A 106,283-nucleotide genomic window follows, 5' to 3' on the forward strand; every position below is an offset into this window, starting at 1 on the left:
ACTCCCAGATATATATATATATATATATATATATATATATATATATTTTTTTTTTTTTTCTTTTTCTTTTTTTTTGCTTTGTCGCTGTCTCCCGCGTTTGCGAGGTAGCGCAAGGAAACAGACGAAAGAAATGGCCCAACCCACCCCCATACACATGCATATACATACGTCCACACACGCAAATATACATACCTACACAGCTTTCCATGGTTTACCCCAGACGCCCCACATGCCCTGATTCAATCCACTGACAGCACGTCAACCCCGGCACACCACATCGCTCCAACTCACGACGACGACGAAATTCGACTTTTGAAGTTGGACGTTTCAAGATGGCCTCTTCAGGACACAGCATGAGATGTGGTCTGCTAAGATACACCAGTCCTGCATCAAGGAGGGTTGTACCTCCTTCACTTAGCGATACCAGTTTGCATCAGCCTTCACTCCTGCCTGCAGTAGCATGCTTTCCGACATGTTTCATGAGCTCCTCTTCGCCAACGGAACTACCTTGGCCCACCAGTGATGCTACTACGTTTGTGAATCAAGACCCATTGCAACACAAACCTCGCCAGGTGGTAGAGTGTCCCGCAGTGTATCGAGACAGACTTCCCCAGAATTTTTTAAAGGGGAAGTAAATGTTTATAGTTGTGTTACTGGAGTGGTAGTTTTCATACATGGTGCTTTGACAAGAAAATAGTGAAATTGGAAAAAATGTAGCTTAGACATTGAAGCTTATTGATACAGTGGTCAAATTGATGAGAACTACTATTGACGTTTGTGTAAATAAATTATACATTTCCTTTTTCCATAGCCAGAGGTTGAACCATTATGTGACATCCATTTTTTCATTTCATTTCAAGCTAGAAGTTTCAGTTTTCTAAATTGTTTCTTACATTTTTCATATGTATATATATGTATGTGTGTGTGTGTATATGTGCGTGTGTATGTGTGTGTGTGTGTGTGTATATGTATATATATATGTATATTATCCCTGGGGATAGGGGTGAAAGAATACTTTCCACGCATTCCTCGCGTGTCGTAGAAAGCGACTAGAGGGGACGGGAGCGGGGGGCCAGAAATCCTCCCCTCCTTGTATTTTTTTAACTTTCTAAAATGGGAAACAGAAGAATATATATATATATATATATATATATATATATATATATATATATATATATATATATATATATATATATATATATATATATATATATATTCATACTGTTCGCCATATCCTGCGTTAGCGAGGTAGCGTTAAGAACAATAGACTGAGCCTTTGAGGGAAATCTTCACTTGACCTCCTTCTCTGTTCCTTCTTTTGGAAAATTTGAAATGAGAGGAGAGGATTTCCAGCCCCCCGCTCCCTCCCCTTTTAGTCGCCTTCTGCGACACGCGGGCAATACGTGGGAAGTATTCTTTCTCCCCTATCCCCAGGGATAACATTACATACATGCTGCCTTCATCCATTCTCGCCGCCACGCAGCAATACATGAAGTGGCACCCCTCCCCTCGTGTGCGCGTCAGGTAGCGTTAGGAAAAGACAACAAAGGCCACATTCGTTCATTCTCTAGCTGTCATGTGTAATGCACCGAAACCACAGCTCCCTTTCCACCTCCAGGCCTCACAAAACTTTCCGTGGTTTACCCCAGACGCTTCACATGCCCTGGTCCAATCCACTGACAGCACGTCGACCCCGATATAACACATCGTTCCAATTCACTATATTCCTTGCACGCCTTTTCACCCTCCCGTATGTTCAGGCCCCAATCGCTCAAAATCTTTTTCACTCCATCCTTCCACCTCCAATTTGGTCTCCCACTTCTCGTTTCCTCTGCCTCTGACACATAAATCCTCTTTGTCAATCTTTCCTAACTCATTCTCTCCATGTGACCAAACCATTTCAATACACCTTCTTCTGCTCTCTCAACCACACTCTTTTTATTACAACACATCTCTCTTACGCTTTCATTACTTACTCGATCAAACCACCTCACACCACATATTGTCCTCAAACATCTCATTTCCAGCACATCCACCCTCCTGCGCACAACTCTATCCATAGCCCACGCCTCGCAACCATACAACATCGTTGGAACTACTATTCCTTCAAACATACCCATTTTTGCTTTCCGAGATAATGTTCTCGACTTCCACACATTCTTCAAGGCTCCCAGAATTTTCGCCCCCTCCCCCACCCTATGATTCACTTCCGCTTCCATGGTTCCATCCGCTGCCAGATCCACTCCCAGATATCTAAAACACTTTACTTCCTCCAGTTTTTCTCCATTCAAACTTACCTCCCAATTGACTTGACCCTCAACCCTACTGTACCTAATAAATAACCTTGCTCTTATTCACATTTACTCTTAACTTTCTTCTTTCACACACTTTACCAAACTCAGTCACCAGCTTCTGCAGTTTCTTACATGAATCAGCCACCAGCGCTGTATCATCAGCGAACAACAACTGACTCTCTCATCCACAACAGACTGCATACTTGCCCCTCTTTCCAAAACTCTTGCATTCACCTCCCTAACAACCCCAACCATAAACAAATTAAACAACCATGGAGACATCACACACCCCTGCCGCAAACCTACATTCACTGAAAACCAATTACTTTCCTCTCTTCCTACCCGTACACATGCCTTACATCCTCGATAAAAACTTTTCACTGCTTCTAACAACTTGCCTCCCACACCATATATTCTTAAAACCTTCCACAGAGCATCTCTATCAACTCTATCATACGCCTTCTCCAGATCCATAAATGCTACATACAAATCCATTTGTTTTTCTAAGTATTTCTCACATACATTCTTCAAAGCAAACACCTGATCCACACATCCTCTACCACTTCTGAAACCACACTGCTCTTCCCCAATCTGATGCTCTGTACATGCCTTGACCTTCTCAATCAATACCCTCCCATATAATTTCCCAGGAATACTCAACAAACTTATACCTCTGTAATTTGAACATTCACCTTTATCCCCTCTGCCTCTGTACAGTGGCACTATGCAAGCATTCCGCCAATCCTCAGGCACTTTACCGTGAACCTTACATATTTAGAATATCCTCACCAAACACTCAACAACACGGTCACCCCCTTTTTTTCACAAATTTCACAGCAATACTATTCAAACCCGCTGCTTAGCCGGCCTTCATCTTCCACAAAGCTTTCACTACCTCTTTTCTGTTTACCAAATCATTCTCCCTGACCGTCTCACTTCGCACACCACCTCGACCAAAACACCCTATATCTGCCACTCTATCATCAAACACATTCAACATACCTTCAAAATACTCACTCCATCTCCCTCTTGCTTCACCACTACTTTTTATTACCTCCCCATTTGCCCCCTTCACCGATGTTCCCATTTGTTCTCTTGTCTTACGCACTTTATTTACCTCCTTCCAAAGCATCTTTTTATTCTCCCTAAAATTTAATGATACTCTCTCACCCCAACTTTCATTTGCCCTCTTTTTCACCTCTTGCACCTTTCTCTTGACCTCTTGTCTCTTCATTTTATACATTCCCCAGTCATTTGCACTATTTCCCCGCAAAAGTCGTCCAAATGCGTCTCTCTTCTCTTTCACTAACAATCTTACTTCTTCATCCCACCACTCACTACCCTTTCTAATCTGCCCACCTCCCACCTTTCTCATGCCACAGGCATCTTTTGCGCAAGCCATCAATGCTTCCCTGAATACATCCCATTGCTCCTCCGCTCTCCTTACGTCATTTACTCTCACCTTTTTCCATTCTGCACTCAATCTTTCCTGGTACTTCCTCACACAAGTCTCCTTTCCAAGCTCACTTACTCACACCTCTCTCTTCACCCCAAAATTCTCTCTTCTTTTCAGAAAACCTCTACATATCTTCACCTTCCCCTCCACAAGATAATGATCAGACATTACTCCAGTTGCTCCTCTCAGCACATTAACATCCAAAAGTCTCTCTTTCACGCGCCTATTAATTAACTTGTAATCCAATAACGATCTCTGGCCATCTCTCCTACTTACATACGTATACTTATTTATATCTCTCTTTTTAAACCAGGTATTCCCAATCACCAGTCCTTTTTCAGCACACAAATCTACAAGCTCTTCACCATTTCCATTTACAACACTGAACACCCCATGTACACCTATTATACCCTCAGCTGCCACATTACTCACCTTTGCATTCAAATCACCCATCACTATAACCCGGTCTCGTACATCAAAGCTGCTAACACACTCACGCAGCTGCTCCGAAAACATTTGCCTCTCATTATCTTTCTTCTCATGACCAGGTGCATAGGCACCAATAATCACCCATCTCTCTCCATCCGCTTTTACTTTTACCCATATCAATGTTGAGTTCACTTTCTTACTCTCTATTACATTCTCCCACAACTCCTGCTTCAGGAGTAGTGCTACTCCTTCCTTTGCTCTTGTCCTCTCACCAACCCCTGACTTTACCCCCAAGACATTCTCAAGCCACTCTTCCCCTTTACCGGTGTGCTTCGTTTCACTCAGAGCCAAAACAACCAGGTTCCTTTCCTCAAACATACTACCTATCTCTCCTTTTTTCTCATCTTGGTTACATCCACACACACTTAGACACCCCAATCTGAGCCTTCGAGGAAGATGAGCACTCCCCGCATGACTCCCTCTGTTTCCCCTTTTAGAAAGTTAAAATACAAGGAGGGGAGGGTTTCTAGCCCCCTGCTCCTGTCCCCTTTAGTCGCCTTATACGACACACGAGGAATGCATGAGAAGTATTCTTTCTCCTCTATCCCCAGGGATATATATATATATATATATATATATATATATATATATATATATATATATATATATATATATATATATATATATATATATATCCTTCCAAAAGAAGGAACAGAGGGGGCCAGGTGAGGATATTCCAAAAAAGGCTCAGTCCTCTGTTCTTAACGCTACCTCGCTAACGCGGGAAATGGCGAATAGTTTAAAAAAAAAAAAATATATATATATATATATATATATATATATATATATATATATATATATATATATATATATATATATATATATATATATATATATATACGCCCATACACGCACATATACATACATATCCATTTCAACGTATACAAACATATACATACACACACACATGTACATATATACACATGTACATATTCATACTTGCTGCCTTCATCCATTCTCGTCGCCATCTCGCCACACATGAAATAGCATCCCTTCCCCCTCCTTCCAGCGAGATTGCGCTAGGAAAAGACAAAAAAGGCAACATTCGTTCACTCTCAGTCTCTAGCTGTCATGTGTAATGCACCGAAACCACATCTCCCTTTCCACATCCAGGCCCCAGACCTTTCCGTTGTTTACCCCAGACGTTTCACATGCCCTAGTTCAGTCCATTGACAGCACGTCGACCCCAGTATACCATATCGTTTCAAGTCATTCTGTTCCATGCACTCCTTTCACCCTCTTGCATAATCAGGCCCCAATTGTTCAATATCTTTTTCACTCCATCCCTCCACCTCCAATTTGGTCTTCCGCTTCTTGTTTCTTCCACTTCTGATACATATATCTATCCTCTTTGTCAATCTTCCCTCCCTCATTCTCTCCATGTGTCCAAGCCATTTTAATACACCCTCTTCTGCTCTTTCAATCACACTCTTTATCACCATACACATCTCTCTTACCCTTTCATTACATACTCGATCAAACCACCCCACACCACATATTGTCCTCAAATATTTCATTTCTAACACATCCACCCTCCTCCGTAAAATCCATATTATTGGAACTACTGCTCCTTCTAACATATCTATTTTTGCTCTCCGAGATAACGTTTTCTCTTCATCGCTCCCAGAACCTCCGCCTCCTCCCCAACCCTATGATTCACTTTCGCTTCCATGGTTCATTCGCTGCCAGTCCACTCCCAGATATCTCAAACACTTCACTTTCTCCGTTTTTTTTGTTTTTATTATTATTCAAATGTACATCCCAACTAACTTGTCCCTCAACCCTGCTAAGCCTAATAACCTGGCTCTTATTTACATTTACTGTCAACTTTTTCCTTTCACACACTTTACCAAACTCAGTCACCAACTTCTACAGTTTCTCGAATCAGTCACCAGTGCTGTATCATCGGCGAACAACAACTGCCTCACTTCCCAGGCCCTCTCATCCCCAAGAGACTCGCTTTTCTCTATGAAACTCTTGCATTTACCTCCCTAACCACCCCATTCATAAACAGATTAAGCAACCATGGTGACATCACTCACCCTGCCGCAGATCGACCTTCACTGGGAATCAGTCACTCTCCTTTCTTCTTACTCGTACATTTGCCTTACACTTTGATGAAAACTTCTCTCTGCTTCTAGCAGCTTACCTCTCACACCGTATATTCTTAATTCCTTCCTCAAAGCATCTCTATCAACCCTATCATATGCCTTCTCCAGATCATAAATGCCACATAAAATCCATCTCTTTTGCTATGTATTTCTAACACATTCTTCTGAAACTACACCGTTGCTCTGCAATCTGATGCTGTGTACATGCCTTCACCCTCTCAATCAATACCCTCCCATACAATTTTCCAGGTATACTTGATAAACTTATGCCTCTTGTTGGAACACTCACCTTTATCCCCTTTGCCTTTTTACAGTGGAACTATACATGCATTCCACCAATCCTCAGGCACTTTACCTTGATCCATACATAACAATGAATATCCTTACCAACCGATTAACAATACAGTCACCGCACCTCTTTTTCCTTCACCAAAATGTATAGACCTTCACTGATATTAAGGTTATAAGTCTTCGTGATTAAACAAGGAATTTGATTTTTGTCCTGTTCTTATACTACATTTATGTTGCTTAAGTCTAACAGAAAGATCATAACTAGTCTGCCCAACATAAAACTTATCAATTTCTACATAGCACTTCATTGATGCACCCAGGAGAATTTTCTGGTGAGTCCCTGATTAAGATATTCTTTATAGTATTATTGTTGCCGAAGGCAACATTTACATTAATGCTCCATAAACAGTGCACAACTCCGGGACGTTTACTATAAATATACAATTAAACATGAATATACATTTCATTGCAAATTAACATAATTCAGTCATACGAAGCGAGACGACAGACAGAGACCTGTCGAGTTAATATGCTACATGACTAGAGATGATGGAAAAGACCAAGGAGGTTCAGTCGCAAATAGGTCATTCGTCCACGATGATTGAAAAAAACGGTATTTGTATGCGTAAAATGTTTGCGTTTTTGCACAAACATGGCTTTAGTTTGTTTGTACAACTCCGTGTATCAATTGTCATCATGAGACCTCGGCCAAGCCTCCTGCTTCCTGTGCAGTTTCACGGGAAGTCGACGGCGCCCCCATCTCACTACAAGTGTAGCGATGCACTCTGACATTCCCTGATCGCTCACCATCATGTGATGTCCCTGGAACACTTAGTTTCCCGAGCTGCACAACTCCACATAAGTACAGATCAGGCCCCGAGCGAAAACCCTTTGAAGTTCATTGCGGTATAATTTGTACCCATTTTCAATATAGATACTTTTTGATATGCTATCACATCATTTTGATATACTTCCTATGTTTCATTTGAAGTGAAAAAAGAATGTGTGTGGTATCTTGGTTTTACCATAGCAACACAGAGATAAGGCTGATATTGTTGTGGCCAGAATAATCTCTTTTGACAGATACTGACTGCATCTTATAACATCCTAAAAACCTAATATGACATGAAAATATAAAGAACTGTTCTAACTAGACTTGAGATATAAGGTTTGATAATATTTATCCTGCTGAAAAAATGTTCCGTAATGCGGAGGAATCCGAATTTCAATTTATGTTTATACCTATGTCGTTTTTCTAGACACTCCGGATAGACATCCGGATTTGAACGACTCAACTCCTGAAGTAAACAAACACTTACGGCATGAATTTACTGTGAGAAGCTAGTGCTTAAGAAAAAATACGAAATAAAGGAAGCACAGCGGTGTGTATCATACACGAAAGATGTTAAGCATTAAGAAACCGAGAATTAAGATCAAGACCTTGTTACTATATTCTCAAATACGCTTCAAGAAAAAGGTACGTAAATTATACCTGAGTTTAGAAAATTTGGATATAATACCCTTCGTTTTGGACATCCACCTATTTCAAGGTTTAAGTTATGCTTTTCGAATGGTTTCTGACCTTCATTTCTACGAGAAACCACTACCTATTGGGAAATTCTATCCTTTATTCAACGATATTAGGAGATCCCAGTGGGAACTAGAGTTTTAGTTGGGGGGGGGGGGGGGGATAACAAAAAGTAGTGATTTGCGATATAAATGAAAGTCAGAATCGTTTAGAAGAGATCACAAACCATCGGAGAATCAATTTCAGCCAAACTAAACCTAACAAACCTAACCTAACAGTAGCTGGTTTTCTGAAACGGAAATAACACTAAAATGTATGCTTGTGTTGGAGGCAGCTTTCATATTTACTGGTTTATTTTTATAATTCATAAAGTCTTAAGTATAAAGGCACCACTAAATTATTTCATGATTACTTGAGAAACTGTCTTTCGATGGAGTCCTTTCACTTCATACAATTGTTTAAAGTGGCAGAGCTGATATATTTTGTTGGTATTCCTAAACAACTTGTTCCTAGAAGACTGTTGTAGGGTTGAAGCATGCCTGTAATACTTACAGATACTCACAGATCCTCTTCTGACTTTAAGCCTCTTGTGGAGTCCCCTTCTGTCAGCTCCTCGTCTAAACTTAAGCAGTTTAGGTTTGGTTGGTTAAGTTTGGTTTTGTAGCACTTTCCACTTCACAGTGAGTAGGATGGTTTCACATTTTTTACATTAGGATAAATCTTGGAAAACATGAAAATACAGAAAAGTAGTGAACTGCAAATATAAACAAAAATGTCTTTGGTTAACAAGTTCTCCCACAATGTTACGGGTATATATCACATACCATATTCCAGTCCTTTTGGATTTTGATGTTTAGGAGACCCCATATAGAACAGGGTTAGGTACCTAAGAAGTTGGCAAGGCTTTGAAGAAGAAGGACACTGTAGTGTAAAATCAAGCCAAATGTGATTAACCTAGCTTAGGAAAGCTTAGCAAAGTAATAAAAATACCCAAATTGTCTTATCGAGAATTGTAGAACTGAGTTTCTTGATTGCTTCAGGTACATTTTGTTGAAAAAGCTTATGTCAGGAGAAATACTTTTTCAACAATTAAATGAAGTCTTTCGAAAGAATACACAAACTTGCTTTTTATGAAAGCATAACATAACTGAGCAAGCTATGTGCATGGTCAATCACTTCTTAGAATGAAATTTCAGTGAGTTGCAGTATAAATGAGCTGTAGAATGTTGATGAGCACAGATGGATATTATGTGATGAAATAAATGCAGTCAGTTTATTTTGGTCTTGTAGAGCATAATAAAGCTTCAGCATTGCCCAGTCACACCTGAAACACTTGCTCCATGGTCAGAAAAACAAAGAATTGTCCCTGTAGATATAGATAATTGAACTATATTACAGGTACACCACGGAATTTCCTGGTACTGATGGTTCAGCACCTCCTTTCGTCCGGACAAAATTACATGAGGGGAACTTGAAATTATTGTGGCCACCAGACAAGTTTACTGGGTGGCCACAGATGCACGCTCATTTTATATTCTTTACACTGCACTTGTTGGTGGTGATACAGCAATTCTGTGAAATTCTTAACTTATCTTGCTTAAATTTAGCCTAAGCTGTGGCTTCCAAGACTTACGAGAGTGCCAGTCGTGGTGTCAAACGTAAACACCAGTCATATCGATCCACGATAAAGGTAGAACTGTTAAAAAAAATGGACAGTGGTGTTTCGGTGTGTAAGCTGTGTGACATCTACAGTATTGGTTCATCTACTGTATATACTATAAAGAAGCAAGGGGAGAAAATATTGAAATTCTATGCAGACAGCTATTTCAAGAAGCAAATGATGATTAGAAAAGCCACATAAGATGGCAAGAGTACTGAGCACAGTTGAGTGATGATGGAATGGTTTCAACAGCATCTCATTGATGGAGTGAACTTGTCAGATAGCATGATAATGGCCCAGGATAAGTTGTTCCATAAAGAACTTATATTACAACATGAGCATGACTACAGTGAAGGATGGCTTTAAAGATTCAAGAAGCATCATGGAATTTCCATGAATAAAGTGTGAAGAGAAAAGCGGTCTGCAAACCACGAAGGAGCTGCCGAGTATATGGACAAATTTGCAAAACTCGTAGCTGACGAGTACCTTTGTCCTGAGCAGGTTTAAAATGCTGACAAAACAGGAAAACACTAACAACAGAAGATGAAGAAGACCCCACAGGATTCAAACAATCTAAGGACAGACTTACCATCTTAGGGTGCTCAAATATTTAATATTTGTTTGATTTGAATTTCTAGCAGTCCATGGTATACTTTAGGCAATTTATAATTAGTAGGTAAGAGGTGTGTTGATGATTTATTATTACATGACCATGGTTGGTCCGGCAAAATGGTTAATCTGGCAAGACTTTGGAACAAAGAGTGCCGGAAAATCAATGGTGTACTTGTACATAGTATAGATAAGACAGTAGATAGATATTGATCCATCAGTCTGATACTTTGATTACTATTCACAAAGATGTACTATTAAATACTTTTCAGTAGTATCAAAACTGCCTTTTATCTTTGTATCACAGCCTTTATGTGCATAATGTTACATGTATAGACATTGTAGTATAACAAAAGAATGTGGATGTCATGAAAAAAAATTTTAATTTGATGAAGATGTATTTGTTTTGAAGCCTTATATATCATGCCTTATATATCCATTGGACAATATGAGCAAAAGGCAAGTTGGTAAAGATGCCATACTTATGGGCTCATTCATTATAACTTATATAAAGTAGATGTCTTAGGAAATTTCATTGATTCAGGCATATGCTACAACACCTTATCTCTTTAACACCACATGTTTCCTTAAAATTGTAGTACTTCCTGCTATCACATATTGAGTATTATATGATCAGAAATGTTAGTGCAGGTCACACTACCCCTATCTAAATCACCATCTGTAAGTATAAGGAATCTATTCACATGTGTTATATCAAAATATGTTGTGCTTCTAAAGTAGAACTTTAGCTTTTTTACAAATGGCAGCTAGAGACTGAGTGTGAGTGAATGTGGCCCTTTTTGTCTGTTTTTTGGGTGCTACCTTGCTGATGCAAGGGGTAGCGATGCTATTTCATGTGGGGCAGGGTGGCACTGGGAATGGATGAAGGCAAGTGAGTATGAATATTTACATGTGTATACATGTATATGGCTGTGTATGTGTAATATGTATGTATATGTGTAGATGTTGATATGTATATTTATGTATATGTATGTGTATGGGCGTGTATGTACATATGTGTGTATATGAGTGGATAGGTCTTTCTTCGTCTCTTTCCTGGCTTTACCTTGCTGACATGGGAAATGGCGATCAAGTATGATATTGATAATGATGTTACCTGTAGGTTATTTGGTTATTTCATAGGATCCCTGAGAACTATTTATTGATTTGTTGATTTGAAGGAAATGTACATAAATGGGCTTCTCACACTTAGTAAAAGTAATGGAAACAGTTGCTATGTGATTTGCAGACTTACTATTTAGGGAGCATCTCACTGATTTCTCCAGGCTTCAGAACCAGTAGAGTTCATTTTAGATCTTGTGGATTATGTCTTAGCTTAAGTCATTAAAGTTAGATTAAGTCTTAGGATAGTTTGGTTCTTAATTTGTCTCAAATTAGTTCCTGGGGCCTTGGGTTGGGACCTAGCCCAAACCTAACTTAACCCAACAGAGGACTTCATCTAAGAAACTAACTTAGGAAACTAACCTAAACTCGGGTCTAATGAACCATTGAGCAGTAAGAGCATTGCAGAGATGGCACGTAGAGATGGCGTGCAGCCTGCAAGCAAACCTAAAGGCAAACTTGTTTTATTTGTTATGAGTGAGGGCTATCCTAATACTTTTTGCTTTTTTTATCTTGAGTTGGGAAGTATACCTGCTGCAGGTGACACGAGGGGGAATGATCGTGGTGTGTCTATAGGGAATAGTAATGTTGCTTTCTACTGGAAATGGTAATGTAGCTTGTGTCAAGTATAGCTTTTCATGTGTCTCCACTAAACAAGCTTAGATGTCCATCAGGCACCTAAGGTGGTTAACTGAAAGCTTTGACAGCAGGCATTTGAAACCTCTATTTTTTCAGGACTAGGTGCAAAACTGGAAAAACTCGAAATAAGTTTTTTTGAAGCTCTAATGGTTTGGAGGTTCTAAAGTTAATAAGCAATATTAACTTTGGCCTATTTTAGAGCAGAGCAGTGTTAGCTGATGTCACCAAAAAACCTAGATATTATTGTAGTTAAACAGAAAGTTTTTTGTAGACTTTTGTTTAACAAATATGATCAAGGACTGGATAAGAATGTGGACTAGTATATTCCTGTGCTGAAGATTATGGCAAACTCATGTGGATTTTGTGATTGCATGCTTGATAAATTCCTAATGGACAGGTTGATTTTGGGTGTCGGAAAATATCAGAGAAAAATTCATCTCCCAGAGGAAATTTGGTCTCCACACTGGCATTGGAGCTAATTATTGCTTTTTTTTTTAAAAATCATGAAGTGTGAAAGTGCACAGGATTGATAAAAGTAGTGTGTGCAACCTAGATAGGACACATAAGCAGTCTGACCACGTCACAAGTAACTGTGAAATTTTGAGTCTCACTGAGGGAAACATAAAGTGGCTTCAGAGCTATCTTCCTATAAGTTTTGTTGTAAAGTGCCCAAGATTATTAAAGTGAAGTGCCCAACCTAAGGGTGAGCATTTGACCGATGTGGTAAGAAAAACCATATTGCCTCTTCTTAAGACTGTAAGATGAGGATAAACTCTGCAAGAAGATAACAATAGTTACTCAAGTGATATAGCAAAAATTTGTCAAGTTGAAAATATTTGCTCCATCCCCCAGCTAAGCAAATGGATTTATTGTAGTATGATTGTCAATAAAGAATAGGTAATGTAACAAATTGATTTTAGGGCAACTGTAAATGTAATTATCAATGAGAAACTTAAATGTTAAGGAGCTTTCTGATGAAAGAATTGCTTTACGAATGGTTCCACAGTGGAAGCTTTAAAGAATGTTAGGTTGGAGGACATTGTGAGATATGAGATTGCTGATGGCACAGTAGGGTTAGTGCTTTTGTAGAGTGCTCAGACAGCAGTTAGAATTAATTATCATGGACAATTAAAATGTTGAAAGTGTAAATGCAGTGAGTAATAGTGTTGATTTTATATCTTACAGTGTTTGATGGAAAGAAAGGGTCATTATCTGGAAAGACTCTACATTTAACTGTAATTGAGGGAACGAAGTGCTGTGTGAAATGTGTCCGTAGAATTCCACAGTCTGTTTCTGGAATATTTGAAGTGGATAGGTCAGAGAAGATAACACCTATAGATTAACCTATTGGCTGAGTAAATCAAATGTCTGTAATGAAATAGAAATCAAGCCTGAGAATATACTTTGATCATAGACCACTCGGTCAAGTGTTAATTTGCATTGCAAATGTAGTGAACTGTAACAACAAAAGATGGTGCCTAATGGCAGTAGCTATCATTACAATATGTTGACATTTTGATTAGGCCTTTCACAGCTTATTTATTCTGAAATGATTTCCTGTGCACAAAAAAATTCAGGATACTTTTTTCTCCCTACAACATATCTCAGTATCATATGATATGGAAGAAAATGCCTCTCAAAAGTAGTATAATTTCCTCTTTTTTAGTGTTGGAAGGTTTTTAGTGGACAGGGCCAGGCCTTGGACAGTGGCATAGCTCCTCCTTATTTATGTAGTATGTATAATGCTTATGTTTTTTCCTAGATCTGATTTTGTCTTCATACACGTAAACATATTACCTATTGTGGGATTTCTTACTGAGCTTGATTTCACTCATCCTGAACATACGTTTATAAGTATAGTTGCAAATATGTATTTTCTTATATTTTATATGCTTTATTTAAAAATTTACACTTCATTTACATAAACAAAATATTATTTATGTGAAAAAATGGAGAAAATAATCATATTATCATGAGATGATAAATGATACAAGAGAAATTGTTCCTTTTACTTGTAAAAATGACTACAACATTTGCTGTGTAAGTCTGACTTCCTGCAAGATGACACAGTTAAACTTTCCTTGAGAATTTATGGGTGACTTTGATGCATGATGTTTTTTCAGACTGTATTGTTAGATTGCTAGAGATATTTGTAGATGTAGAATCATACATTAGCTAGGAATTGAAATGGCCTGAAAGTATAGAGTCACAAATGTGGCTTGGTGCAGCATGCAACATCCAACCACAAACGTGGCTGATTGTAGTGAAAGACTTAACGGAGCATATATTTGTGTACAGTTACAGTAAAATTGATAGTTAATAAATGCATTAGAATATCCATATGCCACTTAATTTTAGCAAGGACTAAATCCAGTGCTGTAGCAAACTTAAGTGGATGGTTTGACATTTCGTGTGAAATTGGCTGTGCCAGTTCTAAAGCCTGGAGAAAGTTTATTATAGTGGTTTAATATCATTACTTACTTGTATTGAGGAAAATCAATATGTGGAATTTACTGTTATCAAAGTTGACCAGGTCTATATTAAGTTCCTTATTTTTTTTTTTTCTTTTTTTTTGCCGCTGTCTCCCGCGTTTGCGAGGTAGCACAAGGAAACATACGAAAGAAATGGCCCAACCCACCCCCATACACATGTATATACATACACATCCACACACGCAAATATGCATACCTACCCAGCTTTCCATGGTTTACCCCAGACGCTTCACATGCCCTGATTCAATCCACTGACAGCACGTCAACCCCGGTATACCACATCGATCCAATTCACTCTATTCCTTGCCCTCCTTTCACCCTCCTGCATGTTCAGGCCCCGATCACACAAAATCTTTTTCACTCCATCTTTCCACCTCCAATTTGGTCTCCCACTTCTCCTCGTTCCCTCCACCTCCGACACATATATCCTCTTGGTCAATCTTTCCTCACTCATTCTCTCCATGTGCCCAAACCATTTCAAAACACCCTCTTCTGCTCTCTCAACCATGCTCTTTTTATTTCCACACATCTCTCTTACCCTTACGTTACTCACTTGATTAAACCACCTCACACCACACATTGTCCTCAAACATCTCATTTCCAGCACATCCACCCTCCTGCGCACAACTCTCTCCATAGCCCACGCCTCGCAGCCATACAACATTGTTGGAACCACTATTCCTTCAAACATACCCATTTTTGCTTTCCGAGATAATGTTCTCGACTTCCACACATTCTTCAAGGCTCCCAGGATTTTCGCCCCCTCCCCCACCCTATGATCCACTTCCGCTTCATTGGTTCCATCCGCTGCCAGATCCACTCCCAGATATCTAAAACACTTTACTTCCTCCAGTTTTTCTCCATTCAAACTTACCTCCCAGTTGACTTGACCCTCAACCCTACTGTACCTAATAACCTTGCTCTTATTCACATTTACTCTTAACTTTCTTCTTTCACACACTTTACCAAACTCAGTCACCAGCTTCTGCAGTTTCTCACATGAATCATCCACCAGCGCTGTATCATCAGCGAACAACAACTGACTCACTTCCCAAGCTCTCTCATCCACAACAGACTTCATACTTGCCCCTCTTTCCAAAACTCTTGCATTCACCTCCCTAACAACCCTATCCATAAACAAATTAAACAACCGTGGAGACATCACACACCCCTGCCGCAAACCTACATTCACTGAGAACCAATCACTTTCCTCTTTTCCTACACGTACACATGCCTTACATCCTCGATAAAAACTTTTCACTGCTTCTAACAACTTGCCTCCCACACCATATATTCTTAATACCTTCCACAGAGCATCTCTATCAACTCTATCATATGCCTTATGTATATTATTATTCCCTGCTTTAGATATGTCATATGTTATTCCAATTTTATGATGAATTTGCCTTTAACTTTTATGATTTTTTTTTTTTTTTTTAGAAAAGTGGTGCTAGATTTAACCTGTCTATTTTTATACTTATGTGTAGTATTGTAAAACCTGATGACCATTGGCAGCCATACATTATATAGTGCAGATGATACTATATCCTCAGTTGATGAAGGACATTTTATTACTACCATTATTGTTATATATAGAATGTAGAAAAAAGAATTAAGGAAGATCACTGAAAGAAAAGGGTAAGAGAGATGTTTGGAAATAAAAAGAGTGTGGTTCAGAGAGCAGAAGAGGGTGTGCTGAATTGGTCTGGACATATGCACAGAATGAGTGAGGAAAGGTTGACAAAGAGGATATGTCTGTCAGAGGTGGAGGGAACAAGAAGCAGAAGACCAAATTGGAGGTGGAGGGATGGCGTGAAAAAGATTTTGAGTGATTGGGTCCTGAACATACAGGAGGGTGAAAAGCGTGCAAGGAATAGAGTGAATTGGAACAGTGTGGTATATTGAGGTTGACATGCTGTCATTGGGCTGTATCAGGGAATGTGAAATGCCTGGAGTAAACCATGGAAAGGTCTATGAGGCCTGGACGTGGATAGTGAGCTGTGACTATGGTGCATTACACATGACAGATAGAGACTGAGTGTGAATGAATGTGGCCTTTTTGTCTATTCCTGACACTACCTTCCTGAAGCAGGGGATTGCAATGCTGTTTTCCTGTGGGGCGGGGTAGTGCCAGGAATGTATGAAGGCAAGCAATTATGAATATGTACATGTGTATGATTGTAATATACATATGTGGGTGTTTATATATATATATATATATATATATATATATATATATATATATATATATATTATTATTTTGTTTTGTCGCTGTCTCCCGCGTTAGCAAGGTAGCACAAGGAAACAGACGAAAGAATGGCCCAACCCACCCACATACACATGTATATACATAGACGTCCACACACGCAAATATACATACCTATACATCTCAATGTATGTATATATATATATATATATATATATATATATATATATATATATATATATATATATATATATATATATATACACGCACAGACATATACATATATACACATTTACATAATTCATACTGTCTGCCTTTATTTATTCCCATCGCCACCTCGCCACGCATGGAATAATAACCCCCTCCCCCTTGTGTGTGAGGTAGCGCTAGGAAAAGACAACAAAGGCCCCATTTGTTCACACTCAGTCTCTAGCTGTCATGTAATAATGCACCGAAACCACAGCTCCCTATATATATATATATATATATATATATATATATATATATATTATATATATATATATATATATATTTATTTATTTATTTATTTATTTTGCTTTGTCGCTGTCTCCCACGTTTGCGAGGTAGCGCAAGGAAACAGACGAAAGAAATGGCCCAACCCACCCCCATACACATGTATATACATACACGCCACACATGCAAATATACATACCTATACATCTCAATGTACACATATATATATACACACACAGGCATATACATATATACACATGTCCATAATTCATACTGTCTGCCTTTCTTTATTCCCATCGCCACCTCGCCACATATGGAATAACATCCCCCTCCTTCCTCATGTGAGCGAGGTAGCGCTAGGAAAAGACAACAAAGACCCCATTCGTTCACACTCAGTCTCTAGCTGTCTTGTAATAATGCCTGAAACCACAGCTTCCTTTCCACATCCAGGCCCCACTGCTTCCTTTCCACATCCAGGCCCCACTGAACTTTCCATGGTTTACCCCAGACGCTTCACATGCCCTGATTCAATCCATTGACAGTATGTCGATCCCGGTATACCACATCGATCCAATTCACTCTATTCCTTGCCCGCCTTTCACCCTCCTGCATGTTCAGGCCCCGATTACTCAAAATCTTTTTCACTCCATCTTTCCACCTCCAATTTGGTCTGCCACTTCTCCTCGTTCCCTTCACCTCCGACACATATATCCTCTTGGTCAATCTTTCCTCACTCATTCTCTCCATGTGCCCAAACCATTTCAAAACACCCTCTTCTGCTCTCTCAACCATGCTCTTTTTATTTCCACACATCTCTCTTACCCTTACATTACTTACTCGATCAAACCACCTCACACCACATATTGTCCTCAAACATCTCATTTCCAGCACATCCACCCTCCTGTGCACAACTCTATCCATAGCCCACGCCTCGCAACTGTACAACATTGTTGGAACCACTATTCCTTCAAACATACCCATTTTTGCTTTCCGAGATAATGTTCTCGACTTCCACACATTCTTCAAGGCTCCCAGGATTTTCGCCCCCTCCCCCACCCTATGATTCACTTCCACTTCCATGGTTCCATCCGCTGCCAGATCCACTCCCAGATATCTAAAACACTTTACTTCCTCCAGTTTTTCTCCATTCAAACTTACCTCCCAATTGACTTGACCCTCAACCCTACTGTACCTAATAACCTTGCTCTTATTCACATTTACTCTTAACTTTCTTCTTTCACACACTTAACCAAACTCAGTCACCAGGTTCTGCAGCTTCTCACATAAATCAGCCACCAGCGCTGTATCATCAGCGAACAACAACTGACTCACTTCCCAAGCTCTCTCATCCCCAACAGACTGCATACTTGCCCCTCTTTCCAAAACTCTTGCATTCACCTCCCTAACAACCCCATCCATAAACAAATTAAACAACCATGGAGACATCACACACCCCTGCCGCAAACCTACATTCACTGAGAACCAATCACTTTCCTCTCTTCCTACACGTACACATGCCTTACATCCTCGATAAAAACTTTTCACTGCTTCTAACAACTTGCCTCCCACACCATATATTCTAAGTACATTCCACAGAGCATCTCTATCAACTCTATCATATGCCTTCTCCAGATCCATAAATGCTACATACAAATCCATTTGCTTTTCTAAGTATTTCTCACATACATTCTTCATAGCAAACACCTGATCTACACATCCTCTATCACTTCTGAAACCACACTGCTCTTCCCCAATCTGATGCTCTGTACATGCCTTCACCCTCTCAATCAATACCCTCCCATATAATTAACCAGGAATACTCAACAAACTTATACCTCTGTAATTTGAGCACTCACTCTTATCCCCTTTACCTTTGTACAATGGCACTATGCACGCATTTCGCCAATCCTCAGGCACCTCACCATGAGTCATACATACATTAAATAACCTTACCAACCAGTCAACAATACAGTCACCCCCTTTTTTAATAAATTCCACTGCAATACCATCCAAACCTGCTGCCTTGCCAGCTTTCATCTTCTGCAAAGCTTTTACTACCTCTTCTCTATTTACCAAATCATTTTCCCTAACCCTCTCATTTTGCACACTGCCTTGACCAAAGCACCCTATATCTGCCACTCTTATCATCAAACACATTCAACAAACCTTCAAAATACTCACTCCATCTCCTTCTCACATCACCACTACTTGTTATCACCTCCCCATTAGCCCCCTTCACTGAAGTTCCCATTTGCTCCCTTGTCTTACCCACTTTATTTACCTCCTTCCAGAACATCTTTTTATTCTCCCTAAAATTCAATGATACTCTCTCACCCCAACTCTCATTTGCCCTCTTTTTCACCTCTTGCACCTTTCTCTTGACCTCCTGTCTCTTTCTTTTATACATATCCCACTCATTTGCATTTTTTCCCTGCAAAAGTCGTCCAAATGCCTCTCTCTTCTCTTTCTCTAATAATCTTACTTCTTCATCCCACCACTCACTACACTTTCTAATCAACCCACCTACCACGCTTCTCATGCCACAAGCATCTTTTGCGCAAGCCAACATTGCTTCCCTAAATACATCCCATTCTTCCCCCACTCCCCTTACATCCTTTGTTCTCACCTTTTTCCATTCTGTACTCAGTCTCTCCTGGTACTTCCTTACACAAGTCTCGTTCCCAAGCTCACTTACTCTCACCACCCTCTTCACCCCAACATTCTCTCTTCTTTTCTGAAAACCCATACAAATCTTCACCTTCGCCTCCACTAATATATATATATATATTTTTTTTTTTTTTTTTTTTTTTTAATTTTCCAAAAGAAGGAACAGAGAAGGGGGCCAGGTGAGGGTATTCCCTCAAAGGCCCAGTCCTCTGTTCTTAACGCTACCTCGCTATTGCGGGAAATGGCGAATAGTATGAAAAAAAAAAAAATATATATATATATGGGGATAGGGGAGAAAGAATACTTCCCAAGCATTCCTCACGTGTCGTAGAAGGCGACTAAAGGGGACGGGAGCGGGGGGCCAGAAACCCTCCCCTCCTTGTATTTTAACTTTCTAAAAGGGGAAACAGAAGGAGTCACGCGAGGAGTGCTCATCCTCCTCGAAGGCTCAGATTGGGGTGTCTAAATGTGTGTGGATGTAACCAAGATGAGAAAAAAGGAGAGATAGGTAGTATGTTTGAGGAAAGGAACCTGGATGTTTTGGCTCTGAGTGAAACGAAGCTCAAGGGTAAAGGGGAAGAGTGGTTTGGGAATGTCTTGGGAGTAAAGTTAGGGGCTAGTGAGAGGACAAGAGCAAGGGAAGGAGTAGCACTACTCCTGAATCAGGAGTTGTGGGAGTATGTGATAGAGTGTAAGAAAGTAAATTCTAGATTGATATGGGTAAAACTGAAAGTTGATGGAGAGAGATGGGTGATTATTGGTGCATATGCACCTGGGCATGAGAAGAAAGATCATGAGAGGCAAGTGTTTTGGGAGCAGCTGAATAAGTGTGTTAGTGGTTTTGATGCACAAGACCGGGTTATAGTGATGGGTGATTTGAATGCAAAGGTGAGTAATGTGGCAGTTGAGGGAATAATTGGTATACATGGAGTGTTCAGTGTTGTAAATGGAAATGGTGAAGAGCTTGTAGATTTATGTGCTGAAAAAGGACTGGTGATTGGGAATACCTGGTTTAAAAAGCGGGATATACATAAGTATACGTATGTAAGTAGGAGAGATGGCCAGAGAGTGTTATTGGATTACGTGTTAATTGATAGACACACGAAAGAGAGACTTTTGGATGTTAATGTGCTGAGAGGTGCAACTGGAGGGATGTCTGATCATTATCTTGTGGAGGTGAAGGTGAAGATTTGTGGGGGTTTTCAGAAAAGAAGAGAGAATGTTGGGGTGAAGAGAATGGTGAGAGTAAGTGAGCTTGGGAAGGAGACTTGTGTGAGGAAGTACCAGGAGAGACTGAGTACAGAATGGAAAAAGGTGAGAACAAAGGAGGTAAGGGGAGTGGGGGAAGAATGGGATGTATTTTAGGGAAGCAGTGATGGCTTGCACAAAAGATGCTTGTGGCATGAGAAGCGTGGGAGGTGGGTTGATTAGAAAAGGTAGTGAGTGGTGGACTGAAGAAGTAAGATTATTAGTGAAAGAGAAGAGAGAGGCATTTGGATGACTTTTGCAGGGAAAAAATGCAAATGAGTGGGAGAGGTATAAAAGAAAGAGGCAAGAGGTCAAGAGAAAGGTACAAGAGGTGAAAAAGAGGGCAAATGAGAGTTGGTGAGAGTATCATTAAATTTCAGGGAGAATAAAAAGATGTTCTGGAAGGAGGTAAATAAAGTGTGTAAGACAAGGGAGCAAATGGGAACTTCAGTGAAGGGGGCAAATGGGGAGGTGATAACAAGTAGTGGTGATGTGAGAAGGAGATGGAGTGAGTATTTTGAAGGTTTGTTGAATGTGTTTGATGATAGAGTGGCAGATATAGGGTGTTTTGGTCGAGGTGGTGTGCAAAGTGAGAGGGTTAGGGAAAATGATTTGGTAAATAGAGAAGAGGTAGTACAAGCTTCACGGAAGATGAAAGCCGGCAAGGCAGCAGGTTTGGATGGTACTGCAGTGGAATTTATTAAAAAAGGGGGTGACTGTATTGTTGACTGGTTGGTAAGGTTATTTAATGTATGTATGATTCATGGTGAGGTGCCTGAGGATTGGCGGAATGCTTGCATAGTGCCATTGTACAAAGGCAAAAGAGATAAGAGTGAGTGCTCAACTTACAGAGGTATAAGTTTGTTGAGTATTCCTGGTAAATTATATGGGAGGGTATTGATTGAGAGGGTGAAGGCATGTACAGAGCATCAGATTGGGGAAGAGCAGTGTGGTTTCAAAAGTTGTAGAGGATGTGTGGATCAGGTGTTTGCTTTGAAGAATGTATGTGAGAAATACTTAGAAAAACAAATGGATTTGTATGTAGCATTTATGGATCTGGAGAAGGCATATGATAGAGTTGATAGAGATGCTCTGTGGAAGGTATTAAGAATATATGGTGTGGGAGGCAAGTTGTTAGAAGCAGTGAAAAGTTTTTATCGAGGATGTAAGGCATGTGTATGTGTAGGAAGAGAGGAAAGTAATTGGTTTTCAGTGAATGTAGGTTTGCGGCAGGGGTGTGTGATGTCTCCATGGTTGTTTAATTTGTTTATGGTTGGGGTTGTTAGGGAGGTGAATGCAAGAGTTTTGGAAAAAGGGGAAAGTATGCAGTCTGTTGTGGATGAGAGAGCTTGGGAAGTGAGTCAGTTGTTGTTCGCTGATGATACAGCGCTGGTGGCTGATTCATGTAAGAAACTGCAGAAGCTGGTGACTGAGTTTGGTAAAGTGTGTGAAAGAAGAAAGTTAAGAGTAAATGTGAATAAGAGCAAGGTTATTAGGTACAGTAGGGTTGAGGGTCAAGTCAATTGGGAGGTAAGTGTGAATTGAGAAAAACTGGAGGAAGTAAAGTGTTTTAGATATCTGGGAGTGGATCTGGCAGCGGATGGAACCATGGAAGCGGAAGTGAATCATAGGGTGGGGGAGGGGGCGAAAATCCTGGGAGCCTTGAAGAATGTGTGGAAGTCAAGAACATTATCTCGGAAAGCAAAAATGGGTATGTTTGAAGGAATAGTGGTTCCAACGATGTTGTATGGTTGCGAGGTGTGGGCTATGGATAGAGTTGTGCGCAGGAGGATGGATGTGCTGGAAATGAGATGTTTGAGGACAATATGTGGTATGAGGTGGTTTGATCGAGTAAGTAATGTAAGGGTAAGAGAGATGTGTGGAAATAAAAAAGGTGTGGTTGAGAGAGCAGAAGAGGGTGTTTTGAAATGGTTTGGTCACATGGAGAGAATGAGTGAGGAAAGATTGACCAAGAGGATATATGTGTCAGAGGTGGAGGGAACAAGAAGCAGAAGACCAAATTGGAGGTGGAGGGATGGAGTGAAAAAGATTTTGAGTGATTGGGTCCTGAACATACAGGAGGGTGAAAAGCGTGCAAGGAATAGAGTGAATTGGAACAGTGTGGTATATTGAGGTTGACATGCTGTCATTGGGCTGTATCAGGGAATGTGAAATGCCTGGAGTAAACCATGGAAAGGTCTATGAGGCCTGGACGTGGATAGTGAGCTGTGACTATGGTGCATTACACATGACAGATAGAGACTGAGTGTGAATGAATGTGGCCTTTTTGTCTATTCCTGACACTACCTTCCTGAAGCAGGGGATTGCAATGCTGTTTTCCTGTGGGGCGGGGTAGTGCCAGGAATGTATGAAGGCAAGCAATTATGAATATGTACATGTGTATGATTGTAATATACATATGTGGGTGTTTATATATATATATATATATATATATATATATATATATATATATATATATATATATATATATATATTATTATTTTGTTTTGTCGCTGTCTCCCGCGTTAGCAAGGTAGCACAAGGAAACAGACGAAAGAATGGCCCAACCCACCCACATACACATGTATATACATAGACGTCCACACACGCAAATATACATACCTATACATCTCAATGTATGTATATATATATATATATATATATATATATATATATATATATATATATATATATATATATATATATATACACGCACAGACATATACATATATACACATTTACATAATTCATACTGTCTGCCTTTATTTATTCCCATCGCCACCTCGCCACGCATGGAATAATAACCCCCTCCCCCTTGTGTGTGAGGTAGCGCTAGGAAAAGACAACAAAGGCCCCATTTGTTCACACTCAGTCTCTAGCTGTCATGTAATAATGCACCGAAACCACAGCTCCCTATATATATATATATATATATATATATATATATATATATATATATATATATATATTTATTTATTATTTATTTATTTTACTTTGTCGCTGTCTCCCACGTTTGCGAGGTAGCGCAAGGAAACAGACGAAAGAAATGGCCCAACCCACCCCCATACACATGTATATACATACACGCCACACATGCAAATATACATACCTATACATCTCAATGTACACATATATATATACACACACAGGCATATACATATATACACATGTCCATAATTCATACTGTCTGCCTTTCTTTATTCCCATCGCCACCTCGCCACATATGGAATAACATCCCCCTCCTTCCTCATGTGAGCGAGGTAGCGCTAGGAAAAGACAACAAAGACCCCATTCGTTCACACTCAGTCTCTAGCTGTCTTGTAATAATGCCTGAAACCACAGCTTCCTTTCCACATCCAGGCCCCACTGCTTCCTTTCCACATCCAGGCCCCACTGAACTTTCCATGGTTTACCCCAGACGCTTCACATGCCCTGATTCAATCCATTGACAGTATGTCGATCCCGGTATACCACATCGATCCAATTCACTCTATTCCTTGCCCGCCTTTCACCCTCCTGCATGTTCAGGCCCCGATTACTCAAAATCTTTTTCACTCCATCTTTCCACCTCCAATTTGGTCTGCCACTTCTCCTCGTTCCCTTCACCTCCGACACATATATCCTCTTGGTCAATCTTTCCTCACTCATTCTCTCCATGTGCCCAAACCATTTCAAAACACCCTCTTCTGCTCTCTCAACCATGCTCTTTTTATTTCCACACATCTCTCTTACCCTTACATTACTTCCTCGATCAAACCACCTCACACCACATATTGTCCTCAAACATCTCATTTCCAGCACATCCACCCTCCTGTGCACAACTCTATCCATAGCCCACGCCTCGCAACTGTACAACATTGTTGGAACCACTATTCCTTCAAACATACCCATTTTTGCTTTCCGAGATAATGTTCTCGACTTCCACACATTCTTCAAGGCTCCCAGGATTTTTGCCCCCTCCCCCACCCTATGATTCACTTCCACTTCCATGGTTCCATCCGCTGCCAGATCCACTCCCAGATATCTAAAACACTTTACTTCCTCCAGTTTTTCTCCATTCAAACTTACCTCCCAATTGACTTGACCCTCAACCCTACTGTACCTAATAACCTTGCTCTTATTCACATTTACTCTTAACTTTCTTCTTTCACACACTTAACCAAACTCAGTCACCAGGTTCTGCAGCTTCTCACATAAATCAGCCACCAGCGCTGTATCATCAGCGAACAACAACTGACTCACTTCCCAAGCTCTCTCATCCCCAACAGACTGCATACTTGCCCCTCTTTCCAAAACTCTTGCATTCACCTCCCTAACAACCCCATCCATAAACAAATTAAACAACCATGGAGACATCACACACCCCTGCCGCAAACCTACATTCACTGAGAACCAATCACTTTCCTCTCTTCCTACACGTACACATGCCTTACATCCTCGATAAAAACTTTTCACTGCTTCTAACAACTTGCCTCCCACACCATATATTCTAAGTACATTCCACAGAGCATCTCTATCAACTCTATCATATGCCTTCTCCAGATCCATAAATGCTACATACAAATCCATTTGCTTTTCTAAGTATTTCTCACATACATTCTTCATAGCAAACACCTGATCTACACATCCTCTATCACTTCTGAAACCACACTGCTCTTCCCCAATCTGATGCTCTGTACATGCCTTCACCCTCTCAATCAATACCCTCCCATATAATTAACCAGGAATACTCAACAAACTTATACCTCTGTAATTTGAGCACTCACTCTTATCCCCTTTACCTTTGTACAATGGCACTATGCACGCATTTCGCCAATCCTCAGGACCTCACCATGAGTCATACATACATTAAATAACCTTACCAACCAGTCAACAATACAGTCACCCCCTTTTTTAATAAATTCCACTGCAATACCATCCAAACCTGCTGCCTTGCCAGCTTTCATCTTCTGCAAAGCTTTTACTACCTCTTCTCTATTTACCAAATCATTTTCCCTAACCCTCTCATTTTGCACACTGCCTTGACCAAAGCACCCTATATCTGCCACTCTTATCATCAAACACATTCAACAAACCTTCAAAATACTCACTCCATCTCCTTCTCACATCACCACTACTTGTTATCACCTCCCCATTAGCCCCCTTCACTGAAGTTCCCATTTGCTCCCTTGTCTTACCCACTTTATTTACCTCCTTCCAGAACATCTTTTTATTCTCCCTAAAATTCAATGATACTCTCTCACCCCAACTCTCATTTGCCCTCTTTTTCACCTCTTGCACCTTTCTCTTGACCTCCTGTCTCTTTCTTTTATACATATCCCACTCATTTGCATTTTTTCCCTGCAAAAGTCGTCCAAATGCCTCTCTCTTCTCTTTCTCTAATAATCTTACTTCTTCATCCCACCACTCACTACACTTTCTAATCAACCCACCTACCACGCTTCTCATGCCACAAGCATCTTTTGCGCAAGCCAACATTGCTTCCCTAAATACATCCCATTCTTCCCCCACTCCCCTTACATCCTTTGTTCTCACCTTTTTCCATTCTGTACTCAGTCTCTCCTGGTACTTCCTCACACAAGTCTCGTTCCCAAGCTCACTTACTCTCACCACCCTCTTCACCCCAACATTCTCTCTTCTTTTCTGAAAACCCATACAAATCTTCACCTTTGCCTCCACTAATATATATATATATATATATATTTTTTTTTTTTTTTTTTTTTAATTTTCCAAAAGAAGGAACAGAGAAGGGGGCCAGGTGAGGGTATTCCCTCAAAGGCCCAGTCCTCTGTTCTTAACGCTACCTCGCTATTGCGGGAAATGGCGAATAGTATGAAAAAAAAAAAATATATATATATGGGGATAGGGGAGAAAGAATACTTCCCAAGCATTCCTCACGTGTCGTAGAAGGCGACTAAAGGGGACGGGAGCGGGGGGCCAGAAACCCTCCCCTCCTTGTATTTTAACTTTCTAAAAGGGGAAACAGAAGGAGTCACGCGAGGAGTGCTCATCCTCCTCGAAGGCTCAGATTGGGGTGTCTAAATGTGTGTGGATGTAACCAAGATGAGAAAAAAGGAGAGATAGGTAGTATGTTTGAGGAAAGGAACCTGGATGTTTTGGCTCTGAGTGAAACGAAGCTCAAGGGTAAAGGGGAAGAGTGGTTTGGGAATGTCTTGGGAGTAAAGTTAGGGGCTAGTGAGAGGACAAGAGCAAGGGAAGGAGTAGCACTACTCCTGAATCAGGAGTTGTGGGAGTATGTGATAGAGTGTAAGAAAGTAAATTCTAGATTGATATGGGTAAAACTGAAAGTTGATGGAGAGAGATGGGTGATTATTGGTGCATATGCACCTGGGCATGAGAAGAAAGATCATGAGAGGCAAGTGTTTTGGGAGCAGCTGAATAAGTGTGTTAGTGGTTTTGATGCACAAGACCGGGTTATAGTGATGGGTGATTTGAATGCAAAGGTGAGTAATGTGGCAGTTGAGGGAATAATTGGTATACATGGAGTGTTCAGTGTTGTAAATGGAAATGGTGAAGAGCTTGTAGATTTATGTGCTGAAAAAGGACTGGTGATTGGGAATACCTGGTTTAAAAAGCGGGATATACATAAGTATACGTATGTAAGTAGGAGAGATGGCCAGAGAGTGTTATTGGATTACGTGTTAATTGATAGACACACGAAAGAGAGACTTTTGGATGTTAATGTGCTGAGAGGTGCAACTGGAGGGATGTCTGATCATTATCTTGTGGAGGTGAAGGTGAAGATTTGTGGGGGTTTTCAGAAAAGAAGAGAGAATGTTGGGGTGAAGAGAATGGTGAGAGTAAGTGAGCTTGGGAAGGAGACTTGTGTGAGGAAGTACCAGGAGAGACTGAGTACAGAATGGAAAAAGGTGAGAACAAAGGAGGTAAGGGGAGTGGGGGAAGAATGGGATGTATTTTAGGGAAGCAGTGATGGCTTGCACAAAAGATGCTTGTGGCATGAGAAGCGTGGGAGGTGGGTTGATTAGAAAAGGTAGTGAGTGGTGGACTGAAGAAGTAAGATTATTAGTGAAAGAGAAGAGAGAGGCATTTGGATGACTTTTGCAGGGAAAAAATGCAAATGAGTGGGAGAGGTATAAAAGAAAGAGGCAAGAGGTCAAGAGAAAGGTACAAGAGGTGAAAAAGAGGGCAAATGAGAGTTGGTGAGAGTATCATTAAATTTCAGGGAGAATAAAAAGATGTTCTGGAAGGAGGTAAATAAAGTGTGTAAGACAAGGGAGCAAATGGGAACTTCAGTGAAGGGGGCAAATGGGGAGGTGATAACAAGTAGTGGTGATGTGAGAAGGAGATGGAGTGAGTATTTTGAAGGTTTGTTGAATGTGTTTGATGATAGAGTGGCAGATATAGGGTGTTTTGGTCGAGGTGGTGTGCAAAGTGAGAGGGTTAGGGAAAATGATTTGGTAAATAGAGAAGAGGTAGTACAAGCTTCACGGAAGATGAAAGCCGGCAAGGCAGCAGGTTTGGATGGTACTGCAGTGGAATTTATTAAAAAAGGGGGTGACTGTATTGTTGACTGGTTGGTAAGGTTATTTAATGTATGTATGATTCATGGTGAGGTGCCTGAGGATTGGCGGAATGCTTGCATAGTGCCATTGTACAAAGGCAAAAGAGATAAGAGTGAGTGCTCAACTTACAGAGGTATAAGTTTGTTGAGTATTCCTGGTAAATTATATGGGAGGGTATTGATTGAGAGGGTGAAGGCATGTACAGAGCATCAGATTGGGGAAGAGCAGTGTGGTTTCAAAAGTTGTAGAGGATGTGTGGATCAGGTGTTTGCTTTGAAGAATGTATGTGAGAAATACTTAGAAAAACAAATGGATTTGTATGTAGCATTTATGGATCTGGAGAAGGCATATGATAGAGTTGATAGAGATGCTCTGTGGAAGGTATTAAGAATATATGGTGTGGGAGGCAAGTTGTTAGAAGCAGTGAAAAGTTTTTATCGAGGATGTAAGGCATGTGTATGTGTAGGAAGAGAGGAAAGTAATTGGTTTTCAGTGAATGTAGGTTTGCGGCAGGGGTGTGTGATGTCTCCATGGTTGTTTAATTTGTTTATGGTTGGGGTTGTTAGGGAGGTGAATGCAAGAGTTTTGGAAAAAGGGGAAAGTATGCAGTCTGTTGTGGATGAGAGAGCTTGGGAAGTGAGTCAGTTGTTGTTCGCTGATGATACAGCGCTGGTGGCTGATTCATGTAAGAAACTGCAGAAGCTGGTGACTGAGTTTGGTAAAGTGTGTGAAAGAAGAAAGTTAAGAGTAAATGTGAATAAGAGCAAGGTTATTAGGTACAGTAGGGTTGAGGGTCAAGTCAATTGGGAGGTAAGTGTGAATTGAGAAAAACTGGAGGAAGTAAAGTGTTTTAGATATCTGGGAGTGGATCTGGCAGCGGATGGAACCATGGAAGCGGAAGTGAATCATAGGGTGGGGGAGGGGGCGAAAATCCTGGGAGCCTTGAAGAATGTGTGGAAGTCAAGAACATTATCTCGGAAAGCAAAAATGGGTATGTTTGAAGGAATAGTGGTTCCAACGATGTTGTATGGTTGCGAGGTGTGGGCTATGGATAGAGTTGTGCGCAGGAGGATGGATGTGCTGGAAATGAGATGTTTGAGGACAATATGTGGTATGAGGTGGTTTGATCGAGTAAGTAATGTAAGGGTAAGAGAGATGTGTGGAAATAAAAAAGGTGTGGTTGAGAGAGCAGAAGAGGGTGTTTTGAAATGGTTTGGTCACATGGAGAGAATGAGTGAGGAAAGATTGACCAAGAGGATATATGTGTCAGAGGTGGAGGGAAAGAGGAGAAGAGGGAGACCAAATTGGAGGTGGAAAGATGGAATGAAAAAGATTTTGAGTGATCGGGGCCTGAACATGCAGGAGGGTGAAAGGCGTGCAAGGAATAGAGTGAATTGGAACGATGTGGTATACTGGGGTTGACTTGCTGTCAATGGATTGAACCAGGGCATGTGAAGCGTCTGGGGTAAACCATGGAAAGTGTGTGGGGCCTGGATGTGGAAAGGGAGCTGTGGTTTCAGTGCATTATTACATGACAGCTAGAGATTGAGTGTGAACGAATGGGGCCTTTGTTGTCTTTTCCTAGCGCTACCTCGCACACATGAGGGGGGAGGGGATTGTTATTCCATGTGTGGCGAGGTGGCGATGGGAACAAATAAAAGGCAGACGGTATGAATTATGTACATGTGTATATATGTATATGTCTGTGTGTGTATATATATATGTGTACATTGAGATGTATAGGTATGTATATTTGCGTGTGTGGACGTGTATGTATATATATGTGTATATGGGCGGGTTGGGCCATTCTTTCGTCTGTTTCCTTGCACTACCTCGCTAACGTGGGAGACAGCGACAAAGCAAAATAAATAAATAAATAGATATATATATTAGTTTTCTTTCAATAATTTGTTTTTAACAATTCCTCAGGACAGAGCTCCCAAAACCACCAATACAATGCGAACTCAAGAATACTTTGATAGTGCATATCCTCCAGTATATGGGAAACAATGGCCATCAATTAGGATTGCCCTTTTGTCAAAACAGAAGTATGTGGCTGTTATAAATAACTTTGCAGACTTTGAAGACACTGAGAGAAATTTTCAGGTAAGGTCTCGTTTGTTCAAGTTTTAAGGACACAGTTGTCTTGATGTAGGATAGAAGTGATATATTGTGAAAAGCAGCATTTTCTTTAAGAAGTGGAAATTAGTTGGATATATTGTTATGTTGATAGCCCAGTATTGAAAAATTTTGGGTAAGAGTTTCTCATTTCTATTTTAGAAGTTGGTGTGATATATGAGAGAAGTAATGATAAAGTATGACAGTGATGCACTGTTTTTCATTAAAAAGTGCATAGTAAATGGCTGTGCAGTTTGACCAATTTGTCTATCATAAATGGTAATATCTTTCAATATCTCTGAGAACTTTGTCTTCTTGGGATCTCCTTGGGGAGGGAATGGCCATATCAGAAAAATCTCTAAGCTTATTCCTTCCTCACACCTTTGTGGATTCTCTTCCCAGTGTACTAGCTCCCTTTTCTTTACCAGGATGCTGGCTGTCTTCTTCTAGCTCTGTCTCCTGCTTCCTCACTCAGTAAAAGATCTTTAGCAGCTCATCATCATACATCCTTTATCATAACCAGACCACTTCAGAGTGCTTCTTTCAACCTGCTGTGTGATCCCATACTGAGTGTCTTTCCCTCAGAGTGATTTTCCACATTTACATGCTTCAACAATACTTATTCCACTACATATGCTGAAACTATAAGCACTCCTCACATAGCTACTTCAGCAGCATGAATCCTAATATTGTTTGTTCCATTCCATTAACATGTTCACAATAATAGGTAAGGGTTGGCTGCCATTTTTTTGATATTCATAATCTCATTCCTAATGATCCAGGCACCAGTCTAGTGGACAGATTTCTTTGTCCTTCTGTTTTGCTACATTTGCTTGGTACAGAATGCAAATACCTAAATAGTCTAAGCTCTTCTAACAGTTCTCCAATCATAGTCTTGCATTTTAGTTTACTATTTTTACTTACTCTGTAATGCATTACAGTGTTTACCACTATACTCTCTGTTTGTTCAGAAACCATCACCTTACTGTTACCTGCATTCACCTTTATCTAGCATTTTTATCTAGTGTAAATCTCATTATGGGTAATTTCTCTTTTCTCTGCTAGGAACACCTATCATTCACAGGTAAGCTAGTCACTAGCAACCAGGTATGTCTGTCCAACTCAAACTTTGCTCCTTGTTTCTCTGTACTCACTTTCATTTCTCTCTCTGCCCCATCCTATGTTGACATCACCCAGCCTGGTCTCACTCCCTCACCTATCTCAGAGCTCACACATAACTTACTGTTTACATACTTTACTAATTTTCTTGAATAATGTTATTGCATGCAGCAACTTTCCTGTTACACCATAGATATTTAGTACCTTCCACAGTGCATTCTTGTCACTGTATATTATGCCTCTACCTTTCCTGCAATCCCTCTGCTTTTTATTTATCCTTTGCTGTGTTTTCTGTTATTTTGTGTCTTTTTACACCTTTCCCCTAAAGGTTTTACAGTCATCCTTAACACCTTTTTCTTTGTGCAAAGGCACTATCCTTTTGCTTGTTCAGCTATTTGACACTGTTCCACTTCCCCCCAAACATGCAAATGATTTGTGTGTCCTTTCTTCCACTATGTCACCTCTAGTCTTCAATATATCTGCTGTTATTATATCCAATCCAAGGCATTTATTTACATTTCTAACTTATTTATTGCTGCTGTTATTTCTTCCTTTGATATTTTTTCATGATTTCAAATTTTCCTTCCATATCTTTCATCCCTATGAATGATATTACAGCATTATTTGAATCCTCTTATGCCATTAACTCTTCTCAGTAGTCCATTCCATTGATTTAACACATCATCTGATTTATTTGTTCACTGCTATGATCTTTTTCCCCACCTTACTTTTGCATTTCTATTCCATATAGTTTCTCATTGTCTTCTAGCTTTTCACTCATATTTCACTCAGAGTCTTCTACCATTTTTTCCTTCACTCTTTATTACACTCTTTATATTCCTGTTTCATCCTATCCCTAGCTTTCCTTTGCAAATTCTCCAGCAGAAACTTCATGTTTGCCTCCCACTTGTTTTTACTGCTTAATTGCCTCTTCATTCCACCAGACACAATTACCTCTCATTCCTACCTGCTTCACTTTCATGCTACACGCACACCATCTGCAGCATTTAGAATAGTTCCATGAAGAAGCTTCAGATATCTTCCACATCATCCACATCCCTTTTATCATAACCATTTTTTCCAGTATCTTTTTGTTGTACTCCATGTATTACATTCTGTTGATTTTGCTTGTGAGGCACTTTTAAACTCTCCCCAACTTATTTATTTCTGTTTGCTTGGTTGGTTTTATGAAACAGCAGGTATCCAGTACTGCTTCTTGTAGATACTGGCAAATCAAAAATTTCCATAAGAAGTTTTGTGTCTCATGTCGCTAAAGTTCTCACTATCATACCACTCTTTACTTTGTGTGATTATGTTATCTTCTCAATAATTTCTTTGAAATTCTAGTTTCTTGTCCTTTGTCGCTGCTAAATCTTTCACATTTGTTTCACTTTCTCTCACTCTCCATGTTGGAGGATCAGGATCTGATTAGATGATTAGCTGATGATTTTTAAAAAGAGAAAAGACTAGATATTCATTTGATCCTCGTAACCTAGCAGTAAAATTTTTTAATCTGGTTATTTGGTGAGTGAATGACAAAGAAATCTGGTATTTTGTCTATCTGACAAAAAGGCAGCTAGTTTGCTTGTATTTGAAGAGTAAACTTAAATGTTTGTTCAATTTTTTTTCATAAATATTCAATAAAACCCTTCAATGTATATTACGTGAATTTTGAATTTCAAGTTGTGCTGAAAAAAGCTGGTATGGGTTAAAGGGAAAAATAAGCACTCAAACAATGGTAGCTTCATGTATTCAGCTAGGCATGACATCTTAAAGCAATTGGTTTAAGTTGCTCAGATTTTTTTTAACTTGGAGGCTTGATTTAAGAAAAAAGTGATAGGAGAAGGAATGTAAGAAGAACTGTGCAGTTTGTGCATAACTTACTGATTACAGCAAAGAATGACTCCAATAGAAGTTAGGTTGTGGAGTTGCAGCTTGAGTAATATAACTTAATGTTAGGTAAGCTGAAAAGGCATACTATCATTTGAAGCATAATTATTTCTGTAGATCTCCTTTTAACACAAAGTGTATAATCTATGCTAGTATCTAATTTTATCCAGGAAATAGGAGCTGTGGATATCAGACATAAATATTCTCTTATTGCTGAGCAAATGAAAAACAAGAAAAAACAAATTAATCAGCAGATACCTGATAAAAGTGAACAGAGCATCTCTCAAGATCAAGTTGATAATGAAGATTCAAAGTTGATTAGACCTTCCTATATAGAGGTAACTGGTATCTTTATTGTTATCTTTTAATTGTATTGTTGATAGATATTAGTATGAAAGACTATTATGATTTCATTGACATCTTTTTATTTTAGATTTAGGATTATATTACCCATCATTATTTGATTGATATACATTTGCAAGAATGTAGAATCTAGATAATTATTCTACATGTCAGCAATATTGTGTATGAGCAAATGGTTTCTTTTTTATTCCAGTAAAGAATATAAGTTGATGATTTTTCAGCTTGTCATTAAATTTTGAAAGATTGTGTGTAAGTGTACCCTAATTCTGTGCATGTCCTATATTGCTTAGTAATTATGAATAGTTTGTAGCACTAAGTTAATATCTTGAAAAATCATCAGTTAACTACTTTGACTGATACTATTTTCAACTATCATCATTTCTTTAGAAATTGTACAGTGCCAGCCAGTTTAGTAAGTGCAAGGGGGCTGTAGTATAACCATCAAGGATAAACATGAAATATAACCATGAAAACTGTATATTCACCACCAACTACTACTTTATTAGTTTCCTTTTTCTCTTCATAAACTCCTTGAAATGACTAAGAACTGAATTGTGAAGGTTCTGAAGCCATATAGGGTCCATCTTTGCCCAAATATCATGAATGGCCTCCTCCAACTTAGTGACAAAGTATCTTGTTACATGATTATATTTTCATAAGCACCCATAAGTTTTCTGTTGTATTCAAAGCCAGTGAATTTCTAAGTTAGTTGCTGGAAAACTTTACTGGCACAGACCTTAAGCCAATCAGTGACTGGATTGGCAATGTGGAAGGGAGTCCCATCTTGTAAGAACACTTTGGCCTTGCACTTTTTGAACAAATATGGAAGATGGTCACACAGTAGCTTGAGGTAACTATGTCTGTTCATAGATTTATTCTTTGGCAACACTACAAGGTCCCCAACACCATGATAACTGAAACACTCCCATACCACAAGTGAAACAGGGAGCTTTACAGTGCTTGCAACATGCTTGGGGTCAAATAGATCATGGCTTGGTTGACACTTTACACATGCCCACCATGGCCACCTGCCTTGAAAAAGTTGGACTCATCACTCAACAAGACGCTTCTGAACTTAATTGCATCCCACCCTACATGCTTCTTGCAAATATCGATGCCTTCTGGTGCCTGTAGCTTATGACCAGTTATAGACACAGCCTGCAGCTCAAGTACTTGTTTAAGTGGCACTGCATTGTCCTTTCTGACTCAAGCATGGATCTGCATCCACTTGACTTTATGAATATTTAGAGTATGTGGAGAGGATTTTCTGGCCTTCCCAGGGCATTTCACATGGCTCAGTGTAGTGGTACCAACACTGCCATGAAATTTTTTCACCCAACCTTATTTTGATCTCGAGCTCACTTAGGTAATATTAGAAATTTCCATAAGTGGCTTATTTCCTTTGTAAAGGGCAACTATAGAAGTTATTTTGCCACATGTAAGGTGAGTATTTCCAACCATATTAAGATGGTGGTAGTGGTACAAAGAGAGAAAAAACAATGAAAATCCAGGCCATATTTGGGGAGTACAACAAAGCACTCATGCTTCCTACAACAGCTAAACTGCTACTGAGGTGCATTCATATCATATGCTGGCATGTTATGTAATTGCCACTTTTTGCTGAAGGGCACCAACTTTACTGGCAGAGCCCAACAATTTTAGGTGGGGTAAAGAGATTCGGGTCAACATAAATGCCATGGGCCTGCTCACGCCTACTTCATTGGTGACTTCTGTATATACTTATTCCTTCCTAAATGAGTTCTTTCCTGGGACAGGCTTGATCATATTAATCAGTTTATTTGTTTATTTTACTTTGTCGCTGTCTCCCGCATTAGCAAGGTAGTGCAAGGAAACAGACAAAAGAATGGCCCAACCCACCCACATACACATGTATATACATACACATACACACACGCACATATACATACCTATACATTTCAACGTATACATATATATACACACACAGACATATACTTATATACACGTGTACATAATTCATACTTTCTGCCTTCATTCATTTCCATCGCCACCCCGCCACACATGAAATAACAACACCCTCCCCCTCGCATGTGCACAAGGCAGCGCTAGGAAAAAACAACAAAGGCCACATTCATTCACACTCAGTCTCTAGCTATCATGTATAATGCACTGAAACCACAGCTCCCTTTTCACATCCAGGCCCCATAGAACTTTCCATGGCTTATCCCGGATGCTTCACATGCCCTGGTTCAATCCATTTACAACACGTTGACCCCAGTATACCACATCGTTCCAATTCACTCTATTCCTTGCATGCCTTCCACCCTCCTGCATGTTCAGGCCCTGATCACTCAAAATCTTTTTCACTCCATCTTTCCATCTCCAATTTGGTCTCCCACTTCTCGTTCCCTCCGTCTTTGACACATATATCCTCTTTGTCAATCTTTCCTCACTCATTCTCTCCATGTGACCAAACCATTTCAAAACACCCTCTTCTGCTCTCTCAACCACACTCTTTTTATTACCACACATGTCTCTTACTCTTTCATTACTTACTCGATCAAACCACCTCACACCACATATTGTCCTCAAACATCTCATTTCCAGCACATACACCCTCCTCCGCACAACTCTATCTATAGCCCACGCCTCGCAACCATATAATATTGTTGGAACCACTATTCCTTCAAACATGCCCATTTTTGCTTTCCGAGATAATGTTCTCAACTTCCACACATTCTTCAACGCTCCCAGAACTTTCGCCCCCTCCCCCACCCTGTGATTCACTTCTGCTTCCATGGTTCCATCTACTGCCAAATCCCCTCCCAGATATCTAAAACACTTCACTTCCTCCAGTTTTCCCCATTCAAACTTACCTCCCAATTGACTTGTCTCTCAACCCTACTGTACCTAATAACCTTGCTCTTATTCACATTTACTCTCAGTTTTCTTCTTTTACACACTTTACCAAACTCAGTCACCAGCTTCTGCAGTTTCACACCCGAATCAGCCACCAGCGCTGTATCATCAGCGAACAACTGACTGACTTTCCAAGCTCTCTCATCCACAACAGACTGCATACTTGCCGCTCTCTCCAAAACTCTTGCATTCACCTCCCTAACAGCCCCATCCATAAACAAATTAAACAACCATGGAGACATCACACACCCCCTGCCGCAAACCTACATTCACTGAGAACCAATCACTTTCCTCTCTTCCTACACATACACATGCCTTACATCCTCTATAAAAACTTTTCACTGCCTCTAACAACTTGCCTCCCATGCCATATATTCTTAATACCTTCCACAGAGCATCTCTTATCAACTCTATCATATGCCTTCTCCAGATCCATAAATGCTACATACAAATCCATTTGCTTTTCTAAGTATTTCTCACATACATTCTTCAAAGCAAACACCTGATCCACACATCCTCTTCCTCTTCTGAAACCACACTGCTCTTCCCCAGTCTGATGCTCTGTACTTACCTTCACCCTCTCAATCAATACCCTCCCATATAATTTCCTAGGAATACTCAACAAACTTATACCTCTGTAATTTGAGCACTCACTTTTATCCCCTTTGCCTTTGTACAATGGCACTATGCACGCATTCAGCCAATCCTCAGGCACCTCACCATGAGTCATACATACATTAAATAACCTTACCAACCAGTCAACAATACAGTCACCCCCATTTTTAATAAATTCCACTGCAATACCATCCAAACCTGCTGCCTTGCCGGCTTTCATCTTCCGCAAAGCTTTTACTACCTCTTCTCTGTTTACCAAATCATTTTCCCTAACTTTCTCACTTTGCACACCACCTCGACCAAAACACCCTATATCTGCCACTCTGTCATCAGACACATTCAACAAACCTTCAAAATACTCACTCCATCTCCTTCTTACATCACCACTACTTGTTATCACCTCCCCATTAGCCCCCTTCACTGAAGTTCCCGTTTGTTCCCTCATCTTACGCAATTTATTTACCTCCCTCCAAAACATCTTTTTATTCTCCCTAAAATTTAATGATACTCTCTCACCTCAACTCTCATTTGCCCTCTTTTTCACCTTTTGCACCTTTCTCTTGACCTTCTGCCTCTTTCTTTTATACATCTCCCACTCATTTGCATTATTTCCCTGCAAAAATCGTCCAAATGCCTCTCTCTTCTCTTTCACTAATAATCTTACTTCTTCATCCCACCACTCACTACCCTTTCTAATCTGCCCACCTTCCACGCTTCTCATGCCTTAAGCATCTTTTGCGCAAGCCATCACTGCTTCCCTAAATACATCCCATTCCTCCCCCACTCCCCTTACGTCCTTTGCTCTCACCTTTTTCCATTCTGTACTCAGTCTCTCCTGGTACTTCCTCACACAAGTCTCGTTCCCAAGCTCACTTACTCTCACCACTCTTTTCACCCCAACATTCTCTTCTTTTCTGAAAACCCCTACAAATCTTCACCTTCGCCTCCACAAGATAATGATCAGACATCCCTCCAGTTGCACCTCTCAGCACATTAACATCCAAAAGTCTCTCTTTCGCGCACCTATCAATTAACATGTAATCCAATAATGCTCTCTGGCCAATCCTCAGGCAATTCACCATGATCCATACATACATTGAATATCTTTACCAACCAATCAACAACACAGTCACCCCCTTTTTAAATGAATTCCACTGCAATACCGTTGAAACTCGCCATCTTGCCAGCTTTCATCCTCTGCAAAGCTTTCACTCCCTCTTCTCTATTTACCAGACCTTTCTCCCTGACCATCTCATTTCACACATGTGATCAACCAAATTCCTTTCTTACCTCAAGGAAATGAAACACAGTAAGTTCCCAAGTGCACTTTCGTGTAATAATCATATCATCAGGGGGAGATACAAGAATGAAATACAACAGTCAGTTGATATACAACGAGGAGACATAGCTAGGACACCATTTGATAAACAAGTAATTACCAGACAGTGTCCCAGCTATTTCTCTTCGTTGTGTATCAACTAACTTGTTTACCAAATAGCGTCCTTTGCTAAGAAAGGAATATGCATGTACATGCACATACATATACATACGTACACATGTACATATTCATACTTCCTCACCCTCATCCATTCCCAGTGCCACCCCGCCCCACAGGAAACAGCATCACTCAGGACTCCTTTCAATGAAGGAACTCCTTTCATCTTCAAGGATACACTTTTTCCAGTGGCAGGAAAATGGTGGAATCCTTTGGAAAGAGGATTTCCCTGACAAAGCTGTACTTCCATATGTCAACAGATGATGATAGAGCCTCCCTTAAGGTGACTTTTCACTTGTGGTGTAATCACAGGCTGGCAGAGTCTTGTAACAGTTATCTCTGTGATCATTATGATAAGTATAAGTACCCTTCACTGTCATTGCTGACCTGTATGTTTTATTTATATTCAATCATAGTTTGTTTGTTTGTTTGTTGATTACTTTACTCTCACGTGTACTGTTTAATATTTTGGTTAATTAGATTTATTGTAATTTTTTCTGTCGACTCTTAGTTTATTTCACAATCACCAAATGAAAGAGATTTTAGTATATGTATACTTGTATCTATTTAATGAATTCCATGGCTTGAAAAATTATATGTAGATCAGGAACTGATGTAGTTGATGATCAGCCGTATGTATAGGTGAATGAACTGATTTACTGCATTTGTTTGTGCTCATTATGAAAATGCAGTGGCTCTTTGACTCATACATGATTAATTTCAGCTAGATGACGATGATTTAGCTGAGCGAGCAAAGTTGGAACCTATAAGTCGTTACCCAAAAAAGTATCAAGAGAGAGCTTTGGCTCAAGACCATATCTCGGGGCCAGTTGACCTTAAGCACAGTAATCGGGTTATTCTTCCTTCTGAGGTGGGCCCTGGAGGAGTCACTGTTTTGATGGATTACATGCCAGCAACCAAGTTGAAGGTATGTCTCATATGATGTAGATAGAGCACCTGAAAAAATAAAAAAAAATGTATATTTTGTGTGTTTGTAGTGACCTATTTGTATTGTATGGGGAGGGAGTTTTAAACTCAAGTGGCCCCATATCTTGAACTTTCTGTACTATCATATAAGTTTTCAAACCTATGTACACTGTCCACAATAACTGTTTTATCACTCACTTTCTTCTGGTATGGCTTAGGGATGGGATGTATGACTCTGGTGACATAAGCAGTGATGTCAACTTTCAAATGTCTCTCACGCTCACATTCCTGCTTTTTATTTCCTGCTAGTGAATATTCATATCATGCCTTCTTTTGCTGTTTCCCATCACTTGTACTTTAGGTATACTTGGATTGAATTCCATAAACCACATATCAAACCAACTTTGGAGTCTTTTTAGGTCCCTTTTTGAGGTGATGTAATCCTCACATTTTTGCATTACTCATAACATCAGCATCATCTACAAATTCAGGTAGGAATTCATTTTGTTTTTTAATATTGAAGGCTCCAGTCACAGACAGAAGTCCACATCAAGGCCAGGCCTTCATTGAAATATAGAGAGAATTATGAAATGGAGAAAGAAGAGACAAGGGAAAGTATTTTTGAATTTTGGAGGAAGTGGAAAACCTGTCTTTTGAAATGTGCCAGGTCATAGTTATTGGGAAAGACATAAGAACATTGAGAGTTCCCAATCTTTGACATGTAGGGAAAGAAGCAGGTATCAGAACAACCCACCCTTGAGTTGCCATTGGGCACACAATAATCATGCAATGCAGCAGCTTGCCGATTATTGTGTGGTCTAACTAGTGGTGTGGGCACACAAGCAGCCAGCTCTTGGAAGCAAAAACCAAAGAAATACCTATAGAAGAGGGAGAGTGAACCACCATTTCTGCATATGGCAATAGGATTAACTTTGGAAGCTAGTTGGGACCACTTTTAACTCAAATCTGTCAAGTAAGGATGCAGAGTTGGAACCACCCCAGATGTGAGAGCAGTACTCCATATAAGGACAAATCAATCATTTGTATAAACAGAGCTGTTCAGAAGAAAAGAAGTTTCGATATCTAAACAGGACACTTGGTTTCTTAAAGGCAGACCTAGCTATTCCTGTAATGTGGGGTTTCCAAGAATGAGTAGATGGTACAGTAATACAAAGTATGTTCATTGAGTCAAGAGATGGAATTACAGAATTGTCAAGGGAGAGACAAGAGTTTGAGGAGTTTTTGTTGGAGAGGTAGGTAGAAATTGGGTGTTAGAGGCATTCAACTTAACAAGATTTTGTCTACCCCACCAAGATATCCTGTTCAAGTCTAAGTTTATTGAGGAAGCTGTGTCAAGACGAGATGCGGATCAAGTGAGAGAAGAGGGAGCAGAATTGAAGGATGTGGATGAATGCATTGTTGAGTGCATTGGATCATTATTTGTGGAAAAGAGGAAATTGTTGAAAAAAAGGAGAGTAAGTGTAGGGGGTATGACAAAATCATGAGGGACACTACTGTTGATGGAGGAAAGGGGGTGGAAGATGATCTTTCAACAACCACTGAGATGGATCAGCCAGAGAAGAAGCCAGATATGAAGGAGCAAAGTGAGGGAGGGAAGTCAAAAGAGGGGAGCCTATAAATGAGACCCCGATGCCCCACCCTGTCAGTAGCCTTAGGTATGTGAAGGGCAGCTACACATGACTCATAAAAGTCTTTCAGGGATGACCACCAGACATTATTAAGATAGGAAAGAACATCACCAGTGGATCTCACATTACGGAAGCCTTACTGGTGATCAAAGAGAAGATTGTGATTTTCGAGGTGTTTATGGATATGGGAGTTGAGGAGGGATTCAAAGACTTTGGAAATGGTAGATGTCAAAGCAGTAGGATGATAGAGGGGTCAGAATAGTCACCCTTCTTAGGGATGGGATGTATCCATGCATGCTTCCAAGGAAAAGGAAAAGTTGGGAAGCTAATCAAATAGATCATAAGAGCAGTGGTTCTGAAGAGAAGGCTGAGGCATGCCACATATGACATTCATCCATTTCAATAAAGCTCCTCAAACTTTTGTTCTTTGTTCCCTATAACTAAGATAACGATTTATCCATTGAAGGAGTCTCCTCTTACTCCTGCCTAAAGATCCAGTTTCTGTACCATCCTTTATAAAAAGCACATGATCAAATGCTTTCTGGCACTTCATATACAATCAGTCTTCCCAGCCTTCTCTTGTCTAATATGGAGCTCATTCTCTCATAGAATCTCAGGTGTTTATTATACATGATCTTTCCCAGAAGCCAAATTGCATCTCACTTAGGTCATTATTCCTCTGCCAGCATTCATCCATTTGCTTTCTTTTTATCTTTGCCAGCATGTTACATACCATACTCATGAGGGACAATATTTTAGTTCCGTGCATCTTCCCAGTTTTCTTTCTTGAAAGGTATGTGTCATGTTTGCCCTTCTCCACTCTCAAGGAAGATATGTGTCATGTTTGCCCTTTTCCTCTCTCATGGCATTTCTCCAATGCAATGTCATTTTGAACTGTATTTCAAATATTTTTTCAAGTGTTTCTCCACACACCTACAAAATCTGGATTCTTTGCTTGTCTGTAAGTAGAGGTGAGTATGGCATCTGCTGAAAAAGAAATTACATCAAAAACAAGTGATGAGAACACTGTAATCTGCATTCTACTTCTTGTGGTAATACCCTACAGCTTATCCATGTTTGTTTCAGAGTACACCAATATAACATGATTTGTAAATTTTTTTTTTTTTTTTTTTTTGTCGCTGTCTCCCGCGTTTGCGAGGTAGCGCAAGGAAACAGCCGAAAGAAATGGCCCAACCCACCCCCATACACATGTATATACATACGTCCACACACGCAAATATACATACCTACACAGCTTTCCATGGTTTACCCCAGACGCTTCACATGCCTTGATTCAATCCACTGACAGCACGTCAACCCCGGTATACCACATCGCTCCAATTCACTCTAATCCTTGCCCTCCTTTCACCCTCCTGCATGTTCAGGCCCCGATCACACAAAATCTTTTTCACTCCATCTTTCCACCTCCAATTTGGTCTCCCTCTTCTCCTCGTTCCCTCCACCTCCGACACATATATCCTCTTGGTCAATCTTTCCTCACTCATTCTCTCCATGTGCCCAAACCACTTCAAAACACCCTCTTCTGCTCTCTCAACCACGCTCTTTTCATTTCCACACATCTCTCTTACCCTTACGTTACTTACTCGATCAAACCACCTCACACCAAACATTGTCCTCAAACATCTCATTTCCAGCACATCCATCCTCCTGCGCACAACTCTATCCATAGCCCTCTCCTCGCAACCATACAACATTGTTGGAACCACTATTCCTTCAAACATACCCATTTTTGCTTTCCAAGATAATGTTCTCGACTTCCACACATTCTTCAAGGCTCCCAGAATTTTCGCCCCCTCCCCCACCCTATGATCCACTTCCGCTTCCATGGTTCCATCCGCTGCCAGATCCACTCCCAGATATCTAAAACACTTCACTTCCTCCAGTTTTTCTCCATTCAAACTCACCTCCCAATTGACTTGACCCTCAACCCTACTGTACCTAATAACCTTGCTCTTATTCACATTTACTCTTAACTTTCTTCTTTCACACACTTTACCAAACTCAGTCACCAGCTTCTGCAGTTTCTCACATGAATCAGCCACCAGCGCTGTATCATCAGCGAACAACAACTGACTCACTTCCCAAGCTTTCTCATCCACAACAGACTTCATACTTGCCCCTCTTTCCAAAACTCTTGCATTTACCTCCCTAACAACCCCATCCATAAACAAATTAAACAACCATGGAGACATCACACACCCCTGCCGCAAACCTACATTCACTGAGAACCAATCACTTTCCTCTCTTCCTACACGTACACATGCCTTACATCCTCGATAAAAACTTTTCACTGCTTCTAACAACTTGCCTCCCACACCATATATTCTTAATACCTTCCACAGAGCATCTCTATCAACTCTATCATATGCCCTCTCCAGATCCATAAATGCTACATACAAATCCATTTGCTTTTCTAAGTATTTCTCACATACATTCTTCAAAGCAAACACCTGATCCACACATCCTCTACCACTTCTGAAACCACACTGCTCTTCCCCAATCTGATGCTCTGTACATGCCTTCACCCTCTCAATCAATACCCTCCCATATAATTTACCAGGAATACTCAACAAACTTATACCTCTGTAATTTGAGCACTCACTCTTATCCCCTTTGCCTTTATACAATGGCAATGTGCAAGCATTCCGCCAATCCTCAGGCACCTCACCATGAGTCATACATACATTAAATAACCTTACCAACCAGTCAACAATACAGTCACCCCCTTTTTTAATAAATTCCACTGCAATACCATCCAAACCTGCTGCCTTGCCGGCTTTCATCTTCCGCAAAGCTTTTACTACCTCTTCTCTGTTTACCAAATCATTTTCCCTAACCCTCTCACTTTGCACACCACCTCGACCAAAACACCCTATATCTGCCACTCTATCATCAAACACATTCAACAAACCTTCAAAATACTCACTCCATCTCCTTCTCACATCACCACTACTTGTTATCACCTCCCCATTTGCGCCCTTCACTGAAGTTCCCATTTGCTCCCTTGTCTTACGCACTTTATTTACCTCCTTCCAGAACATCTTTTTTTTTTTTTTTTTTTTTTTTTTTTTTTTTTATACTTTGTCGCTGTCTCCCGCGTTTGCGAGGTAGCGCAAGGAAACAGACGAAAGAAATGGCCCAACCCCCCCCCCCATACACATGTACATACACACGTCCACACACGCAAATATACATACCTACACAGCTTTCCACGGTTTACCCCAGACGCTTCACATGCCTTGCTTCAATCCACTGACAGCACGTCAACCCCTGTATACCACATGACTCCAATTCACTCTATTTCTTGCCCTCCTTTCACCCTCCTGCATGTTCAGGCCCCGATCACACAAAATCTTTTTCACTCCATCTTTCCACCTCCAATTTGGTCTCCCTCTTCTCCTCGTTCCCTCCACCTCCGACACATATATCCTCTTGGTCAATCTCTCCTCACTCATTCTCTCCATGTGCCCAAACCATTTCAAAACACCCTCTTCTGCTCTCTCAACCACGCTCTTTTTATTTCCACACATCTCTCTTACCCTTACGTTACTTACTCGCTCAAACCACCTCACACCACACATTGTCCTCAAACATCTCATTTCCAGCACATCCATCCTCCTGCGCACATCTCTATCCATAGCCCACGCCTCGCAACCATACAGCATTGTTGGAACCACTATTCCCTCAAACATACCCATTTTTGCTTTCCGAGATAATGTTCTCGACTTCCACACATTTTTCAAGGCTCCCAAAATTTTCGCCCCCTCCCCCACCCTATGATCCACTTCCGCTTCCATGGTTCCATCCGCTGACAGATCCACTCCCAGATATCTAAAACACTTCACTTCCTCCAGTTTTTCTCCATTCAAACTCACCTCCCAATTGACTTGACCCTCACCCCTACTGTACCTAATAACCTTGCTCTTATTCACATTTACTCTCAACTTTCTTCTTCCACACACTTTACCAAACTCAGTCACCAGCTTCTGCAGTTTCTCACATGAATCAGCCACCAGCGCTGTATCATCAGCGAACAACAATTGACTCACTTCCCAAGCTCTCTCATCCCCAACAGACTTCATACTTGCCCCTCTTTCCAGGACTCTTGCATTTACCTCTCACCCCAACTCTCATTTGCCCTTTTTTTCACCTCTTGCACCTTTCTCTTGACCTCCTGTCTCTTTCTTTTATACGTCTCCCACTCAATTGCATTTTTACCCTGCAAAAATCGTCCAAATGCCTCTCTCTTCTCTTTCACTAATACTCTTACTTCTTCATCCCACCACTCACTACCCTTTCTAATCAACCCACCTCCCACTCTTCTCATGCCACAAGCATCTTTTGCGCAATCCATCACTGATTCCCTAAATACATCCCATTCCTCCCCCACTCCCCTTACTTCCATTGTAAATGGATGATTTGTAAATACTTATTCTTTTTTTTTTTTTTTTTTTACCTATTTGCCCTTTGTACTCAAGTGAGGTCATCTTAAATAAACAAACAGTGGCTTCAGTCGCACATTGTCAATCTCTAGCTGTTATTTATTGAACAAAACAGAGACTTTAATTCACTATCAATCTTTAACTGCTCCGTGTACCTTGATTAAGCCCAGAGACAGCTTGTTACCCCATATATACTGCATTGCTCAGATTCTTTCTATAAAGTCAGTGCTTCTTGCCTTCCTGAATGTTCAGACCCATATGCCTAAAAGTCTCCTTCACGTTTTCCTTCAATTTCCTCCTTGATCTCTCATTTCATCCTCTACTTTTGACACTAGATCTTTTTTATTGAGGATGTAAGGCATGTGTACGTGTAGGAAGAGAGGAAAGTGATTGGTTCTCAGTGAATGTAGGTTTGCGGCAGGGGTGTGTGATGTCTCCATGGTTGTTTAATTTGTTTATGGATGGGGTTGTTAGGGAGGTAAATGCAAGAGTTTTGGAAAGAGGGGCAAGTATGAAGTCTGTTGGGGATGAGAGAGCTTGGGAAGTGAGTCAGTTGTTGTACGCTGGTGATACAGCGCTGGTGGCTGATTCATGTGAGAAACTGCAGAAGCTGGTGACTGAGTTTGGTAAAGTGTATGAAAGAAGAAAGTTAAGAGTAAATGTGAATAAGAGCAACGTTATTAGGTACAGTAGGGTTGAGGGTCAAGTCAATTGGGAGGTAAGTTTGAATGGAGCAAAACTGGAGGAAGTAAAGTGTTTTAGATATCTGGGAGTGGATCTGGCAGCGGATGGAACCATGGAAGCGGAAGTGGATCATAGGGTGGGGGAGGGGGCGAAAATCCTGGGAGCCTTGAAGAATGTGTGGAAGTCGAGAACATTATCTTGGAAAGCAAAAATGTGTGTTTGAAGGAATAGTGGTTCCAACAATGTTGTATGGTTGCGAGGCGTGGGTTATGGATAGAGTTGTGCGCAGGAGGATGGATGTGCTGGAAATGAGATGTTTGAGGACAATGTGTGGTGTGAGGTGGTTTGATCGAGTAAGTAACGTAAGGGTAAGAGAGATGTGTGGAAATAAAAAGAGCGTGGTTGAGAGAGCAGAAGAGGGTGTTTTGAAATGGTTTGGGCACATGGAGAGAATGAGTGAGGAAAGATTGACCAAGAGGATATATGTTTCGGAAGTGGAGGGAACAAGGAGAAGTGGGAGACCAAATTGGAGGTGGAAAGATGGAGTGAAAAAGATTTTGCGTGATCGGGGCCTGAACATGCAGGAGGGTGAAAGGAGGGCAAGGAATAGAGTGAACTGGATCGATGTGGTATACCGGGGTTGACGTACTGTCAGTGGATTGAATCAGGGCATGTGAAGCATCTGGGGTAAACCATGGAAAGCTGTGTAGGTATGTATATTTGCGTGTGTGGACGGGTATGTATATACATGTGTATGGGGGTGGTTTGGGCCATTTCTTTCGTCTGTTTCCTTGCGCTACCTCGCAAACGCGGGAGACAGCGACAAAGCAAAAAAAAGAAAAAAAAAATCTTTGTCAGTCTCTCTTTGCTCATTCACTCCCTTTACCTGAAAAATTTCAATAAATCCTGATGGATACTCTCAAGCAGACAATGCTTACTACCATTCCCCTCTCTGACACTGTTATTTCTTAAACAATTCACCCATTTCACTCCACATATCACCTTCATAATTTTCACTTCTAATACACCCACTCTCTTCCAATCATTATCCTCTAGGGCCAAAGATTTGCATCTGCACAATGCTGTTGGATCTGTTATGCCCTCATACATACCCATCCTTGCCCTTATTAATGCTTTTTAATTGCACCCAGGTCCATCACTCCTTATCCAACTTGTGACTTACTTTAGCCCCCATGATTCCATCTGCTGCCATGTCCACTCCCAGTTACCTCAAGTGATCCATCTCCTCTAGGTCCTTCTTGATTAAACTCAGTAAAGCCATTCTATCAAACTCATCCACTCTACTACTTTTCATTAACTCACTTCTGTTTAGATAGTAAACTTTTCTCTTTGTTCAGGTATTTCACACATACCAGTACATTCTTCACAGCAAACAGATGGTCCAGAAACCTTTTCCCATATTGAAACCGCACTGCTGGTCAGCCATTTTGTGTACTGCAAAGCCCTTTCAGCCACCACTCTCCCATGCACCTTACCAGAAATACTTAACCTTGGTAATTCATGCTCTCATTTTTGTCCCTTTTGCCTTTATAGAAGGATGCTGTACATGCACTGTTTCATTCTTCATGCACCTTAAGTTGAGCTATACATATGATGTGGAACAGCTTGAATAATCAGTGAACAACACCATCACCCCATATCTTGAGAGACAGCTGGATTTTCATCTACTTCTGTTGTTTTACCACATTGCAACTTGTGCAAGGCTCTAACTACCTCCTCTCTTTTCATCCTTCCATATTCCTTGACTCTTTCATCGTTAATGCCTCCTTTTCCCAACGTGCCATATCCACTTTCTTATTGTCTAAATCATACAACAGCTCTTTATATTCCATCTCTATCTCACATCTTTGTCTCTTGTCACTTTCCCAGCTCTTCTCTTTACTGTTTCCCCACCTGTTCTCATATTGTCTCTTTGCTTTTCACATTCATTTAGTCCTTTTTCATATATTCTCTGAGATTCTTTGATCCTGTCTTTCCCCATCTTTCATTTGCTATTCTTATTATTCATGTCATACCTTTCATTTGACCCCACACTTTTTTCTGTTGTACTTCTACCAGTCACTCACACTCCTTTCCAGCAGATAATGCCAGTGCAACTCCCTTTTCTATTTAGTTACCAGACTAGATTTGTAATTCCAGTGCTTACTGCCCTTTCCCATATGTCCACATTCCACCCTCCAAGAGCACATATTTCATCCACACATTTAGATAACTGTACTTCTTCCCTATAAATCTCAATCTCCCATACATGTTTAGATATGCTGTACTTCATCCTTGAGGATGTTTCACAACTCTAGTCTCATTTACTCTCAACCTGTACCATTCTTCATTCAATCTCTTAGTTACTGTACACACAAGCCACTTTCCCAGGCTTAATCTTTTTCTCCATTTCCTTCAGACATATATCATTTCCTCTTATCTTACTCTCATGGCCAGCTTTCACACTTACCTCCACCAAGAAATAATTAGACATTTTACTTGGTGTCCTAGCACATGTATATCCAACAACTTCTAAGTAACTTTTCATAAACCTTGTATTCCAAATCACCTTTCCACTTTCAGCACAATCTGACAAGCTTTTCACAATATCAGTTTACACTAGAGACTCCATGGTCCCCAGTAATACCATCAGTTGCCACCTCACCCACTTAAGTTTACATTCAGATCCCCTCAAACCAAGATTCAATCCCTTGCATCAGAACTGTCTGTGCTCTTGTGCAGCTTCTCCTAAATTCATCTTATTCTTTTCACTCCGTCTAACTTATTTATGAGAGCTAAAAATCACACATCTCTTGATGTCTACCTTAATTCTAGCCTTGATTAACCTTGAAATCTCTTGCATTCTGCAAAACAGTCCCATAGATCCCTCATACCTTGATACTGTAGTATTTAGTTGATGAACCATTTGATCTGTATCAATTTATCATCTCAAAACAGTTTTACACTTGAAGAATTGACATATTAGGGTTGGATTTATTGACTGTTTCTTCTTTCTACTAGTTCTCACTATCTTGTATCTTGATGCTGAGAATTAGAAGTCTTATTGTATCAATGGTTATCTTTATTTTCAGGGGCTAGAAGAGTGGATTGAAGAGACAGATGTTTTGCTTGGTGTCAGTCAGGGAGATCAGGAGATTGGATTGAAAAGAGAAAGACAAGAGGAACCAATCAGTTTACCAAAAATGCTCAAGATTTATTCCTTTGGAAAGGGAGACATTTCTACCTTTCCATACGTATGTTTTAAGATTGCTTTACTTGCATTATAGTTTTTGGCGCTAACACTGTATAGTAGAAATGCATTATATTTGTTGGCATTAACACTGTATAGTATGGTTGCTACATTAGATTTCTACAATATTCTATATAGTTTCAGCATATCACTCATAATCAAAATTGTTTGAGAATGACTGATATGTTTCCTGTATATCATACTCCCTGCAAAATGAGTAAGAACTGGGCTTATATTACAGAGGCAGAAACAAGATTATGAAGGAGTATTGAAATGATTTTTCAGAAGAAAGTGGAGATGATAGAGTATTGTTAGATGAAAGTGAGTTCATTAAAGGTTGAATTGAATGCTTTGACCTGTTCAGCGTCACAGATGTGAATAAGATATGAAGGGGGAAGAAGAAATATAAAACAGTTGAGTGTAAGAGGAAAATTGGTATTGAGAATTCTAGGAAATCAGAAAGAAGGAAAGTTGATACAGATTCAAGATCAGACTTAGTAGTTAATGAAAGACTGAAGTATGGAGTTGAGGTGCATGGATTAATTCATATGATATGTATGACATCTTGGAAGGATGACAGAGATATGAATGGATGCTTTAATACAGTCTTATGATTCATATGAGAGAAGATTTTAAAGATTGAGCATTGCTAAGTTAGGGGACTCAATTGATAACCATTGGAGCTGAGATTAAGAAAATTAAAATCAGTATCAGTGAAGTGAAAGATGAGCATAAAGGACATGGATGTGTGGACTGGATCTTTACCAGAAAATATTATACCCCTTCACATTCCCTTTTCGAATTGAGGTTTCTTATTTTCTATAGCCAAACCAGCTGTTTACTTTGTGGTGGAAGAGAACATATGACCATATGCTTAAAGCACACATAAAACCTAACTTTGATTTAATCTTGTTTGTTATCCAAAAATTGTTTCAAATAATGCTCTAATCAGCATCTAAGCTAAAGCAACCTGTGTCACACTGTTGAGACCCCTCCCACTTTGTGGTCAAACTCTGAAGTTTCTAAGAATTCATCATTAGGTATGGTTTGCTGTGATACTTCCAGTCACAGGTAAGCTTATTCATTAACAAATTTGCAAATGCTTTGAGTTTGTGTACAATATTATGATGGAGATGTTTCACAGTGATGCAGGATATATTGAGTATATTGATGAATTTTTTCACTGGTGATATGTTTTCATGATCTGCAGGGAATCACATTTTCTTAAACATATTCTTCAGGCATTAAACTTGAGAGCCTCTTTTAGAAAATTATGATACAGGAAAGGAGCATTTCTAGCCCCCACTTCTTCCTTTCTTTTCTTAGTTACTGATCATGGAACAAAAGTTTTATGGGTAGCATTTTTTCCTCCCTGATACTTGACCACTACTTATTATTTATCTATCATAATTTGTCATTGTCTTCCGCATTAGTGGGGTAGCGCAAGGAAACAGATGAAAGAATGGCCCAACCCACCCACATACACATGTATATACATACACGCCCACACGCGCACATATACATACCTATACATTTCAACGGATACATATATATACATACACAGACATATACATATATACACATGTACATAATTCATACTTGCTGCCTTTATTCATTCCCGTCGCCACCTCGCCACACATGAAATGACACCCCCCCACCCCCCGCACATGTGCGAGGAGGTAGTGCTAGGAAAAGACAACAAAGGCCACGTTCGTTCACACTCAGTCTCTAGCTGTCATGTATAATGCACCCTATATCTGCCACTCTATCATCTAACACATTCAGCAAGCCTTCAAAATACTCGCTCCATCTCCTCACATCACCACTACTTGTTATTACCTCCCCATTAGCCCCCTTCACCGTTGTTCCCATTTGTTCTCTTGTCTTATGCACTTTATTTACCTCCTTCCAAAACTTGACCACTATCTCCAAGAATTAGTGATGGGTGATTCAGATGCAGAGGTGAGTAATGTGGCAGTTAAGGGTATAATTGGGGTGCATGGGCTATTCAGTGTTGTGAATAGAAATGGTGAGGAGCTTGTGGATTTGTTTGCTGAAAAAAGACTGGTGCTTGGGAATACCTTAATTAAAACGACTGATAATACTTAAGTATATGTATGTAAGTAGGAGAGATGGTCAAAGGTCATTATTGGATTACATGTTAATTGATAGGAGTGTAAGAGAGAGACCTTTGGATGTTAATATGCTGAGAGGGACAGCTGGAGGGATGCCTGATCACTGTCTTGTGGAGGCAAAGGTGAATATTTGTAGAGGCTTTCAAGAAAGAAGAGAGAATGTTGGGGAGAAGAGAGTGGTGAGACTAAGTGAGCTTGGAAAAGGGACTTGTGTGAGGAAGTACCAGGAGAGATTGAGTGTAGAACGGCAAAAGGTAAGAGCAAATGATGTAAGGGGAATGGGGGAGGAATAGGATGTATTTAGGGAAGCAGTGATGGTTTGTGCAAAAAATGACTGTGGCAAGAGAAAGGTGGGAGATGGGCAGATTAGAAAAGGTAGTGAGTGTTGGGATGAAAATGTAAAGTTGTTAGTGAAAGAGAAAAGAGAAGCGTTTGGATGATACTTGCAAGGAAGGAGTGCAAATGGCTGGGAGATGTATGAAAGAAAGTGGTAGGAGGTCAAGAGAAAGGTGCAAGGGTTGAAAAAGAGGGCAAATGAGAGTTGGGGTGAGAGTATTATTAAACTTTAGGGAGATAAAAAGATATTTTGGAAGGAGGCAGATAATGTGCATAAGATGAGAGAACAAATAGGAACATTGGTGAAGGGGGAAAGTAGGGAAGTAATAACAGGTGGTTATGAAGCGAGAAGGATGGAATGAGTATCTTGAAGGTTTCTTGAATATGTTTGATGATAGAGTGGCCTATTTAGTTGGGCTGGTGTGCGAAGTGAGAGGGTCAGGGAGAATGGTTTGGTTAAGAGAGAGTAAGTAGTGAAAGCTTTGCAGAAGATGAAATCTGGCAAGGTGGCAGGTTTGAATGGTGTTGTAGTGGAATCTATGAAAAAAGTTGGTGATTATGTTGTTGATTAGTTGGTAAGGATATTCAGTGTATGTATGGATCATGGTGAAGTGCCTAAGGATTGGGAGAATGCATGCATAGTGCCATTGTACAAAGGCAAAGGGGATAAAGGTAAGTGTTCAAACTGCAGAAGCATAAGTTTGAGTATTCCTGGGAAATTATATGGGAGGGTATTGATTGAGAGGGTGAAAACATGTACAGAACATCAGATTGGGGAAGAACAGTGTGGTTTCAGAAGTGTTAGAGGATGTGTGGATCAGGTGTTTGCTTTGAAGAAGGCGTGTGAGAAATACTTAGAAAAACTGATAGATTTGTATGTAGTATTTATGGATCTGGAGAAGGCATATGATAGGGTTGATAGAGATGTTTTGTGGAAGGTATTAAGAGTATATGGTGTGGGAGGTAAGTTGCTAGAAGCAGTGAAAAGTTTTTACCAAGGATGTAAGGCATGTGTACGAATAGGAAGAGAGGAAAGTGATTGGTTCCCAGTGAATGTTGGTTTGCAGCAGGGGTGTGTTATGTCCCCATCGCTGTGTCATTTGTTTATGGATGGGGTGGTTTGGAAGGTAAATGCAAGTGTTTTGGAGAGAGGGGCGAGTATGCAGTCTTTTGGGAATGAGAGGGCCTGGGAAGTGAGTCAGTTGTTGTTCTCCTATGATGTAGCTCTAGTGGCTGATTCGAGTGTGAAACTACAGAAGTTGGTGACTGAGTTTGGAAAAATGTGTGAAAGGAGAAAGTTAAGAGTACATGTGAATAAGAGCAAGGTTATTAGGTTCAGTAGGGTTGAGGGACAAGTTAATTGGGATGTAAGTTCGAATGGAAAAATGAAAATGGAGGAAATGAAGTGTTTTAGATATCTGGGAGTGTACTTAGCTGCGAATGGAAACATGGAAGCAAAAGTGAGTCACAAGGTAGGGGAGAGGCGAAGGGTCTGGGAGCGATGAAGAATGTGTGGGATGAGAGAACATTATCTTGGAGAGCAAAAATGGGTATGTGTGAAGGAATAGTAGTTTCATCATTGTTATATAGTTGCGAGACATAGGCTATAGATAGGGTTGTGCGGAGGGTGGATGTGTTGAAAATGAAATGTTTGAGGACAATATGTGGTGTGAGTCGGTTTGATCAAGTAAGCAATGTAAAGGTAAGAGAGATGTGTCTAAATAAAAAGAGTATGGTTGAGAGAGCAGAAGAGGGTGTGCTGATATGGTTTGGACATATGGAGAGAATGAGTGAAGAATGATTGACAAAGAGGATATATGTGTCAGAGGTGGAGGGAACAAGGAGAAGCAGGAGAGCAAATTTGAGGTCGAAGGGTGGAGTGAAAAAAATTTTGAGCGATCAGGGCCTGAACATATAGGAGGGTGTGAGGCAGGCAAGGAATAGAGTGAATTGGAACTATGTGGTATACTAGGGTCAATGTGCTGCCAGTGTACTTAACCAAGGCATGTGAAGCATCTGGGTTAGACTGTGGAAAGGTCTATGGGGCCTAGATGTGGATAGGGAGCTGTGGTGTCGGTGTATTACACCTGACAGCTAGAGACTGAGTGTGAATGAATGTGGCCTTATTTGTTTGTATTCTTGGTGCTACCTCACTGAAGCAGGTGATAGCGATGCTGTTTCCCTATGGAGCGATGTAGGGACAGGAATGGATGAAGGCAAGCAAGTATGAATATGTACATATGTATGTATGTATATGTATGTATATATGCACATGTGGGCATTTATGTATATATATGTGTATATGAGTGGATAGGCCATTCTTCATCTGTTTCCTGGCACTACCTTGCTGATGCAGGAAACTGCAATTATGTATAATAATAAAAAGATAGAATAAAAAGATAGAGGATGTGTGGATCAAAAAGATAGAATAAAAAGATAGAGGATGTGTGGATCAGGTGTTTGTTTTGAAGAATGTATGTGAGAAATACTTACAAAAGCAGATTGATTTGTTTGTAGCATTTATGGATCTGGACAAGGCATATGATAGGATGGATAGAAATGGTTTGTGGAAGGTTTTATGAGTATATGGTGTGGGAGGTAAGTTGCTAGGAGCAGTGAAAAGTTTTTACCAAGGATATAAGGCATATGTATGAGTAGGAAGAGAGGAAAGTGATTGGTTCCCAGTGAATGTCGGTTTGAGGCAGGGGTGTGTGATGTGTCCATGGTTGTTTAATTTGTTTATGGATGGGATGGTTAGGGAGGTGAATGCAAGAGTTTTGGAGAGAGGGGCAAGTATGTTGTCTGTTGTGGGTGAGAGGGCTTGGGAAGCGAGTCAATTGTTGTTTGCTGATGATACAACACTGGTGGCTGATTTGGGTGAGAAACTGCAACAGTTGGTGACTGAGTATGGTAAAGTATGTGAAAGAAGAAAGCTGAAAGTAAATGTAAATAAGAGCAAGGTTATTATGTTCAGTAGGATTGAGGAACAACTTAATTGGGAGGTAAGTTTAAATGGAGAAAACTGGAGGAAGTGAAGTGTTTTAGATATCTGGGAGTGGACTTAGCAGCAGATGGAACCATGGAAGCGGAAGTGAGTCACAGGGTGGGGGAGGGAACATAGGTTCTGGGAGTGTTGAAGAATGTGTGGAAGGCAAGAACGTTATCTCGGAGAGCAAAAATGAGTGTGTTTGAAGGAATAGTGGTTCCAACAATGTTATATGGTTGTGAGGCATGAGCTATAGACAGGGTTGTGCAGAGGAGGGTGGATTTGTTGGAAATGAAATCTCTAAGGACGATATGTGGTGTGAGGTGGTTTGATCGAGTAAGTAATGAAAGGGTAAGAGAGATGTGTAGTAATAAAAAGAGTGTGGTTGAGAGAGCAGAAGAGGGTGTGTTGAAATGGTTTGGACACATGGAGAGAATGAGTGAGGAAAGGAGGGTGAAAGGCATGCAAGGGATAGAGTGAATTGGAATGATGTGATATACTGGGTTCGACGTGCTGTCAGTGGATTGAACCAGGGCATGTGAAGCGTCTGGGGTAAACCATGGAAAGGTCTGTGGGTCCTGGATGTGGAAAGGGAGCTGTGGTTTTGTTGCATTACACATGACAGCTAGAGACTGAGTGTGAACGAATGTAGCCTTTTTTGTCTGTTCCTGGCACTGCCTCGCTCTAGGGGTGGGGGGGATGCTATTTTGTGTGTGACAGGGTGGCGATGGGAATGGATAAAGGCAGGAAATATGAATATGTACATGTGTATATATGTATATGTCAGTGTAGGTATATGTATGTATACGCTGAAACGTATATGTATGGATATGTGCGTGTGTGGGCATTTATGTATATACATGTGTATGTGGGTGGCTTGGGGCCATTCCTCACCTGTTTTTTTGTGCTACCTCACTAACGCAGGAGACGGCAGTTAAATATAATGAAATATCAATAAAATATGTATATACATGCGCAAAACTGAGTTATAGTGAAAGGTGATTTGAATGCAAAGGTGAGTAATGTGGCAGTAGAGGGTATAATTGGTGTACATGGGGTATTTAGTGTTGTAAATGGAAATGGTTAAGAGCTTGTGGATTTGTGTGCTGAAAAAGGACTGGTGATTAGGAATACCTGGTTTAAAAAGAGAGATATACATAAGTATGCATACATATGTGAGTTGGAGAGATGGCAGCTGGAGGGATGTCTGATCACTATCTTGTGGAGGCGAAGGTGAAGATTTGTAGAGGTTTTCAGAAATGAGGAGAGAATGTTGTGGAGAAGAGAGTGGTGAGAGTAAGTGAGCTTGGAAAAGAGACTTGTGTGAGGAAGTACCAGGTGAGATTGAGTGCAGAATGGAAAAAGGTGAGAGCAAATGACCTAAGGGGAGTTGGGGAGGAATGGGATGTATTTAGGGAAGCAGTGATGGCTTGTGCAAAAGATGCTTGTGGCTTGAGGAAGGTAGGAGGTGGGTAGATTAGAAAAGGTAGTGAGTGGTGGGATGAAGTAAGATTGTTAGTGAAAGAGAAGAGAGGGGCATTTGGATGATTTTTGTAGGGAAGTAGTGCAAATGACTTGGAGATGTATAAAAGAAAGCAGCAGGAGGTCAAGAGAAAGGTGCAAGAGGTGAAAAAGAGGGCAAATGAGAGTTGGGGTGAGAGAGTATCATTAAACTTTAGGGAGAATAAAAAGATGTTTTGGAAGGAGGTAAATAAAGTGTATAAGACAAGAGAACAAATGGGAACATCGGTGAAAGGGGCTAATGGGTAGGTAACAAGTAATGAGAAGATGGAGTGAGTATTTTGAAGGTTTGTCAATGTGTATGAAGATAGAGTGGTAGATATAGGGTGTTTTGGTCAGGGTGGTGTGCGAAGTGAGAGGGTCATGGAGAATTATTTGGTAAACAGAGAAGAGGTAGTGAAAGCTTTACAGAAGATGACAGCTGGCAAAGTGGAGGGTCTGGATGGTATTGCAGTGGAATCTATTAAAAAAGGGGGTGACTGTGTTGCTGATTGATTGGTAAGGATATTCAATGTTTGTATGGATAATGTTGAAGTGCTTGAGGATTGGCGGAATGCATGCATAGTGCCGTTGTACAAAGGCAAAGGAGATAAAGGTGAGTGTTCAAATTACAGAAATGTAAGTTTGTTGAGTATTCCTGGGAAATTATATGGCAGGTATTGATTGAGTGTAAAGGCATGTACAGAGCATTCAGATTGGGGAAGAACAGTGTGGTTTCAGAAGTGGTAGAGGATGTGTGGATCAGGTGTTTGCTTTGAAGAATGTATGTGAGAAATACTTCGAAAAACAGAGGGATTTGTATTTAGCATGTATGGATCTGTAGAAGGCACATGATAGGGTTGATGGAGATGCTTTGTGGAAGGTCTTAAGAGTATATGGTGTGGGCGATAAGTTGCTAGAAACAGCAAAAATTTTTAACCAAGAATGTAAGGGATGTGTATGAATAGGAAGAGAGGAAAGTGATTGGTTCTCAGGGAATGTCGGCTTGTGGCAGGGGTGCATGATGTGTCCGTGGCTGTTTAATTTGTTTATGGATGGGTTGGTTAGGGAAGTGAATGCAAGCGTTTTGGAGAGAGGGTGCAAGTATGTCATCTTTTGTGGATGAGAGGGCTTGGGAAGTAAGTCAGTTGTTGTTCACTGATGATACAGCACTGGTGGCAATTCGGGTGAGAAACTGCAGAAGTTGGTGACTGTGTTTGGTAAAGTGTGTGAAAGAAAAAAGTTGAGAGTAAATGTGACTAAGAGCAAGGTTATTAGGTTCAGTAGGGTTGAGGACCAAGTTAATTGGGAGGTAAGTTTGAATTGAGAAAAACTGGAGGAATTGAAATGTTTTAGGTATATGGGAGTGGACTTAGCAGCGGATGGAACCATGGAAGCATAAGTGAGTCACAGGGTGGGGTAGGGGGTGAAGGTTCTGGGAGTGTCGAAGAATGTGTGGAATGCGAGAACGTTATCTCGGAGAGCAAAAATGTGTATGTTTGAAGGAATAGTGGTTCCAACAATGTTATATGGTTGCGAGGCATGAGCTATAGATAGGGTTGTGTGGAGGAGGGTGGATGTGTTAGAAAGGAAATGTTTGAGGTGATTTGATTGAGTAAGTAATGAAAGGATAAGAGATGTGTGGCAATAAAAAGAGTGTGGTTGAGAGACCAGACGAGGGTGTGTTGAAATGGTTTGAACACATTGGGAGAATGAGTGAGGAAAGATTGACTAAGAGGATATATGTGTCAGAGGTCGAGGGAAGAAGGAGAAGCGGGAAACCAAATTGAAGGTGTAAGGATGGGGTGAAAATGATTTTGAGCGATCGGGGCCAGAACATACAGGAGGGTGAAAGGCGTGCAAGGGATAGAGTGAACTGAAATGATGTGGTATACTGGGGTCGACGTGCTGTCAATGGATTGAACCAGGGCATGTGAAGCGTCTGGGGTAAACCATGGAAAGGTCTGTGGGGCCTGGATGTGGAAAGGGAGCTATGGTTTTGGTGCATTGCACATTACAGCTAGAGACTTGAGTGTAAACGAGCGTGGCCTTTTTTGTCTTTTCCCAGCACTACCTCGTTGGAGGTGTGTGTCGAAGGGGGGGGGGGTGAATGCTATCTCATGTGTGCTGGGGTGGTGACGGGAATGGATGAAGGCAGCAAGTATGAATATGTACATGTGTATATATGTATATGTCTGTGTATGTATACATTGATATGTATATGTTTGTATATGTGCATGTGTGGGCATTTATGTATATACATGTGTATGTGGGTGGGTTGGGCTATTCTTGTCTGTTTCCTTGTGCTACCTCACTAATGCTGGAGACAGCCTGTAAGTATAATGATTATTGGTGGCTGATTCAGGTGAGAAACTGCAGAAGCTGGTGACTGAGTTTGGTAAAGTGTGTGAAAGAAGAAAGCTAAGAGTAGATGTGAATAAGAGCAAGGTTATTAGGTTCAATAGGGTTGAGGGACTAGTCAATTGGGAGGTAAGTTTGAATGGAGAAACCTGGAGGAAGTGAAGTATTTTAGATATCTGGGAGTGGATTTAGCATCGGATGGAACCATGGAAGTGGAAGTGAGTCACAGGGGGTGAAGGTTCTGGAAGTATTGAAGAATGTGTGAAAGGCAAGAACATTATCTCGGAGAGCAAAAATGGGTATGTTTGAAGGAATATGGGTTCCAACAATGTTATATGGTTGCAAGGTGTGGGTTATAGATAGGATTGTGTGAAGGTGGGTTGTGTTGGAAATGAGATGTTTGAGGACAGTATGTGGTGTGAGGTGGTTTGATTGAGCAAGTAATGAAAGGTTGAGAGAGATGATTGGTGATAAAAAGAGTGTGGTTGAGAGAGCAGAAGAGGGTGTATTAAAATGGTTTGGGCACATGGAGAGAATGAGTGAGGAATGATTGACAAAGAGGATATATGTGTCAGTGGTGGAGGGAACAAGGAGAAGTGGGAGACCAAGTTGGAGGTGGAAGGTTGGAGTGAAAAAGATTTTGAGTGATTGGGGCCTGAACATACAGGAGGGTGAAAGGTGTGCAAGGAATAGTGTTAATTGGAATGATGTGGTATACCGGGGTTGACATTCTGTTATGGATTGAACCAGGGCTTGTGAAGGGTCTGGGGTAAACCATGGAAAGTTTTGTGTGGCCTGGATGTGGAAAGGAAGCTGTGGTTTCGGTGCATTGCACACATTCTTCATTGCTCCCAGAATCTTTGCCCCCTCCCCCACCCTATGACTCACTTCCTCTTACATGGCTCCATTCGTTGCTAAGTCCTCTCCCAGATATCTAAAACACTTCCTCCAATTTTTCTCCATTCAAACGCACATTCCAACTAACTTGCCCCTCAACCCGGCTGAACTTACATAACTTTGCTCTTATTCACATATACTCTCAACTTTCTCCTTTCACACACTTTACCAGACTCAGTCACCAACTTCTGCAGTTTCTCTTTTGAATCAGCAACCAGTGCTGTCATTGATCAACAACAACTGACTCACTTCCCAGTACTCTTATCCACAACAGAACACATACTTGCCACTCTATCCAAAACTCTTGCATTTTCCTCCCTAACCACCCCTTCCATAAACAATTAAACAACCATGGTGACATCACACACCCTTGCCACAGACTGACTTTCACTAGGGACCATTCACTCTCCTGTTTTCCTACTTGTACACATGCCTTACACCGATGATAAAAACTTCTCTCTACTTCTTGCAGCTTATCTCCTACACCGTATACTCGTATGACCTTCCACAAAGCATCTCTATCATCCCTATCAAATGCCTTCTCCAGATCCATAAATGCCACATACAAATCCATCTATTTTCCTAAGTATTTCTCAGACATTCCTCAGAGCAAATACCTGATCCACACATCTTTTACCACTTCTGAAACCACACTGCTCCTCCCCAGTCTGATTCTCTGTACATTCCTTTACCCTCTCAATCAATACCCTCCCATACAGTTTTCCAGGAATATTCAACAAAGTTATGGCTTTGTAGTTTGAACACTCACCTTTATCCCCATTGCTTTTATACAGTGGCACTATACATGCATTCCACCTGTCCTCAGGCACTTCACTATGATCTATGCATACATTGAATATCTTTACCAACCAATCAACAACACAATCACCCCCTTTCTTAATAAATTCATCTGCAGTACCACTGACTCCCATTGCCTTGAGATGATATGGTCATGATTAGAGCATTCAGTTGCCTGTGCTGTCACAGCTAATTCAGAAAAAAACATGTATTTATATACTTATGTTATTCATGTGGTTTTATTTTTGTTGGGCCTTTTAGAGAGAATGAGTGAGAAAAGATTGACAAAGAGGATATATGTGTCTGAGGTGGAGGGAACGAGAAGTGGGAGACCAAATTGGAGGTGGAAAGATAGAGTGAAAAAGATTTTGAGTGATCAGGTCCTGAACATGCAGGAGGGGTGGAAAGCATGCAAGGAATAGAGTGAATTGGAATGATGTGGTATACTGGGGTCGATGTGCTGGCAGTGGATTGAACCAGGGCATGTGAAGGTTCTGGGGTAAACCATGGGAAGTTTTGTGGGGCCTGGATGCGGAAAGGGAGCTGTGGTTTCGGTGTATTATGCATGATAGCTAGAGACTGAGTGTGAACGAATGTGGCCTTTGTTATTCATTTCCTAGTGCTACCTCACGTACGTGCAGGGGGAGGGGGTTGTCATTTCATGTGTGGTGGGGTGGCGACGGGAATGAGTGAAGGCAGCAAGTATGAATTATGTTTTTTTTTTTTTTTTTTATACTTTGTTGCTGTCTCCTGCGTTTGCGAGGTAGCACAAGGAAACAGACGAGAGAAATGGCCCAACCCCCCCCCCATACACATGTATATACATACGTCCACACACGCAAATATACATACCTACACAGCTTTCCATGGTTTACCCCAGATGCTTCACATGCCTTGATTCAATCCACTGACAGCACATCAGCCCCGGTATACCACATCGCTCCAATTCACTCTGTTCCTTGCCCTCCTTTCACCCTCCTGCATGTTCAGGCCCCGATCACACAAAATCTTTTTCACTCCATCTTTCCACCTCCAATTTGGTCTCCCTCTTCTCCTTGTTCCCTCCACCTCCGACACATATATTCCTCTTGGTCAATCTTTCCTCACTCATCCTCTCCATGTGCCCAAACCACTTCAAAACACCCTCTTCTGCTCTCTCAACCACGCTCTTTTTATTTCCACACATCTCTCTTACCCTTACGTTACTCACTCGATCAAACCACCTCACACCACACATTGTCCTCAAACATCTCATTTCCAGCACATCCATCCTCCTGCGCACAACTCTATCCATAGCCCACGCCTCGCAACCATACAACATTGTTGGAACCACTATTCCTTCAAACATACCCATTTTTGCTTTCCGAGATAATGTTCTCGACTTCCACACATTCTTCAAGGCCCCCAGAATTTTCGCCCCCTCCCCCACCCTATGATCCACTTCCGCTTCCATGGTTCCATCCGCTGCCAGATCCACTCCCAGATATCTAAAACACTTCACTTCCTCCAGTTTTTCTCCATTCAAACTCACCTCCCAATTGACTTGACCCTCAACCCTACTGTACCTAATAACCTTGCTCTTATTCACATTTACTCTTAACTTTCTTCTTCCACACACTTTTCCAAACTCAGTCACCAGCTTCTGCAGTTTCACACATGAATCAGCCACCAGTGCTGTGTCATCAGCGAACAACAACTGACTCACTTCCCAAGCTCTCTCATCCCCAACAGACTTCATACTTGCCCCTCTTTCCAAAACTCTTGCATTTACCTCCCTAACAACCCCATCCATAAACAAATTAAACAACCATGGAGACATCACACACCCCTGCCGCAAACCTACATTCACTGAGAACCAATCACTTTCCTCTCTTCCTACACGTACACATGCCTTACATCCTCGATAAAAACTTTTCACTGCTTCTAACAACTGTCCTCCCACACCATATATTCTTAATACCTTCCACAGAGCCTCTCTATCAACTCTATCATATGCCTTCTCCAGATCCATAAATGCTACATACAAATCCATTTGCTTTTCTAAGTATTTCTCACATACATTCTTCAAAGCAAACACCTGATCCACACATCCTCTACCACTTCTGAAACCACACTGCTCTTCCCCAATCTGATGCTCTGTACATGCCTTCACCCTCTCAATCAATACCCTCCCATATAATTTACCAGGAATACTCAACAAACTTATACCTCTGTAATTTGAGCACTCACTCTTATCCCCTTTGCCTTTGTACAATGGCACTATGCACGCATTCCGCCAATCCTCAGGCACCTCACCATGAGTCATACATACATTAAATAACCTTACCAACCAGTCAACAATACAGTCACCCCCTTTTTTAATAAATTCCACTGCAATACCATCCAAACCTGCTGCCTTGCCGGCTTTCATCTTCCGCAAAGCTTTTACTACCTCTTCTCTGTTTACCAAATCATTTTCCCTAACCCTCTCACTTTGCACACCACCTCGACCAAAACACCCTATATCTGCCACTCTATCATCAAACACATTCAACAAACCTTCGAAAATACTCACTCCATCTCCTTCTCACATCACCACTACTTGTTATCACCTCCCCATTTGCGCCCTTCACTGAAGTTCCCATTTGCTCCCTTGTCTTACGCACTTTATTTACCTCCTTCCAGAACATCTTTTTATTCTCCCTAAAATTTAATGATACTCTCTCACCCCAACTCTCATTTGCCCTTTTTTTCACCTCTTGCACCTTTCTCTTGACCTCCTGTCTCTTTCTTTTATACATCTCCCACTCAATTGCATTTTTTCCCTGCAAAAATCGTCCAAATGCCTCTCTCTTCTCTTTTACTAATACTCTTACTTCTTCATCCCACCACTCACTACCCTTTCTAATCAACCCACCTCCCACTCTTCTCATGCCACAAGCATCTTTTGCGCAATCCATCACTGATTCCCTAAATACATCCCATTCCTCCCCCACTCCCCTTACTTCCATTGTTCTCACCTTTTTCCATTCTGTACTCAGTCCCTCCTGGTACTTCCTCACACAGGTCTCCTTCTCAAGCTCACTTACTCTCACCACCCTCTTCACCCCAACATTCACTCTTCTTTTCTGAAAACCCATACAAATCTTCACCTTAGCCTCCACAAGATAATGATCAGACATCCCTCCAGTTGCACCTCTCAGCACATTAACATCCAAAAGTCTCTCTTTCGCACGCCTGTCAATTAACACGTAATCCAATAACGCTCTCTGGCCATCTCTCCTACTTACATAAGTATACTTATGTATATCTCGCTTTTTAAACCAGGTATTCCCAATCATCAGTCCTTTTTCAGCACATAAATCTACAAGCTCTTCACCATTTCCATTTACAACACTGAACACCCCATGTATACCAATTATTCCCTCAACTGCCACATTACTCACCTTTGCATTCAAATCACCCAACACTATAACCCGGTCTCGTGCATCAAAACCACTAACACACTCATTCAGCTGCTCCCAAAACACTTGCCTCTCTTGATCTTTCTTCTCATGCCCAGGTGCATAAGCACCAATAATCACCCACCTCTCTCCATCAACTTTCAGTTTTACCCATATTAATCGAGAATTTACTTTCTTACACTCTATCACATACTCCCACAACTCCTGTTTCAGGAGTATTGCTACTCCTTCCCTTGCTCTTGTCCTCTCACTAACCCCTGACTTTACTCCCCAGACATTCCCAAACCACTCTTCCCCTTTACCCTTGAGCTTCGTTTCACTCAGTAGACATGCATGTGTATACATGTGTATGTAGGTGGGATGGGCCATTGTTTCATCTGTTTCCTTGCACTACCTCACTAACATGTGAGACAGTGACAAAGTATAATAAATAAAGAATGAATAAAAGAAAGTAATGTAGGATGAGATAAGTAGATGAATTGAGAAAAGATGATTTGAAGGGATTCGTATATATGAAATGAGTATCAGATTAATGTATGGGTTGTATAGTATGGCATAGATATGCAGGGAAATGGTAAACTGAAGAGTTAAGAATGACTAAGAGAGTTGTTTCTGAATCAGAGTGAAAATGCTAAGTGCAGAGGTGGACAGTCAGAATGAAAAGTGACTTATATGGGGAAATGTAAAAAGCTAAGTAATGTAGTGTTCAGAGATGATTCTGCTGAGGCTGGCTTACCATTTCTTAGATATGTGAAAAATATGGAGGTTTATTTCTTCTTTTTCCAGCCAAAGATGGACCATCAGATGAAAGTATTAGACCACTATGCCCTGGATGGTGCCTCTTTGCTCCCAGTTTTAGCTCTTGATCTTGCACCAGGTGACCGAGTGCTAGATCTCTGTGCTGCCCCAGGAGGAAAGACATTAATTGCTCTGCAGAGTTTACTACCAGGTTTGCTTTACCAGTTTGTAGAATTAAATTTAGTTAGGGGTTCAAAAGATATTATAATTTTGTAAATTTACTTTGAGAAAAGGTAAGCAGTTCTCTCTCAGGAAATAGGGCATTTTGTGATGTTTTGACTAGTGACCCCAGTTCTGCAGTTGATCTTAAAAGCTGCATGTGACTTTCTATTTCATGTTGAAGGCTTCAGTTACAGACAGACGTCCACATCAAGGCCAGGCCTTAATTGATACATAGAGAGAATTCTGAAATGGAAAAAGAAAAGAGAAGGGAGTGTTTATGAAGTTTGGATGCAGTGAAAAACCTGTCTTTTGGAATGTGCTAGTTCAAATTTTTGGGAAAGACATGAGGTGGTAGAGAGTTCCAAAGCTTTGATGTGTAGGGAGAGAAGCAGGTATCAAAATGGCTCATACTTAAGTTGCTGATGGCCACACAGTAATCAGTGTGATGCAGCAGCTTGCCAAGTATTGCGTGGTCTAGCTAGAGGTGTGGGCACACAAGCAGCCAGCTCTCCGGAGCAAAAACCAAAGTAATACCTATAGAAGAGGGAAAGTGAACTAACATTGTGGCATAGGGCAAGGGGGTCAAGTTTGGAAGTTAGCTTGGGACAGTTTATAAGTTGTACCCCTTTCGACCCAACTCTATCAAGTAAGGATACAGAGCTAGAACCACCCCAAATGAGAGGGCTGTACTCCATACAAGGATGAATCAATCCCTTGTATAAATGGAGCAACTGTTCAGAAGAGAAGATTTGACATCAAAACAGGACACCCAGTTTTGTAGAGGTAGACTTAGCTATTCCTGTAATGTGGGGTTTCCAGGAAAGAGTGGATGTTACAGTAATGCCAAGTATATTCATTGAGTCAAGAGGTGGAATTACAGAACAGTCAAAGGAGAGCCACCCCACTAAGATACCCGTTTTGAGTTTATTAAGAAAGCTATGTCAAGATGAGATGCAGGTTGAGTGAGAGAAGAGGGAGCAGCATTGAAGGATGTGGATGATTATAACGTTGAGTCGTTAGCATATGAGTGCATTGGATTATTTGTGGAGATAGGAAATCGTTGAAAAATAGGAGGAAAAGTGTAGGAGATAGGAAATCGTTGAAAAATAGGAGAAAAAGTGTAGGAGATAGGAAATCGTTGAAAAATAGGAGAAAAAGTGTAGGACAGAACCTTGAGGAACACTGGTGTTGATGGAGAAAAGGGAGGAGGCTGATCTGTCAACAACCACAGAGATAGATTGGCCAGAAAGGAAGCTAGATATGAAGAAGCAAAGTGAGGCAGGGAAGCCAAAAGAGGGGCACTAATAGATGAGACCCCAATACCACACCCTGTTACAAGCCTTAGATATGTCGAGGGCAACTATATATGACTCCTCAAAATTTTTCAGGGATGATAACTAGACAGTAATATAGGAAAAGTATCACCAGTGGATCTCGCCTTATGGAAGCCATACTGGTGATCAGAGAAAAGATTGTGATTTTCGAGATGTTTAAGGAAGTGGGAGTTGAGGATGGATTCTGAAACTCTGGAAATGGTAGATGTCAAAGCAAGAAGACAGTAGTTAGAGGGGTCAGAACAGTCATTCTTCATAGGTATGGGGTGTATCAATGTTTGTTTCCAAGGAAGAAAAGTTCTGATTTTTAAGCAGAAACCAAACAGACAAGCAGACACAGGTGCAAGTTCAGAAGCACAATCTTTCAGTATATGGAGATGGATGCCATCAGGACCATCAGCCTTGCTTGTGTCCAGAGAAAGAAGCACTTTTCGGACATTCCAAAAAGAGTTTACAGGAAGAGGCATAGGATTACTAATGTAAGAGGAGCATCAGGGGGTGAAGGAATGTTAAGAGTCATCCAAGGTGGATCTAGGGGAGAAAGGGAACCAAAGAGAGTTGCTTTGTCAATGGGAGACAGCTATAGTACCATCAGAATGGAAAAGTGAAGGGAAGGTTGAGTGACAGTTGTTAGAGATGCCCTTAGCCAAAGACCAGAATGACCTATCAGGGGATGATGAGGAGAGCTTATCACACTTTCTTTAAATAAAGTGCAAGTGTGCCACCTTAAGGCTATTACAATAAATGCAACAAAATAAAGTGCAAGTGTGCCACCTTAAGGCTATTACAGTAAATGCAACACCACACTAGGCCATTCGCTAGGGAGAGCTCCAGGCAATGATCCCTGTTTTTTCAAGATTTTGGAGGGTCTGCAGCTCATGAAGACTGTCATGTATAAGTAAGAAGGTGATTAAAATGCGAACGGACCCCTTAGTGTTATATGCATAGGATAGTTTTAGTGTGCCAAATTTAAGGAGGTTAATAGGGCTTGAAAGTGAAAGTTTCCCACTTCATGACAAAATGCCAAGAATGCATAAGTTTCTTTTATTTATTGGGGCTGTTTGTATGAAAGCCCTATAGAGATGAAGTGAGTTACACTAGAAGAGAACTTGTAAGTTACTGTATAAAAGTGTAACCCTGAACTGACAAAAACGTGGTAAAGTTCTTGTGTAACCAAAAGGCTACACTCGGTTTCATTTTAAGATCTAAATTTTTCTCATGGTTAAGGCTACTTTATGTGAGTAAACTTCATTACTCTTGCTTTTATTTCTTTAGATGATCAGTATAAGACCTTTAGAACTGCCTGAGCCAGGAAAGTCTGGTATTGACTCAAATAAAGGAATGTACCATGACCAGTAAGATCTACAAGGAGATACCAGGAGGGAAAATGAAAGAGGAACAAGCAGAGAAGAAATATTCAGAGATCTTATGGGAAATTGTTAAGAGGCAAGACTAGAAGGTAACAACTTGAGAAGGAGTCAAAAAACTGAGGAGGTATTGAAGGATCATGAAGTGTGTCGTGAAATGAGAGAGAAACATGGGGATCTGAGAAATATAGTCTTTGGGCATTAACAAAAATTCAATTTAGTGGAGGAGAAGTACAAAAGCAGGAGAGAAGATGATCTTATTAAAAACACAAAAGGTCTTTTCCTTGTGTCCTAATGGCTGTTCAGTTTGATGTAAGGACTAGAATACATACAGAGACTATTTACAGTAGTGGGCAGGGAGGTGCAGAGGGAGCATTATCAGCAACTGTTCAGTTTGAAGTAAGGACTAAAAAGAGGATAAAGAATGTGTTGACATTAGTGGGCAGGGAGGTTTAGAAGGGGCAGTTTTGGATGTAGTTAGAGATGGTGCAATCAAGGAAATTTCAGGCCTAATTGGTGGAAAGTTTTGAAAAGGACATAGCATACAAAACCAGTGCTTATTAGCCACAAGATATTTTTAGGAAAGTCAGGAACACAGAGGTTCGCAGTTCAACACAGAAGGATCTAGCTGAAAAGTGGGCGAAGCCAAAATTAGAAAAATGAGTAAAACAGAGGGTTGATGGACATTGATCACCTATTATTTATTGGTTGGGAGGATCATACACCAGATAAGGAAGAATGCTGATTAAATGGTAAATGGATGCTATGTAATTAACAGATACAGTTTCATCGATAAAAGAAAGAGGGATTGGTGGTTATGATAAAAATATAATGGGACAACGAGTTATGAGTATGTTTGATTTGGAGAGGAATTGGTGGTTACAATCAAGACGTAAGGGGACAACCAGTTATGAGTATATTTGACTTGGCGTCATCTAGCCAGGAGGTACTTAGGCAAGTAAAGAAACTTATAGGCAGGGTGACATCAAGTGGGATACTAATCAAATGAAGAGAGAGAGAGAAAAGCAAAGAATACAGCGTGAAGACAAAAAGTGAGACACCAAGAGAGGCAAGAGGATGGGGCAACCCTGCCAGCACTGCTTAGAGGGCAGGAGTGTAAGGGGAGAATAATGTCAGTTATGTATTCAAATTTTGATGGATTAACAGTTGATAATGAAGACAGAGTTCAAGGATTTTATAAAGGAAAATGCACCTAATTTGGCATAGTCGTGGAAATAAAGATCTCACTTGATCTACCCAGGAGCAAAAGAAAAGGCAGATGAGGGGTAGGATAGGCTTTCTGTATTAAAAACAGCTGTAAGTTTCAAGATGTAGTGCTGGATGGCCCATTTAGACAATACTTAATGGGAGAGAGTATCCATAAGAAATAAGTGAATATTTATTTATTTTATTTATTTTGCTTTGTCGCTGTCTCCCACGCCTGCGAGGTAGCGCAAGGAAACAGACGAAAGAAATGGCCCAACCCACCCCAACACACATGCACACACACACACACATCCACACATGCAAACATACACACCCACACATCCCAACGTACACACATATATACACACATAGACACACACATATACACACATGCACACAATTCACACTGTCTGCCCCTACTCACCCCCATCGCCACCCCGCCACACACAGAATAACATCCCCCTCCCCCCTCATTTGTGCGAGGCAGCGCCAGGAAAAGACAACAAAGGCCCCATTCGCTCACACTCAGTCTCCAGCTGTCATGCAATAATGCCCGAAACAACAGCTCCCTTTCCACATCAAGGCCCCACTGAACTTTCCATGGTTTACCCCATATATATATATATATATATATATATATATATATATATATATATATATATATATATATATATATATATATATTTTTTTTTTTTTTTTTTTTTTTGCTGTCTCCCGCGTTTGCGAGGTAGCGCAAGGAAACAGACGAAAGAAATGGCCCAACCCACCCCCATACACATGTATATACATACGTCCACACACGCAAATATACATACCTACACAGCTTTCCATGGTTTACCCCAGACGCTTCACATGCCCCGATTCAATCCACTGACAGCACGTCAACCCCGGTATACCACATCGCTCCAATTCACTCTATTCCTTGCCCTCCTTTCACCCTCCTGCATGTTCAGGCCCCGATCACACAAAATCTTTTTCACTCCATCTTTCCACATCCAATTTGGTCTCCCACTTCTCCTTGTTCCCTCCACCTCCGACACATATATTCTCTTGGTCAATCTTTCCTCACTCATTCTCTCCATGTGCCCGAACCATTTCAAAACACCCTCTTCTGCTCTCTCAACCACGCTCTTTTTATTTCCACACATCTCTCTTACCCTTCCGTTACTTACTCGATCAAACCACCTCACACCACACATTGTCCTCAAACATCTCATTTCCAGCACATCCATCCTCCTGTGCACAACTCTATCCATAGCCCACGCCTCGCAACCATACAACATTGTTGGAACCACTATTCCTTCAAACATACCCATTTTTGCTTTCCGAGATAATGTTCTCGACTTCCACACATTCTTCAAGGCTCCCAGAATTTTTGCCCCCTCCCCCACCCTATGATCCACTTCCGCTTCCATGGTTCCATCCGCTGCCAGATCCACTCCCAGATATCTAAAGCACTTCACTTCCTCCAGTTTTTCTCCATTCAAACTCACCTCCCAATTGACTTGACCCTCAACCCTACTGTACCTAATAACATTGCTCTTATTCACATTTATTCTTAACTTTCTTCTTTCACACACTTTACCAAACTCAGTCACCAGCTTCTGCAGTTTCTCACATGAATCAGCCACCAGCGCTGTATCATCAGCGAACAACAACTGACTCACTTCCCAAGCTCTCTCATCCCCAACAGACTTCATACTTGCCCCTCTTTCCAAAACTCTTGCATTCACCTCCCTAACAACCCCATCCATAAACATCCATAAATATATATATATATATATATATATATATATATATATATATATATATATATATATTTATTTTTATTTATTTTGCTTTATTGCTGTCTCCCGCGTTTGCGAGGTAGTGCAAGGAAACAGACGAAAGAAATGGCCCAACCCACCCCCAAACACAATGTATATACATACATGTGGACACACGCAAATATACATACCTATACATCTCAATGTATTGTTGACTGGTTGGTAAGGTTATTTAATGTATGTATGACTCATGGTGAGGTGCCTGAGGATTGGCTGAATGCGTGCATAGTGCCATTGTACAAAGGCAAAGGGGATAAGAGTGAGTGCTCAAATTACAGAGGTATAAGTTTGTTGAGTATTCCTGGTAAATTATATGGGAGGGTATTGATTGAGAGGGTGAAGGCATGTACAGAGCATCAGATTGGGGAAGAGCAGTGTGGTTTCAGAAGTGGTAGAGGATGTGTGGATCAGGAGTTTGCTTTGAAGAATGTATGTGAGAAATACTTAGAAAAGCAAATGGATTTGTATGTAGCATTTATGGATCTGGAGAAGGCATATGATAGAGTTGATAGAGATGCTCTGTGGAAGGTATTAAGAATATATGGTGTGGGAGGAAAGTTGTTAGAAGCAGTGAAAAGTTTTTATCGAGGATGTAAGGCATGTGTACGTGTAGGAAGAGAGGAAAGTGATTGGTTCTCAGTGAATGTAGGTTTGCGGCAGGGGTGTGTGATGTCTCCATGGTTGTTTAATTTGTTTATGGATGGGGTTGTTAGGGAGGTAAATGCAAGAGTTTTGGAAAGAGGGGCAAGTATGAAGTCTGTTGGGGATGAGAGAGCTTGGGAAGTGAGTCAGTTGTTGTTCACTGATGATACAGCACTGGTGGCTGATTCATGTGTGAAACTGCAGAAGCTGGTGACTGAGTTTGGTAAAGTGTGTGGAAGAAGAAAGTTAAGAGTAAATGTGAATAAGAGCAATGTTATTAGGTACAGTAGGGTTGAGGGTCAAGTCAATTGGGAGGTGAGTTTGAATGGAGAAAAACTGGAGGAAGTGAAGTGTTTTAGATATCTGGGAGTGGATTTGGCAGCGGATGGAACCATGGAAGCGGAAGTGGATCATAGGGTGGGGGAGGGGGCGAAAATTCTGGGGGCCTTGAAGAATGTGTGGAAGTCGAGAACATTATCTCGGAAAGCAAAAATGGGTATGTTTGAAGGAATAGTGGTTCCAACAATGTTGTATGGTTGCGAGGCGTGGGCTATGGATAGAGTTGTGCGCAGGAGGATGGATGTGCTGGAAATGAGATGTTTGAGGACAATGTGTGGTGTGAGGTGGTTTGATCGAGTGAGTAACGTAAGGGTAAGAGAGATGTGTGGAAATAAAAAGAGCGTGGTTGAGAGAGCAGAAGAGGGTGTTTTGAAGTGGTTTGGACACATGGAGAGGATGAGTGAGGAAAGATTGACCAAGAGGATATATGTGTCGGAGGTGGAGGGAGCAAGGAGAAGAGGGAGACCAAATTGGAGGTGGAAAGATAGAGTGAAAAAGATTTTGTGTGATCGGGGCCTGAACATGCAGGAGGGTGAAAGGAGGGCAAGGAATAGAGTGAATTGGAGCGATGTGGTATACCGGGGTTGACGTGCTGTCAGTGGATTGAATCAAGGCATGTGAAGCGTCTGGGGTAAACCATGGAAAGCTGTGTAGGTATGTATATTTGCGTGTGTGGACGTATGTATATACATGTGTATGGGGGGGGTTGGGCCATTTCTTTCATCTGTTTCCTTGCGCTACCTCGCAAACGCGGGAGACAGCGACAAAGTATAAAAAAAAAAAAAAAAAAAATCTCAATGTACACATATATATACACACACAGACACATACATATATACCCATGCACACAGTTCACACTGTCTGCCTTTATTCATTCCCATCGCCACCTCGCCACACATGGAATACCATCCCCCTCCCCCCTCATGTGTGCGAGGTAGCGCTAGGAGAAGACAACAAAGGCCCCATTCGTTCACACTCAGTCTCTAGCTGTCATGCAATAATGCCCGAAACCACAACTCCCTTTCCACATCCAGGCCCCACACAACTTTCCATGGTTTACCCCAGACGCTTCACATGCCCTGATTCAATCCACTGACAGCACGTCAACCCCGGTATACCACATTGATCCAATTCACTCTATTCCTTGCCCTCCTTTCACCCTCCTGCATGTTCAGGCCCCAATCACACAAAATCTTTTTCACTCCATCTTTCCACCTCCAATTTGGTCTCCCACTTCTCCTCGTTTCCTCCACCTCCGACACATATATCCTCTTGGTCAATCTTTCCTCACTCATTCTCTCCATGTGCCCAAACCATTTCAAAACACCCTCTTCTGCTCTCTCAACCACGCTCTTTTTATTTCCACACATCTCTCTTACCCTTACATTACTTACTCGATCAAACCACCTCACACCACACATTGTCCTCAAACATCTCATTTCCAGCACATCCACCCTCCTGCGCAAACCTTATCCATAGCCCACGCCTTGCAACCATACAACATTGTTGGAACCACTATTCCTTCAAACATACCCATTTTTGCTTTCCGAGATAATGTTCTTGACTTCCACACATTCTTCAAGGCTCCCAGGATTTTCGCCCCCTCCCCCACCCTATGATTCACTTCCGCTTCCATGGTTCCATCCGCTGCCAGATCCACTCCCATATATCTAAAACACTTTACTTCCTCCAGTTTTTCTCCATTCAAACTTACCTCCCAATTGACTTGACCCTCAACCCTACTGTACCTAATAACCTTGCTCTTATTCACATTTACTCTTAACTTTCTTCTTTCACACACTTTACCAAACTCAGTCACCAGCTTCTGCAGTTTCTCACATGAATCAGCCACCAGCGCTGTATCATCAGCGAACAACAACTGGCTCACCTCCCAAGCTCTCTCATTCACAACAGACTTCATACTTGCCCCTCTTTCCAAAACTCTTTCATTCACCTCCCTAACAACCCCATCCATAAACAAATTAAAAAATCATGGAGACATCACACACCCCTGCCGCAAACCTACATTCACTGAGAACCAATCACTTTCCTCTCTTCCTACACGTACACATGCCTTACATCCTCGATAAAAACTTTTCACTGCTTCTAACAACTTGCCTCCCACACCATATATTCTTAATAATAATGGTTATATATTCCTCCAAAGAACTGCTACAAACCTGAACAAATATATCATGATGACAATGAAGGAATGATCAGAATGGTACGTAAAACGGTAAAACATTCACTTCTCAGAGATGGTAAAATATTGATACTGGGTATTTTTAGTGATAAAAAGACTGAAAAGGGGAATGTGGATTCTCTTGGTGATAGGGATTCATGGAGACAGAAGCTTTTAGAGTGTATACGGAAAAATTCCTGATACCAGCATTTCATTGAACATACTAAGATGAAAGGGACTGATCACCATCATTGCTAGGTTGTATCTCCTCACATGCTAGCATGGATATTGTGAATATTTTATATAATACCACAATTAGAAGGATAGATCATGGAAATGCTCATGTTTGACTGTCTTGTAAAAGAAGTAATTTAAAGGGCAGAGGTGAAACAAGGCATAAAGAGAAATAATCATGGAGAATACACAAACCTCAGCAGTCTCTGTGGTAACATAGATTGGGAAATGGAGTTCAGTAGCCAGGAACCTGGGCTTTGTGGTGAAAAGTGCTGTTGAATTTACAATGAAGGAGTAGGAACATGGGCACCCCAAGCCTTAAATGTGGAAGGGATGGTAAGAAATATAATAAAAGATGTCAGTTAGCAAAGATATAGATGGCACTTCAACCACCCAGCATTTCTAAGTTATAAGAGAGCAAGATAAAAAAGGAGAAACAAAGAAACTTTGGAAATAGTATTGTGGACAAGAAAGGAGAAAATCCAAAAGTTTGTTGTAAATTCATCAGGTGTCAGTCGTCAGTTGAAAAGCAGCTAATCATGCTAAAGGATTCAGAGGGAAGAATTGTAGAGGATGCTATAATGATATGTGAGGAACTGAATAACAAGTTCAAAAGTGTTTTCACAGTGGAAGACACCACAGCCCTATCTCTAATGAGACAGAATGGTTTGGAAGTTTTAGAAATCATTGAAGTATATAAATAAGATACTAATAGAATACTAAAAGGTCTTGGCACCTATAAGACTCATGTTCCTGAAGAGATTTCACCATATGTGCTGAAGATGTGTACAAATAGATAGGTAAACCTCACAAAAGCCTGTTCATGTTTTCACTGGAGAGAGGCAAAGTAAATGGACTTGAAATAGACTTGTATGAAGTAATACCAGGAGAAACTGAGTGTAGAATGGCATATGGTGAGAGTAAATGAAGCTAAAGAAGTGGCTGAGGAATGGAAGGTATTTAGGAAAGCAGTACTGGTATGTGCAAGAGAAGTGCGTGGCATGCAGAAGGTGGGAGGTGGGGAGGCAAGAAAGAGTTGCGAGTGTATGTACAGATAATGGTGGGATGCCTGAAGATAGGCAGGATACACGTATAGTGCCATTTTATTAAGGCAAGAGGGACAAAGGTAATTGTTCAACTGACAGAGGAATAGGTTTGTTGAGAGTACCTGGTATATGTATGGAAGGGTGGTGATTGAGATGGAAGCATGCTGAGAGCATCAGAATGGGGAGGAACAGTGTAGTTTCAGGTGTGGTAGAGGTTGTGTGGATCAGGTGTTTGTTTGAAGTGAAAGAGTAATGCTTCATGAAACAGAAGTATTTTATGTGGTATTTATGAATCTGGAGAGAGTATATGATATGGTTGATAAAAATACTTTGAGGAAGATTTTACAAATATTTGGTGTGGGAGGGAAGCCATTGCAGGCAGTGAGGAGTTTTTATGAAGAGAAAATGATCAACAAAATGTATTTAAGTAACATCATTGGGAATGGAGGGGAAGAGAGACTTAAATGTGAATTGAGAGATCAGAGTGAGGAGACATGTATGTAAGAAGGGTGTTTTACCGTTAGTCTGGGATTTGTACAGGTTGTGGGGTATGGAAGAGATTCTGTAACATTTACTTCAATAATTATACTGATAATCCCAGGAGATATGTGAAAAAGAAAACTTCCCATATATCTCCTTTGTGTCAAAGATGATTAAAAGGGGCAGGGATTGGGGTGTGAAAATTCTCTCCTCACTTGTTCTGCTTTGTAAATGTAGGAACAGAGGAACGAGTCAAGTGAGAATGTATGTGTTCCTGATGTTACCTCACTAACCCAGGAAAGGCAAGAAGGTCTCTGATTTATAAATCATTTGGGGCTGTTCTAACTCTGTGCCCTTACTTGACAGAGTTGAGTCAAAAGTTGTCCGCCTTATAAACTGCCCCAGGCTAACTTCCAAACTTGACCTCCTTGCCCTACACCACAATGTTGGTTCCTTTCCCTCTTCTATAGGTATTGCTTTTGTTTTTGCTCCCTAGAGCTGGCTGCTTGTGTGCCCATACCACTGGCTAGACCAAGCAATACTTGGCAAGCTGTGCATCACATGATTATTGTGTGGCCATCAACAACTCAAGGGTGGGCCATTTTGATACCTGCTTCTTCCCTACATGTCAGAGCTTTGGAACTCTCTACCTTCTCATGTCTTTCTCATATCTATGACGTGGCACATTTCATAAGACAGGTCTCTCACTTTCTCCAAACTTAGTAAATACCTTCCCTTGTCTTTTCTTTTTCCATTTCATAATTCTTTTTAAAATTTCAATTAAGGCCCGGCCTTGATGTGGACTTTTGTCCATGACCGGAGCCTTCAACATGAAAAAACCTATCGTAAGTAAAGTAACGTCAGTTAAGGTCAGATAATTTGTTAAGATGTTTGCTCAGAACCCACTTAGTGTGCTCATATTTTGTTTTTCCTTGGTATAGTGGTTGAGCTCAGAATTAATTGTATGAATTTATCTGTTGTGTACCTCTACCCCCTTTTGAAATTAATGAAAAGTAATTTTTCTTATTGAAGGCCTTGTGGTGAGCAATGATGCTGCTGAAAGTCGTGTTAAAAGAATCCGAGCTGTATTGAAGCAGTATATCCCTCATGGAATGTCAAGCATTGAAAACGTTTCATTTGTGACACAGGTATGTTTTTCTAGTCTTAAAACATATTTTAGACATAAGTTTGTACTGGATTATGTTGGATTGTTCACAAAAAGTTTTTGTTTTTCTTTGGGCATTTATCAGATTAGACGATGCTGTCTTTTGGATCATGCAAATTCTATTAGACTTACACAGTCATTACATGAGTAATTTTGTTTGTCTTTCTCACCTTTGATTTCCTATACTTTTTCCAGTGTCTCAGATATGTACAGTATTTTTTCATTCTTCATCCATTTTGTCACATTCCAGTTATGTGTACAAACCATCGCTACCTCAGCTTTTACTCCTTTACTTTATATCTTAATCCCATATCTCCTTTCATCATTCCATAGTGGTGGGATAATGAACTTGAGTTGCTGGTGAAAAAGAAAAGATAGGTGTATTGGCAGCAGGAGGTGAAGGGGAAGGTGCAGGAGCTGAAATAGAGGGCAAATGAGAGTTAGGGGTGGGCAGACTTGAGTGAGAATAAGAAAATGTTATGGAGGTTATTATTAAGATAAAAACAAGAGAACAGTAGGAAAATCAGTGAAGGGGGCAAATAGAAGTGGTAAGAGACAGTGATGAGGTGTAGATGAGATGAGGTGAGTACTTTCAAGGATTGCTGAGTGTGTTTGATGATAGGTTGGTAGATTAGGGTGTTTGGGTCAAGGAGGTATGCATAATGGGAGGGTTATGGCAAGTGATTTGGTGAAAAATCTTGCATAATATGAAATGTGGCATGGTTGCTGCATGGATAGTACTGCACTTGAATTTCTTAAGAAAGGTGTGACATCACCCCATGTATACCATACCTCTCAAATTCACTCAGTCCCCTGTATACCTGAGGATTGGTATAATGCTTGCATAGTGCCAGTTTATAAAGGCAAAAGGAACAAAGGTGGTTGTTTGAATTACCGAGGTATAAGTTTGATAAGGGTACCTAGTAAGTTGGATAGACGAGTGGTGATTGAGGGGTTGATAGTATGCACAGAGCATCAGACTGAAGAGAGAAAATGTTGTTTTGGGAGTGATTAAAGATGTGTAGATCATGTTTTTACTTCAAGAAATGCAGGTGAGAAACTTTTAAAGCAACAGAAAGATTTGTATGTGACATTTATGGATCTGTAGAAAGCATATGACAGGGTTGATAAAGATGCTTTGTGGAAGATGTTACAAATATATGGTGTGGGAGGAAAGCTATTAAAAGTAATGAGGAGTTTTCATTGAGAGATTAAGGCAGGTGCACAAGTAGGTAGAGAGGTAGTTCCAGGTCGTGGGTCTGTGGCAGGGGTTAGTGATCTTACCGTGGCTGTTGGATTTGTTTATATATGAGATGGTGAGGGAGCTAAATGCAAGGGTCTGGGTGATAGGTGCAGATATGCTATCTGTTGGGGTTGGAGGGCCTGAGAGCTGAGTCTGAAATTGCCAGCATTAGTGTCTGAGTTTGGGAGAGTGTGAGAAAGGAGAAAGTCAAGAGTAAATGTTAATAAAAGCAAGGAGTTTAAGTTCAACAGTGCAAAAATATGGGTCAGATAGGGTGTGAGTTTGATTGGAGAAAGTGAAGTGTTGTAGATATCTGGCAGAGAACACAGCAGTAAATGGAAGTTGAGATGAGTCATAGGGTGGATGAGGGGTTGAAGGCTCCAGGAGCACTGAAGAATTTTTAGTAAGAGAGGTCACTATCTGGGAGAGCACAATGGGTATGTTTGAAGGTGTAGTAGTCCCAATGGTGCTGTATTGATGTTAAGAATGGAGTATAGATGAGAATGTAAAGAAGACAGATGAGGGTGAACGTTTTAGAAATGATGTATTTGAGGACAGCATGTTGTGTGAGGAGGGTTCATCTAGTAAGTAATGATAGGGTAAGACATAGCTGAAGAGGGTGTGCTGATATGAATTGGACAAGTGAAGAAGATGAGTGAGGAGTGGTTGACAAAGGGCATATATGCTTCAGAAGTAGAGGGTGCAAGGAGAAGGAGACCAAATTGGAGATGGAAGGATGGAGTGAATAAGAATTTGAGTGCCTAGGGCCTGAATGTGCTAGAAGGTGAAAGGTATACATGGGACTGAGTGAATTGGAGTGATATGCTATACATGGGGTGATGTGCTGTTAATGGACTGAACCAAGGCATATGAAGCGAAACACTGAGGGAAACCACGAGGAGGTCTGTGGGGCCTGGTTGTGGATACTGGGCTTTGTTTTCAGTGCATTACATATGACAGCTATGGAGTAGATTTCAGCAAATGAGGCATTTTCTTTATCATTTCATGGCACTGTCTTGCTACTGTGAGAAATGAAGAAAAAACATGAAAGAAAAGAAGATAATCTGTGTTCGTATTCATGATACCCAGTCTTGTACTAGCCTTCTTAGGGTTTGGAGTATCAGTGCACTGGCAACCTGGTGGTCCTTCTCTTTCCAGTTGTGACAGCACCATCTGCAGTCCAGCATTCCGTTCCAGTAGTCCAGCACCACACAACAGAATATTCAAGCATGATTTTGAGGGGCAGCTTTGCAGCCAAAGACCAAAGTTTGTCCTAGCCCTCCAACTTACTCTAATTTTTCTAAAACAGGACTTATTTTATGAATTGTTAATTTACTGTAGAGTATGAGCATCAGTATTTAACTCCTGAAATATTTCATTAGCAATTGGCGGGTTTACTTTCTGAAATGTAATATGCTTTCGCCTCTGTAAGAAAATCCTCGTGCTCATTGATATCCATTCCTTTGTGACTGATTTCTCAGGAATTCCTCTAAACATGTTGCCAAGTACAACAGTGAAGCTAGCCTATCTTATTTTGCCCCTGAGCTGGTAGATCTGACTTTTTAGGGGGAAAAGGTAATGAGTAGGTAGGTATATCTGTATTACTGTACATTATGTTCTGTATTCTCCAGAAAATAAACTCCCAGTGAGCCTTTGGCTCTGAGTATAACATGTAGATATAAGAGGTAAAGAGTGTTTTCTCTCCATATACTTTTGACAAACAAATGTAGAATATTAAAAATTGACAGTAAGCTAAACAGTTTAAAAGAAATGAGATGTACGTCATAAAACTTCATTATGTATTCATACAAACAACGTTTATTAAATAGTTTAGTTTTAGTGATATGGTTTATCTACATCAAAAACTCAGCATGCATATGGACACCGAAAGTATACTGATTAAGAACATTAAGTAAATTTCCTTCACTTGCTCTCCTCTCACTACCTCTGATGCTCGAAAGCAAAGATACGTGTGGGAAAGGGATTTAGTGGATGCTTAATTCTGTGTTTATTTTTGAAGTGTTGTGATGATACCAATGAAATACAAAACATTGAAGTGATTAGCAGGTAATGCAGTTTGCAGAATCACTCAGTAAAACTCTAAAGCATAATTAGGAAACGCTCTGTGCTGTAGCTGGTTGACAACATGACTTGCTATTATCACTCCAGCCTCACCCTTAGGCCATCACCTGTGTTGGCAAGTGACATGCCTTTCATCACTCATCACCACAGCTGAAAAACGCCAATACAAGATGTTTACTCTGTAGTAGTAGTAGCTGTGCATTACTGTGCATTATTTTAGTTATGTACAAATTACATCAAATTCGTATTTCAGTATTATCCATAATAGCAAACACATTTTAGCATTATGTTCCACTATATTCTCTTGTGACAATAATACTGAAGGCAGAGGAACAGTTATGGCACTTTTCTTTTAAAAGGAATAAGTAGTTTTGTCCCATTTGCTTCCAAAGAATTCTTGGTAATGTTCTTTAGATAGATTCAATAATTGTTTGTGACATCTTGATGTTTCCTGGGCCTTATCTTACTGAATCATTTGTTACACAAACATTGCGAGCAACTCGTAATTATGATACTTCTTTCTTCACATAACCCTCTTTTCCTCTCCCTCATCTTACTCTGAGTTATATATCCAGAATGTGGAGTATTGCTAACTCCTCATCTGTCAGATCATAATGATGTTCTTTAAGCTTTTTCATGATTTGCTCTTAGTTTCTCATTATTACAATGGATTTTGTTCATGTCAAAGAGAGATTCATCATTTACTTCTTTGTCACATTATTTCTCATAATCTTTCACCAGAGAGGACACACTATCTTCCACTTGCCCCTAAGAGTAGATTCCTTCACATTTTGACAGGCAGACCTAATTATGTGAACTGTATCTAGGATGTTCAGTTTTCTGTCTCTTTCTAGAATGTTTTATATCTTGTTCAAACTGGAAAGAGGTTATGCTACTTAAGATAGAAGGCTGTTGGTTGTGAGGTTCACTAGGGTCAATGGTTGTGGTGTAGGAGGATGCCTAGAAGTAACTGAGTAGAATCTTCATGAGTAAGGCTATGGTATATCTCTTGAATGGCACTGTAACATCTTGGTTAATAGGTTGTTTTAATGAACTGATGTTTGTAGACAAAAATGTTGCTTTAAATTCAGGATGGTAATTTTGAAGAAACTGCATTGGGTGACCTGGAGCATTATCCAGGAAAGCAGAAATTTGCATGGCAGTTTTTTCTTTGACAGATGATTGAAGACTTTAATAGGAATATGTTCATTCATGTATATCACCAAATATTTGTCTTGTTACCCAAGTTTTCTTATTAGGTAGCCACCACAGTGGTGACCTGCTGAGGTTTTTGAAATCCTTTGGTTTATGCACATCATACTTCCTTCCAGGTGACAGTGAAAAATCTCCTGTAGCATTTGTAAACAGCAGCAGTTATCATATCATGAGACATCTTGTTGCTTTTTATTGATTTTCTTCCTTCATCATAAATGTGCCATGTTATCTGTCTCAACCTCGTCCTATAAGGATTTATCTAAATTTGGTTTGAATGTTTACACAGCCTTCATCCTCTTACATTTGCCTATCCCCCTCATATTCCACTCATTCATTTGAACCTGCACCTCTTGTTTGAAGCAGTGTCAAGCTCGCCACTTTTGTCCAAGGTCACACATGCTTGCAGAACTGGGTCCTTAACCCCAATCCTGAAAGCTAGCAAAAAAGGCCAGGGAGGCTGAATTTCCAAATTTATTCTTGTTACCCTGGTAAGCTTTCCAGTTTCTCACAAACTCCTAGAATATTTGTTTTCTGCATTTCTCTGTTTCTTTTTTGCCCATGTTTTTGGTTTGTCTGGCCTCAGTGAGAACTATTGTCCACACTTAGAGTTAAGGGGACTTGCATTTTTTTTTTTTACAAAGTAAAAATTACTTATATTGCAGGTTAATGGATGTATACTCCAAGAAAGAGAGTCCTATGATAAAGTTCTGGTGGATGCCCCATGCCTTAATGACCGTCATTCTCTTCAAGAGAATGATAACAGCATCTTCAAACCCTCCAGGACAAAAGAGAGACTTACATTACCTGAACTTCAGAGTCAGCTTCTTGTGTATGTATTACATATTGATAGTAATTACATTGTTGATTTATCAGTTGGATTTGATGGTGAATTGATAAACATGCATTATTGTAGTTATACAACATTTATTGAGCAAAGAGAAAATAGTGAACTGATTATTGGTATAAAATACATATATGGAATGAGAGTAAAACAGTGGAAACTGTATCCTTGTGAATAAAGGTAAATGGAGGAGCGAAAAAACTATAGATTAATGAATCATGGACTGAATTAGTTATAACCAAAGTATAATGTTTATCTGTATCCATATCTTTGGTGCCCTAACATTCCTTTTCATACCTAATCACTCTTACACCCCTTCATTACTTTCTTCATTCCATCTAGATATATCACATGCTTCTCTCAAGTGACTGACTTCCACAACCTGGATTTATGACCTCTCTGACTCCTCCCATGCCCATAGACTAAAGTGTAATATGCACCAGTAAATCAGAGGGGGGGGGGATGAAGAGAATCATTTGAGAGTAATATACCTGAAATGTGGCACATATCAAAGAGGATGTAATGGAAACATGAATGCAAAATTCAAAAAAAGTAATGGCAAAAGTGTACCTATGGTATTGAGTTCTGCTTACTTTGTGTCCGAGTTATGCAGAAGAGATAGGAAATTTGCTGTGTCCATAAATTGTACTTTAAGGTTATTACACATCATAGTACTCTGTAAGCACATAACGGTTTAGTGAAGAGAGGAGGCAGTGAAAACCTTCCATAGAATGAAATGTAGGAAAGTGGCAGAAGTGGACAGGACTGTAGTAATCTTTCTTAAGAATGAGTGTGACAGTGTTGTTGATGTGTTAACAGGCTATTCAATGGTCAAAGGTGATATCCTTGAGGCCTGGTAAGGTGCATGTATTTACATAAAGGCAAGGGGTACAGAAGTGAATGCTCAAATTACAGAGATGTATGTTTTCTTAGTATACCTGGTAAAGTGTATGGGAGGGTGGTAATTGTAAGGGTCATATACAGAAAATCATTTGGGGAAGGAGCAGTGTGGCTTCAGATGATGTAAAGGATATATGGAAAAAGTGTTTGCTTTGAAGAATTTATTTGAGGAGTACTTAGAGAAGGGAGTGAAATGTATGTTGCATTTATAGATCTGGAGAAAGCTTATGATGGGGGTTGAAGGGGAGATTTTGTGGAAACTGCTATAAATTTATGTGGTAATTGGAAGGTTACTGAATACAGTGAGGACTTTTTACTAGGAGAATAAGGAATATGTGCAAGTATTAGGGGAGGAGGGTGAAGTGGTTCTCTTTGAACAAGGGTCTTCATGAAGGACATGTGATGTTACTGGGGCTTTTTAATCTTTTTATGGACAGGGTGGTGAGTTAGGTCAATGCAAGGGTCTTAGTGAGTGGTAGGCCTATGGTAATCTAGGGATGTAGGGGCTTGGGAAGAGAATTGGTTGCTGTTAGCAGATGACATGGCTTTGGCACAGTCTCTGGAAAGAAAGCTGCAGAAGTTGGTGAATGAATTTGGGAGAGTGTGGCAGGGCAAAGTTGGGAATGAATATTAACAAAGGTAAGCTGATGAGGTACAGCAGGGGAGTGAGTCAGGATGGTTTGAGAATAAATGTGAACAGGAAGGACCTGGAGGAAAAGAAATGCTTTAGGTATTTGGAAATGGACTTAGGAGTTGATGGAACCATGGGGACTGAAGTGATTCATAGGAGGAGTGAGGGGGCTGAGGTCCTCGGTTTAATGTTCATAGAGCCATTCTCTGATAGTTTTTTAGGTTTTAGGGAGGTGTGGTTGTTTTTCCATGAACATAAGCTTTCTGATATAGAAAGAGTGCCAGAACCTCTCTGACTCTTATATTGAGGTAAAAGGAGGATGGGGACCTGATAAATGTATTCGTAATTAACTTACAAAACAAGTGTTGCATATTTGAAAGCAAACGCAGTGATCAGAAAATGAAGCATACAGAGGTGAGTGAATTAAGTGTCTCTGATAAATGATTTTTATGTGGGAAATATGGGCATATAACCAAAAATTACTTCCTGTACTCCCTGAGACAAGATAGATGAGATTGCAGAGCTACAAGTACTGGAACTGCAAAAATTGGCTAAGGAAAAGGAGGGGTGCAGTGGCTACCTGAAGAATAATGGATAAGCAGGAAACTCACAGCTTTACACTTAAGCAAGAGTAGATGTCACTGCATGTGTGGTGTTGGACAGATCACCAGCCTAACAGATAGGAAGTCTTTGAAACTAGAAGGAGGCAGATAGCTTCCAATTTTTGAGTATTATATGTGGAGTTGAAGTGAGAAAGATGCTGTGAGACACCACTTGTTTGATAGTGGTAATTTGACATGGCTTGGTAGAGGAAGGACAATTTAAAGGGAAGATGATCACTTGTGTGCTGATAGATGGGACTGTGAGAAGAGTTTCAGTTGCTCATGTCAGGGTCGATACTCCATACTACAAGGGAAATTGTAGATGATGTGCATGACTAACACAAGGGAAGTTGGAGATGATGTGCGCGACTAACCCAGATGGGAACCTGCAGACCCTGATCCTCTCTGGTTACCCAATCCCTTGGTGTGCTGAAGAAATCTAGGAGCCAGCTAAGGGAACCAAGCAAGCTATAACCCCACTACTTCTTTCAGAGCAAGTAACCCTGAGGGTATGGTATTAATTTCTAGCTGCATTTCCAAGGTGTGTCAATTTCAGGTAAGATATGAAAAAATGATTGGTCCTCCTTTATTACTTTTTGTTGAGGCAAAGCCAACAAGTTTCCATTTTCTGGATTACTATTTCTTAAAATAACGAATTGTAAGTATGACCTGAAGCTTGTAAGATGGTAGGGAAGTCATTGAATATAACAGATTTCTTGCCACTTACACTCATAATTATGAACAAATTGTGAAGGGCTCAAGAAAAAATTAAAGGGCTGGATATAATGGAATGTTAAGCAGCCCTATTCCACCATCTCATGAGCCCTCATCTAAAACATTGCAAGTTATCATTATATATCTTTTTTCATGCATGATAATACATAAAACACACTCATAAAGAGAACAAACTATAGATGTCAAAAAAGAAAAATATTAAAAGGCCAGATTGAAAAAGACTCTAAGCAGCCCAGTGCTACCAGCTCATTAGCATTAGTCAAAAATATTGTATGCTGTTATTTTTTTTTTTTTTTTTTTTTTTTTATACTTTGTCGCTGTCTCCCGCGTTTGCGAGGTAGCGCAAGGAAACAGACGAAAGAAATGGCCCAACCCCCCCCCCCCATACACACGTACATACACACGTCCACACACGCAAATATACATACCTACACAGCTTTCCATGGTTTACCCCAGACGCTTCACATGCCTTGATTCAATCCACTGACAGCACGTCAACCCCTGTATACCACATGACTCCAATTCACTCTATTCCTTGCCCTCCTTTCACCCTCCTGCATGTTCAGGCCCCGATCACACAAAATCTTTTTCACTCCATCTTTCCACCTCCAATTTGGTCTCCCTCTTCTCCTCGTTCCCTCCACCTCCGACACATATATCCTCTTGGTCAATCTTTCCTCACTCATTCTCTCCATGTGCCCAAACCATTTCAAAACACCCTCTTCTGGTCTCTCAACCACGCTCTTTTTATTTCCACACATCTCTCTTACCCTTACGTTACTTACTCGATCAAACCACCTCACACCACACATTGTCCTCAAACATCTCATTTCCAGCACATCCATCCTCCTGCGCACATCTCTATCCATAGCCCACGCCTCGCAACCATACAACATTGTTGGAACCACTATTCCCTCAAACATACCCATTTTTGCTTTCCGAGATAATGTTCTCGACTTCCACACATTTTTCAAGGCTCCCAAAATTTTCGCCCCCTCCCCCACCCTATGATCCACTTCCGCTTCCATGGTTCCATCCGCTGACAGATCCACTCCCAGATATCTAAAACACCTCACTTCCTCCAGTTTTTCTCCATTCAAACTCACCTCCCAATTGACTTGACCCTCACCCCTACTGTACCTAATAACCTTGCTCTTATTCACATTTACTCTCAACTTTCTTCTTCCACACACTTTACCAAACTCAGTCACCAGCTTCTGCAGTTTCTCACATGAATCAGCCACCAGCGCTGTATCATCAGCGAACAACAACTGACTCACTTCCCAAGCTCTCTCATCCCCAACAGACTTCATACTTGCCCCTCTTTCCAGGACTCTTGCATTTACCTCCCTTACAACCCCATCCATAAACAAATTAAACAACCATGGAGACATCACACACCCCTGCCGCAAACCTACTTTCACTGAGAACCAATCACTTTCCTCTCTTCCTACACGTACACATGCCTTACATCCTCGATAAAAACTTTTCACTGCTTCTAACAACTTGCCTCCCACACCATATATTCTTAATACCTTCCACAGAGCATCTCTATCAACTCTGTTATTATATATCTTTATTTATGCACTGTAATACATGACATACTCTTGCAAATATTATCTTGAGATTATAATGTCCAAAAATTACTTAAAAAGAGACGAGTTGAACAGGACATGGGTAATAGCAATCACTTGAGTAAGTCATTTTCTATGTGTGAGGTTTAAGTCAGCTACTCTGTCAGAGCAGCATCTTCTGGGACCCCTGGTACCATTTCCTGGTGAAGGAAGAATTAGCAAACTATGCAGGATCTGAAAACTGTTTTTTGGTATTTTTGGACTTTCATCTTATTTTGTTGTGAGGACATTGTGTATTACAATTTTAATCTTAAGATGTAGCCAGTGTTAATGGATATTGTTACAAATGATGAACTACAGAAGAGCCAACGATTTACAAATCCAGGAAAACAAATAACAATATGCAAAGTAATGAGTTTAAATTCATATATAGCAAGGATGTGTTATACAGGGAATATACAAGAGAATTGGTAAAAGAATCAAAATAAATCAGGTGGTGTTGCCAGCCAAGTTCAGGACTTGAGTATTACAGTGTCCCAAAAACACATTGTTTAACCTCCACATTTTTTCAAAGCTGATACACAGCAAAGGTTTATAATGGGTACAAGTATATGATGCTATCGGGATGAAATCATCGTATAGCGGGTTGCTGAGACTAGCGTTGCTAGCCAAGTTCAGGACTTGAGTATTACAGTGTCCACAAAACACGTCTAACCCTCACATTTTTTCAAAGCCGATGCACAGCAAAGATTTATAGTGGGTACGAGCATATGATGCTCTCAGGATGAAATCATTGTATAGCTGGTTGCTGAGACTAGTGTTTCTAACGGTGTGAACACCAGCAACCTGCCTCAGTGTGCCTCAGGCTATCTTGAGGAAAAGGTGTACCTTCTTTACTCTTATTGGCTGTCGCTTCATTTTGGGAATTTCACTTCTGGTCACTGTAGTTCTTTCATTTGTGCTTCAAGATGGCTGGCTCACTCTTACCTTTCAAAGGGGTAGAAAGCCCAAATTCTTGCCTGGAAGCAAGAAAATGTGGGTACATGTGGGATTTCTAGGTGTACTGGGTGCTCAGAATGTACAATCAGGCAGCTGCTTCCTACAACACCTCATGAGTGCCTCACCTCGTTCTGGAGATCAGGATTTTATAGACTCAAAACATGGACCTGGAATACTTCAGAAACCTTGCCAGTTCCATGCCCAGATGTTTGCAGATGGTAATCAAGGCCAAAGGAAAGATGACAGAGTACTAAAATGTAAGTGTGGTATTGCCTCTGAAAATGTATGGGGAGGCGGGCTGATCAGGGTAAGCTTACCACTACTACTATCGTCTTGCTTGCAGTGGGCTTGTGAAGTTCAGTGGGACATTAAAGTCTGTACTAGACAAAATGTGTGAAGAACAACCAAAAGACTTGGATAGATATGTAACTCCTTTATTGTTCGCATGCAGGGAAGTGCCACAAGAGATTACAGATTTTACACCATTTGTGCTGTTGTTTGTTAGATTGGTATGAAGTCCATTAGCTATATTGAATGAATTATGGACTGGGGAAATAAATGAACCTGAAATTAGAACAACATACCAGTATGTTCAAGACCTGAATGAAAGCTTAGAGAGAACTTGTGAGACACTGAAGAAGTCAGCAGCAAGGTACATAAACTTCCAACAAGAAAACCATGCAATTTGTTTTTATGAGTTGGGGATGAAGTGTTGCTACTTTTACCAACAGTTGCCAAGAAACTTCTCATACATTGAGGGGCTCTGTTCCTGTTGTTGCCAAAGTGGGTACAATGAGTTCCTGCATAGACCCAGGATGTACAGGAAAGGCATTCCATGCTGTTCTACAGAAAGGGAAGATGTTGTAGCTTCATTATTAGTTGAGCTTGGCCTAGCATGTGTGTCAGTGTGGATGATGGTTGAGATGAGACTGCATGAGAAGGTGGCATAATAGTGGTCAGGTGAATTTCAGTCAGGTGACCTTAGAGTACTCTGTGTAAGCTTAATGTTAATTTGTTGAGGGATGTGAAAGCTTGAGTCAAAGATTTGCATTGGAAGTATTCTTGTGTTCTGATAGATATATCAGGATGTACCACACTAAACAAAATGAGGTTCACATTACAGATCTATAGCCAACTCAGAGGTATGGAGAACATGACTGTAGATTACATGAGTCAGCCGACAAACTAAAGAGAGAATGTAGGTATATCAGCATTTAGCATAAATGTTCTTGGTGACTTAAGTGGTGTAGAGCAATTATATAGGAGCAGTAAAAAAAAGTGATCGAATAAGTAATGAAAGGGTAAGAGAGACATGTGGAAATGAGAAGATTGTGTTAAAGAGAGCAGAAGAGGATGTGTGGAAATGTTTGTGACATATGGAGAGAATGGGTAAGAAAAGGTTGACATAGAGGATGTATGTGTTTGAAGTAGAGGGAACATGGAGAACCAGGAGACCTAATTGGAGATGGAAGGATGGAGTAGGTAGTGGTAGTAGTTGGTAGGCAGCCAACAGTCAGGAAGGTATAATACCATTACTACCCGCCTAGGTATCAGGAGGGTTTGTGATAGCTGCATAGTGAGCCAACACTTCCGTGGTTGTCAGATTGCACTCCTATGACCCAGGTAGCTGTCTTTTCTTTCTTCCTCACCCAAACGTGGGCTACTGGCATTCTCTCCACAGACATACAGTCTCTCCTTGTCACACATGACATTTAACTTATACAGCTCATTCTTAGCAACTCTAGATTTTCCTTTGGTGAGCACTGTGTGCTATCCCTGCCTTGAGGCAAAATGATTGGAGCAATAGATAGAAGCAGTAGGTAGGATCATTTAAGGAGGAGCATTAAGTAGAAACATAATTTAGAAGCATTAGGTAGGAGGATTAGATAGAAATAGTCTGTAGAAACATTAGGTGGGAGCCTCTGCAAACACTGCCCTAGACTTACCCTCTACTAATGGTCTGTTAAGGGTGAGGCACTAAAAGCTAAGAAGTGGCACTGGAGTTCACTAGTTATGGAGATTCTATTGCCATGGCCCCCTCCTTGAGGGAGTTCCAGAAGGGAACAGGCATCAGAGATATAGGTAGATAGATAGATAGATAGGAGGATGGGGTGAAAAAGATCTTGAGCAATCGGGGCCTGAACATGCAGGAGGGTGAAAAGCGTGCACAGAATATTGAATTGGAACAACATGGTATACTGGAGTCAATTTGCTGTCAGTGGACTGAACCAGGGCATGTGATGCATCCTGAGTAAACCATGGATAGGTTTGTGGGGCCTGGATGTGGATAGGGAGATGTGGTTTTGGTGAATTGCACATGACAGCTAGAGAATGGGTGAGTGGATGTGGCCTTTCCTCATCTGTATCCTGATTTGCCCCTGACTTTATACCCTGGTTCAGCCCATTGATGGCACATTGACCCCATTATACCACATCACTCCAATTCACTATTCTATGCTTGCCTTTCACCCTCCTGCATGTTCAGGTTCCTATTGCTCAAAATCTTTTTCACTCCATCCTTTCACCTTCAATTTGGTCTCCTGGTTCTCCTTGTTCCATCCACTTCTGACACATACTTCCTCTTTATCAACCTTTCCTCACTGATTCTCTCCATATGTCCAAACCATTTCAACACACCTTCTTCTGCACTTTCAACCACACTTTTTGTTACCACACATCTCACTTACCCTTTTATTACTAACTTGAACCACGTCACACCACATATTGTCCTCAAACATTTCATTTCCAACACACCCAACCTCCTGTACAACCCACTCTATATCATAAAGGTATTTGATATTGAATGATTCATAAAGTGGGCCTGTGGCATTTTTCCTAGGTTGGGAGTACAGAGTTTGGACTGTTAAGGGAAATAGAGATAGTTTAGCTCTATGTTTTATATCCAAAACTTTTCCACAGGCTTTCATTTGCATCTCAGAAACTGTTATTTCACATCATGAAACTAAATCATGCAACTGTATCTTTCTAGATCAGGCACGTACAGCTTCCCAGGTTATTTCATATGTAACCAGTGAGTTGAAATGAAACATGACCTTCCATACTTATGTTATTGCTTCTTACTTTATCACTTTGCACAGTATATGGTTTGTTGAGGCCCATGTCTCCATTCACACAATGTCTTTGTACAAAATGTCTCCAGTACATCCAGTTCCACATCATTTATGCTGTATCTTCATGTTGAATATCTATAACCCTGATAAACTCTCTCACAGCATCTTCCTCTTCTGCAGTGTGGCTCTTTATGTACCTCCGACTGTTCTACTCTTTGTCTTCTTTAGCACTTTATCATCTGCCATACATTCTACATGACCATGCAATTCTAAGACTTTTCCATATTCATTTTTTCCCCACAATTTTTTTGTGATTAATTCATTCACCAATTTTTTTTTTTCAGATCAGCACTTCAAGCAGTACGGCCTGGAGGAATTGTGGTGTATTCTACTTGTACACTGTCACCCTTGCAGAACGATGGTGTTGTGCATTTGGCACTTACCAGAATATGGGAAGAAACCACCATTGAATGTTCTGTTATGTAAGTTTACTAGGTTCATTGTACAGTATATAGTATTCTTTATCTTATTCAAGACTTTTCAAAAGAAACTTAAACCAGCTTTAACCTAACTGCTTTTGCCTAAATTTGTAGTGCTTTCATCATACAAAACTGGATTGTTCTTCCATAACCTTAGATCTCGTACTCTGTACTTTTGTGTTTTCTTTTTGTTATCTGAGAACTTCAGCTATTCATTTCTTTTCATGTATTTCTTTCTTAGCTCTTGCTTTGCCACTGACATTTTGAGAAATTTATTTTACTTTGTAATACTTTCCTATTATCCTTTTAATTCACTCATGGATTCCCAATATATATCCTATATACCCCACTGTACTCTGGGTATTTTTACCTTGCAAGCATTATTACACCTTATTTTTGTTAATTATTTACTGTATGTACTCGTGTATAGTTTGAGCTTTTAAGACAAAATTTTTAGACAAAAAATTAGGGTTTCGACCTGTGCATAGGTAATAGTTTCATTAAGTTGAAATCCATGCATAATGAGAAGGGCTAGGAGCAACATTTAGCTTCAGACATGAAAAATATTCTCATGAAAAGTTCTTATGAAAGACGCTGTGATATTTTCATTCTCCATCTCAGTTCAAAATTTCTTTTCATGAATCTTGCGCACCAACCATGGCTTGCCTTAAAATCTGTTGGTTTTCACTGACATAATTTGCCTCTTCAGCTTCCAACTGTGGCCTTTTTTTTACATTTTCCATTGGTAGCACATTTGTTTTTCGGCATATGCTTAAGTTGTGCAGAGAGCTTTCTCCAGCCTCTAACATTTTTTGGGGGATACCTTAAATTCCCTTGCTGCTGCACAGTTGTTAGTCTGTTCTACATATTCAATTACTTGGGTCATAAACTTTGCTGTGAACTTGTTTTTTCTTGAATCCATGCTGAAGAGAATATGGGTCAAGCACATCTAAATTATAAGAAGACAATTTTAAATAGCTGTTACATGTAGGTCACTCGTGATTATGTGAGATTTTCCATTCAAAATTTTAAGCTACAGAGTATTTTTATTCCCAAATATTTTACAATACTGTAGGTAAAACAGTTTACTATAGCAGAAAATAATGTGCAAACCCCACATAAAAAAGAATTAACAGAAATGGAGATACCAAAAATGTAAAATAAAATGTGTCCGACTTGAAACACTGTTGGTAGGGTGAGGTGGTTTTAATGGCATCCTGCCAGTAATCAAATTTTTAAGTGTCTCTATTTGTTTGGTGTCTTATGTATTTATGAAAATGAATGCTTGTAAATTAAAAGTACCATAACATTGCAATATATAAAAACTTATCATATTTCTGAAAAATAAGAAGCAAGACAGTTAGAGCATAAACCCAATTTCACCATAAGGTAATACTAAAGGCTTCCTAGGAGGGGACAATGCAAAGCCTCCACAACCAGGCTGTGCTATATCAGCTAGATGGTAGTGTTTTTCAAATCATTTTGTTAAAAAACTGTTACATCACAAGTATATTTTACCTTAACTGTGCCTGAATGAATATCTTCTCAGAAATAAATAGTGGTTTTGCAGAATTGTGATGTATTTCAACATAAGATAGGATAAAACACATGAAAATAAGACTGTACCTAACTTCCCAGTGTTCAAGAGATGCTATGCATCTTGTTACTAGTTTTCGGTTAAAATACTGATAAAATACACCGATATTCTATTCATACTGTGCTTGATATAATAAATTCATGGAAATGTAATGGTTTTGCAGATATGATGTATGTAGTACAGTGGAAAGTGGGATAAAATCATTTTCTTTTGTTCAAAAGTTGTTTACCATAATCACTTCAAGTTATTTTCATTTAAGCAAAAACTTGTATTACAATAATATTCTATCCTCATTGACTTGAATGAATACTTTAATGGAAATATACAATACTTTTTCTGAAACTACCTGCATTTCAGGTAAAAATGCTGAAATAGTAAATGGTAAACAATTTGCCTTTGGCGCTTAGTGAACCTCAATTTATAGGACGTAGAGTGGTTTTAGTTAGGATTTTTTGAAATGAGTTGTATATGACTGAAAATATGGTGCTTTATTACCTTAATTTGTAGTTCCATTACTCTCAAAAACTTGGGTCAACCTATACATGAGGCATATCAGAAATTGATGATTTCTTGGGTAGACTTATAGACGAGTATATATGGGAACTTTTTACCCTTCAATAGAAGTGAAGCATGAATTCTTTAAAGGATCCACCAACCAGCATGTGGAAAGGTTCCTGCCAGAGTTCACCCAAATAGAACCTAACACCCATGGCTTTTCCACAGTTTGATCTATTGAAAAGCAAATGTTTGTTAGCCAGTTATGAGGATGTGATTGCTTTGACAACTTTTGATACAATGGGTAGTGTAATATATATATGTGTCATTTGTGAGAAGACGTTGACCCAGATGATTTACTTGATTTTTTTTGTGTTGTATTGAAAGTGTCAGTGACTTTGTTTCAGTTGCCTGCTTAAACAGTGTAAAGAAAATTAAACAAAACATACAAGCTGATAGGAATTTATGCTGTAGTTGCATGGGAAGGAGTGTCTTTCTTTAGTATTTCCTTCTTATCTGGAAGGCAGTTAGTTCTTAAATAAAACTTCTTCATTATTATAATAGAAAAATAGTTTCTCATGCTTCCGTTGAAGAACATTGTTGGCTTGCTAGTTTCTTAACCCTTAAACTGTGACATGCCTCATATATGGATCCTTTTACACAACTGCAACATGCTTCTATATGAGATTTGATTGTTCCCACCCACATTTAAATTCTCAGTGAATGTATGATTCCATTTCTTATTGATGGATGTCACTAGCAGCTAAACAGCACTGCTGGAAAAAGTATCACGTATCACAGTTACCCAGATTTACGTGGCCTCAATTTATCTTGGGATAAGGGAGATAGAATACTGCCCGCGTATTCCCTTTGTGTCATAGGTGAATAAGAGGGAAATGGCAACCATGTATGAAAAAAAAATCCATATGTTAGTGTTTATATTTTTGATGAAAACAAGATTATTTTTTCATTAATTCAAGTAAATAATGATCTGTGTGAATATGTAAATATTTAATGTGTGTGATACATATGAAATTCATTATTATTTATTTATTTATTATACATTGTCGCTGTCTCCCGTGTTTGCGAGGTAGCGCAAGGAAACAGACGAAAGAAATGGCCCAACCCCCCCCCCATACACATGTATATACATACGTCCACACACGCAAATATACATACCTACACAGCTTTCCATGGTTTACCCCAGACGCTTCACATGCCTTGATTCAATCCACTGACAGCACGTCAACCCCGGTATACCACATCGCTCCAATTCACTCTATTCCTTGCCCTCCTTTCACCCTCCTGCATGCTCAGGCCCCGATCACACAAAATCTTTTTCACTCCATCTTTCCACCTCCAATTTGGTCTCCCTCTTCTCCTCGTTCCCTCCACCTCCGACACATATATCCTCTTGGTCAATCTTTCCTCACTCATTCTCTCCATGTGTCCAAACCACTTCAAAACACCCTCTTCTGCTCTCTCAACCACGCTCTTTTTATTTCCACACATCTCTCTTACCCTTACGTTACTCACTCGATTAAACCACCTCACACCACACATTGTCCTCAAACATCTCATCTCCAGCACATCCATCCTCCTGCGCACAACTCTATCCATAGCCCACACCTCGCAACCACACAACATTGTTGGAACCACTATTCCCTCAAACATACCCATTTTTGCTTTCCGAGATAATGTTCTCGACTTCCACACATTCTTCAAGGCACCCAGAATTTTTGCCCCCTCCCCCACCCTATGATCCACTTCTGCTTCCATGGTTCCATCCGCTGCCAGATCCACTCCCAGATATCTAAAACACTTCACTTCCTCCAGTTTCTCTCCATTCAAACTCACCTCCCAATTGACTTGACCCTCAACCCTACTGTACCTAATAACCTTGCTCTTATTCACATTTACTCTTAACTTTCTTCTTCCACACACTTTACCAAACTCAGTCACCAGCTTCTGCAGTTTCTCACATGAATCAGCCACCAGCGCTGTATCATCAGCGAACAACAACTGACTCACTTCCCAAGCTCTCTCATCCCCAACAGACTTCATACTTGCCCCTCTTTCCAAAACTCTTGCATTTACCTCCCTAACAACCCCATCCATAAACAAATTAAACAACCATGGAGACATCACACACCCCTGCCGCAAACCTACATTCACTGAGAACCAATCACTTTCCTCTCTTCCTACACGTACACATGCCTTACATCCTCGATAAAAACTTTTCACTGCTTCCAACAACTTTCCTCCCACACCATATATTCTTAATACCTTCCACAGAGCATCTCTATCAACTCTATCATATGCCTTCTCCAGATCCATAAATGCTACATACAAATCCATTTGCTTTTCTAAGTATTTCTCACATACATTCTTCAAAGCAAACACCTGATCCACACATCCTCTACCACTTCTGAAACCACACTGCTCTTCCCCAATCTGATGCTCTGTAAATGATATGTAAAGGATGTGTAAAATCATGCTTGTAATAGGTTTCTTTTATACTTATTTTCTGTTTTCTATGTCATGAAGATAGTACCATGAGCAGATGACAAAATGAGAAATTATGTCATTCAATGATATCTGCTCTAGCTGTCGTGTATGATATACCGAAAGCACAGCCCCCATCCGCAGCCAGTCCCCATGGACCTTTCTCTGTTGTCTGCTGACCATTTCATGTGCCCTGGTTCAGTCCATTGATGGCACGTAGCCCCTTATATATCATACTGTTCCATTTCACTCTGTCCTGTGCATGCTTACACCCTCCTTTGTGTTCCTACCCACTGCAGTCAAAATGTCCTCCATTCTGTCTTTCTGTAACCCACCCCTCCTTGTCCCTTCCATCACTGACACATATACCCTCTTAGTCAACTTCTCCTCACTCATCATCTCCCTGTCTCCAAATCATTTCATTGTACCCTCTTCATCTCTCATCCACACTTCTCACTACCACTCTTCTTTACCCTTTCATTTCTTACATGATCATCCCTCCTCTTTCAGCATATTGTTCTTAATCATTTCATTTCCAACACCTTCACTCTTTTTTGTATGTTCTCATGTAGTGCCCATGTTTTGCATCCGTACAATACCATCAGGACCAATGTACCATCAAATATGCCCATCTTTGCCTTCATCAACAATGTCCTTTCTCTCCACACACTCCTAGATGTGCCCAGGATCTTAGCCCCTTACCCACTGTATGACTTTTTTCAGCTTCTATTGTCCCAATCACTGCCATGTCCACTCCTAGGTATTCAAAATACCCCTTTCTCCAGGTTCTCTCCATTGAAACTAATACTCCAAGTTATGTTTTTTCTACCGCTAAACTTAATAATCTTGCTTTTATTCACTTTTACCCTTAATTTTCTTCTTTTACTGACTCTCCCAGAATCAGACACCAGCCTCTGCAGTTTTTCATTCGAATCTGCCACCAGTGTTATCTCATCAGCATGTAACAACTGACTCACATTCCAGGCCACCCCATTCCCAACATACTGCACATGTGCTCCTTTCTCCAATACCCTTGTATTCACCTCCCTTACCACCCAACCTTTAAACAAATTTAACAGCCATGGTGACATCACACTCCTCTGCCACAGAACCACCTTCACCTAGAACCACTCACCCTTTTCTTTTCCTACTTGCAAGCACACCATACTCTTTCCTATTTCTAGCCGCATTGCTCCGTTCCATAAATGCATATCTTCTATGGATCATCTTTTGATATCAACTCTATCATATGCATCCTCCAGATCCATAGATGCTACCTATATCCTTCTGTTTTTCTTAAGTATTCCTCATACACATTTTTTCAAAGCAAACTCCTTATCCACACATTCTATTCCACTCCTGAACCCATATTGTTCCACAGTCTGAGGCTCTGTGCATGCCACCACCCTCTCATTCACCACTCCCATACAGCTTACCACCTACACTCTTAGTCCCTGGCATCATAGGGTGCAAAGGTTCTCCAGGTTTCTGCCTGACTCTCCTGTCAGTAAAAGGAAGGGCTCAAACAGTAGCAGGACCAGTCCATCTCATGCCCTTTCCTTCTCTGATAGACCTTCCTTTGAAGAGGTTGCATTAAAGTACACACTATATTTGAAAGCAACAGAATTCAGATTTCTGTATAAGATTGAGGAAAACTTTTATAAAGGGATGATGCTAACTGCAGCTACAGCAGAAAGGAATTTTCTAATAACCTATGATCCTTCCTTCTTCCTTGTTAGGTTGCAGTTTTTACATCACTGGAACATATAATGAATATGTAGATAAATTTTAAATCACCAGTGAAACACAGCAAATATAAATATTGTCCAGTTGTGCAGTACCATCAAAGACCTTTGAATGAAACAGGAGTGTGGTAAAGGCTGTGGCAGCTGTATCCCAAGTGATCCTTTTTACGAGTGTACTTAATATACTTAATGTACTTAATAGGTTTGCGGCAGGGGTGTGTGATGTCTCCATGGTTGTTTAATTTGTTTATGGATGAGTTGTTAAGGAGGTGAATGTAAGAGTTTTGGAGAGAGGGGCAAATATGCAGTCTGTTAGGGATGAGAGAGCTTGGGAAGTGAGTCAGTTGTTGTTCGCTGATGATACAGCGCTGGTGGCTGATTCATGTGAGAAACTGCAGAAGCTGGTGACTGAGTTTGGTAAAGTGTGTGAAAGAAGAAAGTTAAGAGTAAATGTGAATAAGAGCAAGGTTATTAGGTACAGTAGGGTTGAGGGTCAAGTCAATTGGGAGGTAAGTTTGTATGGAGAAAAACTGGAGGAAGTAAAGTGTTTTAGATATCTGGGAGTGGATCTGGCAGCGGATGGAACCATGGAAGCGGAAGTGAATCATAGGGTGGGGGAGGGGGCGAAAATCCTGGGAGCCTTGAAGAATGTGTAGAAGTCGAGAACATTATCTCCAAAAGCAAAAATGGCTATGTTTGAAGGAATAGTGGTTCCAACGATGTTGTATGGTTGTGAGGCGTGGGCTATGGATAGAGTTGTGCGCAGGAGGGTGGATGTGCTGGAAATGAGATGTTTAAGGACAGTGTGTGGTGTGAGGTGGTTTGATCAAGTAAGTAATGTAAGGGTATGAGAGATGTGTGGAAATAAAAAGAGCGTGGTTGAGAGAGCAGAAGAGGGTGTTTTGAAATGGTTTGGGCACATGGAGAGAATGAGTGAGGAAAGATTGACCAAGACGATATATGTGTCGGAGGTGGAGGGAACGAGGAGAAGTGGGAGACCAAATTGGAGGTGGAAAGATGGAGTGAAAAAGATTTTGAGTGATCAGGGCCTGAACATGCAGGAGGGTGAAAGGAGGGCAAGGAATAGAGTGAAATGGATCGATGTGGTATACCGGGGTTGACGTGCTGTCAGTGGATTGAATCAGGGCATGTGAAGCGTCTGGGGTAAACCATGGAAAGTTCTGTGGGGCCTGGATGTGGAAGGGGAGTTGTGGTTTCGGGCATTATTGCATGACAGCTAGAGACTGAGTGTGAACGAATGGGGCCTTTGTTGTCTTTTCCTAGCGCTACCTCGCACACATGAGGGGGGAGGGGGATGTTATTCCATGTGTGGCGAGGTGGCGATGGGAATGAATAAAGGCAGACAGCGTGAATTGTGTGCATGTGTATATGTGTGTGTCTGTGTGTGTATATATATGTGTACATTGAGATGTATGGGTATGTATATTTGCGTGTGGGGACGTGTATGTATATACATATGTATGGGGGTGGGTTGGGCCATTTCTTTCGTCTGTTTCCTTGCGCTACCTCACAAACTCGGGAGACAGCAACAAAGCAAATACTTAATATATATTTGTCATTACTTTGAGCTATCTGCTGAGTATAACTTAAAGTATATATAATATATGGCAAAAATAGTAAGACAGCTTCAACTAAATTCTAATGGTAATTTGTGGAACAAAAAATGGACTAGAATTTGGTCAAGTAACTGGAATTCTCATAATGATGACTTCACTCAGCGAAGTGCTTTCTCTTTTTTTTTCTTTTTTTCCTACTTGTTCACCATTCCTGCAAACAAGGTAGTGTCAGATACAGATGAAGAATGGCTTCATTTGTTCATATCCATTATCTAACTGAAATGTATAATGCAACAAAACCAGATCCCTGTATCTACACCCAAGCTTTCCAAATCTTTTCAAGGTTTCCCATGACTGCTTCTTGTGCCTGTTGTCAGTATGTCACCCCCTACATACCACATTGCTTCAGTTCACTGCATCCATCCTTCTATCATGTCCTTGGTCTATTACTTCTTGTTCTGACACATATACCCTCGTAATCAGCAACCCCCCCCCCCCCTTCTTTCTTATATATCCACATCATTTCAGTACACTGCAGTTTTTTCCCATACTTTTGTTACTACCATACCTATCTATTACCCATTTATTTCTTGTTTGATCAACTCTCTTCATGCATTTTAACTCCAAAACACTTGCCCTCTCCTGTACCATTTCATTCAGCGCTTATGCCTTGCATCTGTAGAACACTAGGACTACCGTACCATCAAATATTCCCATTTTGCCTCTCCAGATACTACTCAGTACATTTAGGACCTTGTAGCTTACTTCAGCTTCCATGTTCCGTCCATTGCCAAATCCACTTTCAAGTATTTAAAACACCCCAAAGTTCTTTCCATTCAAACTCATACTTCAAACCAACCTGTATCACTTTCCAGCAGTACTCAGTAACCTTACTTATAATCACATTTTCTCTCAACTTTCACATCCCAAACTCAGACACCAACTTTTGCAATTTCTTACTTGAGTCTGCCATTACAGTATTCATAATGGGAACAGTAGCTGACTTACCTCCCAAACAGCAGGCATGCCTCTTTCTCTCCAAGACTCGCATTCATTTCCCTAATCTGTGAACATTAAACAACCTCGGTGACGTCACCCACCTTCATTGTTCTGTTTCACTCCCTCCTCTAATCGTGCTCACACATCTGCCTTACTCTCATGTTAAGAGACTTGCCTTTTTTGGCAGCTATGCTCTTAAACCATATCATTAACATCCCCCACAACATGCCTATTAGTTACCATGTCATATATTTTCTTTAGATCCATAAATGCCACATATAAATCCTTCTCTTTCTCTAAAGTATCTCACTTGATCCACACATCCGATACTACTACTAGCTACATCATTCCTGATACTCTGTACAAGCCACCACTCTCCCATACAACTTACCAAGTATACTTAACAGTCATATACCTCTGAATTTTGAACTGTCACTTTAGTACCCCTTGCCCTTTAAAATGACATTATACAAGTATTCTGCTAACTGAAGTACCTCTTCACGAGCCATACATACAGTGAAAATCATAACAAAGCAATCAGCAATCCTGTCACCCCATTCTTTGAGAAATTCATTTGCAATCCAATCTCCTCCAGTTATGCTTTGTCTTACGTGAAGATTTCACCACCTTTATGGACCAAAGCGCTTGCCATGACTTGATTTGCATACTCCCAAAGACCTTAAATCTAACGAACTATCATCCAACATATTTGACAGTTCTTCAAAATGCTCCATCCTCTTTTTCAGTTATTATTTCCCCATCTTTTTCCTCTCACACTATTCACCTACTAGCACATTTTTCTAATCTTCCTTTAGTTTGCTTATACTCTCACCACCTTTTCAGCCCCTGAACCTTCCTTTTGACCCATCACTTCTTCTTGTACATGTCCCAGTCTCTGACACTTCCTTGCATGTAATGCCTACACACCTCTCACTCACTGTTTGCATGTCACACACTTGCACATGCAAGCACTGCTTCTTTGAATGTCTCCCATTCCTTGTCTTATCCACTAGTTTTGTATAATCTCACCATTTGGTATTCTTCACCCAGTCTCACCTGGTATCACCTCATGCAAACCTCTTTTCCAGGCTCACTAACTTTCACCAACTTCCCATTCAGATCATTACTGCTTTTCCAATAGCCTCTATTCTGTAAAGTATTTCCCCTGTTGTCTTTATGCTACAAAGGGAACAGTAGTTTATTCCAGGGTTTAATTGGACATCTCATTGCTTAGTTTACATTACAAATTTCTCAGTATTCTTATGCAGGGTTTGAATGGCCAATGTGCAACTATATTTTGTTTCACAGATTAAAATTTATGAGTATTTCTAGCCCTTCTATTGCTGTTATTTCTGTACTTTCAGAGATATGAGTTATGCTGTTCAACCACTGAGCTTCCTTTACCGTTTTGGCAGTAACCTGGGTCTTCGTTATGGTCAAATTATTCTACCATCACTTCTGTCCAATTATGGCCCCATGTACTGTGCCAAGATAAAGAGATTACGTTGAAAATACAGCTAAGTTTATAATCGTGTAGAATTTTGATTTAATTTTCTTCAGATCATCATTAGTTAACCTTTTCAGACTATGCTCTTTACTGAAATGAAACTTCAATGATTTAAAAACATTTATATTATTTATTTATTATACTTTGTTGCTGTCTCCCGCGTTTGCGAGGTAGCGCAAGGAAACAGACGAAAGAAATGGCCCAACCCCCCCCCATACACATGTATATACATACGTCCACACACGCAAATATACATACCTACACAGCTTTCCATGGTTTACCCCAGACGCTTCACATGCCTTGATTCAATCCACTGACAGCACGTCAACCCCGGTATACCACATCACTCCAATTCACTCTATTCCTTGCCCTCCTTTCACCCTCCTGCATGTTCAGGCCCCGATCACACAAAATCTTTTTCACTCCATCTTTCCACCTCCAATTTGGTCTCCCTCTTCTCCTTGTTCCCTCCACCTCTGACACATATATCCTCTTGGTCAATCTTTCCTCACTCATCCTCTCCATGTGCCCAAACCACTTCAAAACACCCTCTTCTGCTCTCTCAACCACGCTCTTTTTATTTCCACACATCTCTCTTACCCTTACGTTACTCACTCGATCAAACCACCTCACACCACACATTGTCCTCAAACATCTCATTTCCAGCACATCCATCCTCCTGCGCACAACTCTATCCATAGCCCACGCCTCGCAACCATACAACATTGTTGGAACCACTATTCCTTCAAACATACCCATTTTTGCTTTCCGAGATAATGTTCTCGACTTCCACACATTCTTCAAGGCCCCCAGGATTTTCGCCCCCTCCCCCACCCTATGATCCACTTCCGCTTCCATGGTTCCATCCACTGCCAGATCCACTCCCAGATATCTAAAACACTTCACTTCCTCCAGTTTTTCTCCATTCAAACTCACCTCCCAATTGACTTGACCCTCAACCCTACTGTACCTAATAACCTTGCTCTTATTCACATTTACTCTTAACTTTCTTCTTCCACACACTTTTCCAAACTCAGTCACCAGCTTCTGCAGTTTCTCACATGAATCAGCCACCAGCGCTGTATCATCAGCGAACAACAACTGACTCACTTCCCAAGCTCTCTCATCCCCAACAGACTTCATACTTGCCCCTCTTTCCAAAACTCTTGCATTTACCTCCCTAACAACCCCATCCATAAACAAATTAAACAACCATGGAGACATCACACACCCCTGCCACAAACCTACATTCACTGAGAACCAGTCACTTTCCTCTCTTCCTACACGTACACATGCCTTACATCCTCGATAAAAACTTTTCACTGCTTCTAACAACTTTCCTCCCACACCATATATTCTTAATACCTTCCACAGAGCATCTCTATCAACTATATCATATGCCTTCTCCAGATCCATAAATGCTACATACAAATCCATTTGCTTTTCTAAGTATTTCTCACATACATTCTTCAAAGCAAACACCTGATCCACACATCCTCTACCACTTCTGAAACCAAACTGCTCTTCCCCAATCTGATGCTCTGTACATGCCTTCACCCTCTCAATCAATACCCTCCCATATAATTTACCAGGAATACTCAACAAACTTATACCTCTGTAATTTGAGCACTCACTCTTATCCCCTTTGCCTTTGTACAATGGCACTATGCACGCATTCCGCCAATCCTCAGGCACCTCACCATGAGTCATACTTGGCTATTAACTATAAATCAAGTCTGAGTAAATTAAATGTATTCCTTTAATCTTACACTTACTAGCAGATTTCTTCTTTTTTTCATTACGCTTGATCGTTGTTTCCCCGCATCAGCGAGGTAGCACCAGGAAACAGACGAAGAATGGCCCATCCACTCTTATACACAAACACCCATACATACATATACTATATTTATTATATTTTTTTATACTTTGTCCCTGTCTCCCGCATTAGCGAGGTAGTTCAGGGAAACAGATGAAAGAATGGCCCAACCCACCCTCATATACGTATATACATACACATCCACACACGCACCTATACATACCTATACATTTCAACGTAAACATATATGTACATTTTTTTTTCTTTTACTTTGTCGCTGTCTCCCGCGTTTGCAAGGTAGCGCAAGGAAACAGACGGAAGAAATGGCCCAGCCCACCCCCATACACATGTATATACATACACGTCCACACACGCAAATATACATACCTATACATCTCAATGTACACATATATATACACACACAGACACATACATATATACCCATGCACACAATTCACACTGTCTGCCTTTATTCATTCCCATCGCCACCCCGCCACACATGGAATACCATCCCCCTCCCCCCTCATGTGTGCGAGGTAGCGCTAGGGAAAAGACAACAAAGGCCCCATTCATTCACACTCAGTCTCTAGCTGTCATGCAATAATGCCCGAAACCACAGCTCCCTTTCCACATCCAGGCCCCACACAACTTTCCATGGTTTACCCCAGATGCTTCACATGCCCTGATTCAATCCACTGACAGCACGTCAACCCCAGGTATACCACATCGATCCAATTCACTCTATTCCTTGCCCGTCTTTCACCCTCCTGCATGTTCAGGCCCCAATCACTCAAAATCTTTTTCACTCCATCTTTCCACCTCCAATTTGGTCTCCCACTTCTCCTCGTTCCCTCCACCTCCAGCACATATATCGTCTTGGTCAATCTTTCCTCACTCATTCTCTCCATGTGCCCAAACCATTTCAAAACACCCTCTTCTGCTCTCTCAACCACGCTCTTTTTATTTCCACACATCTCTCTTACCCTTACATTACTTACTCGATCAAACCACCTCACACCACACATTGTCCTCAAACATCTCATTTCCAGCACATCCACCCTCCTGCGCACAACTCTATCCATAGACCACGCCTCGCAACCATACAACATTGTTGGAACCACTATTCCTTCAAACATAGCCCATTTTTGCTTTCGAGATAATGTTCTCGACTTCCACACATTCTTCAAGGCTCCCAGGATTTTCGCCCCCTCCCCCACCCTATGATTCACTTCCGCTTCCATGGTTCCATCCGCTGCCAGATCCACTCCCAGATATCTAAAACTTTACTTCCTCCAATTTTTCTCCATTCAAACTTACCTCCCAATTGACTTGACCCTCAACCCTACTGTACCTAATAACCTTGCTCTTATTCACATTTACTCATAACTTTCTTCTTTCACACACACAGACATATACATAATTCATACTTGCTGCCTTTATTCATTCTCGTTGCCACCCCGCCACACAGGAAATGACAACCCCCTCCTCCCGGACATGCTCGAGGTAGCGCTATGAAAAGACAACAAAGGCCACATTCTTTCACACTTAGTCTCTAGCTGTCATGTATAATGCATGTACATATGAACTTACATACACATGTACATATTCATACTTACTTACCTTCATCCATTCCTGAGTCTACCCCACAACACAGGAAACAGCATTGCTACCCCTGCTTCAGCAAGGCAGTACCAGGAAAACAAACATAAAAGGCCACATTCAGTCTCTAGTTGTCATGTGTAATGCACCGAAACCACAGCTCCCTATCCACAGACCTTTCCATGGTTTACCCCAGACGTTTCACATGCCCTCGTTCAGTCCATTGACATCATGTCAACCCTGGTATATCACATCTTTCCAATTCACTCCATTCCATGCACACCTCTCACCCGCTGTATGTTCATCAGGCCCTGATCGCTCAAAATCTTTTTCATCCATCCTTCCACCTCCAATTTGGTCTCCTGCTTCTCCTTGTTCCCTCCAACTCTCACACGTATATCCTCTTTGTCCATCTTTCCTCACTCATTCTCTCCACATGTCCAAACCATTTCAACACACCCTCTTCTGATTTCCACACATCTCTCTCATCCTTTCATTGCTTACTCGATCCAAACCACCTCGCATCACATATT

At 40.6% G+C, this 106,283-nt stretch overlaps 1 protein-coding gene across 1 annotated transcript; it reads left to right on the plus strand.

Annotated features, from left to right (window-relative positions):
- Window positions 1-7,924: 7,924 nt before the first annotated feature.
- On the plus strand, window positions 7,925-102,358 carry l(2)10685 (5-methylcytosine rRNA methyltransferase l(2)10685). The gene is made up of 10 exons (XM_071663371.1): window positions 7,925-8,118; window positions 30,760-30,936; window positions 34,128-34,295; window positions 40,053-40,256; window positions 50,144-50,305; window positions 65,544-65,706; window positions 77,406-77,521; window positions 82,741-82,907; window positions 91,776-91,913; window positions 102,193-102,358. The coding sequence occupies exons 1-10, from the start codon at window positions 8,044-8,046 to the stop codon at window positions 102,335-102,337; spliced, it is 1,515 nt and encodes a 504-aa protein (XP_071519472.1). The 5' UTR covers window positions 7,925-8,043; the 3' UTR covers window positions 102,338-102,358.
- Window positions 102,359-106,283: the final 3,925 nt, after the last annotated feature.

Source organism: Panulirus ornatus, chromosome 7 (genome assembly GCF_036320965.1).
Source record: "Panulirus ornatus isolate Po-2019 chromosome 7, ASM3632096v1, whole genome shotgun sequence".
In the NCBI taxonomy this organism is placed as follows: Eukaryota; Metazoa; Arthropoda; class Malacostraca; order Decapoda; family Palinuridae; genus Panulirus; species Panulirus ornatus.